The sequence below is a fragment of the Euprymna scolopes genome, chromosome 1 (genome assembly GCF_053919585.1).
Source record: "Euprymna scolopes isolate OS-2025 chromosome 1, ASM5391958v1, whole genome shotgun sequence".
NCBI lineage: Eukaryota > Metazoa > Mollusca > Cephalopoda > Sepiida > Sepiolidae > Euprymna > Euprymna scolopes.
In genome coordinates, this window is record NC_136482.1 from 155,528,591 (window position 1) to 155,655,044 (window position 126,454).

The window sequence follows — 126,454 nt, forward strand, 5'->3', positions numbered from 1 at the left end:
ATTTATATATATATATATATATATATATATATATATATATATATATATATATATATTGTTTGATTTCAGGTGTCATGTTAACCTGATATTTATCGTTCTTTCCATTACTTTACGGAGACAGCTAGTTAATATTGTTGGTTTGAATGATTATCATATTATATTATTATTGTCTTTTACCATGTTGGTATTGGTATAACTGTAGCTTGCTTTCAGAGATTTGGATTTCTATTTACTAGGTAGGTTACCACTTATCAAGGTACTGAAGCCACTCTAGAATAAGGGTTAGGTAATGGAAAGACTTCAGTAAGGCGAGGTTATTCAAAAGGAAGGCTCAACAGGAATTTATTCACATTAGATTTGAAAACTGCCCTGTCATAGTCCGTTGGAAATATTTTTAACAAGACTTTTTATGTAATTTGCATAAGTGACTTTATGCAAATTACCCACTATTATTTGAGGAAAGGCGACATATAAAAACAAACAAAATTGGAAACAAAACAAACTACAAAAAAATGGCATTGATAATTTGGTTTGAACAGCTAAATAGCGATAAACAATTAAAAAAGAAACGAGCCTTCCTCTCATCAAAAAAAAAAAAAAAAATACCAAACATGCGAAAAAATTTACTGGAAGAACCAGAGGAACTCAAAAAAAAAAGAACCGTTAACGAACAGAGTTCAAAACAGAATTTACTGAAAGGAATGAAAACGCTTCTCCTCACCTCTGTTACCTAATTTTCTTCAACAAAAAGAACTTTCTCCAAAACAACCGTTTTGGAAACTTCCAATCTTCAAACTGACATAAGTATTACCTTTTATTGTATTTGCAATTATAATTGAATATAATTTGTTTTTGAATGCAATAACTTGTTGGTTTTTAATTGCCTTCGTCCAAAAAACGGAAGGTTGTTTTAGTACAAAGAATCTTCTTTTCTATAAACAAAAAAATTTTTTTTTTAGAAATAACTAAAGAAAAAATTTCTAACGGGAAAGCAGACATGCGCTATTGCTTTCCATAGACAGACAGGTCTAGGGAAAAAAAAACTTTGCTCATCGAATTTTCGTTTAGTTTTAGGCTCAGATAGAGAGCGAGGAAAGTAGTTGGTAGTTGTTACAGCTAGACGAGTATTTGTTGCGAACGATTTACAGGGAGGGGCCACAGATTAGAGCTCAGTCGAGCACCTGCTATAAAAATAACGATAGAGCAGAGATAAACTCGCTATGTCTCTTCTGTGAGAAATTGGACGTAAGGAGGCAAAAAGGTTATCGAATATTAGATTTTGAAGACGGATTTTGTATCTTGTCAGAACAGGGAAAGGTACTTTCAAGAACACTGCTCCATCTATCTTAGGCTGTGTTTGACTCTTGTACAAATAGTATTGCGTCGGGAGTGAGGTACTTCCAGGAGCGTTAGAATGATCCCACCACTTTCCTAGTGATTTTGGCAACAGATCTTGTCTATATCTTTCATTTCAGGTCGGATGTAAAGGTTAGTCATAGAAGTTTGTCGAAACAGAATGCTTCATTCAAGGTGGGGGCCGTTCGTTTCAACTGAGGCAAAGTTGGCATATGAGCGTTGATGATGGAAAGATAAGAGTTTGATTTTGAATGCATTAAGGATAACTCGCCTTTTTTTTTTTTTTTCGCCATTGTATCACACGGCCCAAGTCGGAGGAAAGAGAATCAGATAGATTATCGTCCTTTGAAGTGTTGCCATAGATGGTAGTATCATCTGCATAGATGTGGACGAATGAACAAAGAATGTTATTTAGGAGGTCATTGATGAAGATCAGAAAGAGAGTTAAGCCCATGATAGATCCCTGAGAGACACGCTAGCGTTAATATTGTGAGCTTCAGGTTTTTGTCCATCAACGACTAATCTGATAGACCTTTCAGAGAGAAGGGATTTTATGGTTGAAAAGACATTTCCAGCTATGGAATAGCTGGAAATCTTATGAAGCAGGCCTTTGTGCCAGACTCTGTCAAATGCCTTAGATATATCAAGGGCTATTGCTCTAGAGATGAACCTGTCATCAATTACTTTCAGCACATCAGCTGTTGAGTTCTAAGAACTAAAACTGTATGGCATATCACTGAAGAGGTTGTATTTGTTGAGGCGATTGAAAACTTCTTTATTTATCACAAACTCAAACAACTTATGACGCACAGTAGGCGGATTGATGTGTACTGAGATGTAAAAGACCGATCTCCCGTAATTTTTAAATACTGGACAGACTGTCAAGGTTTTCCAGGGTATTGGAAATCATCATTTCTTAAGGCAGCGTTTGAATCGCTTTGTAAGTATTGAAGCCAGTTCCGGATGCAGCTTTTTGAGCACAGTGATTGGGATGATGCCAGGGTCAAAAACATCGCTTACGCAACTGAAAATCATTCAAGCGAAATCCTTCTTGATCACTATTTATTCGTTTAATTTTAAAAACAAAAGTGTAAGCATGAATTTTAATGTTCAAAATATGTTTAGAAATTAAAATAAGTTCTGATAAATTCTCTTGAAATTTATGCATTATTTATTTACGTAAAAATCGTAGCTCTTAAAGTTACATCCCCTTTTTTTAATTACCTAAGCGGTTAATCTGTTGATTGTTTTTACTTTCAATCTCAATCGGTCTGTTAGGGATAAACCTATAAATGGGACACATGTGATTAAATTTATTAGTGGACCGTGGCTCAACCGAACTGCATATTTTTATTTACCAGTATTTTTTGTTCAATTTTCGATTTTTGAAGGATTATCGAGAGTTCCCGTGACCGTCTAATGGCAGCCATTTTTTTTTATTCATTCTAACTTAACAGAGTTGACACAAGTTCTGTATTGAACGAAAAATGCTTTAAAATAAGTTAGAACAAGCCCGGGTGTACGTCACCATTTTATTTTAATCTTTTCTTATTAATGGATTCAATTTACGATAAAAGAAGAGGTATCATTTAAAATGGCTGCAAATCATTTCTCCGTATGCATATTTTAAAATTAAATATTAATCAGAACTGACTTTTGCAGGGTATTCATCGTCAAGCTCAAATATCAGCTGATGTGATATTGTAAACAAACACAAACGGAATTTATCATTATTATTTATTTTATTTTATTTATTTATTTTTTATTTTTTTTTTTTTGTGAATTAGTCCACCAGGCTAATTATTCCTCGTAATATATAATAATCGATAGAGGATCGATTCTATAATAGTATTCATTTGTTTCCCCACGAAAACAAAATGTGACACAAGATCGTGTTTAATGTGGGTGAGAACCAGTTCCCCCAAAAGGGAGCACTCTGGTAGTGTGCAAAAATAAAATTGTCTTAGTACAGAAATGTTTTCTCATCCATTGACTAATAACAATTTAAGTTAAAATGAAATTGTCTAAATATAAAAGGGTTACCCCTTCCATTGACCAAGAACAATTTCATTTGGGTGCTGATACCCGGCCAGATTCCTGGCTGAGTAAAAATCGATTCTGTAATAATACATACGCAATCTGCATAAATTAAAATATATTTCAGCGTATTGTATGACCGAGCAATGTGGTCTGCTAGCTAGTACGATCAGGTATATAATATTTCTCAATCATGCTTTTCTGGACCGAGTTCAAAATAGACTTCGTAGCTTAGTAGGGGATGCCCTTTTCTTTTCCCTGCAACCTCTTTCCTACAGAAGAGACGTTGCGAGCCTGTCTCTGCTTTATCGTTATTTTCATGGCAAGTGCTCGTCTGAGATCCAATCTACGATCACCCTTTGCCCGACTTTCACGAAAAAACACTCGACTAGCTGAAATCACTATCCATAATTTCCCCTTCTCTTTATTTGTGCCTAAGATTCCATGAAAAAGCTTCTTTCTTAGAACTGCACGCCTCTTCCGATTGCCTGCCTTCCAGCTGACTACAATCTGATTGTCTTCAAGTCCAATGTAAACAAGTTTTTGATGACCCATCCCTCTAAGTATTCCAATTTACAAAATTTCCACTACTTATGTTTACTATGCTATAATCACATTAACTAATGTATGCCCATTAACCCTTATTTTCGAGTGGCCTCCAGGTCTTGATAAGTGGTGATTCCTGTGGGAGGGGGAACAGGTTTTCGCAGTAATAGGCTAAACCAGATGTAATTTCCATACGAGAGTCTCTGTATATTTATATTCGTGCCAAGAAGCATAACACTTAAGGACGAAACTTTACATAAGACTTGATTCCCTCCCCAAGTAGTCATGAACGTATTCAGTATCGACATGTTGCCTGGACTTGTTTTAATTTATTGATGTTTTTGTTGGGAAATGTCAACTGGAAATACTTAAATCTATCAAAGCTTTTTACTGCACAAAGATTCATTGGTAACCACTTTGTTACCTTCACTTACCTTTGCAGCAACAAACGCGCTTTCACTGTTAAATATATACAGAGGATCGGGAAAGCTAAGAAATCCATTAAAACAATCACAACAACAAAAAAAACACTCGGTATTTATGCAAAATATAGACCGTGCTATTTACTACATATGATTTTCAAGCTGTATTCAATTTTTACCGTATCTTTTGTTTATTAAATTATTAGGTGAAAGTATAGATGGGTTTCTAAATAATAACATTATAGGTGAAAGTATAGATGGGTTTCTAAATAATAATATTATTTTAGCATTCTGCATAAGTACCAAAAGCTTGACTAATTTCAGGAAGTTTTGTAAACTTTTTCAGAGGCTTTTATTTATTTATTCATGACATGAAGCCACTTGATATAAAGATCTAACAAGAATGAAAGATAATTATTGCAAAAACTAGAGCTGTTTGTTGCATTAAGTCTTGAAAGACTATGGCTAAGAAAACAATCAGCAGTTTCATAAGTCTACAGTTTTTGGAAGGTGTATTGCACGATGGAACGACAAAATTGTCGCTTGAGAAAAGACATGATTCCATTTCCAGTTGATGAAAACCGGGTTTTTTTTTTTTTTTTTTTTTTTTTGTTGCAGACCAGCTACAAGTTGACCAGTTGTGTACAAATCCCAATAGTGATAGGAGCCTTCTATCATGTTGGAAAATGACACAATGTTCAACAAGCGAGATTAGTACAATTCACTGATCCAATTTATGACAACAGGACCATTGCCAGCACTCTCAAAATGCAAATTCGGACGGTTCATTGCTTGAGGGCACAGTTCAACAAAGTTTCCGGCTACGGTTATGGTCTCTGGTGTGGTCTCAAGTGAGGGCCACATCATGCCAACTCACATCTTCAAAGTCGGCTGGAAAGTCAACACCAAAGTGTACCTGGGTGTGCTGAAGAGTATGGCGATCCCCTAGTACAATCAGGTGGCCACTGGCAGACCCTGGGTGTGGCAGTAGGACTCGGTGTCGGCCCATAAGTCCAAAGACCCCCAAGGAGTGCTACAACTTCATAACCTCCTCTCACTGGCCCCTGTCCTCCCCCGATCTGAACTTGCTGGACTACTTTGTTTGGTCATACGTCGAGAACAACACCAACATGACCTCTCACAACACCAAAGCCAGTGCTTGTTAAAAAGCATGCTCTCAGTTCTGAACTCATATCAAGGTGGTGATTGAGGCTGAAGACGGCTACATTGAACAGATGTCAGTTCTACTACATAATCAAGTTACTTGAATTGATTTTTTTTAATAAGTTTTAAAATAAAGCTGTAGTATTGTTTCCTTTAGGGTGGCAAATTTATCCTCCCACCCTGTACAAATAGTATTAAAACAGCAAATTGATGGAGACTGGGATATTTGGTATATGATTGCTTGCTAAATATCGGTTACTACCACGGTGTGATAGCAGGATGGATTTTGATTAAGGAGAGAAAGAAAAACTCTGATTATCGTGTTTGGTAAATTTCCCACAGATGTCTCTAGGGACTGTAACTCTTGTGACACCAGAAATTATCTCTCTTTTTATTGCTTCAAATATCATAATTTTTTTTTGTTTGTTTTTTTTTTTTTTTTTAATACTGGCATGGGTTCCCGGCGTTGTCCGGGTGTTTGGAGGTGTGTGTTAAGCAAAAAAAAAAAAACTTAGTAGTAGGAAGGCAGGCTCGAACATGTACCGCAAAGGAGGAAAAGAACGGTGGAAAAAACATGACATCTTTGCTGTTATGACCACTGCCAAACCGGAAATGACATAGTTTTAAATTAAGGCTAAACAATCGAAAAGAGGGGATGACTTTCGAAAATATCGGTGAAAAAAGCAACCCCTCCCTGTAGAAAAGTGCCCAGATGAGGGTGAAGAAATTAATGTTGCAGCCAATTTTTCGGTGTTTGTCGTCTGAAGGGTCGAGCTTAAAAACGATACTGATCTTGTGAAAATCCGTCGCCTCCATCAAAAGTTTTAAGCAGACATGCAAACATATATATGTATATTTATATATTGTTAGCTCAAATTTTCGACCCAAACCAATTAAAAAGCTTGCCCTATCTCTGAATAACCTTTATGTAAAATTTCAAATGTTTAGACTAGAAATTTTCTGAGTAATTTGGTAGATACTGCAGAGGTCAAATTTTTTAAAACTTTGACCCCTATTATGATCCCTTAACATTTATTGTTTTGGGCTCAAATCAAGTTATTAACTTAGATCCATGTCCAAGGAACCTATATCTAAAACTTCAATTGTTTATATCCAAAATTGGAGGAGGAGTTTGGTAGAATTCTCAAAGGTCAAATCGTTGACAGCAAAATTTCTGGCAGAAAACGGATTACAAAGATTTTCCCAAATCTCCATAACCTGTATATTAAATTTCGAGTCTGTAGACTGAAAATTGAGTTATTGCGTTGGGAAATGTACACACACAGACAGACATACACACACACACACACAGACATTTTCATTTTTAAAGATATATAGATAGATTAGGAAAGTTTGTTCAAATGTGAGGTGGCTGGAGTATTTATATTGATGGGTCATACTTTCTGTAACAGGAGACATCTGTTAACATAAATGAAAGAAAATGACAATTATGAATTATGTACAGAGGTTTGTGTGTGTGTGTGTGTGTGTGTGTGTGTGTGTGTGTGTGTGTGTGTGTGTGTGTGTGGCTTTCATCTTCGGACGAGTACTAATCAGGAATGTTGTATGTGGAGTTTGTTGGTATCTTATGGATTTTTTTGAAGAAACTGACCTTTTTTATTGTTTAGTTACCCTTGTGGGAGGTGATAATAATGGGTCCATTTTTCTTTGTTACACTCATTGGGTTAAGTTGATAAGGTGTTAGGGCTTTTGCAGTGTAGTCGCTTTTCATGATGACGGTGTCACTCACTCTGAGATCATTGAGTTTTATATATGCTTTTTTATCAGGATATTGCCTTATTTTCTTGGCTTGGGTGTCATGGTCCTTAATGTCAAGCTATAGGCATAACCAAATGTTGCATACAGAGTTTTTATAGTCCAATCAAATAGACTGGGGGTGGGGATATGCCAGTGGTACAATGTGGTGTTGTTCGGTATACCAGTAGGAATTTGAATAATTCTTGCTTCCAGCTTCGATCTTTGCTTAGGGCAGCTTTGAACTTTTTTTTTACAGTGCACATAAAATGTTCTGTTTCAGTATTAGCCTGGGACCATAGGGGTATTATTTTCCAATGTCTAAATCCGGTGATAGAAGCATAGGCTTTGAAATCACAGCTGTTAAATAGTGGGTCATTGTTCATTTTGAGGGATATTAGTACTCCAAACTTCGTGAATATCTTATCCAAACAGGACATGACTGATGTTGTTGAGATGGAGTTTATGATACCAGCAGTAACATAGCATGAATATTCATCTGTGACAAGAAAATATTTTCCATTCTGAATTTTCCAAAGTAAGCACTGACTTCTGTCCATGGGATTGCTGGTGGTGGGGACATTTTCATTGGCTCCCTTGCCAGTTTGTGAGTGCTGATTTGTGTGTTGTGACAGTTTCTGATGTATTTTTCTACTTAAAGCTGCATGATTTTGAACCAGACTTCTTTCCAGGAGGAGGGCTATGGATTTCATGATGTCTTGATGTCCTGCATGTGCCATTTTGGCAGCTATGTTTTATAACATCTCAGGCAGTATTATCCAATTTCCTTTGAGAATAAGGAATTCCAATGAGCTTTTATATTCACAATTCCTGCCATTCAAAGTGAGACTTTTTCGCAAAGTTGTTGGAATATTGTGTGTGGAGGTTTTGGTCATGGTTCTGATCCAAAATCAAGGGATGTCATCACTTATATTGATGGCTCCCTTAATCCCTGCAAGTGCTTGACTGATTTCTTCCTTGCTTTCTGAAGAATAGCCTTTTGTACTTTTACAGACCTAGGTTTATTGTAAATATGGTTATGTATTGGGATTCTTTAACTAGTTAAAACTGGTTGTTACTCTGCTTGAGGTCTAATTTGCTGAAGATGTTGGCTCCTGATAGAATGGTTTGCAGCTCATCAAGTGTGTGGATTGGATGACGTTCCCTTTTGATATCTTTGTTTGCTGCTCTCATGTCAATCCAAACTAAGATTTTATTTTTATCTTTTTTTTTTTTTATAACTACAATAGGAGATACCTATGGGGTCAGTCCTGCTTTTTCAATCACCCCTACTTCCTCTGTCTTTGTGTATTAATTTTCTATGTATTTCCTCCTGTGAAAGGGGACTCTGCAGTATCTCTTAGCAATCGACAGCATATTTTCATTTACATGCAGGTGAACTTGAATTTACTTTTGAGTTTACCTTTGCTATTGAACAGATCTGCATAGTTCTCCAGAAGTTTAAAGATGGAGGGTGGGGTTTGTGTATCCAAGTTACTTATGTGGTTCAATTTGCTGACAGTAGTTTGACGCTTTTATGTTTCCCAACCAATGATAGTTTTTTTTTGGGGGGGGGGTCTGAGTACTTCATTATAGGTATGTTAACTTCACAAGAGAAGCCCAGTGCAGAATTGACCTAAAATTAATTGGAGTGATTTCCTTGAACTCTAAATATCAGTTTTGTGGGTCTGAGATGGTGTGTTGGTCTTAAGTACTTGAAATCTGCTTCAAACAAAATGTTAATGGTGGATCCTGAGTCAACTAATACATTTAACATTTGGTAGCTCAAGATCCATTGAAACAAGATTTTTCATCTTACCTCTATGGAATACATACAACGTGCCTTCAATAAGTTTCTAGACATTTTTGTACACACATTTAAAGTTGTCGTAGACTTTTGAAAATTCAGTATGCTATTGCTATACATCTTATGAGATGACTGACCAATTTTTATGATTTCAGTTGTAAATGAACAGCTAGAGCAGGAATTGGAATACACCCTACTAAAGCTTGATTATAACAGCTGGTGAATTTCCAAAATGCAATCTGGACGTGAGGACACTTTAGAAGAACGATATGCAATAAAATTCTGCTTTAAACTTGGAAAAATACCACAAACATGTATGGAATGCTTCAGACTGCTTTTGGACCATCTTGCATGAATCAAGCATGAGTTTTAGAGTGGCATAAAAGATTCAAGGAAGTCTGTGAGGGATGATGAGAGATGTGGGAGGAGTAAGGAAGTCAGAACACCAGAATTGATTGGCCAAATAAAGAGTTTCATGGGTAAGGACTATCGTGTGTCTATACAAACAATAAGTGCACAGTTTGATGTCAGTGTGAGAACTGTTCATACAATTATTCGTGAGAAACTGAAGATATGGAAGATTTGAGCAAAGTTTGTCGCAAGGGTGTAGTTCACAACTCCATCCTTGTCAAGGGTCATCAACATGCTCACACAAGAAGACTTCTATGAGACCTTCCAGAAGTTGTTGGAATGGTATAACAAGTGCATTGCAGCCGGAGGGGATTACTTCGAAGGGGACTAGAGTTTCATGTGTGTATTATCAATAAAAGTGCCTATAAGAAAAAGGTCTGGAAACTTATTGAACGCACCTTGTATTTCATGTTACTGCCGCTGGTTGAGCCCTGTTGGTTGGGTTCAATAATGTAGTTCATCATTCATCATTTAAGCTTGTGGGGGATAATCTGCTTTCCATTATCTATCCTCGTTTTTTTAGTCTTCTGAAACAGAGGTTAAATGCTTCCATCTTTGGCAATAAGCATACTGCCTTTGGAATGCAGGGCAAGACGTCGGTCCCTGTTCATGTAGGTATTTCTTGTTGTAATTTCCGTACTGATATTGCTGGAGACTGTCGCATGGCCATTGCTGTTCATATGCAACTTTGTTTACTAGTGCAGTAGTAGTAGTTCTTGTTGTGGTGTTAGCATCTTTTAAGCACATTTGTTCAAAGTGTGTTGTCATTGTTCCATTGTGCTGATCACACAATGGCATATTTAAGTTCATCAATCCCTTTAAGAAAACTATTCCTAAACAGCCTGCTATTAGTTGTGATTTTATCTTGAATTGTAAGCCATGTTTAATTTCAGAAGAGTTTCCAATGGGTAGCTATTCTGTACAAGTCCTGGAGATGATGAATTTTCAGTGGGTAGCTGCTCTATATAAGATCCTTCTCGTGTTGACACAAAAAAATTATGTATTGAAATACTAAAAAGATTCAATTTTTAATGGAGCAATTCTGGTTTCTGATTGGTTGCTAGCAGAACATGATTCAATTTGATTTGTCTGTTTCTATTGGCCGCGTTTATAAATAGAATCACCCAACTTTCAGGGAGCATACCCCTATATTATCAAAAATATCACCATATTATATGGTGGGGATGAGTCTCCTTGCTGCTTCGGTTTCTTGAAAACTGGGTAGAAAGGTACTAGTCAAGAATGGATTCTTAACAATCAGCCCAACAGGGGTGGGGACCAGGAACTGACCCAGTACCTGTCAGACTGAGGTACGTTGTCTGGGTATCACCCAGGAGGTCCATTCTCTCAGGGCTTGCCACCTGGCTTTCAGGTTGGATAAGTTTATTGCTTGCTGCCAGAGGCGCCCTGACCGGGGAATGTTTACGGGGATGCTCAGGGAATTTTTGCTAGGCAAGACTGCCCCTCCTTTAAGGGAGGCTTACTTAACACTCTACTTTCTTGACATTGTGTCGCATAATGCAGTGGTGGACAGCATTTAAATATCTACCCCCATATTTTATCAAAAATATTGCAACATCTTACTTTGTATCTGCATGGGCAAAGTGGCACATAGCTGCTGCCACTTTTCATCTTTGGTTTGTCTAATTTTTCGAAATACAAACCGATTATGTTCCATATTGTTTAGTGGGTTGAAATAATTTTGACAGCCAAGACAAAGTGGGTTTCGTTTTTTCTATGTGTGATTTGAACGAATGGCAGTTCATCAATTTTATCATTCATCACCTCACCCACAACTGTTAGCAGAATTGCTTTCTGTATTTTTATTGTCTTCTATATCATTTGTGATGAAATAATTCATTAGTCTGTCAATGTATTTTGTCCACCTTGCTGATTTTGCATCTAACTTATAATCAACTTCTGGGTATTGTGATAAAGTGACCATATTCGTTTTTGCAGCATGCTGTTTTTTTTTGGGGGGGGGGGTATTTTTTTTTTTTTTTTTTTTTTTAGTAAAGACTGTCCTCGTCGCCAGTTTTATATATGAAGACGTCGATACTTGTTGAATATCAGTTTCTGCTGCGATTGGATAGCAGAATGAATGCTGATTAAAGAGAGAGGGAGAAAATGAACATCAGTTATTGTGTTTGGTAAATTTCCTCAGATAAAAACCTGGATGTCCCCAGAGGCCATAACTCTTGTGACACCAGGGGTTATCTCCCTTTTTTATCATTTAGAATTTTACAGAGACAACTAGACCAATGAGTCAAACAGGTTGAAAAAAGAAGAAATAGAGAGTAGATTAGACAATCCTGAAGAACACCTACCATAATAGTATTTACAGAAAAGACTAAGACTAGCAACAGCACGTCTGTGAGAGAAGTCGCAGAAAAGAAAAAAAGGTTGGGCCAATCAAATTGCAGATCCATTTCTGAACCTTATCAAGAACCTTCGAATAGGACAGAAATTTACCAGCCCAAATAAGATAACAGTACTCCATACATGGTCTGATAGTAAAATTGTGGTGATAGAAAATCGCCTCGGGTGTGAGAAAGTGTTTAGAGCAACAGAGAGAACCGATTTTATGAGAAGCCAAACAAGCAATGGACCTAACGTACAAACTATAAGAAAGACCAATAAATTTCCGAGATGATTTCTCCTCAAGAGCAGAGTCATCCATGGAAATTTCCAGAAGAAAAGGAGCATTTATATGATTGAAAGATACGATCTGAGATTAAACACAAGATTAAACAAAAATCATTTTATATCCCAATCCACAACTGAATCTAAGTCAATCTCTGGATTAGCTGCATATTTCAACTGATCCAAGGGAGATCAGCAATGCCAGAATAGAAAGTGACATCGTCAGTATAGATGTTAATCTTTATAATATTCTTTGGAAAATCATTTAAGAAGAAACAGTTTTTGGCCTAGAATAGATCCACCATGGAATATGAGCATTACTGATGGGACGATTCCAATATTTTTTTTCCTGATGAAAACTAAGTAAGATTTAATGAAACCAAGAATTGTTAGGGTCGACCCCCCCCCACCCCCAAGAACAGAGCCGTCCATGAGAATCTCAGGAAGAAAAGGGACATACTTACAATTAAAAGACATGAACTGAGTCTTTACAGGATTAAACCAAATAAACCATTTCATACACTTTAACTAAATCCATGTCAACTTCTAGATCAGCTGCATATTTCAACTGATTCTTGGAAGATGAATGAGAAAAAACACCAGAATAGAAAGTGATATCATCAACACAGATGTTAATCTTGTGAATAATATTATCTGGAAAATAATTTAAATAGGAAATAGTTTTGGGCTTAGAATAATAGCTGCGTGGAACATCAGCATTGATAGGAAAAGACAATAAAGAAACACCATCTAGTGTTACTCGGTCTTCAATCAGAAAGAAAAAAAACGAATAATCTGTAGAATTTTAGCACCAATACTATCACCCTGAAGTTTGTGTGGAAGACCAGCATGCCACACTGTCAGACGCCTTTGAAATGTTAAGCGCAATTTAGAATTTAGAAATAAGTTTTATCTGTATTATTTGGATTCATCGAACTACTGTTGTCATCTTGAGTGTGATTTTCACAACATTTCAGTCGATATAACCTTTGACTTTCTTCAAGTGTATCTTGTCGAACTCGGGAATGTTTCTGTCGAATTCAGGAATTAGACCAGAATTTCACAAGGACCTGTGGCTAGAGCATTTGGAAAAATCAATTGTAAAAAGTGGTATCCTCCTGAAGGTTGAAGCTTCAATCCTGAGTGTGGGTGACCGAAAAATACAATTGTGAATTACTTAGGACCTTTATCCAGTCATGGCTGACGGAACAAGAGCATGCTACCCCCGTGAAGTAAATAAAGGGTTCCGCTCGAAATCCCGTCCAAATTCCCCGAGTTCGACAAGATACACTTGAAGAAGGTCGGAGGTTATATCGACCGAAACGTTGTGAAAATCACACTCAAGATGAGAACAGTAGTTCAATGAATCCAAATAATACAAATAACCAATCCTCATCTGAAAATTTCGGAAACGTTTGTTTTATCTAATGAAATATTCTGCAACAATTTGAATCATCACAAGTTTCACAATAAGCATTTATTTAGTTTAGTAAACAAATCTAAAGCGAATCACGTTTTTTAATTATATTGACAACAACTCTTAATGCAACTTTTTTCTTTTTTTTAAATCTTTGGAGATAAGATTCTATGGACAATTATCATGTAACAAATCGCCCTCTATATGTATCTGGTCAGTCTCCTTGCTTGGACCAATGTGACTCTCTCTCTCTCTCTTTCACTCTCCCTCTCCAGATTTCCCCGTCTTTCATCAGTTGCCTCAGATCTTCAGAACCACATTTAGCGTCATGTGCAATTTGCTGGATATATGTGGATCTAGGTCGTGCTATGCTTGTGCACCAATACTGTGGAGTCCACAGCAATACGTTTCTCACCAGCTAGTTTTCATTTTGCAGGTGTTTTAAACGTGCAAAATATAAGTTATAAAGTTGTGTGGCCAATTTATGATATAAATCTGCATTTTTTTTTTTTTTTTTTTACAATAAATAAACATCTAAGTTAGTTGTTATCAGATGCTTTCACAACAACAAAAAAAAAAAAGGATGTATTTACAGTTATATTTCTCTCAAAGGCCGAAATGAAATGTTTTAATTTTATTTTAATGTTTTAAGTCTATTTAATTCCTAAAAAAAAAAAAAAAAAAAAAAAAAAAAAAAAAAATCTTTGTCATTTTTTGATTTATACACGTGTTGGCGATATTGAAAAAAAAAACAAAGAAATACACATGCAAAAAAAAATTTCGTTTATTTGTAAATATATGCTTTCTGTTTTCAAATGACAGATTAACAAGTCTGTGTGATGGGGTTCGTGACAGTGTGCAGAACAATGTGTTGCTAGCACCCTCTCATGTCACCGTCTCAATTCCACCTCTCCTGTCTCTCTCTGTATCTTTCTATTTGGCCCAGATGATGTCACCATTCCACCTGTATCGTTTCAAAAGTGTGGGTCAAATTCGGTGACTGGAAATTTTCCGGCATAGAATTTTACTTCACTCTGACGGGCCTTGCATCCAAACTTATGACCGACTTTTTAGCTTGACGTCACTCCCTGGGGATTATGCAACAATATACCTTCATTCAAAAATTCAACAAAAGGTACCTCAAAGTAGAGTTACGAGTATTTCCTAATCTTCTCCAAAAACACCAATTTGTGTTAGATTCAGACACTTTTATTACAGTTGAGCTGAAAAGAGTTCCTATTTACAATGCCTCCCCACGGGACAGTTAGACACCAGGGTCGTTTTTTTTTAACGTGGAGAAAAGGAACAAAAATAAAAATTGTCTCAGTCGTGAAGGATTTCTCCTCCACTGACAGAGAACAAGAAATGGAAGTGCAGCATCTGAAGAACAGATACTACACTTTGAGGTATTTATTTGCTCCCCCACTGAGCAAATTAGGCACAAGGCCAATTTTTAAAGTGAGGAGTGAAGGGGAAATGGGGACCAACTCCCCGGGGAGTAGGGGAGCTGGATAGTGACAATTGGTATGAAGGGTTACCCTTTCATTGACCAAGGTCTTATATGTGGGGTCGCCCCCACATAGGGTCTTTGCTTGTAGTATCTGCCGGAACAGATACTACACTTTGAGATATTAAATCCTTTATTCATGTTAAAAATACATTGAAAATCAACAATGAACAAAAAACTTAGGCACATGGCCAACTCAAAAGGGGGGATTGTGAGTGTCGTTGGTCATCCTTGTCACTACAGAACTAAACAAAATCAAAAGTTTCTCCCAGCTAGTATCTTTCACCATAATACCACATTCACCCTTTCATACTGGGGGACATCCTACTTAACTCACAATTTTTTAAAACATACCAAATTGTTTACCTCATTAATGGACTTGTTAATCATCTTGCTAGTGTGACTGTAAGAATCAGGAGTGGATGAAGTAAGTTCAGGGAACGTGTGTCATTAATAACCAGGAGAGCGTTACCACTCAACCAAAAAAAAGAGTCTATCAAGCATGTGTAAGCAGTATGATGTATGAAAATGAACTTGGCTAGTGAGGGTTGAGGACATGTGTTGCATGGAGAGAAATGATATGAAAATGATAAAATGGATGTATAATGTGTCTTAAAGACAGACTTCGTTCTGGTTACCTCAGAGGAAGATGAAAGCTGGACAGTATGAGATGTGTGCAGAGAATTAGACTTTAATGGTGTTGTCATGTTGAAAGAATAGATGAGAGTTCTTGATAGATGAAGAACACTTTAGGTAGCAGGTTCAATTTACCAAAGTAAAGAGGGATAAATAAAGACCTGTCCAGAGATAGGTTACTTCACTAATTAATTTCTTAAAGCTGTCCAAAACATATCAGCATATGATGTGGTGAAACAGATTATCTGAATGAACAGAATTGGAAATGATCTTCATTATTTTTTTTAAGGCAAGATATGAAGCTACTTGTTGATGTAATAAACTAAAAAAAAAAAAAAAAAAATCTTCATTATTTTTTTAAGGCAAGATATGAAGCTACTTGTTGATGTAATAAACTAAAAAAAAAAAAAAAAAAAAAATCTTTATTGTTTTTTATTTATTTTTTTATTTTTTTTAAAGTCAGTGGGGAAAATATAGTAATCATTAGTAGTGGAAATTTGGCAAATTGGATTACTTACAGGGATCCAAAATCCAAAACTTGTTCATGTTGGACTAGAAGATGATCATATTATAGTCAGTTAGAAAGCAGGGAAATAAAAGGGAGTTCCACAGGCGTGCAGTTCTAAGAAAGAAGCTTTGTTCATGGAATCTAGGTTTAGGCACAGATAAAGAGTGGGGAAATTATTGATAGTGGTTTCAACTAGATGAGTGTTTCTCATGAAAGCTTGACAAAGAGGGAGGTACCATAGATTGGAGCTCAGACAAGCACTTGCCATGAAAATAACAATAAAGAAGAGACAGGCTTGCAACGTCTCTTCTGTAGGAAAAGGTTGCAGGGAACAGAACAGAGCATCCTCTACTAGGCTGCAAAGTCTATTTTGACCTCTGTCAAGGCAGAATAATGTGCTTCTAGCAGCTCCTTCCCAGATGTAACAAAAGTACTGTATCCTAGGACGTACTTGCCTCTTATACAGGTAGAGAATTGCATCAGCAGTGAGAGATCTACTGGAGCGGTAGAATGATCTTTCCAGCGACCTTGGATTAGCATAAGAGTTTGTGGATTGGAGGGGGGAGAGAAAGCCGCATCTTCTTTTAAAATCGTTCACTGCTTGGTTGAAATAACACACATCATATACTCATTGCTAAGTCTAAAGAAAATTTTCAAAAACAGAAATATTTGATAGAGAATTTTTTTTATTTTTTTCAATTTCAATAAACAGATATTAATGTACACATAAGTTTTTTTTTTTTTTTTTTTTTTGCAAGCTTGTTCAGAAGAAACTATGAACTAACAAGTAATTGCCATGGCTTTGACAAAATCTGTCTAAAAGGGCCCGAACGTTATCTGTAGAGATGATCTGCCTGGAGGTTGGCAGCAATTTCAGGTTCCCATTTGTCTCCATTGGTAAGCAGTTTCTCTTTATTGTATAACAACTCTTCCCGATTTTCTGTAGAGAACTCAAAATTAGGACCCTGCAATAAATAAAAAAATTATATATGACAATTTATATCTATGTATACATCAACAACTTTATACATATATCTACAGACAAGAAAGAAGTAAATAGATACCTTTATCATTAATAATGAAGATTGCCATCAAAGAGTCACGATTAGCCTAGGTGAGATAATATTGATTATTTTCTCCTCATTAATAAATTGAGAAATTACTCAATTAACAATAGAAAGTGCAATCCCGAGGCTTGCTGTGATTTGATGCTGATTAAATTTACTTTCACAATAACCTATAACATGAAACCTCTGAAACTGATAATTCTAATGCTTCTTTTGTCTAAAAAGTGGTTTTGAAGGCTTAACAATGTAGGAATGTACAGTCTTTATAAGCAGATAAATAAACAAATAATTCAATACTATTCTTTTATTTACCTGATTGTAGATGCTTTTTTTTTTTTTTTTTTTTAAACTGTAAATGGTATTTCTCCATTTATTGGGATAAATACCATCTACAGTTGGAGAAAAAAAAAAGCAACAGGTAAATAAAAGAATATAATTGAATTATTATTTGTTTATCTGCTTACAACAACTGTACATTCCTACATTGTTAAGCCTTCAAAGACAACTGTTATCCATTAAACAATGCTTCAAGCAAACCACGACATACTGCTTCTTTTATCTGTTTTATTTAAATCGTGATGTATGATAGATATATTGGGGGTCTGTATTACAATCTACAGACATACAAAAAAGTGGTCAAAAACAAAATTACAGTAAAAACCCCGGGATACTGTATTAAAAATTAGCGACAACATACAGTACAGAATATAATACACATGTGTATAATCAAATAACATAAATAACACCATAAAGCGGGGCAAATACCGTAACCAGGGGGCATAAAAACATTGTATTCCACATCATAACCTGAAAAAGAACATAGCCTAGGGCCACCATATCCTAGGGTTCTACTGTTATAATAAATGTTACCAAAGGCAAGATAAGTTACTCTCCTATCTATCTGGAAAAGTTTTTAGTGGTTTTACTTATTTAAAACGTTTAAATCGGTTCGAAAATCATACAGTATTTATCGATATGTGAAAAACAAATGGCAGCGAGCCGTTAAATATGTGAAGTTTGGAAAATTGAGTTAAAACTAAAAAAATTATACAAAATACTGTTAGAAACTCACCCAGTATATGTTACCGTGGCATATATTGGGTAGGTTTCTAACCACTAAAAACTTTTCCAGATAGGTAGAAGAGTAACTTATCTTGTCTTTGATAACATTTATTTGTCATATTTTTGGATTGTAATACGAACCCATATATTGATTTCTGAAACACAAAATAAGAAATCCATTAGTGTAAGGTATTGATGTTTCAAAGTTTGGCTGCTGTTTTGTATGGCTGGTTGTCGGTGAAGAAAGCAGAAACTTTAAATATGTATGAACTATCGATGCTTAGTGACCGAAATACAGTTTCGGTCATGGTTACGGCATTCATTCTGAGTCAGTTGGACCAGTTCTTTCCAACAAGTTTACCATCTCTTGACACTAACTGATTAGGCACATCGATCCAAGGCTGCCTCGCTTATGAGTGCAAGCAATTTACGGTTCCAGTGACTGACCTCATAAAAGTGAGTGCTTAGAATCAGTTCAGCATCCTGCTTCACCATCACTGAGTTGGCCACTGTGCTCTTTCTTCCAGCCTGGCAGTGGTGCTGGGGTCGATGACTTCATGACTCATGTCACCTGGGTGTCGACATCTGGCAAGGAGAGATTTTTGGAAGGAGTGGATCTTGCAGCAAACGCGAACTGTACTGTTGAAGATAAAGTGTTGTCAACAGACACAGAGGATGTGGCATAGGCAGTAATGATCAAATACCTCCAGTAAATCACTTGCCTGCATAGGCCAAATCTTGCAGCCATAAAGGATAATGGTGAAGACGAGGGTCTGGTAGATCTTATCTTTGGTGTTCAGCCTTATTTCTTTTCGAAACCAGAGCTGTGATCGAAGTCGACAGAAGGCAGTGCAAGCATTGCTAATGCGATTGAGGATATCTTCCTCCCCTTCGCTTGTTACAGTGATGATGAAGCCAAGGTATTTGAACTGATCAGCTTCTTCAAAGGTTTCCATATCTAAGACAACTGGTTGTTTTTATTTGGAAGGAGACCTGCCGTCAGTAATTTTGTCTTATTGGTGCTTATCTCCATGTCACTCTTTGAGGCATAAGATTGCGTCCTCTCAATGGCTGATTGAATGTCCAAGAAGCTTTCACCCAATATGCCAATATCATCAGCATAACATATTTGTAGACCACAACTTACTGAAAGTTGACCAGAGTGTTCAGTATGATCTAATTGATAATGTAATTGATGAGCATAGGTGAAACACATTCTTGTTGGACACCAGAGTGAATGTCAAAGAAACATGACTCCTGATCATGGACTTTAGTGCGAGTGAAAAAATATTATGCTTTGATTAGGTTAAGCAGTTTTGGGGTTATGCCATTGGCATACATAACCTTCCAAAGGGCTCCACAGTCAACAGTCCAATACAGCAGAGAGGTTAATGAAGCAGACAATAGTCTTTTGATGGTAGCTCCAACGATGCTCAATAAACTGCAAAATGAATAGTTGGAATCCGAGGTGTTTTCTTGTATCATATTCTGACAAAGCTTGCTCCATGTTTTCATCAATTTTCTGCCAGTAAATGTTGCAACCATCTCTTACAGAGTGGGTGGTTTTGGGGCGCAGTTGTCAGAAGTTATTAGAGCTGGAACATAGAGCTTGTTTTGCTCGGTTTGCAATCTCAATTGTGCAATTTGATATCCAATCTTAGACACATCTTTTGGTGCTGCCAAGAGTGATGTGTAACTTTGTTTACATTGCTTTTTGAGGGGATCACAACAGGTCTTTGAAATTTGTGTCAGTCGATTGAAGTTCTTCAAAACTGTTGGATAGATGGATTTGAAAGGAATTTTTAGCAGCTCCACACTTGAGCCATGGTACATCATATTTCAGCAGCTACTGAGTCTTCTTATTTGCCTTTAACTGTAGACATCGTTTTTCGCGGACCATGACATGATTAGAGCCATTTTTAGTGTCGCTTTCTGCCCCATGATACAACAATAGTTAAGCACAAAAGACGCCCTGTAAGATTTGATAAGGATGTGATCACTTTAGTTCTGAGTGACACTGTCATTGGAGTATCGAGTCATGAGGTGGTTTTTGGGATGTTGAAAATGAGTGCTTGATATTGAAAGCAGATTCGTAGCTGCAAAATTAATGAGATGTTCTCCGTTTGAACAGCCATCTCCGATGGCCAACTGGTTGACAATGTGTCTTGTATCCAACATCCATGCAGGTATTGAAATCACCTGCAACTACCACAAGATCTTGTGAGGAGATTTTATTCATAACAGCCTAAAAACTATCATAGAAGACATCCTTAATGTTGTCAGTGACATCAAGAGTGGGGGGGGGGGCATAGTCAGTGATGACAGATATATTAAACAGTGTGCAACATAGATGTATTCAAGCTCGGCAGAGATAGATTGGATCTTGTGCAAGGAGCGTAGCATTTACTTGATCGTTCAGAGCAAGTGAAATGCCAAAATATATCTATATGACTTGGGTTCATCAGCTTGAATCGAAACCGAATCCCAAACTTATATATATATATATATATATATATATATATATATATATATATATATATATAGTTCCTTTAGCTATAATTGAAAGCAAAACTTTTGAAGAATTCTTGATAAAATTATTTTCTAAAAATAAATTATTGGAGTGCCATTAGCTTATGATCGAAACCCAAACTTATGAAGAATTCTTGGTAAACTTATTTATAAAAAAAATAGATGACTTAAGTGCCATCAGCTATAGTCGAAACCGAAACCAAAACTATGAAGAATTCTTAGTAAACTTATTTATAAAAAAATTAAATGACTTGAGTGCCATCAGCTATAATTGAAACTGAAACCAAAACATATGAAGAATTCTTGGTAAAATAATTTATTATAAGAAATGGAAGTACATAATGACACAGATGTAAGCATGACACAGAAAATAACACACACTATCGTATTAATATATAGATACTTGTATTGTGTACAATGCTCACAGACATTAAGAATATTAGAGAGTGATTGAATAAACATAGATTGAGAAGGTGATAAATACATACAGAGATAAGAGAAAGAAGAGCAACTTATTAATTAAGTCTAATGTTCAAATTAAACGTAATTTATAATTCACCCTTTATGACTTGGTTGAACTAATTCGTTCAGTCATAAATAAATTAATATAACAGTATAAATAAAGTAATTGATTCAAACACGCCTTGTGCGTATTAGTTCAGGATCTGAGTAGATGCCAGATACCTCCAGATTGCAACTGTCCGTTTCTTACATCTATCTCAGAGAGTGGAAGATTTCGTTTTTTATCATTAACACACTTTTATCAAGCACTATGGATAATAATCAAGGTACGTTTATGAAATGCAAAAATTCTCAGGGGTAGTTTAACTATTGAACTTCATAATTTTTTCAGTTTTGAAGATAATCAGTGAATTATTACACTTTAAAACTAAAATTAACAATGAATATTTTTTTTAATCATCTACATCATAATTCAGGTCATAAAAGGTTGCCCATGTTTCTTTTATCTAATTAAAACAGAATTTTATTTTCAAACATAATTAATCTCAGAACAAGTATATTTTAGCATCTACTTTAGCAAAAACTGTTTCAGGGAAATAGATGTTAATTAACTTGCTCTTAATAATAACAGATTGGTCGCTTGTAAAACTTGCATTAAGCTATTTGTTAGATTATTCCAAGTATTATCATTTTCAATCCTCATTGGGAACTGACCATGTTTCATTAAAACTCAACTTGAATTTATAAATATCTCAAATGTTTATAAGAAATTGTTATTTTGAGTATTTGTAGTTGGACAAGTAACTTGGAATTTCTTTTTTGTTATGTTGGCATATTTAGCTAATAAGACAATCTGGTGCATCCAGAGTCAGGTCAGGGTTTCTGTCTGAGACGATAAAATGCAAAACCCAAAATCAGCAATGAGAGCAGTGCATCACTGAAGATCTCTCTCAAGGCATTTGAGGGTTGTATTTTATGATCGATACTTATTTTTATGCTCGAAACGTTTTATCATTGGAATCCTTTGAGATGAATAATTTGTATATTTATTTATTTGCGGACTGTCATTCTCATCTTCATAGTTGTTGTTTCATAACGTTTCAACCAACTATTCTTCCGGCCTTCATCAGGTGGTTAACCATGACAGGATAAGAATGCTGAGTCTCCTAACTGTATCCTCAGTAATTACTGCCTTCCATAGTTGTTGTCGTCTCACCACATTTTTGGCTAACTAATCTTCTGGACAGCTTTGAGTAGGATTGAAACTGCTATCTTCAAACAATATTCACCTGGAACCATAGGGATTCAATGTCTTTATCTACTGCGCTACGGACCCCGAAGGACGATCAAGGTTGGATCTTTTGGTCTTATAAATCCAAGTTTTTTGTTCTTATCTGAGCTTCCATCGTTGGGTCCGTACCGAATGATATATTATATTTTATTATTGAAATCCTTTGAGATGAGTAATTTGTATATTTATTTATTTATTATAAATAAATAAAATAAATATATATAAATGGAATATTATTGAAATTTAAGAGACTCAGCATTCCTATCCCATTGCATCCAACCATCTGATGAAGGCCAGTGGAATAGTTGGCCGAAACGTTGTGAAACAATTACTATGAAGAAAAGGATAACAGTCTGCAAATAAATAAATAAATAAATAAATATCAAACCGTTTTGTCTAATATACTTTCAGTTTTCATTAGAAGTCTGTCACGTAAGGGGGGGGGACTTGTTTTATGAGTCACATTTACTTAGTTATGACCTTTAGTCTTTACATAATTCGTCTCAATCCAAATTTGTCCAGATTTACATGTGATGGTGGGGAAAGACTAGCCTAATGGATATTGTTGGCGACTATGGAATCAGCTATCAGATTTGTTGTGTCAACCATACACTTAAAGACATGAATATTTTCTTTTGATTTATGGATAAAAATAGCAACTTGTGTTCAACTAATTGAATACATTTGTTTTCAACAGATATTAAGTTTTGGTATTAAATAAGACAATCTAAACTACATTTTAGATCTCTTGAGATTTTGTGTTATTTGCTTTAATTCAAAATCAGAAATAACTAAAGCATTGTTAACATTCTTAAAATTTTTCGCTTTATGAATTTAAAATAAGTTTAATTATATCAAATACAGAAGATTAGCGCTCTAACCCCCCCCCCCGACCCGCATTGTCCAGTAGTATATTACCTAGCAAAAAACACCATAGTTTAAAGACAATAAAGCAAAAACTATGTTTTTTTTTGTTTTTTTAATCAAAGGGATGTAACTCTGAAAATAAAAAAAAGATCCTTTTTTTTGTTTTTTAACGATAGATATTTGAAAATCATTTTAGTACAAACAAGTAATAATGCTTCAACAATTCACAAGAAAAACTGAAAAATGTTGATTTTATATTAATGATAAAGAAAACCACATATTTTATACTATATACACACATATATATATATATATATATATATATATATACCAATTGGAATAAGATAAAAATAATAAAGTGCTTAAAGATAACTCAATAGTGCAATACTAGAGCTATTAAAACTATTTGATGTACCTCTTCATCAAGAACAGACACACATTTTTATGTTCATTTCAAAAAGGGTACAATGTTATTACCAATATATGTGTATGATTGTTTCAGCCCATTACTGGTATTTAAATATATAATAGTTTTCAACATGTAATTTACTATCTTTACTCTAGCAGGGCAACACTTAGTGCAGAATATACATAAAAACCGTGAATAAACATGGCAGTCACATCAACCTATGGATAGTCCTTCTACACCAACAATCTATTGACAATTCTGGAAGTTTTTTTTTGTTTTTTTTAGGCCCATCACGTGTTACATGTCATATAGGTAAGTTATCCAATATCTAGATTTTCCATAGTAGTAGTGGAATAGTACTGTTAGACTATTTTGTACGGGCACTAATATGTGTATGCGTGCATTTTAATGATTTTATTTTGAAGGTATATGTGTACACGTCTGATCTTTTAAATTATGTATTTCTATCTCTTACTATTATATAAAAGGAACTTTGTGTGTGAGTTTGTTCCCTATGGACTCAAAAACAGCTGGACCAATTTTTATGAAATTTCACATGAAGGTACTTTATGTGCCTGGTAGCGTTCTTAGATAGCTTTTGTATCGGAATGTCTTTGATAAGTATTGATAATCAAAATAATCTGATGAGAGAACGAACAAGCTATTTTGACCAAAGTTAACACCTTACACAGCCTAACATCACAACTGCATTTTAGAAGTTTTATTACCACACAAGCTGAAAGGCCCAACATATAAAATCAACAGTAGGTTCTTTGATATAACAGGGCGCATTCGAAATGAATGCTTCTGTTTAGAGCACAATTGAAGCATGATACTTGACTTTTGCATTTAAACTTTAATTCAAGCCATTGTATATAAAAAAATAATTTTATAAAATCAACAGTAGGCTAACTATAGTGTAATATAGACAACACTGTATTTTAGACTAAGTCACTGTGAGGAGGCATGCAAAGTTTCTTCCTGGTCCACAACTAGAGCAAGCAATCAATCGATTTGATTAAAAAATGGACGGTTTCACCGATTTCAATGACAATAAAAATATGGAAGTGTGAAACGTTTGTTTTTATCATCATTCAATCCCAGGAAACATCAGGTTTCTCTGCTAGTATATATATATATATATATATATATATATATATATATATATATATATATATATATATATATTAGATTGCAAGACAAAGAGGTAGTTTAATATATCAAAATAAATTAAAATCCAAGAACACAGAATAAAAGTAACTCTACATTATCCAGAAGATGAAGACATAATTGAAAAGCGTAAAAGAAAGAACTTCCATTCCTGGAGTTGGTATATTTAAATAACTTCATCCTCTGAAATCTTTGTAATTTAAATTTTCAGATTATATCTTACATTATTAAAAAAATATTTTCAAATGTTTAGAAAGACTGTTTTATGTATAAGAAAAACTTATGGTATTAACAAAGTGAACATAAAAATTAGTGATGGGAGGATTCCAATATTTTTCCTGATTCCGATACAATTACCGATTTTGTACTAAATATTATGTAGTGAGTCGAACAAAAGAAAGTATTTGTTAATTAATAATCTGTCTGTCGATCTATCTATTTATCTATGTGTATTATTGATATATCTCTCTATCCATTTCTGTTTCTATCCATTTCGATCTATCTATCTAACTGGAGAGATAAACAAGATATGAATATGAAGATATTGACAAAAACTGTCAAAATATAATAAAATCATATCATAGACAAGTTTACCGGAAGCATCTGATCAGCTGACGGAAGTATGTGTATGTTACGTGGTTCTAGTTAGCTGAGAAGAATAATTGGAGTTGGAATTCGGACGTTAAGCAAGGCAGACGGTTTAACAGGTCGTCCCACTCCCCTTCACCAGGGAGGGAATTGACGTACGTCAAAATAGATACCTAGAATTAACCACTCAAGCAAAGATTTTCACTTTCCATTCTTCTGCGAGCGACACCTGGAAAGTGAATAAAAACTATATAAAATACAATCAGCGTTCTTGGAAGTGAATGAATATTCGTTCAAACATGTTCCAGCCTCCCCTTCAAGAACAAAATGAATTCCAGGTGGACCAAGATCAAAGACGCATGAAAATAAGGTATGTTGAAAAATACATGTATCACACACATACACACTCACCCACCCGTATATGAGCATTTAGACGATCATAGCATTGGAACATAAATAGACAGCAACAACATAACTTAGGGTTCAGATAGTGAAGAACCACCGTAGACATTTAGTGACATGTACACACATCAAGATGAACCCTTCGTCACAAGTACATATCGCTGTATGATGTTGGTATTCCATTATACAACATATGGTGCTATGGTACACATTACACAATACAAAATTTCAGATTCTAATTCTTTATAAATCAGCAAATATTAAATTATATAGTTATTATTTTTCCATACTACCATAAGAACACATGTTAAATGTGCAGATATTTTCTCAAACATAAAAATAAACACTTGTGAGGGATGACCTATCAATTTTAGTTTTACTGGTAGTTTCAAATCCATAAATACTTATAATTTTATCATTACTACCAGCAGTAGAAGATGTTGTTTTAAACAAAATCAAATAAAAAGTAAAATTAAAAAAATCGTTTTTGGCATCGGAAAATATACAGTTTTCCGATTCTGATACCCCAAAAAGTTCTGCTTTCGCAGATTCCAAATTCTGATTAATCGTCCCAACACTAGTAAAAACACTTACCTCAACAATAGCATCAACTGGGCATGCCTCTTGACAAAAGCCGCAGTAAATACATTTTGTCATGTCAATGTCATATCTTGTGGTACGACGGCTTCCATCAGCGCGAGGTTCTGCTTCAATTGTAATGGCCTAGAATAAAGATTACAATAAATTGTGAACACAATGTAAAAGCAAAATTATTTCATAAACACTTGAGGATACAGTTAAGGGGCACAACATTCTTAACCTGTCGCGGTTAACCACCTGAAGAAGGCCAGAGGAATAGTTGGCCAAAACGTCATGAAACAAAAACTATCATTGTTTATGCTTTTCCTCTATTCATAACATTTTTCTTTGATCCAAAATTCCCGCGTTAAATATTTAACATAAATATTTTAACATTCTTCTCTTTTAAAACATTTTTCTGAATATCTTTTTAACCTAAATAATTTAACAATTAATCATAATAATCGTTTTGACCTTTGGCACTGCCTGCCACAACATAACAGCTACTACGCTGTGGTCATAGTTAACATGATCACAGAACTATCAGATACAAAATTTCCTAGCAATTCTTTCATTTTGATTATAAATACAAAACGAAAACAGCATGAGGAAAGATGAAACTTCTCACCTGAGCAGGACAAATAGCTTCACACAATTTGCACGCAATGCATCTCTCCTCTCCAGATGGATATCTGCGTAAAGCGTGCTCTCCACGAAATCTGGGGCTGAGAGGTCCTTTCTCAAATGGATAGTTGATAGTGGCAGGTTCCTTCAACAAATGCCCAAAAACCATAGCTAAACCTGAAATTAACAGAAATTAGAATCATAATTAAAAAATTTTTTTAGTTAATCTTGTTTTAGTGAAATGCTGTCATTAATTAGCAATACACATGAAAAGTTTTAAATGGCTTAAAATATTGGTATCTATAGAAAGAGCTTGATGAGGTAAGTAAAAAATATTTTTAAATCCAATTAAAAATACAAAAGTTATGACTATTTGGATTTTGATATTTTCCCCTCTTTAAGACCATATACGTTTTGTCACATGTTTTTTACTACTTTTTCAGTGAAAATGTTATATCTTTGTTAAAAGATAATGAAATTTGACATCTAAGTATATTTTTGTGCAAAGAATCAGAATATGCTACTGAAAATCTCCAGAAATTAATGGTTTCCAAATAATCTGCAGTAAATGCACATAGTTTGCTGCAATTCTTTAAAAATGCAGTTATTAATTTTTTTTTTTTTCAGTGATATGCAACCATTAATAAAAAATTCTTTAACCTTTTTTAGTGAAATGCAGCTATTAACTTTTAAGTTTGGTGTGAAAGATGACAGTTTTAGGAGATGCATTGACCATACATTTCCAAAACGTTCTTGCATTTCTTGAAAGCGAAATGACTGAGTGATTACATGAGCTGACCAAAGTTCAGTCGCAGGTATAGTTAAATAATGACTTGCTGATTTTGTTCTATATCACAAATCCCAAGTGCATATGTGCACGCCTTCATCATAATTTTTTTTCTCCAACCAGATAAACGAAAGATTTAAATTTAATAAATACCTCATTTTCTTCATTTCTTACTCTGACATATTAAAAAGCGAACATACATACATACATACATACACACACACATTTTTGCTTTTATATTTATAGACTAGCGGGGGATACCCGGGTGTTTGGAGGTGTGTGTGTTTTTGGGTAAATGAAAACAAAAATCGTTGGCCGGGTGTTTGTTTAAAAAAAAAAATGAAGCCTTGATGCGCAGTTGGAAAAAAGTGCAACGTTTAATGGCAGGTGCCCGTTTTTGACAACTTCAACTTTGAGTGCGGGACAGTGTTTTATTTACCATGAGTCTGTTCGCTTCTTTTTTATATGAAAAAGCTTAATGCACATGCGGCGATCGAAAAATCTTAAATATTTATCTTTTGAAAGTCAGGCAAATTAAATAGACAGACGACCCCAGTTGTTAACTCGTAGATTTAGGCGTGATATAAAAAGTTTTAAGAAGAAGTGAGTCGACTGATTGTTTCTCGGAAAAAAAGCCTTTCTTGGACATACACAAAAAGTGAACATACACACACATTTTCGATTTTATATCTATAGATGACAACACATTTAATTTTTGTTTTTAAGGTGACATTTTTTTTTTGTAACTAAATGTAAAAAAATAAGATGGTGCCATCCTTACCTGTAAACATTTCTCCCCAGAATGCCGTTCTTGCTGCTCTGTCAGTGATGTCAGACCATTTCATACTTGGCTCAGGAGGGCTCACATCCTCTGAGAAAAAAATAAGAATTAAAAAAAGTGATATATCAATGGACTAATATTAGATACGAGTGGGGGGGGGGCATACCAAACATTTTGATTGGTCAAACAAGATCACATTAAGTTAAAGAGAGTAGTTTGGAAATAGTTATAACATCTAGTGAGAAACATGGTTCAAGGTTCTTTCTCCTTGCTACTCAGGAAAAAGAAACTACAGTGTAAAGTCTGAGAAACATGACACAACCAACTGTTGTGGAACCAAATTAATAAAATAATATAAATACTAGCAGAATCTGTGGAAATTCCACGGTCATTAAAAATTTTTGAAACACATTAGAAATAAAAAGTTTTAAAAAATAATATAAAACAAATAACGAATTTAAAACAATTTTTTATCATTCTTTTTTAATCTTTTAAATCTAAAAAGAATTGTTTTAAAAATTAGATTTTTTTTCAATGAAAATTCAACACAACACCTTGTTTTTTGGTTTTTTTTCTGAATTTTTTTATATAAATCAGAAATGTACAGATGTCAATTCACTTAATGTCATGAAGCACATATGGTCATGAAGAGAAAAATAATCGACCATGCGAGGCACAAAAGTAGTCATAACTTCTTTCTTAGATCATCAAACTATGTAATTATTGAAATATTGTAAAAAGTTTCAACTTTTCATGTGAATTGATTGGTTTAACAGTTTGAAAAATTATATATGACAAATGCAATTTAAATGAGACTTTCCAGATTGAGCACTTGAAGTTGAATATATTCTATCCAATATACAATAAACATTTGAATAAACTAATAGGACTAACATTTGAATGAACTAATAGGACTAACATTTGAATGAACTAATAGGACTAACATTTGAATGAACTAATAGGACTAACATTTGAATGAACTAATAGGACTAACATTTGAATGAACTAATAGGACTAACATTTGAATGAACTAATAGGACTAACATTTGAATGAACTAATAGGACTAACATTTGAATGAACTATTAAGACTAACATTTGAATAAACTAATAAGACTAACATTTGAATAAACTAATAAGACTAACATTTGAATAAACTAATAAGACTAACATTTGAATAAACTAATAAGACTAACATTTGAATAAACTAATAAGACTAACATTTGAATAAACTAATAAGACTAACATTTGAATAAACTAATAAGACTAACATTTGAATAAACTAATAAGACTAACATTTGAATAAACTAATAAGACTAACATTTGAATAAACTAATAAGACTAACATTTGAATAAACTAATAAGACTAACATTTGAATAAACTAATAAGACTAACATTTGAATAAACTAATAAGACTAACATTTGAATAAACTAATAAGACTAACATTTGAATAAACTAATAAGACTAACATTTGAATAAACTAATAAGACTAACATTTGAATAAACTAATAAGACTAACATTTGAATAAACTAATAAGACTAACATTTGAATAAACTAATAAGACTAACATTTGAATAAACTAATAAGACTAAACTGATGTTTGGAAAAAATCAAAGAAAAAAAACTCCTACTGAGAATTTGTCAGGAAGAAGTTACAAGGATCATATTAGATAACTTCTGGAGTAAAGACGAAAAGAAATGCAGCGTTCTGCCTCTGAATAGTTTTGCAATCATTAGACTGAATGATGATACAGATGCAGCATGAAAAGGGAGAAATAATGTGTTTTAGAGATTCTGAAGATCTAAAGTACATGGTTTCCAAAAACTACTTTGACCATTTCTCCCTTGATAAAACAAGAATGTTTCAAATTGATAATCTTAGACTCTTAATCATGGTTTATTCATAATTGTGTTGATCATACAAATAAGTATGGCTATTTTATAAACAGATCATACAAATAAGTATGGCTATTTTATAAACAGCTTTTACAACGGAAACTCTCGCCCTCACACATTCTTATTTTTATACTCTAGCTTTTAATTTTTTTAAGAAAAGAAAAAGAAAAGTCAAATGGAACAAAGGATGAGCATTGGTGTATTGGTTGAAAAATATTGGAAATTTAAGAGACTTACTCCACAAACATCTTTGTTGACTGCTGTGGTTTCCAGTTGTCAATGACACAGCTCGGAGAGAATGACTCAACAGACGTTGGCCTGAAAAAAAAAAAAAAAAAAAAAAAAAATTATATCTTCACAATTGTAAGTAGCTTGGATGAATCAAAATAAATTCACTTTATTTAATTATTTTAAATCTTAAAAATACCAATAAAATAATTTAAATGTTTAAATTTTTGGTGCGTGTTAAGATACAATCAGCAAACCGATTTTTTTTTTAAATATGTCGTTTTAAGCAAAAACAATATTATGTACTTAATTGTTATGCCAAAAACAGAAATACATCCAAAAATTACGAAAACTAATTGGAATGTTGTCAGAATCAGTTGTTTTGTTGGTATCAAACTGCTTGATAAGTTTGGTAATATCCCAGATATATATATATATATATATATATATATATATATATATATATATATATATGGTGCTAATGCAGAGAGTGATCTGCGCTATTTTTTAAATCGTATTTCCATGTTTAATTAAAGTTTTTTTTTTTTTTATTCAATTGTAAGGTTAAAGTACAGAATAGGTACAAAACACCCTCCCCATGTTAAGAATGGCTTTTTAAATAATAACGTTATTATTTCAGCACGGATCACTCTCTGCATGAGTACCATATATATCACTCAGAGTATTTTCAGTCATAGGGAGAAATTTGGGGGTTTGTTTTACTGTACACATAGATTCGAAAAAGTTGTCAAAAAACAAATATATACCAAATAAATGTTATTAAAGACAAGATAAGTTACTTTTCTACCAAACTGGATATAATTTTCGTGTTTTTATTTAATCTAACATGTTTATTTAGCTCGAAAAACATACTGTGTTTACCGATGTATTGGAAAATTCAAAATGGCACCCGACTCTCTCTTTAACACGGTAAGTTTGGGAAAAGGTGTTATAAATTAAAAATCTAGACAAAATACTATTAAAAACTCGCTCAATATATGTTACCGTGACATAGGTTGATATATATTCGGTGGGTTTTTAATAGTATTTTGTCTAGTTTATGATTTATAACACCTTTTTCCAAACTTACTGTGTTAAAGAGAAAGTCGGGCGCCATTTTGAATTTTCCAATACATCGGTAAACACTATATTTTTCGAACTGAATAAACATGTTACATTGAATAAAAACACGAAAAATATATCCAGTTTGGAAGAAAAGTAACTTATCTTACCTTTGATAACATTTATTTGTTATATATTTGTTTTTTGTCAACTTTTTTTGAATCTGTGTACAGTAATACAAACCCCATTTCCGATTTTAGAGAAGGTCGACAGTAATTTTTTTTTTTTTTCCGTTGTAATTCAACAGACTTGATACATGTTTCGAAGTAGATAAATGCTTTAAAATAAGTTAAAACACAAAAACACTTATCCAGGTAGGTCGAAGAGTAACTTGTCTTTGGTAACATTTATTGTGCATTTTCAAGCCAATAAACAAAGTTTGTTTTGTTGATTCTTCTGAAAAGTTCATTTCCCCTTTTTAAAAATTAAATCTTTATTTTAAGATTGTAATAACGTGGATTAAAAAAAAAAACATTAGAACATCTATTTTCAAATGGATTGATAAAATAACTTTAACACTGTTTTAATATTGTGTAATTATCAAATCAGTAAAATCGCGAATCTCTTATTTCAATCCCGTAACCCTAAAAAGAATATCGATAAAAAGTAAATATTAATTTACAAAAACAAAATTAAAATCTCCGACCTTAACGTTATGAAATCAAGGGCAAAAAACACAGGCAGAAGGTGAGAATGATGCTTGATAATAAATGAAGATCTTTGGTTTTTAATTACAAATGTTTGGTATCAAAATAAATTCCTTGCAATGTGAGATGCTTTAAATCGAGTTTGAATAGCATATTTACCTGAACGTCCAACAGAATAGATTGTTATTGCCGAAAGAGGCATTTTCTCCAACCTCCAAACCACACTGGGAATGGGAGATGAATGAGAAGATCAACCATTCACAACTTCCGCTATTTTTCACACCCGGTTTCCGGTATGAAATCTATGGAAGCCCATAAACGCTTATTTTAGCCGAAAAATAAAAAATTCTAAAGACATATTAGAAATTATTATTTTATTAAATGATTATTGACATCATTAATTATCGATACTAAAATTTTGCACAAGGATAACTAATAGTGTAAAAACATTTTAAAGATAATTTCTAATTTTGATTATATTTTTGTTTGCGAAGTTAAAATTCCATACTTTCGTATTATTTTTTTCTTTAACCAAACACATGTTTTCTGAAGCCTGTGTCTAAGATGGACGGGATTTCTTTATTTCGTCGTCTTGGAGTTGGAGCCAAATTTGATTTAAAACGTTTCCAGTCTGATGCTGAAAGGCTTAAGGTAAATCAAGATGTTTCCTGTTCTAAAACAATTATTCAACTGTGTTGTTGTAAAGAGACATTCGGGGTTTGAACTCGATCCCTGTCGCACACGTGTTTTTTTTTTTTTTTTTTGTATGTTCATTTTAATCAATTAATCAACATTGGTTTTTATTTTATTTTACAACTTGATTTACTTGTTGTTCAATAAATTGATGAAGCAAGGTTGAAAAATTAAAACATCTAAAAAAATTTTTTTTTGTCACGTCAATGAAAAAAACTCTACGTGTTTATTTGGCAGACTTGAACGAGAATGACATAATTTTAACTGGTATTTTTTTTGTTTTACGACCAGCGTAGTATAAACACCCCCAAACCTCCGCATGTTAAGAACGGCTTTCAGAATAAACACGCCCAACCTCGAAAACTATATTACATACTATAAAAATTGGTGCTAGTGCGGAGTGCGCTATTTTTTAAATCGTATTTCCAAGTTTAATTAAAGTTTTATGTTTTTTTTATTCAATTGTAAGGTTAAAGTACAGAATAGGTACAAAACACCCTCCCCATGTTAAGAATGGCTTTTTAAATAATAACGTTATTATTTACGTCCGGATCACTCTCTGCACTAGTACCTAAAAATTATAGGGGGGTGGGGATGATTCTCGTTCAGGTCCTCCTAAATAATTCTTGACAGCGACAAAATAAACTGATATTTGTTCGCAACAGATCCGAATACACCTGTAAACAGTTCAATAGCAAAGAAAACAAGGTACTTATACAGACATTATCAAGACATTAAAAAAATGAAAATATCGAAGAAAAGAAAAAGTTAGGTACTCCATGGCGACCAGCAAAAAAAATTAAGGAGTAAATGTTTACTTTAACTACAACAGAATACCGACCAATAAAATTTGTTTTTTTACAGGTTTTCGGGGTCGCTGACAACGAATCTGATACTCAAACCCGTCGCAAATTTACCGTTTGCATGGTATTAACCCCTGAACCCTCGCGCTATTTTGTGCCAACTCTCATCGCCATCGTTTATGCTATTCTTACATGATGCGTTCGCGCATGGACACGCGTAGTAAGGTGACTTGTCACATCGCGGAAGAATTTTTTTAGCAGACATTTAAAATAACAGGAAAGTTTTCAAAAACAAAATGTGGTTCATTTTTCTGTGTTACGTAATTTTTTATGCTTTTTTTAATTGATCTAAAAAATTTAAGTTCACGAGCGGTCTACAAAAGCATTTTTATTTTTCGATTTTTAATTTTTTTTTTTTTTTTTTGGAGGGGGGGGTCAATTATAAAACTCGTACAATATTTAACAGGTGCTTCTGCAGTTTAATTTACCGTTTTTCCGTAAGTAACGCGCCGACATACACCGAGCAGAAGAACTGTTTAATTTTTCACAAAAATTCTGTTTACATTGAGAGGTAGGGTGATGGATGGAGTTCTGGGCAGCAACTGCTAGAAAGACCTTATCCTGCTTTGACAGAGTTCAAAATAGACTTCGTAGCCGAGTAGGGGATGCCTTTTTATCTTCCCTGCAACCTCTTTCTCACAGAAGAGACATTGCGAGCCTGTCTTTGCTTTATCATTTTCATGGCAAGTGCTCATCTGAGCTCCAATCTATGGTCCCCCCCCTTGCCAAAATTTCACGAGAAACACTTGTCTAGCTGAAAACACTATCAATAATTCCCCCCACTCTTTATCCGTGCCTACCTAAGTGTAGATTCCATGAACAAAGCTTCTTTCTTAGAACTGCACACCTGTGGAATTGTTTGCCTGCTTTCCAGCTGACTACAATATGGCCATCTTCAAATCCAATGTAAACAAGTTATTGAGGAGTTGTTCCCCTTAAGTAATCCAATTTTACCAAATTTACACTTCTAACGATTCCTATGATATTGTCCCATTGACCACTGTACACTCTTTAACCCTTATCCTCGAGTGGCCTCTGGGTATTGATAAGTGGTGACTCCTATGAAAAAATCATATTAAATTGACTCCACATAGGAGTTTCACACTTAATCCACAATTATTTATTAAAACAAGAACAACAGTCAAAGTGTCAATGTGGATATATACTAACTATAAAATATATATTTGAGATTTGTAAAAACATGAACTTTCTAAGAGGAAAATATTTTAATAAACAAAAATGGGAAAAAATACTTTAAAAAATCAAAATCAAAAAGATCATGGACTTCTTTTGAAAAAAATAGGAATATGCAACAAAGTCTAAATTTTTTTACCACCAATATGAAAAGTTGCAAAATTCTAAATGCACATAGCAAACAAAATATCAACATTTATATAAACATAAAATCACAAACTAAATACAGCAAACATCTATTTACAAAACAACCACTCTAGCATGAAATAATCCCGAAGGTAGATATGCCACTTAACAAACAAAGGAAAAAATATTTGAAGATATAACTATAAGAACTTAAAGCATAAACTCCTCCTAGAGTTACTGGTGCCGACATTAAATAGTGTGAAAAAGGGTTGATATGCTGCAAAACAAAACAACCAACCAACCAAAGTTTTCAGGGTGATCACATGTAATTGCCCCTACTCCTACTACTAACCCAAAGTCCAAGTGACAAGTCTCCTCCTCTTACAAAGACCTACTTAAAACCAAACAAACCACACAGACCCTAAAATCTAAGATTATTTTACATTAAATTATATTTTTGTTGTTGTTTTTTTTTTTTCTGTAAAATGTTTTTGTATGTTCATATATAATTTCCTTTTTTTTTTTTTTTTTTTTTTTTTTTACATGGAGTTCACCACTTATCAAGGCCCAATGGCCACTCAGGGATAAGGGTTATTGTGTGTACAGTAATCAAAGGGATAGTGTAGCAATAGTATTGGAGAATTGGTAAGGTGTCATTACTTGGGGGGGGCGGTTCATCAGGAATTTGTTTGCGTTGGACTTGAAGATGTAATTTTCTAAAAAGGGAGAATCACATTTTGGAGAAGCAGCTCAGGGTGATTTAACAGGTGGCAATTTTTCAATAATACTAAAGAAATCCTGCAATACATTAAAACAGTCCTAGTATCAGGGTTTTTTTTGTTTGTTTTTTTTGTATATGAATAGCATTAAAATTCGACTTTGAATTCTCTACCTTTTTTTTTTTTTTTTTTTTTTTTTTTTTTTTAATGCATTTACAGAATTTTTATGGTATTGCAACATATTTATGTACATTTACTGCAGATTACTTACAAACCATTAATTTCTGGATATTCATGCCATATTCGGGTTCCTTGCATAAAAATACACTTATATAGCAAATTTCATTTCTTAACCTTGTGTTTTACCAAAGATATAGCATTTTTACCGAAAAGGTAGTGTAAAAACTGATGAAACTCATATGGTCTTAACCTTTTATGACCTAGTTGCACTAATTCGTTCAGTCATAAATAAATGAATATAACAGCATAAATAAGGTGGGAATTAATTTAAACACACCTTGTACGTATAATTTCAGTATCTGGATAAGATGCCAGATACCTCCAAATTGCAACTGTTCATTGCTTACATTCAGTATTCCGCCATCTAAAATTAACAATAAATATTTTTTTTAATCATCTACATCATAATTCAGGTCATAAAGGGTTAAAGAGGGAAGAATATCCAAACGTGCGAGGCACAAAAATAATCATAGCTTCTTTATTTTTAGTCAGATTTAAAAAAAATTTTTTGATTCTGTTAGATCATCAAGCTCTTTCTATGTATTATTGAGATATTTTAAGCAATTTTAATTTTTTCATGTGTATTGCTACAGGCAATCCTCATATAAGCAAGTGTAGGGTTGACAGAATTTTATTTGGGCTTCGAATACTGTGATTTTTTTTTTTTATGTTTGGTTGGGTTTACTTGTAGGGAGAAATATTCTCATGTCAGGTTATCGTGACAAACCCTTAGACACTCAAGGTCAGTGTCTAAAAGTATGCATTCAAGTTCTCTCCTGTCAGCATTGTATGTGTTGTTTAATGATTATATTTTTTTATTATTTTCAGTTGATTGAGGTGAAAAGACCTGAGGCTGCAGACAATGTTTCCCCAATTCCCAAAGCAGAAAAATGCAAAGTGGAAGAAAAAGAAAATAAAATTGATGGTAACTGATTTTTATTTCTGCCATACAACAATGAACCACATCCAGATGTTGTTTTTCTTTGATTGAAATATATTCCAATTAAAGTTTCTTAAAAAAATTGTAATATTAAAAGGCAGAATCACACATTTTATTTTTTGTATCATGTCAAATACAGTATTACTAATTTAATATTCCAAACCATTTTTCAAAACAAAAGGTTTGTTTACTTGGATTTTTTTTTTAATATATTCTGTAGAAATTTACACTTAATCACAGGTTTACCTATGATTAAGTGTAAATTTCTTAAATAATTTAAAAAATTATATTATTTCTATATTATTATATAATTTAACAAATTATATTATTTGAGAATATAAAGTTTTTGTCTTTTTTTTTTTTTTTTAAATTATGTTCAAACCAAAGCAGTTCTTGCATCACCATGTGTAAAGCTATTGTGGTCCATGGTGTATATCTTGGTATGGTTGCACCGGCAAAAATATTCTAAAGTGGAATCTTACCATTCTCGCACAGCTTCACAAGATCCTGGGGTACGATTGTCACATTTCGATTTAGAGCAACAATTGATCATTGTTTTGTTTTGTTTTTTTTTGTTTTTTTTTTTGTTTGTTTTTTTTTTAATCATGTTACCTTTATATCCTCAAAAGTGTGAACAGGTTATAGTCACATTTAGGTTTCTCATTATTTTTCTGCAGAGAATTAATTATCTAGAGTTCAGCAGCAAATAGGACCATAAGCAGTTGTATCTTGAACACTTGATAAAAAATAGTGAACAAGATATTTTATATAAAAATGGTATTTATTTTTATTTCTGCATTCCAAAAATCACAAAATTCAGATTGTCAGTGCTGGACAAAAGGCATCCTGTCTGATAAGTTTTCAACAACTGCCTGTTTCTTTCTCATGATGAGAAAAAGAAAAGCTCTGTGCAACGAAAGAAAGAAAGAATCAACCAAAGGAAAGAAAATAAGAAAAACAAATAACTTGTAGTATTTTATTCTCCAGCCCACACATCTCTTGATGGTGTCATCACAAGCTATTAGCTATAAATGATTTAATTTTCAACCTTTCAAACACTGAGTGACCTGAGCTATTAACAACAATTTTAACAGCAGGGGCAAAAAAAATTTTGATTGAGAAGACTATTTTTAATGGCAAGTACAGTTATATTCATATTTACTTGCCTCCCCACAAGGGCAAAGTTAGACACATGATCAGTTCTTAATGTAGAAAAGTGCAGCTCCCCCAAAAAGAGCACTACTCTTTGTGCTACATATAGTTTAAACATAATCTAAGCAATTTCATCAAAGCTGAACTGAAAAGTTATGTCAATTATTTCAAAGCTGATAAAACAAGATTCATTTCTTTCTCTGCCCGACACACAAACACATTTTTTTCTGTTTCTCTCCTTCTCTCACTGAACACTTCAACTGAAATTGATAAGTTTGCTATAAAAGTCGGAAGCCAATGTATTTTTTTTATTATCCAGAAGAGTTCATTAGTAAAGACTGGTAATTTGCTTATTTTGAAAAGTAGAGTTCTTTTTTCTAAGATAAAATTGCATGCAACCAAACTATAACGGCTATGACTCTAGGTCAGCTAATAGTCTTATTTATATTTATGAAAAATTATTATTAAAAAAAATGTGCTGAGAGTTTTAACAGGGGGTTTAGTGTCAAAAAGAAACACAAATTGGCTCATGTTATTTTCATGAAAATAAGCTTAAAATGTTATATAGTTTGAAGCATTGTCACCAACTTAACCTATCCAATCGTCTACTTTCAAAAATTAATTTCGATCGATACTTATCCAGTTTATGACCCATCCATGGCAACTTCGCATCAGCATCTTATATAAATAGCTGGAAGATGTCGAAATGATTAATCAGCTATCAAAAGACGAGTTTCAATGAAAGTGTGAAATTCATTAAATCAAGAAAAGATTTTTAAACCAAAAATGGCTTTCAACAATGATGTCAGTGTGATTCCCTCCCCTTTCCCAATGTTAAGAATGGCTTTTTAAATAGAAAGCAATTCTTTACATAGCAAAGCGAGGAATGCTGAGTTTTGAATTAATTGTCTTGTAGTCTTTGCTTTTTTTTTTTTTTTTGTTTTACAAGGGTGACACCACTTATCAAGGCCCAAAGGCCACTCGAGGATAAGGGTTAATAGGTATACATTAGTCATTGTGATTTTAGCATAGTAAACAGTGGGAATTTTGTAACTTGGATTACTTCGGGGGACGATTCAATTAGAACTTGTTCACATTGGACTTTTTCTTTTCTTTTTTTTTTTTTCATAGGTATAAACTCATTATCAAGGCCAAGAGGCCACTCAAGGATAAGGGTTAAAGAGTGTACAGTAAAAATTGGACAATATAATATAATTTGGTATCTTTTAGCTGTTTTTGTAGCTTGCTAGGAGATGCCAATGCAAAGGTGGTGGATTAAGTACCTTTCAATTAACTCAAAATCATACCCAGTTTTCAGGGATGTCACTATGGATGTATGTTATGTAGTGATCCTGCCAGGCTGGAGACAATTTTGTTACTGTCATAGAAAAGTAAAGATGCTTCTTACATAAATTATTCAATTAATTCGAGAGTATAATGTTAGATGAATGGTTTGTAAGCTGCAAAAAATGGATAGAAAGTAAAAAAGGGCTAGGAGATGTATGGATCCTCGAATCTTGAATAACCTCTATCAGTTGGGATTGATCACTCTTACCAAATTTCATCTTGCTAGTTTAGAAGTAGTAAGTACACAGGCAGACATAATTCTCTAATATTAGTATAGATTTGCATCAGAATTTATTATCTTAAAATGTCCGACAAATATGCTCCTCAAATGCACTGGCAAAATAAGTTAAGCTATGTATCAATTGGATTATTCAATCATATTTTAGATGTGTATATCTATTAACCTTCCATGCTTGAGTTGAAACCCATATTCTTATATCTAATACACAGATTGAATGAACAGTAGGTCTATGACAACAGCATATTCTTATTATTTTATATCCAACACAGTTAGACACAGTTAATCAACCGAGAACCACATCACTCTATATAAAAGCATATAAGATATCAACGGATACACACTCGAGAGTCAAAACAATGAAAAGGATATGCTGTTTGCTGTTGTCATAGCTCTAATGATCAGTTAAGAGTATGTGTTTTTGTTTGAATACATTTACCCATTTACAAAATTGAATTCTTCAGTTTTATACATTTATTTGATTCAGGCTTGTAAAAAAAAATTGAATTCTCCAATTTGGTACATGTATACAATTCAAGCTTGTAAAAATTGCTGGTTCAAATTTTTTGTTTAAAATTCTTTCATTATTTTTTAGATTCTGAATCAAGTGATGATGACGGAATTGAGATTCTACCAAATCTACAATTAAAATTACCAGAAAAGACAAAAAAGAAAAAGAAAACTGCTGAGAAAGTCGAAAGTCTGAAAAAAGAAATGGTAAAAACATTTTTTTTTTTTTTAATACCATTATTTCTTTCTTTCTAGCTAAAAAAATTTTTAATTTATCAAAAATTTTACTCCCAAATGTGAACAGACATCTTGCTGCACAACTCCCTACATAGTGCTCGCTTGGGGAGAGGGGGAGTTAAAACTGCCTTTAATAATATTCTAACTTGCTTACTAGTCATATATATATATATCCGATGGTGAGGCCCCAGCTTGCGGGCTTTGGGGAGTGTGGAGCCACCCTTTAATTGCCATTGCTCCCAGGTCCACTCTGACCCGGAGTGGTAGTACCTGTTAGGGTCCCAACTATGGGTTAAATAGAAACCGACTTGCAAAAAACAAATATATTCTATTAAAAAAGTTTTCTTCAAAATCACCGGATTCTGCATTAAATAACCTGGAAAGGATTGATATGCCGTAAAACAAAAACAACCAACCAACCAACCATATATATATATGTATATATATATATATCCTTTTTTGGCGATTTTATAAGTTCCAAATGTCAGCGACTATTGATCACAATTTAACAAATGAAGGCTCATTGGAAAGGTAATGACGTGAATTGTGTAGTGGGCTTTGTTATATTTGCCCTTAAGGTCTCACATTAAGGAGATCATTCATCATCCAGAGCCGATTTTTGGCACTTTTTACAGCCATAAAATGTTTTCCTAGTTTTGCATATGAATTACAAAATATCTGATATTTCCTTAAAACTTCTAGTCTTGATGGAGGAGAGATTAAAACTTGCTGCTATGGTTTCAAATGATCTGAAATAACAGCACGATGTGACTTTATTCCAAATATTTCTAATATGTTATATCTCCCCTCTTCGACTTTCATACATTAAGTACATTTCGCAATGTATGAGGATTATTTGATATTGGAAATATTTATAACCATACCCTATTTCCAAAAGAGAGGAAATATAGCATATGAGAAATATTTGAAATCAAGTCTCCCCTTGCTGTTATTTCAGATCATTTGAAACGATTGCAGAAAGTTTTAGTCTTCCCATTATCAAGGCCAGAGGTTTTTGGGGAGCTTTTTTCTTTTGTTTTTTTTTTTTGGAGGGGGGGGGGGTACTAACTTTTTCGCATGAAACACCCAAAAATATGCAAAATATATCTCTCATCACAGAAATTATTTTTAGCTAACTGCCCTAAAAAGCTAGAATGGCCCAGAATTTTAAAGTGAATATGTGGAAGTGGGGACATGCAACTCTCTCTGAAGAGACTCACCACATAGTCAAGAACAGAACTTCTGCCGAAGGGGATACGTTGTTCCAGTGTGTCAACAGAATTAGCAGATTATATTGAAATACTCACTAAATGTATCTTCAGGGCTTTATTTATTTTTTATTTTATTTTATTTTATTTTTTTGCAGGAAAGTTTTGCCATCTTCCTAGATGCAGCACTTGGTATTCCCAAATGATCATCCATCTAGTACTGACCAGATTTAGCATTGCTTAACTTCGGTGTCAATGTGCTTATGCCATATATCTGAATATATATCTACATTAAAATTTATTTTGCCCATTAGACTGAATCTAATTGATTCTTTTTGGGAGAGCTTGTGGATACCGTCACAAGCTATGAACTTGACTCTATCATCATCATATTGTAGAAGATATCGCAAACCAGACTTTCTAATGTGCTAAAGTGGGGAAATATAGTAAAATTTCCTACAGTTTCAACTTGTGATAATCCTTTAGTTAAGGGATTATTTTAGATAAAATTGGCTTGTAAATAAAATTTAACCTTTTCTTTTTATAAATGTACAATTATTTCTCTTGTGTTTTCTTTTTCTTCAAATTAAGCTACTATTTTCATGTATTGTGGTAATTATTCACTAATATTGATGAGGAGATGTATGAATCTGTAATTTCCTTCGGCTATGAGTAAAAATAGCAACTTGTATTCACCGAATCATGTACCAAATGTACATAGTGTTTTTTTTGGGGGGGGGGTCAGCTTTAAATAACCTGAAGAATTGATTTTTTTTATAAAACAAACTTATTTTTCCAATATCTTTATTAAATTAAAAAATAAAATTGATTCTAAAAAGAAAACACTAAAACTGGCAAATGCTTGATTTTTTTTTAGTTGCGTGAAATCCGCAATAAGAATAAGATTCATGTACACGGTCAAGATGTTGCAAATCCTGTGACCAGTTTTGAACAATTGAAGGAGGAATACAATCTTCACACATCCATTTTAGAAAACATTCGAAAGACCCACTACACAAGTCCAACACCGATCCAGATGCAGGCTATTCCAGTCATGATGCAGGTAAATCTTTGATCATTGTTTCAATTTGATAGAATCTCTCAAATAAGCTTGTCTGAAGATATCGGCTTCCTGACTTAAAATGCACTAATCATTGATGTTAATGGGTTTTTTTCCCTTTCTCTTTGCAAAATTATCATTATGCAAAGCCAAAAACAACAATTTTCCTCTACAAAACAACCAAACAAACACCATAGATAAATATTTGAATATATAACGAACTTGAAACATAAAAGCTTTTTTCAAAATTACTGGATTTGCCATTAAATAAGCTGATAAAAGGTTGATATACCATAAAACAATATAACAACCTGTCTGATCTTTGAAGTTAAAAATTTGGAAACAAACTTGTATATTTGGATTATTTTGATTGTTCATGCTATGCTTTTTATTTGGATTATTTCTGGTGAAAATAATCCAAATAAAATTAAATACATACAAATCACTCATCTCAAAGGATTCTAATATAAATAATATATAAGGACACAGATCGTTTTTACAATCTGTGCCCTTATATATTATTTTTATTAGAATCCTTTGAGATAAGTAATTTTTATATTTAATTATTTATATAAAGATATATAAGTCTGCAAATAAATATATCTATGCCCCCCTCCCCCATGGAATAAAGATTTCAGTTCAAAATTATATATAGGTTTAACATAAAATGTTTGCACCTGAAGGTCGGAGGTTACATCAACCAAAACATTGTAAAATTAACAACCAAGATGAAAATGATAGTCAGAATAATGCAAATCATCAATTCTTATCTCAAACTTTCTGAAACCTAACTTATGTTTCTCTTAATCTTCTGCTTGCCTTTCTATTCAGTCTATTTCCTCTCAGAAACTACTGGGTTGATCTTGTTGAAATTTTGGATGGACCTTTGTTATAAGGTGCAGCAAACAAAGTATTATGGTATCCTTCGATGCACATATAGGGATTAATAGGAATTAGTCTTTAATGCAGTCACTACAATACCACATTAAGTTTGACATTAAGCACACATTCTAAGTCAACAATCTATAATTTCTGCCTGTTTTTAACAGACTAAAAAGTCTAATTTGGCAATATTTCTGAGATGAAGTATTTTATTTACAACTAACTATCCTTATCTTGTATTATCTGGGAGTCTTTTTACTTTCAATTTTGTTTTGCTTTTTTTTATCTACATATTTTTTTAATGGTTTTTATTTCACATAAACATTTTAGAAAGCAAACACCTATAGACCCTTTTTTTAAAAGTATGCATAGTTCTTCAATATTTGGGGGGGGGGGGTTCTAAGTTTTTTCATGTGCTGTAATTCTTTTTCCCCAGAGACGAGAGATCCTTGCCTGCGCTCCCACCGGATCTGGTAAAACCGCTGCCTTTATTCTTCCTCTTCTTCACCATTTGCAAGAACCCAGGAATACAGGTGTCCGTGCCGTTGTCTTGGCGCCAACAAGAGAGTTGGCCAGTCAGGTAAAATAGCATTTGAACATCTTAAAAATCTTTTTAGCAAGTTTTAAAATATTTTGGCAATTTCAGTTTCTTAACCAGGCAAACATTTGTTCTCAAAGAGAATAATTGTTAAAACCCAAGAAATGGTCTATGACAAGAATCAAAATCTGACTGTTTTCACAATATCATAGTTTCTCCAAATGAAGAGATGTGGGAATTGAATGGTTTTTAATGTAAAAAAAATGTAAAGTAGTGCTTATACAATATAGAGCGCAGGTAATAATTGAATTCCAGATAAAACCTCTTTGATATACTTATGTATCATACAAAGATAAGTATCCTCACTAAAAATTAGGGCAAATTGTTGAGTATAATTTTAATTAACGATAAAAATCAGTTTTTGTATTTTACTGATACGTTCAGTCATAAATCATTCATAGTCATTGCTTAAATGACAAACTGACTTATCTCCCCCTGCTTTACAAGATTTCTGCTCTTAGCAATGGCATATCAGCAAAATGCAATAAAACTGATTTTTATTTTTAATTAAAATTCTACTTGATAATTTTTCCTATTTTTTTTGGTGTAGATATCTATTTTTGTCTGACATGTAAGTCTTTTCTGTTAATTTATTTGGAACTGCGATTTTCAATTATGTAAATGTGATCTTCATTTGTGCCCCTATACTGTACAGACACCTGTAAAGTTTTACATATTGGAATGAAAAAATATAAAATATAATAACAAATAAAACAGCAAGAGAATGAACAAGTAATTGAAATGATTTAGGAATAAAAAGATTTAAATCTGATAATTATATTTTGCTTGTTGTTCAAAAGAGAAATAAAATGATTGGTTGGATGATTGGAAATTTTATTTCAAGAAAAACAAATTTTGTTAGAATATTTAAGGCTTTAATAAAACTTTATGAAGAATATTGTACTCAATGTTGAGCATCAGTAGCAAGACATACAAATTGAGATATGATATTAAAATTTAAAGGAAAAGTAATTTAACCCAACATTCGCAATCTTGTATAACATAAAAAGAAACTGGAATCTTGGGAAGATCTCCATCATTCCAATAATCATAGGAGATACCAAGCTCATGAAAAAGGATTTCAAAAACTATCTGACAAATATATCTGATGAACCAATTGCAGGAGACATCTAAACAATTGTGCTTAAAGGGACATCTATAAATATAAAAGTGAAAATGTATATATGTTTGTATGTGTGTTCACTTTTTCTGTATGTCTACAAAAGGCTTTTTTCAGAGAACCGGTCAGTCGGTTCACAACTTTTTAAAACTTTTTATATCACATATAAATCGTAATATCTCTGAGTTAACAATGACGCTCGCCTGTCTATTTAATTTGCTCGACTTTGGGAAGATAAATATTCAACATTTATCGCTCGCCGCATGTGGGTTAGTCTTTTTTCTATAACATCTTGGGAAAAATAAAAATAAAAAAAAGCGTTCCGGCAGTAAATGAAATGCTATCCCGCAGTCAAACTTGACCTCATTAAGTCATTAAAACGTGCACCTGCCAAATCCAAGTAATTGAATAAGTTCAAACGTGTTTCCATTAGCATCTCGCGGTGGCCCAATGGTTAAAACCGTCGCACTCTTTTTTTTTTTTTTCACACTTTAATTTACAACTTTGCCTCAACAGTTCGGGTTCGATCCTCATACTTACCTACAAAACATTTTTTTTTTAAATTTTAACCCCCCCCCAGAGTTTTCACACACACCTCCAAACACCCAGACAACGCCGGGTACCCCTCGCTAGTCTGTATATATATAAAAGTGAAAATGTGTGTGTGCGCGTTTTTGTGTATGTCCAAGAAAGGCTTTTTTCCGAGAAGCAATCGGTCGTCTCACAACTTCTTAAAACTTGTTATATCGCGCCTAAATGATAATATCTACGTTAACAACCGGGGTCGCCTGTCTATTTAATTTAAACCTATGTAACTTCCGGTTTGGCAATGGGCGCAACAGCAAAGATGTTACTTTTTTTTTTTTTTTTTTTTTTGCTCAACACACACCTCCAAATACCCGGGCAACGCCAGGAACCCAGGCTAGTTTAAATTATAAAAAGGTTTCTCTAAAATTGGGAGTCTGGCATCTGGTAGGATGCTGTTAAAAAAAAAAAAAGGATTAGTTGAAATCCTTAGGTTTAACTACTTTACTAAAATAGTTGTGGTTTAATTGGAACTTTCAAAATGTGGAACACTTTATCTTCATTGCACTTGTAATTCATTGGCGAGAAAGTATATATATATATATATATATATATATATATATATATTTTTTTTTTTAGGGTAAATATTCTTTTAGAACAAATAGCTTCATCAAGTTAAAAATAATATAAGTAGCTTTAAGAATAAAATGGATGCATTCAGAAAAATGAATGTGAAGGGATAATTTGTGAGTTTATTTGATGGAATATTTCTAATTCATGCCTATTTTTTTTTTGAGATTTTTTGTTTTGTTTTGAAGTTGAGATAAACTCTTCAAATAGACAGAATAAATAAATTAGCTTTTTTACAGCCATAAAAAAGACTGATCTGGCACCTATGAAAGGCTGAATAGATAAAACATTATTCAACAACAAGTATAATCTACTTTGCTTTCTTATTATATTTCTAACATAGCATTTTGTTAATCTTCTTAAATATAAAATGAAGTAATTGTTTTCACATTTACTTTTGGCAATTATGGATGCTACACCAAAATCTTAATATGCTAAAAGTTTCCGTTAACCACCTACAACAATTTCTGCTGTGCGTTTCCTGAAACAATAATTATCTCCCATTTCTTTAAAAATATCCTTACATTTATTCTGATCTATCTGCCTTTTACAAATACATCTTCCACAAAGAAGGTGGCAAACCTTTTCACTCACTCATATTTATTTCCTCCCACATAGCTCAAATTCACTGGGTAACTTTTTCAATAACAACGAAGGGTGCTTGTAGAGTAGTTTGAATTTGTGCTACAGGTTATAATTCTGATCCTTTTTGTTTTGGAAGAAAATGTAACAAAGAGTTGTGATGGGTGATTTGAAAATGTAGAAAAAACTTTTCTTTTTTTTTTTTTTTTTTTTGTCATTAAAGGCTTTCACTTCTGATTTTAGAAAACAATGTCTTAGAAAAACTTCTGCTTCTACTAAATGCAATTTTTCTCTTTAACAGATTTACCAAGATTTCCAGCGCTTGTCTGAAGGGCGAGGATTCCGGATAAACTACATCCATAAAGCCAATTTGAAGAAAGTTAGTTCCAAATTATTTAAGAAAATTGGTATGATTTTTTTTTTTTTTTATTTAAAAAATTTTTTTTAATGGTAGAGAAGTTTAAATAGGTTAACAGAAATACATTCCCGTTATTAAAATAACCTTGAACCCGTCATCATAGGCATATTAAAATTCTGTCTGTTATTATAAATGAAGATCACAGATTAGACTTTACAGTTATATACAGATTGAATGGGATCAGAATCTAATTGACATGTACACTAAGGTGTTAAATATTCATTAAAGGAATCGTGTAGTTGTCCTTTTGTTGGCTACAGCTGAAGGTGTTCTCTTGATACTTTTCTCTGGAGGTTGGTAACTTGAAGGCTTAAATAATAAACTCTATGCAAGTTAACTAATGGACTTCTACAAGGGCCTGACAATATTTTTCGGACAGTTTGAAAAAAGTACTTCAAGGTGGTTACTAGTGCCAAAAACTTTTGAGGAGTGAAAATCCACTACTACTGTAATCATTTTTTTTTTAGTTGGCTTTGATAATTTGTTTTTTGTGATTTTTGCGAAAACTTGCGCGACACTATTTTTCAGACATGACAAAAAATCTAATTTTGTTAAGAGCTATGCGAACGAACACCCCATAATTTTATTATACCATATTTCTTTAATCTGAAACATAATTATCAAAGTATACTTACGCAGATAAATATGAAAAGTCTTTATCAAAGTTTGTGCCTATTTCCATTCTATGGAGGCCAGGCGCGAACGCAGACCCCACAATTTTTATTATACCATCCCTATTTAAGTTAAAACATACTAATCAAAGTATTATTATGTACATCTATATCAAAAACACTTGTAAACGTTTTTTTTTAATTTTTTATTTCCATACTTTGTGGACCAGGCGCGTACGCAGACCCCACAATTTTAATGAATCCTCATTATGCCAGATCAAACATACCCATTCCTGTGTCTCGATACATCTTCTATGATTATATGTGATCAATTTTCTATAATAGTCAACCATATAGGAGCCTATTCGTGACCAAACACATACACAGATTTTCAGCTTATGTACCTATTTACAATGCCTCCCCACGGGACAGTTAGACACCAGGGTCGTTTTTTAACGTGGAGAAAAGGAACAAAAATAAAAATTGTCTCAGTCGTGAAGGATTTCTCCTCCACTGAAAGAGAACGAGAAATGGAAGTGCCGCATCTGAAGAACAGATGGTATTTATTTGCTCCCCCACCGAGCAAATTAGGCACAAGGCCAATTTTTAATGTGAGGAGTGAAGGGAGGGGGAAGGGAAAAAGGGGACCAGCTCCCGAGAGGTGGGAAATGGGAGCTGGTTAAAGGTCAGGCATGTGGTGTTGCCCCCACATCTGGTCTTTGCTAGTCATAGCTAGTCATAGCTTGCAGTATCTGCCGGAACAGATGGTATTTATTTGCTCCCCCACCGAGCAAATTAGGCACAAGGCCGATTTTTAATGTGAGGAGTGAAGGGAGGGGGAAGGGAAAAAGGGGACCAGCTCCCGAGAGGTGGGAAATGGGAGCTGGTTAAATGTCAGGCATGTGGGGTTGCCCCCACATCTGGTCTTTGCTAGTCATAGCTAGTCATAGCTTGCAGTATCTGTCGGAACAGATGGTATTTATTTGCTCCCCCACTGAGCAAATTAGGCACAAGGCCGTTTTTAATGTGAGGTAAAAACCAGCTCCCCTAAAAGGGGTCACTCTGGTTACCAAAAATAATAATTGTCCAAGTATAGAGGGTTTCCCCTCCATTGACTGGTACAAACCATCTTAAGTGCAGCATCTGCCGGAACAGATACTACACTTTGATCTTGGCCAATATATATATATATATATATATATATATATACCTTACAGCCCACACAACTGGACTGATAATAACCAAACCTTACATGATGATGGTCTCTGACCTAGGGATGGTGCACACTATTTTCAAGTTCAAAGGTTAAGGTTGGGACTTTGCGAGTATGCAATAATTTTAAACAAAGATGAAATAAATAAGAATCAATTAATTAAATCTAAAGAAATTTCATTAAATTGTTGGTTGTACTTGCCTTCAATTTTCTTCTTTTTTTTTTTTGCATCGTTGTATTTAATGGTTTTATATAAAAACAGATGACACTATTTTGTGATCTTGATATTATTCGTAGTGTAGAAAATGGACCTTGGGTTTACTTTCCTTATTTTGTCCTTTAGTCCTCACATTCCATGAGTGATGTTTCTAACAAAAGAGGAAGAATTGCTGTTTTCTGGGTCAGAATATATCCATATAATATTTATCATTTTCTAATTTTTGACCTTGAAGTGATGATTTTTTTTTTTTTTTTTTTTTTTTTTTTTTTTTTTTTAGCTTCTTACATCAAGTAGCTTAATGCTTTGTTTGGAGAAATTTCCATTTAAAAAAAAAATTAAATGAATGAACGAAAATCACAGCATGTCCATTATTATTTGAACAAGAGAATTTTTGTTTACAAAATTATTGTGAAAGAAATTTTTTTTTTTTTTATTATTTAGTTCTTTTTTTTTTCTGCTTTAAGATATTTTGGTGACGACACCTCAACGATTGGTGTTTTTACTGTCACAAGAACCGGCTGTCTTAACGTTGAGCACGTAAGTTGAATCTTCTGATTTCTAATTGCATTAATTGTTGGAATATTTTTGGTCTACTGTATGTTTCACTATAAATTTGTATGATAGGAACTGACCAATTAGACGCCAGAACAGACCAAATCTTGTTGAATTCTTCAATACCGTCCCATGTCAAAACAAGAAGACCACTACATTTCTGTTGATGGTAACTGGATCAACTATTTCCATGGAAACGCTTCTCTAACCGGATTTATGTACCATTCTGTTTTACTTGGCACTACATTTTTCTATTTTTACAATAACTTTAAACTCTAGATTGTTTCCTACAAAAAAAGACGTTGATAGTCTCTCTCTACTCTATCATTATTTTCATCGTCGGTGCTCGATTGTAAATCATTTACAGCAAGAACTAGTCTAACTACAACTGCTGCAAAGAACTTTCCTTTCTTCTCTTCCATAACCTTTTTTTTTTTTTTTTTTGTTTGAAACTAAATTTTTCCATTTTTACAATAACTTAAGAGATCGCTATTTTCATTGTAGGTGCTCCACTGAACTAAAATGTCTGATTTGCTCTATAAATCTTTTGCAGCAGGAACTAATCTACCTACAGATGCTACAATCAGCTTTCCTTTTTTTTTCCCTTCCCTGACCAGAATTTCTTTACACGAACTCTCCATCAGTCGAACATGTTACCATAGGACTGTTTCTCTGATGGCTACACCATGGTTGTCATCAAGTATAGTGTCAATAGATACTTGTCGAGTTGTTCTTTTAAATGATCAAATTTTTGCATCAGTCGTTTCTAAATTTCTCATAGTATGTATTGTTATCCGACCAAAGATCCTGTTAACCTTTTTCATCAGGTAGATTTTTTTTTTTTTTTTTTTACAGTGAAGTCGCCACTTAAAGGCCACTCAAGGATAAGGTTTAATGAATGTAAGGTGGTAGTGTAGTAATCGTTCATGGTGTACATTGAGTAAAATTTGATTTAAGGAGACAGCTTAACAAGAACTTGTTTACATTGAACTTGAAGGCTACCATATTGTAATTGACCTGTAAGCAGGCCAGTAGAACAGTGTTCCACAAGGTGGCAGTTCTAGGAAAGAAGCTTTGTTTATGGAATCTGCATTTAGATTTAGGCATAGATAAATCCAATGTCTTCATTCAGTCTTGAAAGACAAAGGATACCCCCTGTATGGGCAGCTGCGCATGTAATTGTGAGGCAAGGGTTGCCACACCTCTCCTAAATCGGCATTGTTTGAGTCCAGTGGCAAGGAGAAGTCCAGGATAACTGGAAACAATGGTGAGATAAGCATAGAGCACATACAGCACCTGGAAGTCCCAAATGGTTACTCATTTAGTACTGACCAGGTTCAATGTTGCTTAACTTTGGTGATCCAGCAGGAACCGGTGTGTCAACGTGATTATGCTGTATATGCACAGACAGCATGCAGGAAATTGTTGGTAGTGGTTGTAGCTAGTTGAGTGTTTTTTTTTTTGTGAAAGTTTGGCAAGGGGGGAACCATAGATTGGAGCTCAGTCAAGCAATTGTCATGAGAATAACAATAGAGTAGAGACAGGCTTGCAATGTCTCTTCTGTGAGAAAAAGGTTGCAGGGAAGAAAAAAGGCATCACCTACTTGATTTCAAAGCCGGTTTTGAACTCTATCAAAGCAGGATAGGGAGCCCCGAGCAGCTCCTGTCCAGATGTGGCAACAGTACTCCATTTTAGAACGTACTTGGCTCTTATACAGACAGGATTGCATCGGCATGGAGATACCTACTAAACCGATAGAATGATCCAACCATTTTTTTTTTTTTTTTTTTTTTAGCAATTTTGACAACAGATTTGATGTATGTGTTCCATTTCAGATCAGGAGTGAAAATCAGTCCCAGAAGCTTTTCAAGATGAGATCCATTTATTTCAATTGGGGCCGGGGGATGGGGGGTCATGAAATGGCAGCTTATAAGTACTAATCTAGCATTTGTATTTAAGAATTGTCTGATTTTTTTTCATGTTTTTGTTCCAGCTTGTTTAACTCGGTGTAGTGATCTTCATGAATCCATTGTTTTCATACCACCTTACAATAAAATGCCCTTAAAGGTGGAGGCAATTCCTGGGTGAATGGATGGTATCATGAAAATAAAAAAGGTGTTATGCAACTCTCGAAAAGGATGAGATAATGCGTGGAAAGATTGAATCATGACAATAGAATAGATATCTTTCCATGTAAAAATGAGAAGACCAGTACGTTTCTCCTAATGGTAACTGGTTTAAATCTTTGCAAAGCTTCTCTGCTGCCGTTCCTTTTTTGCTTGGGACAATGTTCTTTATTTCAAGAATGACTTTACATTCAATATTGTTCCTCGGACAAGATTGATTTATATTTATGAAGATGGAGTAACCTGTAAAGTTTTACAAAGGTAGTCGTTGAAAAATTAGAGAAACAAAAAAGTAATGAAGTCTTAAAACTTTAAAAAAAACTGTGATTGGTTTAATGGAAGCCATCATGTACTCCTGTGGCAGGAAGACGTGAGACAAGGTAAAAAAAGTGGGATTTGAAAAGCCAGCCAGTCCCCCTCCCCTTCCAGAAGAAGAGTACTTTGACCGGCAAAAAATGGCTGAGTAACTCCATCGGCATTCCCCAATAGGGACGCCTCAGGCCATCAGCATTAAACTAACCTTTCTAAGTCTGTTAATTTATTTGGAACTGGTTTTCACCTGTCTGTATGAACAATAATTTTGCCAGATCTGAAAGTTGCCTGTACTTAAGAAAGTTAACAAAATATTCTGCAAGGTTAAAAACTGTCATATAATATGATGTAATATGTCATGATATTAATGTTCATATTAAATATGTCATGATATTAATGTTCATATTAAATATAATGTCATGATATTAAGTTTCATATTAAATGTCATGATATTAATGTTGATATCGAAACAATATAGAAGTAGTTTTCTTTTCTATTTCCTTTGTTTTTGAAAGTGCCTTTTGGTGTTTTTGGTTTAGACTGAAATATTCAGAATTAAAATGGACAAAAAAAAAATAATTTTTTTAGTTGAAACAAATTCAAATTTATTTACATTTTGTTTTCTTTTGCTCTTTTTTTTTTTTTTATTTCTTCAGTGTTGAGTGGTTGGTAATTGATGAATCCGATAAATTGTTTGAAGATGGAAAAAACGGATTCCGTGATCAGGTAAATATGGATGAGACATGATGTACTGACTGACCTAAATTGATTTTGTAACGATGACTAAGTTTGAATTTGTTACACAAATCAAATGGGGTTTGCAATTATAACACTTGTTTTTCAATCAAGAGTTGGTCCTTTCATTTTGAATGATGTCTGAAGATATTGGCTTCCTAACATTGAAGCTTTTTGTTTTACTACTTCCTTTTGCAAAACTTAATTATGTTCTGCAAAACCAAAAACAAAAGCAACAACCCACCTTTTCCCCCTTTTCCTTCTTCCATTTCCCATTTTCTCTTTGTATCTCCCCCCTACTTCCTAACTAGTTTCTTAACTTAAAATGTACCAAACATTAATACTTTCCCTCTCCCATTGCAAAACTCATGTTCTGCAGGGCAGGAAACAAAAACGATAAAATCCACTATAAAATAACCAAATGAAACACTACAAACTAGCAATTGAGGATACAAAGAGCTTGAAGAATAAAAACCTACAAAATAACTGGATGCAACATGAATACTATTTCCAAAATAACTGGATTTGGCATTAAATAACCTAAAAACAAAGCTACCAAACCAATCATTTTGAATGAATGCCACTTTTTTTTTTTCTCTCTCTCTCTCTCTTCAAGGGACCGACCTGTCGCGATTAATACCACCAATAAATGAAGAGAAACAAGCCATGCATGTGTGGTTCCCTTCTGGTGCTGCATGCGAGATGACACCACAAAAAAATAGTGAAAAAATGATGACAGTGTGAAGGGCCAACATTGCCTTCACATTTTCGCCAAGTTTCAGTAAAATGTAATCGATGCGGCAAAATTTATGGGGTAAAAAGTTTCATTTGTTGCAATTTTGGGGCATTTGAGCTCCTGGGAATGCCGAATCCCAGTAAAAATGGACAAACGGTGCAGTTTCATGCCTTAAGACATGTATATTTGAATTCAGCACCACGGAAAACCACTATATAGACATACATATCAAGTTTTGAGTAATATGAAAAAAGAGCTCCAAAAAGGCATTTTTTTTTTGTTTTTTTTTTTTGTTTTTTTTCTAGCCCTAAAAGTCCCAGAGGGATGCAAACCAGAATCTTGCCAGGGACACCCATACTGAATTTACATTAAGAAGAATGGGCTCCACATTTTGGGCAAGTTTCAGGAAAATCTAATGGATGGACCAAACGCTATGGGGCAAAAAGTGTCATTTTGGGGCATTTTTGACCTCTTTTGAACCCCTGGGGATGCCGAATCCCAGTGTAAATGGATAACAGTGCAGTTTTAGGCCTTAACACATGTATATTTGAGTTGACCACCGTGAAAAACCACTATATAGTTAGACATATAAAGTTTTTGTTGATAAATATGAAAAAAAGAGTCATAAAAAGGGGCGTTTTTAGCACTAAAAGTCCCCAGGGATGCGAACCAGAATTTTGCCAGGATCACCCATACTGGATTTATATTAAGAACAAATGGTTCCACATTTTGGCCAAGTTTCAGAAAAATCTAATCAATGGATCAAAGGTTATGGGGCAAAACATGTTATTTTAGGGCATTTTTGACCTCTTTCTTGAGCCCATGAGGATGCAACAGGAATTTGCACATCTATTTAATGAAATACAATATGGGGCAAAATAACAGGAAAAACTAATGGACGATTATCTGGCAATCATCCGGAATAATAGACGTATGGATGCCACTGAAAACATAGGTCCCTCTCCGATAGATCAGAGGATCAAAAAACACTATTGTTTGAAAAAGTTATCTTAACAACAAAGTCTCAAAAAAAATTTTTTAATCATTTAATAAAACAAATTATATATATATTTTTTTTTTTTAATTTTCAAATTAAACTTATGAAATAATGTTTTCAAAGATTTGACCATGTTTCTCTATTCAAGATTTGCACGAACTATGCAACGCACATTGATTCAAACTTTACAGTAGCCGTCAGTAACATTGGACATATACCTTTTCTCTCTCTACAAGGGGCTGACCCCTCAAGGTTAACAAAATGAAGAGAAAAAATATTTTAAAAACTTTCTTTTAAAAACTTAATGAAAGTTTCAGGAAAAATTATATAACATTATTTCGGATATTCTTATAGTTTAGATCAGGGTTTCCCAATGGGATCCGTACCGCCCACCAGGAGTGCGTTATGAGACTTAACTTGAACAATGGTCAAATTTATCGTATAGGAGATTCTTGAGGGGGTGGTGAATGACTGAGAGCTCCTAGTAAGATTACTAGGTGTTTCTCAAACCATTTTCTTTGGGATTCACAATTCGTGTGGAAATTGATTGTATCACACTTATTTTTAATTGGAAAAATTAATTCAAGAATCATAACTCTGTAATGTTGACAAAGCGTCTTAAGTGTTTCCTGAATCTGATTGATTTCTGATTCATATTTTCAACAAGTCTTTTTCGTCAATCCAATGGAATGGAAACTGAATAGATGTAGTGAAACGTGGTGATCTAAGACTTTTTCTATCAATTATGGAACCAAATATTCCAAAACTTGTTGCCGATCAACAACAATCTGCACATTGATCGGTGATTTCTGTTATTATTATTCTCTTTTTTTATACATAGAAGTCACCATTTATCAAGGTCTGGAGGCCACTCAGGGATAAGGGTTATTGCGTGTACAGTAATCAATGGGATAATATCGTAGTAATCGTTAGTAATGGAGATTTTATAAAGTGGATTACTTAAGGGGGCGATTTATCAGGAATTTGTTTATGTTGGACTTGAAAACATCCAGGTTGTAGTCAGGTGGGAAACAGGCAAACGGAAGAGAGTTCCACAGGTGTGCACTTCTAAGAAAGAAGCTAGTTGTTACTTTTCCCATTCGATTGACAGAGTAGAATTTTGTTGAATAAACTGTAGGAATATTAAATTATTTATTTTCACTTTAATTATGTACTACCACTAACCTTATTATGTAAGTGTGCATGAAAAAAGGGGGTAGTAGTAGTAGGTATCTGGGTGTTCGAGGGGGGGGGAAGGTTGGGAAACCCTGGTTTAGATGAATAGCATACGTTATGATAAAATATTTGTTTGCTGAGGAAAAGGTTGAGAAAACAGCTTTACCCTTAAGCACAAGTGAGACAGATAACAACATGCGTTCCCTTTCAAGAGAAGTTATTTATCTCCCTCTCATGGCAGGATGATGTGACACAAGGGTCGAAAAATGGGATTTGAAAAGTTGGTTATAGTCGGCTAACATACTTCCTTCCAGCATAGGCGCTACCGGAAGTGGTGACAAGGCAAAGCAGTTCCTTCGCTTTTTTTTTTTTTTCCACTCCTGCTTATATTTCTCCTGTACATGTACTCGTTTATATTTTTTTTTTTATTCAATTTTTTCAAATTCAACCCTTTTCTGGTTAAGTGAACGCCATTACTGGATCTGAAAAGAAATGCAAAAAAAAATCAAAAGCCTTACAAAAACTTAATGCATTTCGCTTTAAAATGTCACCATTTTCATCTATCATTCATATTTAAGCGGATATGAGGACTTGAAATGTGACCAAGACTTTTGGAACATGCTGTATTTTGTAAAATAAGGAAATGTTGTTTTTGTTGAACTTCTATTTGTGATTTTTTTTTTTTGTAAAAGGTGCTGAAGAAAAGACATATTGGAATTAATAAAAAAAAAAATAATAAAGAAAATTCTTGGTTGTCTCAAATGATCGTACATCTAAGCCTAATTGTTGATCTGGAATTCTAGAAAATGAAATAAATGATGGAAATTTATTTATCTGAACTTTCTCTCTCCCTCTCTCAACTTTATGAAAATAATTGAAATAATCGTTATTTTTGTTGTATTTGATGTTACATTTTGTTTCCTTGTTTCTTTTCAGCTTGGAACGATCTACAAGGCTTGCGATTCTCCAAATATACGAAGGGCTATGTTTAGTGCAACGTTTGCTTATGATGTTGAACAATGGTGTAAACTCAATCTTGATAACGTTGTTCAGGTTTACATTGGTGGAAAGTGAGTGCATCTTTCTTTTTCTTTATTTTTCTTTATTTTTTTTTTTATCAATTCCATTGTGCAAAATGATTGGAATAGGGATGTTCTGGTTGTTGGGACCCAAGTTTGATCTCCACCCAACATTTCATCTTGTAATAGTTCATAAAAGACTACTAGTTTAATAATGGGAATAATTTACATGGGTAAACTAAAAAATACTTTTCGAAAAGGAAGTCTTTGAGCTTTTGGTGCTTATCTAGAATTAGACCTATTTTTAGAACCAAAATACAGAAAAATCTTTAAAAAAAAAAAAAACTTTGATGTACATATCTGCCATGGAATGATGTCGTATTATTCCCAAAACCATGTAAATTGATCAAGTATTTTTTTTATTTATTTTTTTTTTTTTTAACTAAAATAATCAAATTTTATGACAAAATGAGGATATAGAGTTTTGATCCGCCATGTTTTATAAATGGGGGAGAGCAAGAACTCACTTTGAACTATATTGAGATCAAAATCTGCCTTGTAATGGATACAATTTACTATTAAAATCGCTAACAATTGTAAAGAAGAATGTTTTTCTATAAAAAAAATACTTGATCAATTTATGAGTTTTGGAATATGACATCTTCATTCCATGACGGATACATACAGCATAAAGCTGTTTCTTCAATTTAGTTTTCTTTTTTTAAATGAGTTTAATTATAATTAATCACTATTTTTTTTTTATCAATTTCAACATCTATTTTACTCTTTTTTTTTACTTTTAACACTTTTTATTTCTCTGCATTTTTATTTATTTAGTTTTTTTGACCACAATTAATAAATCGCTCCAGTATAACCAGACTGAAACAAATGTAGCTCTCCCTTCAGTGATGGGCTCAGCAGGAAGGCATTCTATCTGATGTCATTCAACTCCTAATCTACCAAAACATAAACAAAATATGTATTTTAAATGTTTCAGAGTAACATTTTCTTTTTCCATTAAAAATCAAAAATAATTGATATTTAACTTCTACAAAAAATAAATATGCTGCTTCAATTTGATAAAGTTGCAAGTTTATTTTTGCTTGTTTTTTTTTTTTTCTCTTTAATAAAAAAAATTCTTTTTTCTTTCATTTCTTGTCTCCCCTCAAAGGAACATGGCTACAACTACAATTGATCAACAATTATTATTTGCTGGCACAGAAAGTGGAAAACTGTTTGCTATGCGAGAAATCATCCAAAAGGTATGACTATAAGCTATGTGTTTAAATGATGATTTGTGACAGCTATATTTTTTTCTTGAAAATTAAAAAAAAAAATGGTTTTCTTTTCTATAATTTTTTTTTTCCCCCGCTAAAAATGTATGTATGTTGTAAAAAAAAAAAAAAGCATGTTGCATGAATTGATATTTATTTTAAAAAATAAATTAATACAAGATTATATATTTCCTTTTTCCTTACTACTCTTTAGTTTTGAATGTTTTTGTTCATACTCTTTCTAATCTTGAATATTTGGTTTCAATTTAAAAGGGCATCGAACCACCTGTACTGATTTTTGTACAATCCAAAGAACGAGCCAAAGAATTATTTCAAGAACTCATTTTTGATGGTATCAATGTTGATGTTATTCATGCAGGACGAACGCAAATTCAGGTAACTGTTTTTCAATTTTCTAATCCTACCTAAATGTGGGATCTTTTTAGTTCTCCGTATCTACTTTGCTTGTTATAAAAACTAGCAGGACTTGCATCCCGGTGTTGCCCAAGAAAATTGAAGAAATAAATAATCACAACTTCCAAAAATAAATGAAATAGAAATGGAATAATTACTTTTTTAAAATAGGATTTGTAAAAATTTATTGGGACAGGGATACTTTTAATTTCATAATGAAATTAAAGGGGGGGGATACTTGCTTGGTTGCAGTGTGTTTTTTGGAGAGGGGGCTTTGTTTTTAATTTATAATTTAACAAAAGAATAAAATATCTGATTTGTTTACGGATCAACCAAGATGTAATTAAATTAATGTATTTTGGATTATCTGATTTGTTTGCTTGGCTTGTGAGAGTGAGGAGTGGAATAATTTACAATGTACAATATGTACAAAATTTTGAACTAAATCCTTTATTTAATCCACAGGGATTGTTGTGTTGTGGGAGTCTATATAACCTGCGTTGTGTAAATCATATATTTATGAGTTCTATTATTGTCTTAGTGCATAATGGTATGTGAGTGTATGCGTGTATCTATGACCGTCTAGCATTGTGATCATTAGGGCTCTGACAACAGCATATTCTTTTCATTGTTTTGACTCTCAAGTATATATCTGACACGGTTAATCAACCGAGAACCACATCACTCTAGATAAAAGCATATAAGATATCAACGGATACACACTCGAGTCAAAACAATGAAAAGACTATGCTGTTGTCCTAGCTCTAGTGATCATCTAATCTAGAGTTTGTTTATGTATGTACATTTAAGTACAGTTCTTGATGGACCAGTAATATACATAAATCCCTTTACAACAAAAAGGACGAATAACACTTATTTGGGGTTTCAACACCTGGCCAATTGAGAACATATCCGGTCCATCTTTAGTCTTGTTTTGACGGAAAGCGGCAATGAAAATTCTCTCCAAGAATGACAGAGCCTTGGGTTTTATTTTCAGCAACTTTTTATTCCAGAGTGTTTTTTTCCTCTTGGAAAGTTGCAACGCTGATCTTAGATTTTTACTATAGAATACTACATGATAGGCGTTGAACTCCTCGGTCTCCTGGGTGCTTTGAGTCATTCTTACCAGTCAACTCCTCAACTCTCTGTCTGTTTTCTTCAAACTCCAAATACTAACTAATTTCCACGTATCTCAAAAAGACCATCTCGTCTTTTAAATGACGTCATAGTATACGTCACTAAGATAATCACCTGATGCTTTTACATGTCATGATTTCTAAGTTGTCGACTAAATTGTTATAACATTTGGAAGTTAATTTTTAAATTTCCTTAGTAATGTAAATAAATATTTATTCTAAATACTTTTTTATTATTCTACATATTTTAGCTGATAAAACTTCTACCAGCCACCTTTCAGCAAAAGAATAGCATTGCTCTTTCATCAACCACGATTGGTAGAAGTCCTTTTTTTATTATTATTATTACAGATGTTGTGATAACCCACATTTATTTATGAAGGTAATCGAAGATGTTGAAGAGTACTGAATATCTAGAAACTTGTAACCCGGACAAGGGAACACTATAGATTGTTGTCAGTGAGTAATCACTGATTATGACACTGTGTGAAAATATCTAAAAGAATAGTATAATCTTCTTTCATCAGCCATGATTGGTAGACATCCTAAGTAATTCACAATTGCATTTTGAGTGTCACCCACACTGAGGATTGAACTTTCAATCTCCAGAACAGTGTAACTTTACAACTGAATTTTATCAAGTGCTTTATCCACTATGCTCTGGGTCCTTGCAAATTCTTGAGTTGATCAGAAAGGTTCCTAGATTTGACATGATATACTTGAAGAAGGTCGGAAGATACATTGACCAAAACATGAAAATAGCACTCAAGATGAGAACAGTAGTCCAAAGAATTCAAATAATGCAAAGCTATTGTTGTATTTTGAATATAAATTTCGCATCGTAATTTCCCTGTCAGTGCAATAAATGGCCCAACTTTATAAATAACCAATCTTAATTAAGTTGTTTTACTTATTTAACTATCATTTTAATTTTAAATGCCTTTAAATTATTTGCAGATTTATCCAATCCTTTTTGTATTTTCATCTGATCATTGTGTAATTTTAAGGATTCATAAAAATATCTTGTTCATAAATTTTTTTATCAATTTTTTTTTGTTTTTTTAAAGCTTCAAATTTTTGGATTATAATTTTTGGAAGTTTTCTATTTCAGTTTAATAAGACAGTTCCATTGCTTCCTCTTTTTTTTTTTTTTTTTTTCTTTTTTTTTTTTTTCTACTAATATTTCTAAAATAAATCTGGCTTACAAATCTTTTCGAAATTTTCAGCAAGTGTTCATTCTACATTAAATTTAGAAAAATAGCACTTTTCCCCTCTAAAAATTGAACAGGTATTTTTTTAAAATTCCAATTTGAAAAATATTTTTGGTCCCCCGACAAAAGGAGGGTGGGCCTGTAAATTCGCTCGTCTGTTCATCTGTCCGCACTTTTCTCAATAACTACGCCTTGGAATTTTTGGAAATTTTGCACAAACATTAAACATGATACGAGTAAAAAAAGTAACAGAATAGATTTTCCAAGAAAACTCCGGTTGGTCCCCCCCCCCTTCCCCCAGGGGTGCCTTTCAGGTTAAAATAGCTAAAATTGACACTTTTGTGCTTATTAAAAAAAATTGATGTCTTGGATTTTTATAAAATTTTCTGAAAAGTTGTAACTAACTGATTAATTTCTATATAATTTTTTTTGTCTATACTTCACGATAACTCTTGGGTGTGCCCCAGGGGCTCTTTTAGGGCTAATAAAAACACTCCATTTTTGGACTATTTTACCATATTTGTCCCAAATTTTCTGTCTATGTCTATTTAGCAGTTTTGCATGGTGCTGAACTCAAATTTAAATATGTTAAGGCCTTGGAGACTTTTGAGGCTAAATGGGAGGGGTGTGGGGATGATGGACTTTTTTTTTTTTTCGCATGGTGCAGAACTCAAATTTACATATGTTAAGGCCTAAAACTACACTGTTTGTTCATTTTCATCAGGATTTGACATCTTTTGGGGCTAAATGGAGGGGAAGCAAATGCTGAACTTAGTCTTTTTTATGCCTCGTTCACTGTGCCCTCACAGGGAACCATGCATATTTCACTTGTGTTTAATTGGAATCGATCTGAAGATGTTTAAATTTTGTATTTATATATATATATATATATATATATATATATATATATATATGGCAGTTACAAATAAAATAACAGGAAAACTTTATTGATTAATTACTCTTGGTGGCAAAATATTAATGTACACTGAAATTTACAGAAATTAATCCAATAGAAGTTTTTTTTTTTTTTTTTTTTTTTTTTTTTTTTTACAAAGGCATCACCACATTATCAAGGCCCAGAGGCCACTCAAGGATAAGGGTTAAAGAATGTACAGTGAAAATTTGGTAAATTTAATAACTTATATGGAACGGCTCATCAAGAACTTATTTACCTTAGACTTGAACACAACCATATTGTAGTCAGCCGGAAAGCAGGAAAACGGAAGACAATTCCACAGGCGTGCAGTTCTAAGAAAGAAGCTTTGTTCATGGAATCTATGTTTAGGTTTAGGCACAGATAAAGAGTGGGGGAAATTATTGATAGTGTTTACAGCTAGACGAGTGTTTCTTGTGAAAGTTTGGCGAGGCGGGACCATAGATTGAAGCTCAGTTGAACACTTTCCATGAAAATAACGATACATCAGAGACAAACTCGCAACATCTCTTCTGTGAGATAGAGGGTGTAAGGAGGAGAAAAGGACATCTCCTACGAGGCTACGAAGTCTATTTTGAACTCTATCAAGGCAGGACAAGTCCTTTCTAGCAGCTCCTGCCCAGATGTGGCAACAGTATTCCATCCTTGGACGTACCTGGCTCTTATATAGATAGAGAATAGCATCAGCAGTGAGATATCTACTGGATCGATAGAAAGATCCCACCATCTTTCCAGCGGCCTTGGCAACAGATTTGATATACGTGTTCCATTTAAGATCAGGAGTAATGGTCAAGCCCAGAAGCTTGTCAAAACTTGAGGCCTCCTGAAGACGAGAGCCATTCATTTCAATTGATGACAAATGTGGATTAAAATGTTGATGATGTAAAGAGAGAAGCTTGGTTTTAGATGCATTAAAAGTAACCAGCCACTCCTTTCCCCATTGTACTACATGCTCAAGATCAGAGGAGAGAGAATTGGAGAGTACTTGCTCGTTTACTGTCTTAGATGTGGTACCATAAATGGTAGTGTCATCAGCATAAATGTCTACAAATGATGTAAGGATATGATTTGGAAGATCATTAATGTAGATCAGGAAAAGAGTTGGGCCCAGGATGGATCCCTGAGGGACACCGGCATTAATACTGTGAGCTTCTGATTTTTGCCCCTCAACTACTACTCTTATGAACCTATCAGAAAGAAATGATTTAATAATTGAGAAGACTTTTCCAGCTATACCATAGCTAGCGATCTTATGAAGTAAACCTTTATGCCATACCCTATCAAAGGCTTTAGATATGTCAAGAGCAATTGCCCTAGAAAGATTGCCACCGTCGAGAGATTTGCTAATCCTATGCGATATAACTGTAAGGACATCTGCTGTAGATCTAGCAGAACGGAAACCATATTGAGTGTCACTAAGAAGGTTATTTTTGTTGAGATGTTTGATTACTTCTGTATTTAACACAGATTCTAGCAACTTACTCATGACGCACAGGAGACTTATTGGCCTGTACTGAGAGGGGGATGAGCGATCACCTGAATTCTTAAATACAGGGCATACTGATGAGATTTTCCAGGGAGATGGGAAACTATTCTCCTTAAGACAACGTTTAAACAGTTTTGTAAGTATGGGCGCTAGTTCAGGTTGAAGTTTTTTGAGTACTATAATTGGAATACCATCAGGGCCAGTTGCTTTACTGGAATCAAGGTTTTTGATTAGCTTGGCAACATCACGTACAGATATACGTATATCACATAGCGTGTTTTCTGATACAGGAGGAAATATTGGGGGTTGGCGGTCTTGGTCGCAAAGGGTAGAATTAGCTGCAAAGTTCTTGACAAAGAGTTTGACTTTGTCTGATGCTGACGAGATTACCTCAGGTCCATTGATAATAGTTGGGATGGAGCACACGCTTCTGTTCAGGATTCTGTTTGCTATTTGCCAAAACTGGTGGGAACCAAGCCGCTGCTCAGCTACTTTGGACTTAACAGATTGAGCATACAACTCTCTTGCGTTCCTTATTACTTTCTTACAATGGTTGCTGGCAGTCCTGAAAACGGCTTTAGTTTCCATACATCTATTACGTTTGAAGCAGTGGAAAAAGTGATTTCTGTGCGCAATGGCAGCAGCACATTCTGGAGAGAACCATGGCTGGCTGTTAGGTTTTTGCTGAAACTTTTTAGAGGGTATGAAATGGTCAATACCTACAATTAACCATTCAGTTAGGTCTAATACTATAGAGGACACATCCTTTTTAAACATGGAATGCAGAGGTAGATCAGATATAAATGTACGGAAGCTATCCCAGTCAGCCTTAGTGTATCGATATACTGTACGATGAAGAGGTACGTCTGGGGACTTATTACATTTCATTTTTATCTTAATTGATACAACAGAGTGGTCGGAAGATCCAAGAGGCGACAGAACAGAAACTGAACATAGTTCAGGGCAAGTTGTGAGAAAAAGGTCTAGTAGGCTCGCATACTGGCCGTCATTATCGGGCACACGGGTAGGTTCCTGAACAATCTGAGTGAGGTCATAGGCAATGGAGAAATCATGACAGAACCTCCCCTCATCATCGGTCTTGTTTGAGTGGGTCAACCATTTGACGTTGTGAACATTGAAGTCTCCACATACGTGAATGTTAGCTGAAGGATAAGTAGAAAGGACTTGGTCAATTTTCTCAGATATGCTTTGAAAGATAGTAACTCCGCTGTTGTGGGGGCGATAGAGAGTAAATATAAATGCAGTAGTGTGAGCTAAAGCAACCCGGAAGCACATATAGGGTAAGTTAGGATCTTCCCTGGAGATGTCCCTCCCACATGGAAAGCTATCTTTAATATAGGCACATATTCCATGCCCATGGCGATCTTGGGGGTCAGATTTAGAAGTTAAGTTAGAGTATCCTGAAATTTCAAAATCATCTAGGGAAATAGCCTGTCCAATGCCAGTTTCACTTAAAAATAAAAGGTCTGGTTTAGTCTCCTATAATTGGGTTTCAACCTCTGGAAGGTTAGAACGTAGACCCCTGATGTTGGAGAAGGAGACATGGTAGTAGGGGTCTACGTTGGAAGTTGGAGAACCGGGTTTAATCGTGTATTTTTTCTTGAAACTTGTCATGATGAAATTTTGGAATTTGTGGACTAGGTCGACAGATTTACTTAGAGCAGGACAGAGAGGGGAAACTAAGAGAGAAAAAGAAACGAAGAATTTTTTTTTTTTTTTTTTGTACCACATGATAAGGTAAAGCCGTAACAATTACCCACTAGTATGGCATCGAGAGGCCCCACCAGAAGCTACTGCATGGTCCAGATTCCATTCACCAAATGGCAATACAGCAGCCCCAGTACTTTGCACCTGCTGATAGGACAGCCTCCTTAGTGGTTAATCCAAGGTTCGGGTCCCTGACTATCAGGCGGATAACGTCAGCCCAGACAAAACGTTTACCTCCAGCACCCTTACTAGTGACATGGCTACAAGGATAGACATAGAAACAGAAAATTTCCACCAACTCTGCCAACTGTTCGCGCAAAAATACTGCCAACCTAGAAAACAGCTTTTTCTTCTCCCTTTGTCAGAAAAATCACTCATTTAAAAAATGAGGACTGAGGGACAAATAAGAAGAAGCGAGAGTAACAGGAGCTGCCGATAACGCATCCACAATGCGTTTTCTACTCTCCATTAAAAAAAAAAAAAAAATAAATAAATAAATAAATAAATAAAAAATAAAAAATAACTATTAAGTATTGTACTTAATAAAAGTCCAACGGACCTGTTTAAGGGAAAGTATGGTGATAGATTCCCCTCCCACGAACTAAAAATGAGTACAATTAGGTAATCTATTTTTGCAATCAACTCGGTAGATAAATAAACATTTATGGACGAGAGAAAAAAAAAAAAAAAAAAAAAAGAAGCTAGCATTTAATACAACAGAAATACATAAATTAAATACTGAAATAAAATGTAGTTATTAATATTTGAATCTTAAAATAAAAAGTGCAAATTAGTAGAGAAAAAAATCACTTATCACAACAACGCATTCCGTCTCCAAACTAGTGAAGAATTTAACTTTTAATAGCGTTCAGAAGATTTTTTTTTTTTTTTTTGTTTAAATTAACCGTTAAGAGAAAGCGTGATTTTATTCTGAACTTTAACTAATCACGTTTTAAGCAACTTATGATATAAAACAAAATCGGATGGGGGGGGGGGGGTTCTTCCGAAGTTAGTTGGTGACGTTATAAGTAATTGCGAGATAAGATGGGAGCCAGAAATTAGGGGTGGGGGACTGAAAATGATAATATAATGGATTGATTATACAATATTTAAGATCAACTTGGTAGATAAACATTTATGGACGAGAAAAAAAAAAAAAAAAAAAAAAAAAAAGCTAGCATTTAATACAACAGAAATACATAAATTAAATACTGAAATAAAATGTAGTTATTAATATTTGAATCTTAAAATAAAAAGTGCGAATTAGTAGAGAAAAAAATCACTTATCACAACAACGCATTCCGTCTCCAAACTAGTGAAGAATTTAACTTTTAATCAATCAAAAATAAAAAATTAGGTACTTGTAGTTTAATCAAGACCTTCAAAAATGAAAATATTGAAAAAACGTTATATTGTACGTATCCGTTTTGGATTGAAGATTTCCGAAAAAAAATTTCACTTAATTTGATCGAGTAGTGTTTTTTTTTCTTTTTTTTTTACAGTGGAAAAACATGTTTTTATGAAAGCACGTTGAACTCAGCCATTATCGAATTTGTTGAACACGCCACGGGGAGATAACTCCATGTAAAACGCCGGTACTCCTTCCCCATCTTTAATACTAGCTTTTCTTCCTAAAAATCAAACCTTTTTCTCGATATCATAAATTGTTTTTTTCACTGTAAAAAAAAAACAAAAACTACTTGATGAAATTAAGAGAAATTTTTTTTTGAGAACTTCGTTCCATAACGGATACATACAATATAACCTTTTTTCGATATTTTCATTTTTTAATGTTTCGATTAAACTGTACAAGTACCAAAAATTAAACTAGAAATTTTACCAGTTTGCCTGTTTCCCACCTGACTACAACTTGGATGTCTTCAAGTCCAACATAAACAAATTCCTGATGAACTGCCGCCTTAAGTAAGACACTTTATCAAACCTCCAATACTAACGATTACTACAATACTATCCCATTGATTACTGTACACGCAATAACCCTTATCCCCGAGTGGCTTCCGGGCCTTGATAAGTGGTGACTATCATGAAAAAAAAAATACCCCTGAATTATGCCATTTCTTCTTTCCAAGTAAAAACATTTGGTTTATCTCCCCTGAATCAGTCATGGCTCTGCTTTAGGAATTTGAATTTATTAAATAAAATTGAAAAATGCTGGATTAATTTCTCTAAATTTTAATATATATTGATATTTTTACACCAAATAATTCATAAACTTTTCCTGTTATTTTATTTATAACTGCCATATTTCATGTGTGTTTATATACATAAGTACTTTAAATTTAAATAGCAAACTAAACTGTCATCTAAAAATCAAACAAGTTTTTTTTAAATCTGAAAATTTGGTTCTTAATTGATAGTAATTTCACAAATGTTGTAATGGACCTTCGACATAATGTTAATTTTGTAATCGTGATTTGGCACTTATGCAGTTTATGGATTGTGTTGAAATAATAACGTTATTATTCAGAAATGTTAACTATTCTTTTATTTTCATCTAACAATTTAATAAAATACTGTAAAAACTGAATTTAACTTGAAAATCCTTTCTAAAAAAAAAAAAAAAAAAAAAAGCACAGTTTATAAACTGCACAAGTACCATTTAAGTTGAATAAACACGAGTTTTTTATTTATTGCCATTTTGTTTTTCAGCGTGAAAATGTTGTAAAGAGTTTTCGTGAAGGTAAAATCTGGGTGCTTATCTGCACTGAACTCATGGGTCGTGGAATCGATTTCAAAGGCGTCAATTTGGTTATCAACTATGACTTCCCAAACAGTGCCATTAGTTACATTCACAGAATTGGTAAGCAGAAGAAAATTAATTTTTTTTTTTTAATTCAAATTCATTCTTTGTTTATTTGTTGAGTAGGATATGAAAGCTGATTCGATTAATTAGTGTGTAGATTTGTTTTGTGTAGGTTTAATTAAAGTGACATCTTCAAAGTCAAAATGATTTATCTTATTCCATCACATAAGAGCATAATACATTTTGATGACCCTTTTGCTTTAAATTCTCTTGTCTCGGTTGCGCCGACTTTCTAAAATGTAGCTCCTATTATGATTTAGACAAGGGATGGAATATATGCCAGATTGACTGCAATGATAGTGTCGGATTTAGTAAATTTTCAGACTATATCCATAATCTATATCTATATATCTATAAAAGTGAACGTGTCTGTCTGTGTGTCTGTCTGTGTACATTTCCCTACGCAATAACTCTGTCAATTTTTAGTCTATAGACTCGAAATTTGAAATACCGGGTACTGAGATTTGGGAAAATCGATGTGACGGGTGTCAGCCAGAAATTTGGCTGTTAAGGGGTCAAATTTCAACGATTTGACCTTTAAGAACTCTACCAAACTCCTCCGACAATTTTGGGTCTAGACACTTGAAATTTTAGATATAGGTTCCTTGAACATGGATCTAACTTAATAAAGTGATTTGAGCCCGAAACAATAAATTTTAAGGGGTCATAATAGGGGTCAAAGTTTTAAAAAATTAACCATTTTTTTTGTTTTTTTGCTTTTTTTGCACAGCATACACCTCCAAACACCCGAGCAACGCCAGGCACCCCTGCTAGTATATCTATAAAATGAGAATGTGTGAATGTATGTGGGAGGACACTTCTCAACCTATATACTCTATGAATTTTTGATCTATAGACTTGAAATTTGGTATATAGGATATTTAGACACGTGGAAAACTTTTTAATCTGCTAAGGGGTCAAAATTAACAAATTGGTACGTGGGAGTCGTCAAATTTTGAACTGTTTGTCAACTGTTTCATGACTGTGCATGCACGGTTGAGAAACATTACAGCTTCTTTATGCCACGAATAAGATTTTTTGAAAACACTTTGTAAATGTTGTGTCAAGCTGGTATAATGGTTATTGTACTTGACTCCGTCTTTAGGTTTTGGTTTCAATCTCTGCTCGAGTATTTTTTTTTTTTACTTACAAGAAGTGAACTGTTTAGAAAAAGTACCATACTTGCACGCGTGTTTCTTTCCATTTTTTTTTTTTTTTTTTTTTTTTTTTTTAAAGAATTTAACATTGCATTTAATACCTACAGTATTTCTGTTTATAATAAATAAGAAATCTGTATTAACTAAAATATATTTATGCAAATGTTACAACCGGGCAACACTGGGTGGCTTGTTAGTAGATAGTTATTTGAATTAAAACAATATCTAGTTTATTCAGTTTTGTGTGAATGGAGCTGTTAATCTGACTTTATAATTTAATTATTGTTTTATTACAATAGAAAAATGCGAGCATGAAAAGTAATATGGTTAAGCTTAAACATGGAAAAGTAAAAGGACTAATTGTTAAAACTGGAAAAGAAAAGATTTTCTAGTAAAAACATATAATAAATTTATAACTTAAAATATTGCAGCATTAAGAATTGATTATATAAATTGAATTTTAAAAAATCTCAATGCTGCAATATTTTAAGTTATTAATTTATTATATTTTTTACTAGAATATATTGTCTTTTTCTTTTCCAGTTTTAACAACTAGTCCTTTACTTTTTCATGTTTAAGCTTAACCATATTACTTTTCATGCTCACATTTTTCTATTGTAATCCATGATCTTTCCAGACTTCCAGTAAATTTGCTTGTTCTTTGTTTAATTTCAGTCTTATTTTTTTTTTTTTTTGTCCCCATAAAACATAACATACACATATGTAATAACAATGTACGGCACTTGTCTGCTTTCAATACCCCCAATTATCTCCCTTTAATTCTCTCTGTTCCACTTATTACTTCTCTTTTCGCAAGAGCAGTGAATTTGTAGCAACAGTAGTTGTGAAGCGATGTGGTTGCTATGGAAACCAGTCATAAAAAACCGTCACTCACCTTACGTTTTTTTTTACGATTTTGAACACCAGTAAATTCATCATAATTTTGTTTTACTGAACGAAAATTAACAATTCTTTTTTCACAACATAACTGAGAAGGTGATCTATAAACTGTAATAATTGTTTGAAATTTGGTCGAAAAGTGAGCGGTGAAGCTTTAAAACAGTTCTAGATGACTAAAACTGCCACTTAACCATATATTCAGCAGTGTTTGAATGATAATTTTAAACAAATATTTGTTTATTTTCATCAAATGTAATTTGGCTTATAAACATATTTTATACATATTCTACTCATAAGCAATAATAATTAAAATAAAATATCAAGAAAGGGTATGGAATCATAGTTTTCTTTTTTTTTTCTTTTTTTTTTTTTTTTAGGGTAAATTTGATGGTGTGCTCCGTTTTATTTAGTCTTTCAGTCTTTCTTGGAGGTTTTTGGACAGAAAATTAAAATGTCATCTATATCTATAGACTGACACATTTTTACATAGTCATATAATTGCTATTTTTAGCTCTTCTACTAAATGGGGCAGGCGTATTATTTCTCAATCCATTTTGAGGGTTATTCACTGGACAAAGTAGGGGAGTGTAGAGTGGTAGCCCTAGATATATCTAAGGCTTTTGACAGTGTATGGCACGATGGTCTTCTCAGGAAAATCAGATCATATGGTATCACTGGAAGAATATATAACGTAATTAAATTCTTAAGAGAAGAATCCAGATTGTCCTCAACAGCTGTACATTTAAACAATATGATATAAATGCGGGAGTACCTCAGGGGTCTATCTTTGGACCTTTATTATTCCTAATATTCATAAATGACCTCCTTGATAAAATTGTCTCTGAGATGGGTATATTTGCTGATGACACCACACTCTATAACAGGTACAAGGGGAAAACAAATGAACACATATCTAAATAAATGGCAGAAACACTAGAGGATGACCTCCAATCTGTAGTAGAATGGGGACAAAAATGGATGGTCACATTTAATGCTGCCAAGACTAAGCTTGTTTCCTTCAATAATTATAAGAAACCTTCTCTACCACTAATAGCAATGGCCAAAAACACATTACCTGAAAGTACTTTTTAAACCTCTCGGCCTAATGTTCACAGGGAACAGATACATTGAGAGCATTGCCAAGGCTGCTGTGAAGAAGGTGAGCTCTCTCTACTGTGCTAGAAAGCTACTTATCCCTAAAAGTATCCTGTACCTCTACAAGGCCACCTTTCGCTCATGTATGGAGTACTGCTGTTACATTTGGGCTGGTGCATCTGCTGCCAGTCTCTCACTCCTTGACAGGGTTCAAAAGAGATTCGCCAACGTGATAGGTCCTGAACTATCATCTAAGCTTCAACCTCTGTCCCATCGACGAAATGTTGCCTCCCTCTGCCTGTTCTACAAGTATTTTAATGGTGAATGCTCTGACAAACTACAAGCACTTGTACCTCCTCAACGTAAATACCCCTGACAAACCCGACAAGCAGCTAAATCCCACTCCTACACAGAGATCTTAGGTGTAAGAAAACCTTCTACTCGAATAGTTTCTTCCCCAGAACTGCTAGACTTTGGAACTCCCTTTTGGAATTCTGCTTTCCTAACTGTACTGACATGCAGAAGTTCAAATATAATGTGAACAGACATCTTGCTGCTTATCTCCCTTCATAATGTCCTTGCAACTTATATTCCCGATAGTAGCCTTCTACTTCAAAATGTCACTGTGCCTTATTTGGGGTGAAAATTAAATAATAATAGTAATAAAAAAAAATAGTTAGTCGAAACTTTCTATCTGGTAATATGTCATTTTTGATGAATTCAGTCCAAGGTAAAATTGGGATAATGTAAAGACTGTATGTGTGAAGTATTGGATCATTTTATTCTAAATGTTACTGATCTTACTTAATCCTGTAGGACTGGTTGAGTAATCTGTAACTAAACTGGTTCTCCTCATCAGTTATGCAGCAAGATTATAAATAATATCTGTTAACAGGCAGATGAGTGCTCTTGCAAGACCATGGCACACTAGTTCATACTCTTATTTTATAAGTACATTGAAGATTTATTTATTTATCTGCAGACTGTTATTCTCATTTTTATAGTTGTTATTTCACTACGTTTTCGCCAACTAATCCTCTGGTCTTCTTCAGGTAATTGTTACTTAATATCATTAAATTATTATTTATTAAAAAATAATCTATACATCTATAAAAGTGAAATTGTCTGTGTGTGTGTGTGTGTGTCTGTACATTTCCCTACCAAATAACTCTGTCAATTTTCGGTCTAGAGACTCGAGATTTGACATAAGGAGTACTGAGATTTGGGAAAAAAATTTTAATCAGTTTTCGGACAGATATTTGGCTGTAAAGGGGTTAAAGTTCAACGATTTGACCTTTGAAGATTCTACCAAACTCCTCTGCCAATTTTGGGTCTAAACACTTGAAATCTTAAATGTAGGTTACTTGGATATGGATCAAACTTTTTAATTTGATTTGAGCCCAAAAAAAATAAATGTTAAGGGGGTTAAAATTGAGGTTAAAGTTAAAAATTTGACCTCTGCTGTCTCAACCAAATTACTCAGCCAATTTTTGGTCTAAACATTTGAAATTTTACATAAAGTGTATTCAGACATAGGGCAAGCTTTTAATCAGTTTGGGTCGAAAATTTGAGCTGCCAAGAGGTCAAAGTTCAAAAGATTTGACCTTTGCAGTGTCTAGCAAACAACTCAGCCAATTTTGGATCTAAACACTTGAAATTTATACATAACGGTTATTCAGGCATGCGGCAAGCATTTTAATCAGTTTTGGGGCGAAAATTTGGCTGCCAAATGGTCAAAGTTGAAAGAGTTGACCTTTGCAAATTCTACCAAATTCCGCCGCCAATTTTTTATCTAAAGACTTCAAATTTTAGATGTAGGTAACTTGGACATGGGTAAAACTTTGTATTTTGATTTGAGACCAAAATAATAAATGTTAAGGGGTCAAAATTGGGATCAAAGTTAAAAAAAATTGACCTCTGCAGTCTCTACGAAATTACTCAGACAAATTTTGGTCTAAGCATTTGAAATCTTACATAAAGTGTATTCACACATGGGGCAAGTTATGAACAGTACATAGGGCCCAAGCAAAGCCGGGCTGAACTGCTAGTATATGATACATTGAAGACTTTGTATCTATATAATTTTGATATTGAGTCATTAAATTGCCACCCCCTCACTCTCAGATTAAGGTGCTAGTTAATAACCAGATTGCAAATTATTAAAATACATAACAGTTTGAAACATTTTATTATATTTCTATTTTCTCTTTCTTCAAGAGAAAAAAAATTTACTCTTTTAATGGTTTAATTTGAAAATCATCAAATACAAACCTTCTCACTGAATTTTAAAAAATATTTTATTTTATTACTTTTATAATTTGGATTCCATGTTTTTCTTCAGGTCGGACAGGTCGTGCGGGAAGACCAGGTAAAGCAATAACATTCTTTGTAGAAGATGATGTGAATTATTTACGAAGGTAAGTGCGTTTTCTTTACTTCCTACTCACATGTCTACAATCGACTCCTCCAATTTTTCAACTTCCTGATATATTTAAGGAATGAACTGACCTGCCATTTTTTATTTTTATGTTAAGTCATTCATGTATGAATTAGTTGAAATACTAATTCAAGAACACAGATATTGAGACATTGGGCCAATCAATAAATGCAAAATATTTCAAATCAATCAGAACGTCATTGCATACTGAATTTAATTTATTGACTAAAACTGAAATATTTGCCCTCGTTTATTTTTTAAATCATGTGATAAGTGAGTCGCTATTAAAGAATTTTATTTAAATTTACCTATTTGGTTTTATTTATATACTAGACTACCCGTGACCCGTTGGGTCAGTATGTTATATTAGCTATGGAATTCATGTATGAGCGTGACACTTGTGACGTAAAGAAAATAGTTTTTTTTTTTTTTTTTTTTTTTTTTTTGACATAACAGAAACATTTCTATGAAAGTATATTAAAATGAAAAATCACGGACGGATCACTCAAACATGAAAAAAAAAATCCTCCCTATTCATGTAAAGTTACCTATTCCGAATAATCGCTCAAAAATCGAAAATTAAACATGATTTTCCTACGAATCGAACGCTGACGAAAGTAATTTAGCAACAAAAATGCACATGAACCTACCGATGAGAAATATAAGAATGAAAACCCCATATTGAGATCCTTCAACTAAGTTATAGAAACTTAAATTCTAAAAAAAAATAATTAATAAAACCTGAAGCAAAAAAATAAAACCTAAATAAATAAAATAAAATAAAACTAATATTGAAACAGATTAGTAAATGTGTCAACAAATTCACTGTTCTCACACAACTATTTTGTATCTAGAAATGTAAACAAAAAATTAAAAAAAGGAAGGAAGGAAAAGTGACAGATAGTAGTAGTAGTAGTAGTAGTAGTCTTGACTTTACTACAATGTTTCTTATGTTTGTTCACGGGTTAAAGTTGTTTAGTTGTAAGAAAATAGCGACAGTATAGTTGAAAAAAGAATAGTTGCAAAACACCCCCACTCTTCCCATGGTAAATAATAATTTCAAAATAATAACGTTAATATTTCAGTGCGCAGGTCAAAATCTGCAAAAGAAGCAATCTGTGTTTATTTGTTTATGTTGTTATGGGTTAATGTTTATGCGTGCATGCGCAACCAGATGTCATAAACCAGAAAGTGGGTTACATCACTTGTTACAAGGTCATTTGAGTTTTATAATTATATAGATTTTACAGAAAATTATCGTAATTTTAATAATAAATTAATTAAATTTATTAGTTAAATTTTAATAATAAATTATCGTAATTTTGGTAATAAATAAAATTCATTGTTTACTCATATTTTCATTGTGTCTTTAGAAGATTATTTTCCTTTCTAATATTAAGATATGTAGTTTTGTTGTTCAGTTCATTGACTATGAATAGTAAAATAATTTTGTTTATTACAAAATTTCTATTGATAATTATCCATAATATTTGATATGCACAAATGGTTTTGCATGATAGGTAAGCATATCAAATAGTTTTCATGTTATTTTATTTTGAACTGCCATATTTGACTTGTGTATTAATCAAAACAACCACCAAAAATCTTTTATTTTTGCAATAGCGTAACAAGGAAGATAACTCTTAATTATTTCTTTTTTTTTTTTGTTTCTTTGTTTAGTACTTCAATAAATTTGTTTGAAAAAATTTTAAAATGTATATAAAATTGCTGAAAGGAAAATCCTTAATAAATCTCTATTTATGCACCTCCAGGAAACTCCCAAGGATTGTGGTATATGTGCGTATATCGAGAAACAATGATAATTAGTTTTTATACCTTGATTTAGGACGGACATTCTTGAAAACTGACCTAGATGACATATCAGTACTTGTACAATTTAATCCAGACATTAAAAAATGAAAATATTGAGAAAAAAAAAGTTTAAATTGTACGTATCTGTTATGGAATGAAGTTCTCCAAAAAAAAATTTCACTTAATTTCATCAAGTAGTTTTTTTTTTTTTTTTTTTTTTTTTTTTACAGCGAAAAACAATTTGTCATGATATCGTGCAAAAGGTTTGATTTTTAGGAAGAAAAGCTAGTAATAAAGATGGGGAGTGAGTGTCGGCGCTTTAATTGGAGTTAAACAAAAAAAATTTTTAAATCCAAGATGTCTACCTTCAACGCGCTCTCATAAAAACGCGTTTTTCCGCTGTAAAAAAAAAAATTTAAAAAAAAAAAAAAACTACTCGATCAAATTAAGTGAAATTTTTTTTCGGAGATCTGTTCTGAAAAATACAAGGAATGACTCCCGCACTTCAAAAGTACCACCGTTAATGTGTTCCTAGCAAATTACTGTGGACATTTAATCTGCATGTGAATTGTCCGGCGTGCAATCAAAAAAATATTCCTAAATATTTTGCACTTTTGATGACAGGAATGAGTTTTTTCCATTTACGTATTTTGTCAAGAGAGAAATGAACGAGTTTTGAATTTCAGATAACATGTATGAGCATACTACCAGACTGTCTGTGTTTCATCAGAGTCTGAAAAGATATTCTTTGAATACTACATCGTAGTGAGGTAACAATTCAACAAACACCTAAAAGTTACCTTTTTTCAATATTTTCATTTTTTAATGTCTTGATTAAACTTTACAAGTACCAACATATTATTAGTAGTTCTACGAGATATGTGGTTTCAACAGGATTTTGCTTCATTGTTCCACATTTCCAGGGAAATAGATTGTATAGCAAGCTTTGCATATAAATTTAATAAGGGTTTAATGTTTGCTCGATACAAAGAGTTTTGCTTTCAAAAAGTGAAAATCTACATATTTTAAATATTATATATAATTATAGAAAAAAATTTATGATTTGATAATTTAGTATTTGTAAAGAGTGTTAAAAAGAAAATGTGGTAGGGGTTCGTTTATACACGTTAATCAATTTTTATTTTTTTTTCTTTCACTTTGTTGTTTAAGTGGATTTTTTTTTTTTCATTCGTACAATTGTTAAAATGACTACATCGTTTCTTTTTCAGCATTGCGACAGTTATGAAAGAAGCGGGTTGTCCCGTTCCAGAATATATGCTGAATTTGAAACGACCTGACAAGTAAGAATCGTTTTCTAACGAATTCATAATCTGACAAATTATTTCGATCTCAGTGAATCTCATCTGATTAATAACATTTGGAAGAAGACAAGGTTGAATTTATTTTCTCGCTTCTTATCTATTATATAAATCTTAGTCGTTTGTATGCTCGCAAAAAAACTTTTGTCATCCGCAATTGTCAAGAAGTGAGTACTATCAGAAAGAGCGATCTGTCATCTTGTTTGGGGGGGGGGGGGTAAAATTTTGGTTTTGACGCTGTTTGTTAATTACGCATGCACAAACAGTTGATTTATTATTTAATTGGAATTCATTATTGAGATGAGTATTATTTATTATTTTTTATTTATTGCGGGCTATTATCCTCATCTTTCTTAGTTGTTGTTTCACAACATTTCAGCCAACTATTCCTCTGGCCTTCGAACTCCAAATCTCATAACATCATTCTCAGCAATTACTGCCATCCATAGTTGTTGTCGTCTCACCACGTTTTAACCAAGTAAGCCTCTGGCCAGCTTTGGGTAGGATTAAAACCGCTATCTTCAAACAATTTTCACCTGGAACCGTAGAGATTAAACCTCTCTATCCACTATGCCACAGGCCCCGAAGCTAAATTTGCACATGAAATCTTGGTTCGATTGATAGCTTGTTTTGCAAGTTTGCGCCCAGCACATGCCACTTTTTATTTTCTCTCCTATCTGTTAAAATTCTTAACTTTCTTACCCGTGCTCATCATGCGGTAATTTTTCTCTTTTAGTAACACAATAAGATGGTACCCAAGTCTTTTTTTTTTTTTTTTTTTTTAAACTGTATTTTATGACCGAGCAACACCGGGTACCCCCCTCCCCCTAGTTTTATTCTATTTAGTGAAAATCCACTTGTTAAGTTACTTAGAGAAATGTTATGGAAAGTAATGATCTGAGAGTGAATGTTGCCGCAAATGATTGGTTGTAGGGTTGGAAAACTCCAAAAAAAGAAAGTTCCACTATTTAAGTTTGTGGAAAGAGAATCTGGTGTAATCCAATCTTTTCTAGTACTTGTTAGCATTAGATATACAAGAAGTGCAATGGAATTACAGTTAAGAGAGGATAACTAATTTTGTGTGAAAGAAGTGTAAAAGGATTGAGATGGATCTGAACTCGGATATCAGCATCATGAGTCATATCCTCCGCTTGATACGGATTGTGAACCCATGTGACTTTTACTAGGGAATCGCCACTTATCCTCGAGTGGTCTCTGGGCCTTGATAAGGGTTAAAGAGTGTACAGTGGTCAAAAGGACAATATAGTAATCGTTAGCAGTGTAAATTTGGTAAATTGGATTACTTAACGGGAACGGCTCATCAAGAACTTGTTTACGATGGACTTGAAGACGGCCACATTGTAGTCAGCTGGAAAGCAGGAAACAAAAGAGTTCCACAAGTGTGCAGTACTAAGAAAGAAGCTTTGTTCATGGAATCTACGTTTAGGTTTAGGCACAGGCACAGATAAAGAGTGGGGGTTTTGCCATTCCTTCCGATTCAAGGAAAGTTGGTTGAGCAATGTCCAATCAAAAACATTTTCTCTCCACCTTCTTCTTGACTTTCCTCTGCCTCTGTTGCATTCTAACCTATCCGCAAAGCATAACTTTGACACGCCAGTAGTTGATCGTTTGACTTGGTCAAAAAGTTTAAGGGTTTTACTTTTGATTTTTATCAAATATAGGAAGTAGAGAAGTAGTTTGAAGGAGGGTGGAGAATTTGGGTTTTTTAATCAAATGATGTCCCGTAATGAAACGCATTACGTGATTTTGAAATGCGTCAATACGATTGACTAGCTGTTTTAGTTCATGTGATACAATCAAGGCCATATAAAACTCCTGGGAAGACATAAATTAAATAAACTTTTACTTTAACAGTTATCGGCACCCTCTTTGATTTTAGAATGGTGCTGTATTTTTTGGAAAGCTTCCCAACCTATCCTGATTCTGTGTTTCAATGTTGTTGTGTGAAAGTCAGTTTATGCCGTAAATAAATGAATCCGATTTGATGGTTTTACTGTGAATAGTCATGTTTAGGTTAAACTGTGATTTAGCGGTAGACATATATTGTTTTCTGTAGGTTTATTTCTGATCCTTTCTCCTTTGCATTCTTTGCTAATACAAAGAATAAAGATATTGAGAGTGAAAGATTTTGATGATCCCATTGGAGCACAGGACGGAGCAGGTGATAATATGGACGCAATAGTTAAGAGTATATGAAGAAATTTCATGGGATTTTTCCATTACTCACCAGCTGAGCATTATCATTTTTGACAAGAGTCTTTCAGGTGTGTGTACATAGTGTGATGATGTATGGAAGTGAACCTGAACATTAAGGGTTGAGGACATGCGTTGCATGAAGAGAAATGATGTGATAATGATGCAATGGAGGTATAATGTGAGTCTTAAAGATTCGTCTTAGTTTTGTTGGTGAACCACCAAAGGCGGGATTGAACCTAGTAATTCACTCCTGTTTGTTTGTTTGTTCACTTTTCTCAATAACCATGCCTTGGATTTTTTTTTTTTTTTAAATTTTGCACAAACATTAGTCATGGTGAAAGTAAATTTTTGCCAGACTGGATTTTTGGGATAACTTTTGTTGATCCCTTAGGGGGCATTATAGGGATACAATTGCCTGATAATCGTTCATCTGTTTGTTCGCACTTTTCTCAATAACCACACCTTGAATTTTTTAAAAAATTTTGTACAAACATTAGTCATGGTGACAGTAAATTTTTGCTAGAACAGATTTTCCGGGATAACTCTCATTGTTCCATAAAAAGTTGAACATTTTGTGGAAAATTTATGCATTATAAAAAAGAATATTATGAATAATGCTGGCATGAGTTTATTAATTCCTTGATATGTGACAAAAAACATTGTGGCAGAAGTCTTTAGAGTGCTGGTTATAGTCAGCTAACGTACTTCCTAACTTCCGGCATAGCGCTACTAGAAGTGGTGACAATAAAAATCGGTTCCTTCATTTTTTTTTCTTTCTCATGTCTATATCTCCCTTGTGCATGTGCTCCTTTACGTTTTTCTAATCATTCTTTTTTAGTTTAATAATTATTGAAAAGTTTTTTTCTGTCTTATTTTAATTAAAGAATTATTGAAAACCCTTTTTAAAACTATTTTGGGAATATTATGTAATTGATATGCTTTTTTTCATGATCTTTTGAAATTTTGATTTCAATAATTTCATAAACATATTTATTATATAAATTCAATTAAAAAACTTATTTTTATAATTTCATAAACATATTTCTTATAAAATTTCAAATAAAACAAACTTATTTTTAAAATTTTATTATGCAAATAAAGACTAATTGTGTTAATTTTATCTGTATACTTTTATTAATTTTTATTGTATACTTTTCAAAATAATGTATACATAAAACTTATAACTATTAATGTCATTTTTTTTATCAGATATATATATATATATGTCAAAAAGCAACATTATTTTTGCGCCAACCTAAAAGTTTCAATGAAAATATTTTAAAATAATTTTAATTTTTTAAAATAATTTTAGAAAGGAGCGCCGAAAAATGTCCCAGACAAACCCCAAAAGGAGAAGAATTACCACAACTCCTTATGAAGATATTAAAGCTGCCAAAAAACGGTAAGTTGATTCTTATGCTTAATTACGCAAAAAAAGATTTCAGAATTTGTCTTCGGTTTTCATAATCTTTATGTATATATTTTTCTTTTTCAGGAAAAAGTCTAAAACCAGGAAAAGTGGTGAAATATCCAAAACCCAATTAAAAAAATCCAGACCTTTTCCAGGAAAAAGACCAAGAAAAACCAAAGTAGAAAATAAAGAATAACTTTTTTTTTAAATCTTCTTTTTGTTGTTTTTCTACTTCAAATTACTCTACTGCTCCGTCTCCCTAATTTTTATTATTGACTAGCATTTCAGATCCCCTTTGTACTTCTGCTTCCAGCTTTGATCTTGCTATAGGACTGTGTTTTTAATTACATCCCTCATAGACACCATTTATATTATAGCTTCATCATTCTTTCTTGAATAGGTGAATAACATATTACAAACTGATCGCTAACCAACATTATAGATTTAGGCAAGTTGTCTGAACGCATATACCATGCATTGGATAAGGTGAGCAAAGCTAGAGCTGTAAACCCTTGATATATCCAAAGTCTGGCATGAAAGGCTTTTAGTGAAAATTAAATATGGTATAACTGGACGAATACTAAATATAATTAGAGCCTTAGACAAGCGGATCATCCAGGTTGTACTTGATGAACGTACATCCAAACAGCATAGCATTACTGCAGGAATGCCTCAGGGGTAGATCCTTGGGCAACTATTATTCCTGATATTCATTAACAACATCGTATCTGAGATGGGTATATTTTCTAATCATACAATACTATATAATAGTTATGAGGGAAAAACAGATGTACACAAATTTAAGACAATGGTAGAATCCTTAGAAAACGATCACCAAACCGTAGTGGAATTGGATGATAACATTTAATGCTACTAAGACTAAGCTTTTACAATTACAAGAAGCCTTCCTAACCACTGAATGGCCATGACTAGCACCCTACCTGGTTTCTTCCTTCAAACTGAACTGAAATAAATACATTGAGACGGTGCAAAGAAGGTGGATTCCTTCTATCATGCTAGAAGATTACTCTTACCTCTACAAAGCCACCATTACTCATGCATCGAGTATTGTTGCCACATCTGGGCTGGTGCATCTACCACTAGTCTCTCCATCTTGGATAGAGTCCAAAGAACAGTCTAGAATAAGTCCTACACTGTCAACTAAGCTCCAACCCCTATCCCATTGCCGTAATATTACATCCCTGTACCTTTTTTACAAGTATTTTAATAAAATCTGCTCTGATTAACTCCTTGCTTAGCAACAAAATCACACCCATTCATTGTAGAGGTCCCTAATTGCCGGAAAGTCTTCTGCTTTAATAGTTTCTTCCCGCAAACAGCTAGATTTTGGAATTCTTTTCCTGCTACCCGCTTCTCCAACTGTATTGACATGCAGAAGTTTAAATGTAATGTAAACCAACATTCGTGTTATTTGGATTCATCGAACTACTGTTCTCATCTTGACTGTCATTTTCACAGTAATCCGGTCGATCTAACCTCCGACCTTCCTCAGGTGTATCTTGTCGAACTCAAGAATATTAATACCTGAAGAAGATCTGAGGTTACATTGACCAAAACATAAAAATGACAATCAAGAGGAGAACAATAGTCCTTGAATTAAAATAGAAATAACTAATCCTCGTCTAAAAAAAATTAGAAACGTAAACCAACATCTTGCTCGTCTCTAACCCGACGGTCCCAAATAGTAGACCCTTATGTCCAAGTCGCAATATACTTTGTTTGGGTGAATGTGAGTGTAAAAAAAAAAAAAAAAAAAAAAAAAAAAAAGTCTCTCAATACCTTCCTTTTTCAAAATAGCCACAGGATTTGTTCCGACGAACTTACTACAAATGTAACCCAACGAAAATGTCCACCACCATCATTTTAAAGGAGTTTTAGATACCCAAGTATTTTCTACCTAGATAACTTACTAGCCACTTGCTTTTGAAATTCCCTTCTACTCCCCAATTTTATCAACATGCAAAAATTTAAATATAATGTGAATAACCATATTGCTGCAGTAACAATATGCCTCGTTTTAAATGAACAAGTTTTGGAAGTTTATTAAAGACAACTTAGAGTGTAGACATATTTGGTATCATTTGAAAGCTTTTTTTTTTTTTTTTTTTTTATAGATTAAAAAGTTATTAGTATAAACGCAAGTGTTAAAGATTAAATTTGGAAATTTTTCCTTACTCTATAAGTTTTTAATTCTGTAAGGGTTTTAATTGAAGCCAACACAGGGCTGTTGTTAGAAAATCAGTAAATTTGTCAAACAATAACTTTTATGAAGTTTTTTCAAAGACTAATGTTATAATTAGGGCTAGGACAACAGCATATTCTTTTCATGCATTGATATCTTATATGCTTTTATATAGAGTGATTACGTGTGCCTGTGACGGATATATACTCGAGTCAAAACAATAAGAATATTATGTAATATCTCTTTCATAAAACTGACTTGTCCTTTTCTGCTGGTCAAGGTGAGAGGGGACGATATGCGATGCACCCTTGTAATTCCAGGGGGGGGTGATATGATGAATTTTCACCAATTTCCCTTGAAGAAGTCTTACATTTCCATAAAGTAACCAAATGGTGCACCACTTGCCTTTCATCCAAAAGAAAGGAAGAAAACTCTGAAACACATTTTTAAAGCAGAAGGAAAAAAAAAAAATACAAATAATCTGAATATGTTGTGTTTGTTTATTCCATAAAAAAAAAAAATCATTTAATCAACTAATTTACAAAAAAAAAAAAAGAAAAACACTCAGATTAATTGTTCTTTGTTTTTTCCATTTTGAGTATGATGACAATCTGCTGCAAATATTTTTATGACTTGTCGGCTTTTCGAACTTTTTTATCTATTTCACTTGCTTCATAATCAGGAAGGACATCCGCAATCACACCATAGCCAAGGGTTACTCCTGAAGCTCGCATTGTAAAACGCTGACCTTTCTCAAGAGCCTGAATGAAAATAAAAAAAATATTTTTCTATATAAAGCATATGCTCACACATTTTAGAAGACACTTATTTTGAATAAAATTTAAATGAGAAATTTGAAAACTTGAAAGTGTTAGAAATAATGCTAAAATCATTTTATTTACTTTTGTTGTAACTCGGATATATTTTGCTATAAATAACTGCATCAGGGAAGGAAGTCCGGTACTTTTTTTTTCTTTTTTTAACTTTGACTTCCTACCTGGATGAAGCTATTTATAGCAAAATATATCAGACTTACAACAAAAGTAAATAAAATGATTTTATTATTTCTGACACTTTCAAGTTTTCAAATTTCTCATTTAAATATTTTTAACCTTGAATAAGCAACTAAAAAAAAAAAAAAAAAGTTTTGTACAATTGACAAAGATTTGTGAAAACGTATTACATGTAAAAGAAGAACAGCAACTAGACTAGGGAAACAAAGACAATTAAGTATTAATGCTTATTTTCAGACTTTGATGACCTTTTTTGCTTTTATAAAATAGAACTCATTCATTGATCAAATTTTATTATATATAAAACAGTATTATTATTATGACCATGTAAAATTAAAGTTTGTATTATATCCTTGGGTGTTAACCTAATTGTAAGCAGAATCTTCCAGGGTCTCAATCCAATGATCAATTTTGAGCCCATGTCTCCTCTGCTGAACAGCTGACTCCAATGTTGCGTGTCGTGAATTTGTTCTTCGTTGTCTTATCGTCGTAGCCTTTCACACTGGTAGCAGATAAGGGGAGCACATGGGTTCACACGTCTAAAAATCAAACACAAGAAACAAAAAGAATTACTGACTCCTACACATTCTGTGAATATTCGTTGGAATCTGGGTGTGTGTGTGACACCATCAACCCTCCAAATGCTAAAGTCCACATGTACGTTCTGTCAAGGCTGGGTTTGTCAATCAGTTAATCAATTCATTTCTATTTGGTAAAAGCCACAGGCTGACTTCCTCAGAATCAGAACTGTAGTCAAGTGTCTGACTTTCGTTGACTGTTGTCAAAACGCTCCCAATCACTATCAACCGAATAATGTCAAAAACATCACAAAAAAGTAACCTCTGTAAATCAGCCCACCATCATAAAATCTATTGCTAATGCTAAATAGATCTCAAATCCATTGTTCAATCTTTTTCTTACAATCATTGCTATACCCTGACTCATGTCAAAGTCCCTTTTGTCTACTCCCGTGAACAACTTCCTGTCTATTGTCAACTGATAAACCCTATTTCCTAGTTATTTTGTTATATTTTTTTTCCTCAGTTTTCTTTTACTTTTCAGCATTTTTTTTTTTTTGAGGGGGGGGGGCATAGTAGTACATCCCCGTCAAGGCAGCTGATTTTGCAAAGTTGGGTGGGTATGAAAAGCGTTGGCTCTGGTGCTCTGCTGAGATTGCATTATCCTTAAAGTGTTTATATATTTGCAGCTGAGGACCGCTCGTGAATCAAAAATTCCTACATAACTTTTATGGGTAAAATCCATTGAAAGCGGTCGGTGGTTCTATGAGAAAATAAAGCTGTGTACGCATTATAAATGTTTCGTTTCTGTGTCTTACGTTATACATTAGTACATTAGGGGTCATTTTGAGTTAAAAGTTTATTTACTGCACTCATCTGGACTAGAGAAAATCATGATTTAAATGTGTATGTCTCGTCTAAATAACTAACGATAATTCTCTGATATGGCCGACCAGACGGGTGATCAAAAAGTCAGATCGAGCGTACCGGAAAACGAAATGAGACTAACGAAATGAGACCTCATTTGATCTCATTTTGTTTTCCGATACGCTCGATCTGACTTTTTGATCACCCGTCTGGTAGGTCATATCAGAGAATTATCGTTAGTTATTTAGAGGAGACATACACATTTAAATCATGATTTTCTCTAGTCCAGATGAGTGCAGTAAATAAACTTTTAACTCGAAATGACCCCTAATGTATAACGTAAGACACAGAAAAGAAACATTTATAATGCGTACACAGCTTTATTTACTCATAGAACCACCGACCGCTTTCAATGGATTTTACCCTTTTATGAATATGTGGCTTTGGCTGAATACATCTACTGCTAAGGCATCCAAACGGACAGACACTGTCTCAGCGATATGAGTGTCAAGCATGCAAGCTAGGCTTTTTCATTGCAGGAATGTTCATCAGATCACCTACTTCACAGTACATATACATTCGTTGGACTCTGGGTGTATTTGACACCATCAATGCTCTAAATGCTACGGTCTATCAAGGCTGTGTTTGTCAAACAGTTGATCGATTCATTTCACCATCAGCTCCAAGCCAGGGCTGTCTTCCTCAGAGTCCAAACTGTAGTCAACTGGATACTGCTGTAAAATCATTGCAAAAACACTAGCCTCTACAGCTTCCCACCGTCATAAAACCCATTGTTAATCCTATATATTTCTCGGATTCATTATTTGATCCTTTTATTATAGACTATAGATCACAAAGTTCTGAATTGCTAATATGCTAAAAAAAGAAAAATTACTAAGCAGACTAAGCCTAGATGTTAGTCGTATTTGGAAGCATTTAATTATAGAAAAAAAAAAAAAAAACATTGCACACACTTAAAATTTTGGTGATGAAAGGGAGATAATCCCATATCGATTTTCATTAGAATTGCCTCCCCTTTGTCAACCAATTTTTTTTCACAAATTCAAAACTAAAATCATAATAGAGACTAACTCACAGAATACAAAAATATCTACGGAGACAGTAACTTTTCTTTTTTGTTTTGCAAATAACAACCAACATGTTTGAAGACGGACAATCTGACCGAACCATTGCACAAATAACACTCAAGATGAGAAAATTTAAAAATTATCTTTAGAAAGTTTATCTTTCAAAAAAAAATAAATAAATAAATAAAATCTTCCATTGAATTCTAAATGTTGAAATCAAAAAAAATTGTTTTAATAAAAATGAAGAACTGTAAATGAAACTTACCATCTTCTTGAAAAGGTTGAATTTTACGGTTCCATCTTCACCAGGCATCATTAGATCTTTGCCTTCAATACGCATAAAAGCAGGGCAATCCCATGTCCGACTAAACACTTGCGTTTGGAAAAAATCTGTAAAAGGCTTGGACCTGCCACCTTCTTCCTGGGTCAGAAGATAAACCTTCAAATTGGAAAATAATTTTTTTAATATAAAAGCATTAATTTCAGAAGTAAATATTACGGAAAATTGACACAGAACTAATCAGTTCCTCAGAAAAGATATTCACAAAAGACTGAAAATAAAATTATGTTTCTAATTAAAATAGGCTTCTTTCCACTTCTCAGTTTATACAATTTTATCAGTCTTGATTCTCACTGTTTACCGACAAAACTCTTTTTCTTGATTCAAACAATCTAAGCTTAATGGAATATTTTTCTAGTATAATATATATATATATACACACATACACATATACACACATACACATATATATACACACAGAGTAGAACCCTGGGATACAGTGGCCTTAGGATATGTTTTTTTTTAGGTTATGATATGAAATACAATGTTTTTCCAGCCCTTGGTTATGGTAATTTCACCGCCTTTTGGTGTTATTTGATTATATACATGTGTTTTATATACTGTACTGTATTTTGTTACTAATTTTTAATGCCATATCTTGGAATTCTACTGTGTATATATATATATATATTTTATAAGGTGTCCCAAAATGATCTGACATTTGTTGGTTAAAAAAAATTAAATAACAAATAAAGAAAATTTTTTTTTTTAAATGTACATATGCCATTTTGTTTCACAGTCTTAAATATTAAATCGACCAAATGTTTCCCATCATTGTTAACACACGATTGATGAAAGTTTTCAATAATTCGATGGATCATTTTGGGTGGAATAGTAGCAATTTCAGAACAAATAGCTCGTTTTAATTCTTCAAGAGGTTGAGGGTGGTGGCTGAATACTTGTGACTTCAAATATCCCCACAAGAAGAAAAAAAAAAAAAAAATCGCAGGGGTTTAGGATCAGGTGATTTTGCAAGCCAATCAATATTACCACACAAAGAAATCAAATGATTCAGGAACATTTCCTTAAAAAAATGCATAAATAGATATAAATACATTTGGACCTAATTAAAAGAAAATGGCATATTAAATACGTACATTTAAAAAATAAAATATTTTCTTTAATTTAATTTTTTTTTACCTACAAATGTGTCAGATCATTTTGAGACATCCTATATATGTGTGTGTGTGTATGTGTGTGTATGTGTGTGTGTGAGAGAGAGAAAGAGACCTCTTTAACACTGGCTCTGATAAACTATTTAAAACAATAAAAAGGAGATTGCTTCTAGAATAATTGGAAAAATGAAATATGGATTGTGCAAAATCAATCAATTGGTAATCAAATTATTTAATAATTTAGCAACAAAAAAAAAATGTACACTTAGTTTTTGAAGGTCAACTCCACACTAGTTGGAGAGAGGGGATTTAACTTGATAAAATTCTAGTTTAAAAACGAGGAAATGCTAATCTAAAAATAATGAGGAACTTGGATAGAGCCGAATTTTGAAGAGGAAATGCTTTTGTCTTGGAGTAAAGTTAAATTTGTCAAATGTTACAAATATTTCAAGAAATTTATTTTCTTTCATGAGATATTTTGCACTTACCTGTGCCTCCACTTTGTTGTGCATAGACATGGTGCCAGGTTTACACAAGCACATACCCCGGCGGATTTCATCGCGCTTCACCCCTCGAATCAAAGCACCAAGTTGGTCACCTGCTTCAGCTCGATTCAGAATTTGATGGAACATTTCAATTCCTGAAAAAGAATGAATGGAAAAAAAAATGACAAGCGTAAAAGCTATGTAAAAATTTAAAAACTTTTGGTTATATTTAAAGATTTCAAGTAAAATATTTACTCTAACTTAAACTGCAACTGTCTATATCATGATGAAATCAACCAATCATATAGTCACCCTTGACTAACCAATTCCACGTTGTTAAACATGGGGTAATCATACCTAATAACTTGATTTACACTTAACTACTAACCATATATCTGGAATGATGGTTTGGAATTTTGGAAAAATCAATCTATATCTATATATCTATAAAAGTGAACATGTCTGTGTGTGTACATTTCCCTACGCAATAACTGTCAATTTTAAGTCTACAGACTCAAAATTTGATATACAGGGTAATGACATTTGGGAAGCTCTTTGTGATCGGTTTTCGTCCAGAAATTTGGCTGTTAAGGGGTCAAAGTTCAACGAATTGACCTTTGAGAACTCTATCAAACTCCTCTGACAATTTTGGGTCTAAACACTTGAAATTTTAGATATAGGTTCTTTGGACATGGATCTAACTTAATAACTTGATTTGAGTCCAAAATAATACATGTTAAAGGGTCAAAGTTTAAAAAATTGACCGCTTTTTTTTTTTTTTTTTTTGCTCAACATACACCTCCAAACATCTGGGCAACGCCGGGCTGAAATGCTAGTAGATTAAAAAGGTATATTAAACCTAATCTGTACCCCCTCTCCATACACATTCCTCTTGAAATGACAAAATGGGAGGAATAGGAATGAAAAGTTACTTTGTGAGGTTTTGAAATGCCAGGCTAGAATTGGCTTTGACTAAAAGAATGTGTACCTGTTGGCCAGGTAAGTTTTTTTTTTGCTGTTTTCTTGCCATCCTTACCTGTAATTGTTGTTTTGACTTTCTTGTCGTAGCCAATCAATTCACATTCATCTCCTTTTTTAATGCTGCCTCGTTCCAAACGACCAGTCACCACAGTACCACGACCTGAAAAGCGAGGGGGAAAAAAAAAAAAAATTACAATCATTAAAAATAAAACCATCACTTGAATCTGAAAACATTTCGCGTTTTTTACCATTTCTATGATTTTAGTTTATTTTAGGTGCAATGCTCTAAGAAAACTTTGTCTTGAATTAATTTTATAATTTCAAGCTCAATTGTTTTATTATCATTCTGCCAAACATTTAATCTTCCTGAAGATTTTTATTATTCTCTAACATGCATTCACCCAGAATCACAAATGATGAAAAAAGAAAATGATTCACCAGCACTTTCATATTAATCCCTATACTCCTATAAATTTATTCTTTTTTTTTTTTTTTGTTTATAGTAAAAACCCTTTTTTCTATTTACTTAAAAAGAAAAAATATAACTTTGAATTACATTCATCCGCAAAAGATCTAGCTAAGTTGCATATTCTTTTAAACATTCATTTTAATTAATTCCCTATTAGTTTTTTCAATTTTCTTATGGGATGATCATCTTTAACTATTACATGTAATTATATTCATGCAGATATTCTACATGATTTATACTTGCGTAAAAATTCTTTTTATTTATAAGAGAACAAAGATTATTTTTAAGATCTGATATTTTTTTTTTTTTTTTTTTGATACTTTTCGGATGAATTTCTGTACAAAACATATCTAAGAACACTGCCAGAAATATAAATTAACTTTGTGTGAAATTTGCAAAAGATATGCTCAGCCGTTTTGGAACCTATGAAGAAGGAACTCAGACACACAAAGTGACTTTTATATTACAGTAGAGATAAGCACAAATTAAATTTACCTGGAATAGAGTATGTGGCTTCTATGGACATATTGTATGGTTTGTCAAGATCTCGTTCAGGTGTTGGGATATAAGTGTCAATCGCATCAAGGAGTTCTTTAACCTTTTCCATACCAAGTTCAGGTTTCGTACCCTTCAAGATAAAAAATATTTAAAGTTCTTTCACACATAAACAAATTGGAAATTTCTTTCCTAATCGTTAATATTAATTTTCTTCTAACATGTTAACAAGATAACACATTATAACACATGCACAAAATATACGTTAATTTAAAATTTTAGATACTTGTACAGTTTAATCAAGAGATTAAAAAATGAAAAACTCGGAAAAAAAAAAAAAAGTTATATTGTATGTATCTGTTATGGAATGAAGTTCTCCGAAAAAAAAAAAAAAATTTTTTACTTAATTTGATCAAGTAATTTTTTTTTACAGTGAAAAAGCAATTTTTTATGATACTGATCAAAAGGTAGCTAGGTTTCGATTTTTAAGAAAAAGCTATCATTTAAGATGGGGAGGGGGGGTCGGCGCTTTAGACTGAGTTATTTCCCCATGGCGTGTTCTAAAAATCCAAACAGCGCGCCGTCATAAAAACATGTTTTTCCGCTGTAAAAAAAAAAAACAAAAAAAAAACAAAGAAAAAACTATTCGATCAAATTAAGTGAAGTATTTTTTCAGAGAACTTCAGTCTAAAACTTTTTTTTTTTCGATATTCATTTTTTAATGTCTTGATTAAAGTGTACAAGTACCAAAATTTTTGTAATTGATTATTGATCAAAACTGAAACATTTTTTTTCTAGGATGTAAGAAAAAATCTTTGGTCAATGTGCACTGGTTGTCCAATCTGCAAAGGGTGTTTATTCAGAAAGCTGTTCTTAACATGAGGAGGTTGGGGGGGGGGGGTATTCCAAAAGGCATCTTCCTGTTTTCAACCTATGTTAAGAATGGCTTTCAGAATAAACACCCCTTGCAGGTTCGGCAACCAGTGCACATTGACCAAATCTTTTGATTCTTACCTCAACTGCACATAAGGCGGATCCACAGATGACAGGAGTTTCATCTCCGTCAAATCCAAATTCACTCAATAATTCACGAACTTCCATCTCCACCTGAAATTAAAAAAAAATTCTCAAATACTTTGTTTTTTTAAGTTCAATAGACAAAGAAAATCTGAAAACTAATGTTGCAATATTTTCGGCATGAGGATACTGGGTATAATCACAATGATTTGGACGATTATATTTATAGCCAGGATAATAATAAGAACAAACCAATCATGTATCAGAATCACTGTATAAAATATACTGAATCACTTTGAATTTTTCAGTCATAGCTTTATATCTTGACACTAGAGAGCAGGGCCACTGCTGATCCTGACTGGATTAATACTACCATTCGTTATCTGGAATTCTTTACAATTACAGAGCTTCTGACTGGATGAATACTAATTTTTGCTTGGGAAAAGTGTATTTAATATTCGCAATTGGATAATTTTATTTTCCTTATGATAGTTATTTCTTTTGCAGGAATGGCTTTCTACTCAAGAACTAATAATTTTTTTTATTTCAATAAAAAAAAAAAAATTGATTAAATAATAAAAGATTTCACTTCAGTGATTTTATTTAGAGATTGGCAGATAAATTGATAGAATTTTGGTTGCATGTAACTTTAAAGAAACTTTTGTGTGAAGAAAGTAAAAGAAAAACAATTTCAATTGGATCGTCAGATAGGTAAAGTCACGTCCCTTGAATCAGAGTAACGTAGAGTGTAAATGTCTACTAGAAACCATCCTCGAGTGTCTTTGGTCTCACTATACAGGGGCCTATCAGGATAGCCTAACATGAGGATACTTCCTCTGTAAGTAAACCGTGATCAAACATTACTAATAAACTTAGTATTCGAAGCCAAAATAAGATCTTTTTGGAATGATTATACAGTCTTATGTGAGGAATGGTCATCATCATGATGCAGTCTTTCATAGCTAAAGATGATTAGTCAGGATTTCGGTGCTTTATCCTATAGTATTGTAGCATTCTACACTCAGTGTGGAAATTTTCCCCACAAGTAGTACATGCATAGTTATATGTGTTGTGTATATGTTGTATACAGGATTGTGGTTTTGGTAATGTTTTTGTTCAGACCTCGCTTTTATTTTTGCCGGGATTTCTGCCTTTCCTACTGCGCCAGCAACTTTGGTCTGCTGCTGACTCTTCCCAATTTTTCGTGTCCATATTCATTACCTTTAGGTGACGCTTTATCGCTAATCAGTTATATCAAGATGATTACAAATTGGTTAAAGATTAAAGAACTCCTTGATACAATTGACAATTACATCCCAACACATGAATGAGATCTTGACAAAGCATACAATATGTCCATAGAAGCCACATACTCTATTCCTGGTAAATTGAACTGGTGCTTATTTATATTAAGACACATGCAAGATATGGCAGTTCAAATTAAATAACAGGAAAATTTATGCATATACTTATCAGTGAAAAATATCAGTGTATACCAGTAATTTATGGAAAAAAAAAAATTTGTTTATATTTTCCCCGGTTTTCTCTTATACATTTATTCAAGCAAAAAAAATAAAATAAATAAAAACTGGTATTTCTATTTACAAGTGTAAAGAAGGCAGAACATAGGTTGAGATATATGACCATAGTTATTAAAGTATTCTTGCAAAGAGAACTTGATTCTTGCATTGCAAGAATTTTAATACTAAGAAGAATGACTGTGACTATCACAGCTGAGACCACCAGAAAACAGAAACATGACTGTTTACTATCTTCATCTCCACCCAGTAACCCAACATATTGTCAAAGAATTTCAATTTTATACAAATCTTTTTGGATAGTTTGTGGCGACTTACAGTCCAGAAACTTGTAAAACTCAAAGCGTTTTTTTGAGATTAGACGGTTGTAGATTCACACGATTGAAAAAGAGTTTGCCTCCTGATGCAAAGTTTAATGCATCGTACGAGTTGTTAAATGTCATAGGCCCACTTTCAGTGATTTTAACATAAGTTGTGAGATTGTAAAAGTTTTTAAATATATTTTTTGTTGAACCCAGCTAAAGGTTTCTGTATATTTGAATAAGTCTTGAGAGGTTGCATCACTATTGAAACTACAAAAAAGGAAAAGGTATGTTTAATTTAACAGCAAACAAAGAAAAAAAAAAAAGTGAAAAATTTACTTTCACCATGATTAATGTTTGTGCAAAATTTAAAAAAAAAAAAATCTAAGGTGTGGTTATTGAGAAAAGTGCGAACAGATGAACGGACAAACGGGAGTGAATTACTAGGTCCAATCCCTCCTTTGTTGGGGGACCAACAATTGCCATCTCAGAAAATTCCAACATATAAGACTCGCAGCGGGAAACATGTTTAATTCATAAACAAAAAAAATTCAAAATCTAGTGCTAGCTGGAAAATTAAAGGTGGCAATGAGGAGAGTGAAAAAAGAAAAATGACAAAATATTTTTAAAGATAACTTACCAATTCCAACATTTCACTATCAGCTGCATCTGCTTTGTTAACAAACACTACCAATTTGGTAATGCCAATCTACAAGAGAAAGAAAAACAAATTGAAAGAAATAAATAAATAAAGTTTTTATACTTATACTAGCAGGCCGCCGAGTGTTGCCCAATTGCAAAATATAATATTTATACATTTTATTTTAATTTATACAGAAACTGAGACATGTGCATGAGAATACTATGTTTTTTCTAAAAAGTTCATTTCTTGTAAATAAAAAAAAGAAAAGAAAATACTCGGACTGAGATCGAAACCAAAACCTAAAGACAGTGAGTCAAGTACGATAAATATGAAGCGAGCTTGACAATTTTTAAAAAGTGTTTTCAAACCTACTTATTTTTAACATAAATCTGTCATATTAATCATTCATGCATGCACATTCGTGGAACAGTTAGTAAACAGATAAAAATCCAACGACCCCCACCCCCCTCCACATAACAATTTTTCAATTTTGACCCCTTACCAGCCCATTTTTCCAGATGAAAATTAGATTAAAATTTTCCACGCGTCTGAATATACTATATACCAAATTTCAAGTCTGTAAGAATGGTTCTCACACACATTCTCAGATTTATAGATGTATAGATAAGCAAAAGAATTTTATTCTATACATTACATAAATAAAAAACTATCTTGAATAAGCTGATGCAATTTTACTTAAAAGCAGTGACTATAGCGGCAAATAAAATAACAGAAATCAAGCATTTTCTAACATAGAAACATATGCAGAGATGAAATTGAAAATATGTAAAAAAATTACTTCATGGAAAAAATAAAAATACAGTTAAAATAAACTTAACTAGCAGGCTGTTTCATATGTAATACATTGATGTTGGCATTCTGTGGATTTTCAGCATAAATGAAGATGCCCTGATATTATTGTAGCTCTTTTGTTAAAACTGCAAAAGTATTTATCTCAACTAGCAGGGATGCTCGATTCACTTAAATATGTTATTTTAATTCATGCAGATTTCATATATATTATTATAGAGTCCATTTTCTATCAATTCTTATATATTATAAAGTTGTGATTTCAAAAATAAAAAAATATATCCATATGAATTGGATGCATCAGTTTGGATCGAAACCAAAACCAAAATTTTGGGAAAAAAAAAAAAAAAAAAAATGAGTATATATATACTAGCGAGGGGTACCCGGCGTTGCCCGGGTGTTTTTCAGGGTATGTGAAAAAAAAACAGGTGCCCATGAAAAAAAAAACGAAGCCTTCACGACGCGCAGTTGGAAAATAGTAAAGTGTTAAAAAAAACAAAAACAGGTGCGCGTTTTTGATTGACGTGACGGCAATAGGTATTCAGCAGTAAGCATTTTGTGCGGGACAGTTTTTAATGAGGTGAATAAATCGGTTTGTTTGTTTTTAAAAACCCGCTCCCTGTTTATTAGGAGGAGCGAAATGAAAGCTACAGTCTGATATAACGAAGTCGACATTTAACAAACGTTACTTAGCTCTCTTGAGACAACTGGCTTTCGGCCTGTGATTAGAGTCGAGTTTCGCTTTTTTTTTATACCGAAAATCGAATGTAACGCGTGCCGATGTGGGAAATGTCGAATAATTAACGTTTGAAAGTCAATAAAATTAAATAGACAGGCGAGCTCCGTAGGTAACTCTGAGATATTACAATTTATAGATGATATAAAAAGTTTTAAGTTGTGAACCGAGCAAGCGCTTCTCTGAAAGAAGCCTTTTGTGGACATCGAGGAAAAGCGTACATACATACATACATACATTTTCGCTTTTATATATATATATATATATATATATATATATATATATATATATATATATAGAACAGGAGTTCCTTCAGCTTTAAGTGAAACTAAAATTTATGAAGAATTCTTGGTAAAATTATTTATTACAAGAAATGGAAGGTCATAACAATTCAATAACAGTCACTCAGAAGAAAAAAGATGTAAGAGTGACACAGAATAACACACACGTCATCGTATTAATATATAGATAGGAAAAACTAAAACCAACTAAAATGGTCAAGAAATAACTGAAAATGTGAAACTAAAATTGAGAAAAAATTTATAAAACTAATAAAAGTCTTTCATAATTAAACAAATTTATCAAATAGAGCTTCTTCATTGTTGGAAGATCTTTAATCATCACTGATAAAGTAATGAAGACAATTGCATAAAATATAATTACTTTAAATAAAAAAATATGCATCAAGTGCGCTTGAAAGCCAAATGCAATGTAATATTAAGAAAATAAACAAATATTTTACTTGTTTGAAATTTATCACAAATATATTTCAGAGGAATCCTCCGTCTTCAGTGTGTTGTTTCTTTATTTCTTTTTTTCTTCCTTGCCATGTTGTAAATTTGGAAAAGGAAGTCTATAAAGAGCTGCGTGTTGTTTCTAGCAGTTGTATTTTGAAATGTTTGAACTGTGCATAGCCAACGCGAGAATAACGTCAAAGAATGAGAGCTCATATAGAAACGTTTTAATTTGAATAAAATTTACGTTGTATTTGGCTTTCAAGCGCAGTTGATGCGCATTTTATTTTATTCAAATTAAAACAACATTTCTATATGGACTCATTCTTTTTTTATAATTACTTTATTTTTTTTTAATTATATTTCATATATTATTCCCATTTTTTTTTTTTTTTTTTTTACAAAGGAGTAATCACTTATCAAGGCCCTGAGGCCACTTGAGGATAAGGGTTAATGAGTGTACACTGGTCAAAGTGAACATGTCATAGTAATCATTAGTAGTGGAAATTTTGTAAATTGAGATTACTTAAGACAATGGCTCATCAAGAATTTGTTTAAGTTGGACTTGAAGACAACCATATTCTAGTCAGTTGGAAAGCAGGAAAATGGAACAGAGTTCCACAGGCATGCAGTTCTAAGAAAGCCTTGTTCATGGTACATTCAGGTTTAGACAGAGATAAAGAGTGGGAGAAATTATTGATAGTGGTTTCAGCTTGACAAGTGAAAGTCAGAATAAGGGAACCATAGATAATAACTAGGAATACTATAATTCACACTTCTATCCAACCATGGCTGATGAAATGAGAACAACTACCACTATGGATTAAACAAGCTGAGCATGCAGGGTCCTCCTCCATGAGTAAACAATTTGGCAGCAATTTTACCCATATAATGGCCCCTAGGCAGAAAATCAGAGTTATCGTGGAAAATCCATCCTGGCAAAAATTTACTTTCATTATGACTAATGTTTATGCAAAATTTTTAAAAATCCATGGCATGGTTACTGAGAAAAGTGGAACAGACAAACGGATGAATGGGAGAACCCCCTCCTTTGTTGGGAGGGACCAAATAAAGAGTTTACATTGAAATTTAAAATAGGTACTCTGAGTTCAAAGATTCTAACGTTAAAAGGGTAAGAAAGTGGACCTTGGATTTACTTTTAACAACTTTTTGCTTGCCTTATTGTGTCTTTTATTCCTCACATTCCATGAGTGAGGTTTCTAACAAAGGAGGAAAAATTGCAGTTTTGGGGGTTGGAATCTATTCCATCTAACACATACCATTGACCTTGAGTAAGTTTATTTTATTAATTCTAGCTTCATATATCAAGTGGTGTCAGGCTTTGTCTGGAGCGATTTTCATAAAAGTTTGAAAAGATGCTAATGAAGACTGAAGCTTATATCGAGGAAAACATTGTGGAAATAACAACCAAGACAATAGTAGTTCAAATAATCTGTTACCTTATCGAGCATGTTTGATTCCTGTTACAGCTCCATCATCCCAAACTATATTTTATTTTGTTTTTTTTTTTACAAAAATCAATATTTTAAAAGAAAAAAAGTGTTTTTAGAAAGTTTCAAGACAAAAAAATTTGGTACTTGTACAGTTTAATCAAGACATAAAAAATGAAAATATCGAAAACAAAAAGGTTATATTGTACGTATCCATTTTGGACTGAAGATCAAAAAAAAATTTCACTTAATTTAATCAAGTAGTTTTTTTTTACAGCGGAAAAACATGTTTTTCTGATAGCTCATTGAAGGTAGCCATCTTTGAATTTCTTAGAACATGCCACGGGGAGATAACTCAGTTTAAAGCACCGACACTCCCTCCCCATATTTAATACTAGCCTTTTTCCTAAATATCGAACCTTTTGCTCAGTATCATAGCAAATTGTTTTTTCCCCCTTTATATATAAAATAAATAAATAAATAAATAAAAAACTACTTGATGAAATTAGGTGATTTTTTTTTTTTTGTCAGAGAACTTTGTTCTGTTTTTTATATAACCTTTTTTCGATATTTTCATTTTTAATGTCTTGATTGTACAAGAACAAAAATTTTTGTAGAAATTGAAGTTTTAAGCAAAGAATGTTAAGTTTAAAAAATTTTTTTTGCTAAGACGAAGGACTAAACAAACAATGCTCCTTCCACTTCCTCTGATTAAAAACTCACCTGTTTTGCCAATAGCAGATGTTCTCGTGTTTGTGGCATTGTTCCATCTGTGGCTGCCACAACCAATATGGCACCATCCATCTGGGCAGCTCCAGTGATCATATTCTACAACAACAAAATCATTATTATTAGAATTGGAAGCAGATCAATAAATAAATCAAGATATTTGTAGAAATAACACTTTTTTTTAAATAAAAATTAATTTAAGATCAACTAACTAAACTAAAAATTAAAGTTTTATACAATACTACAATACTAGCATGGGTACCTGGTATTGCCCAGGTGTGCAGAGGTTTTATCATAAGAGTATTGAGCAACCCAACCCTAAAAACAGCAGCAAAAATAATAAAAATAGTCAGAGTAGTCAAGCTTGAACCTGTAACACTAAGAAAACAATGAAGTTAAAAAAGCAAATGGTTTAGTCGTCTTGCCCACACAACTTGTGAAGTCATAGGCTTGGGTGTGGAGAGGTGGTATAGTAAGGCTAAAATGTTTCAATCAAAATAACAGTGAGTACCCGTGCAAGCAGAAAAAAAAATAGCTGCAGTAGCCAGGCTCGAACCTGTAATGATAGGAGGAAAAGGAGGTGAAAAAAAAAAGCAAACGTGTTAGCTTTCTCGCCCATGTGACTTGTGATGTTACGGGCCTTCGAAATAACGTCTTTTATACATAAGTCGAGATCCCGAGCGTGAATGACTTTGCAAAAATGTAGACGCAAAAACTGACTCCTCCTTGGAAAATGCAACCTAATTGACATTGAAAGAATTAATGTTTTGGGCCAATTTTTGGATAGTTGTCATTCAAGAGTTTGATCTTTTTAATGATACCAATTTTGTCAGTATTCGTTGCACTTGTCAAAAGTTTTTGGGAGACATACAAAAACACATTTTGCCTTTTATATATAGACTAGAGGGGGTGCCTGGCATTGCCCGGATGTTTAAAAGTCCAGCAGGCTAGAACCCGTGACGCAACGGCAGAAAAGAAAGTGAAAGAAAACCTGACATCTTACCGCTACGCTACGATGCGAGAGGAAGTGAAAAGCGTTCAAATTTATCGATGTCAATCAAAAAGTTGACGAGTTCACGCAGGTGCAGAAATAAAATTAAGGAGGATACAAGTTCATACCCCCCCCCACACACACACGCATGCACGAAAAACTAGCAAAAATAAAGAAAAAAATCTGTGTACATACCCATGACAAAAACAAAATATCATACACCAAAAATCACGTGCATTGATTAAGTACTTTTATTTTGAAGTAAGAAAATAAAATTTATGACTAAACAATGACAACCGATCTCTTGATGTTTTTTTTAGGACAAGGGAGATAATTATAATCCAAACTCTTGCAAGATTTTAGAAAGCCATTCTTAACAGGGAAAAACCGAAATTCACTTAAAATGATTTTCTTTATAAAAATGATGCTGCTGGTTCAATTTATGGTAGGAGGAGCACATTAGGCGATTAGCAATAAACTAACCCCCTTCTAAAAGAGAGAAGGTAACGCCTGGGAAGGTTGGTTGGTTGGTTTATTGGGGCTTCACGGCATATCAATCACTGTGGGTCATTTAATGCCAAGCTATGTATTTAGTTGAGATAGTTTTTGTTGTTTATAGTTTTGTTGTTTATTTATAAATGATGCAACAATTTTGTAATCAACCAGGTTAAGTTCACTTTCGTAAAGTTGTGTCAATTTTTCTCTGTCAGAGTTCTAGATTATGTGAGAATAAATTTCTCACAGTTTATTAATTTTTTTTTAACTACATCATCAGTACTATTTAATTGGAATTCATTATTGAGATGAGTATTATTTATTTATTTATTGCTGACTGTTATCCTCATCTTTTGTTTTAGTTGTTTCACAATGTTTCGGCCAACTATTCCTCGGGCCTTCGTCAGGTGGTAACCGCGACAGGATAGGAACTCCGAATTTCCTAACTGCATAGTCAGCAATTACTGCCTTTCGTAGTTATTACTGGCTTTGGGTAGGATTGAAACCGTTATCTTCAGACAATGCTCACCTGGAACTGTAGAGATTCAACGTCTATCCAGTTATGCAGTTAGAAGATTCGAGTTCCAGAAGAATAGTTGGGCGAAACGTTGTGAAGCAACAAAAAAAAGATGAGGATAATAATCCACAATAAATAAATTAATCACCAATACTGTTTGCATTTGAGGATCTAATTTCAAATTAATAAATGCAACATCGTACTGAATCAAAGTTTTTCTTTACATGTAAAAGAGAGGTTAACCTTGATGTAATCTGCATGCCCAGGGCAGTCAACATGTCCATAATGCCGGTTTTCTGTTTGATATTCTACACAAGCAGCATTTATCGTGATGCCACGAGACTTCTCTTCAGGTGCGTTGTCAATATCTTCATATTTCTTAAACACAGCATTCTTGTCCACTGAAAGCACTGCAAAGAAAAAGTAGAGAAAAACAAATTGACGAATTTAACGATTTTGATTGCCTATTTAAACTTAGTGAATCGTTTTAATAAATATCCTAATTGATGATTTTTTTTTTTTTTAATTTAATGTTGGAAGGAAACTTGTGCAGTATTAATCTCACTCTTAATTACCTTATCAAGGTGAGCTATGTCAAGATTAATAGTGACAGGGAACCGAATTAGTTCCATGCTTCTTTTCAGACTTTATTAAGGTTTTCTGGTTGAAATTCTAATGGTCAATCAGTAGTTCCACATTTCATTCTAATAAAATACCGGATACAACTTGTCATATTTACTACCATCAGGGAGCGACGTCTACAATTTGCTGGTTACTGCCAAAGGAGCAAGCAAGAGCTGGTGAGAAATGTATTGCCGTGAACTCTACAGCATGGACACACAAGCATAGGTCGACCTAGATCCACGTACATCCAGCAAATTGCACATGATGCCAACTGTGATCCTAAAGATCTGAGGAAGCTGATGGAAGACGGGGAAATCTGGAGAGAGAGTCACATTGGTCTCGGCAAGGAAACTGACCAGATAGAGAACTTGTCAAGCCATCCTCTTAAATTTTGTAATCTACTGTTAACTATTCTGCACTTTCTCAAATGGATTGTTAACTATTCTATACACTCAATTAACAATTTTCAGAGTTAAATTAGATAAATTTTTGTGAAAGCTTGCTACTCCAAATTCAACACAGTTTCAAATTTTAATCAGTTTCTGAAAAACAGGATTTATTTTTCAAACTGGCAGCATCTTATTTGAATATGCGGTGACAAGAAATCTTGTTACTTCATGAGATTGCCAGCAAATAATTAGAAGCAGTAGCCATTTTTTTCTTTACTCCTTTTTTTTTTGTCTGCCACTAGACACTACATTCTACACAAAATCAGGTTTGTACCTATTTTTAAAGCAATTAATCACACATCACATTCATCTGACAAGCTCATTAACTGTTATCCTCAAGTGACTTTTGACCTTGACAAGTAATGACTCAGTTTAAAAAATAAAATAATTTAGAAAAATTAATACTAAATACAAATTAAACTCTTGAAAATTTTAACTTGGTATATTCAATGGACAATATTTGTCAAATCCTGCACATAAGATGGATTGCAATATCACAAGTGGTTAAAATCATTGATTATCTAACCCGAATGCTACTGATGGGTTAGATATGCCACTCAGTGCACAGCTGGAATCGCAATAAAAGATAGCATAGACTTTGCACCATTCCATTTTTAGAAAAATATAGCATTCGATGTGGCCAGATGAAAACTGATCACTGTAGGGTCACTATCCTCAAGTGGCCAAGGTCTCTCTGTAGAAGGGTTTGTCAGAACAACCTGGCATGGTGATATTTTTCCCTAGAAAAAATTTGCAACCCAAATAAAACCTCCTTTCTAATGCTAACCCACATTAGCTTTTACGAGGAATGGTGCACCTTCTCCAAGTGATGTTACCTCAAGTAACAGCACAGAGCTGGATACTCCACCAGACTAGATAAATTTTTGTTCTGGAATCCAGTAAGACCAAAATGAAAGATATACTACAACATATTAAAATGGTTAATTGGGGAGAGGAAAATTATGTTCTCAATTTTTTTTACTAACTTGGTGTTTGAGAGATAAAGAACTCGAATCGAACATTCGAATATATAGAGTTCAAGTGTTAGCCCTAGGTAGTGGGCTCCTTGATTTTTGAGAACTTCGGCTGAAGTAAAATAAAACAAGAAAGATTCTCTGGATCAAAATCTTATATAGAATTTGATACCACAAGGGAGTAATGGTCGAGTCGTTGGAAGAACTTTATATTCAGTAGATAACGTTTTCATTCATATTAATAAAATAAACGGATCAACTATAGCTGTTACACCGAGATATAAAGGAGGGTGCCATCTTTTTTTTTTGCTAAATTGCCCCACTTATTCTTTATCCTCCCATCATAATGTTGAGTGTTTAGCCAGGAGGAATCAAATACCAGTTTCTGAGTTTTGGGTGTGACTCAACAGAGGACTGAATCCTAATCTCCTGGCCCATTACAAAATACCCTGACCATTATGCTAAACGGGCAAGTTTTTTGTTATATGCCTTTTTAGCAAATAAGACTTTTCAAGAATAGAAAGTAGACTCATTTACTCTTCTTTCATAATGATTTCTTAGAGATTGTTTTTTAAAAAGGTAGATATGGTCATGCGAAATTAAAATATGATTAAATGCACCAGCAACAACCATGTATGAATTATTCTTGTTTTCTTTTCTGTTCGATAACAAATCAAAACTTTGAGTTGTTTTGGGATGAAGCATAATACCTATTGTAAACTTACCCACAGAAGAGACATTGCGAGCCAGTCTCTACTTTATCGTTATTTTCATGGAAAGTGCTCATCTGAGCTCCAATACATGGTCCCCCTTTGCCTGACTTTCACAAAAAACACTCGTCTAGTTGAAACCACTATCAATAATTTCCTCCACTCTTTATCTGCGCCTAAACCTAAACATAGATTTCATGAACAAATCTTCTTTCTTAGAACTGCACACCTGTGGAACTTTCTTTTTTTTTTCTGCTTTCCAACTAATTTTGATATGGTCGTCTTCAAGTCCAACATAAACAAGTTCTAAATGAGCCGTCCCCTTAAGTAATACAATTTACAAAATTTCCACGACATTTTCCCATTGACTTCCGTACACTTATCTCAAGTGATCTCTGGGCTTTAATAAGTGATGACTCCTTTGTAAAAAAAATAAAATATATATATATATATATATCTTAGGTACAATTGATCAAACAAGTTGCTATTTTACAGGTGACTGGGGAAAAAGGGCAGTTTTATACCTTACAAAATAGATCAAATTTGGTGTAATACAATGTTACAATCTATAACAGTAGCAATTAGCTTATCATGCACCTCACCAAACAAGAATAAGGCATTGAACAAAGTAATATAGCTATATATCAACAATAGTCTAAATTATTAATCTCCATCTAAAAAATTTTGAAATATACAAAGGAAAGTGTTGATGTTTTTTTTTTTTTTTTCAAGGAAAGAAATCAAAAGAAATGTGTAATTAGCTACAAACCTTTTGTAATGGCTGCCGTGAGTGTTGTCTTTCCATGATCAACATGACCAATTGTGCCAATGTTCATATGAGGTTTGTTTCGTTGAAATGTCTTTTTCTGGCTCACTGGCTGAGCAAAATATTGTGATGTCAATGAAAATGATCGTACATTCTAGAAAACGAAAATAGAAACAAATATTAACCAATACAAAACCATAAATAGACAACACTGACAATTTATTTTTTTTAAATTTAACCGATTAACAAAAGAAACAAATGTATTCTAATCAAGAAAGGGGTTGCATAAATTTTCAAATCTAAACTAATATTGTTTGTTTCATGCTGGATTGGTTGAACCAGCTTCCTCCAAAGGAAGAAGTATCAAGGGGTTATTAAATTCACAAGAAGCCCTCGTCACCTGTTAAAACTAATATGAAAGATTTGTGCCTGTGCATTATACACTATTATTACAACTAATGTGAAATTTGGTAGAAATGACCCCCCCCCCAAAGTTCACTGTCAAATGGTTTGGATGAATAGTATTCAAAATTGCTAATGAGATTTAAATAACTCTAGATTTTGCAATATATTAATTATAGTATCATAACATGTTTATTATGTAATTTTTAAATTAAATAACTTTTATTGTTTAGTCTTAACAGACATCGATTTTACTGATTACCATTCCAGTTACATTTGTGTCTTGTCAAAAGTTAAACCAAGTAAAGAACAAATAATTCTGCCAATGTTAAAGCAACAAAAGTCCTTCCCAAATAGAAAGGTTAATCTTAGCAGCTATTGCTCATAAAAAAAAAAAAAAAAAACACTTTAATTTGAGACTTCATGTATTCATTTCTGACTCAAATACAGAAAGAAAATATATGATCAAAATATGTTCTGCTTGGCGCCTATTAGCCTTTATATAACCAATATATATATATATATATATATATATATATATATATATATATATATGAGTCAGCATAAGGGAATTAAATCTTTGCTAAAAAATCAGAGTTACTTCCCTTTAATACAAGATACGGCTGGAACTCTTCTTTCTAACTAAATCTGTGCCAATTTAGGGTAAAAGAATAAATTAAAAAAAATTTTTTTAGATCTTATTCATTCCAAACAATCCTGATTAAGAATATAACAACTTTATGGGTTTTGTTTCATAGTTTGTTTTTTTTAACTACACACACAACTGCCTTTTTTACATAGTAAATGACTTGACTTTTGTTCAAAGAGAAAATTGAAACTTACTTGGCAATGGAATTTGAAAGCATTTGCAGAAGATAAATAAGAACGTAATGACCCTGTTGAAAAAAGAAAAAGAAATGTTTTTGTTAAATTCTTTTGCTTCCTTAAGTTAATATTTATCGAAAACCTAAAATAAATTGAAAATATTTGAGACCAACTGAAAAATAGAAGCAAAATTAGTTTTTTTTTAAAAAACAATGTAGAGAAATTTATAGACAGTTCAATATAAAATACATTTTTTACTTTGACATTTATTAAAGAAAATGAATGATTAAAACAAAAAATATTTACTCTAATATATATATTTTTTTTTACCGTAAATAGCATTTGCAGATTATTCATGTAACACTCTCTCATATTATGTTTTTCTTCAACAAAAATTTCAATAGGTTGGTCAATTGTATTGGAAGTCAATTTCTTAAAGTTGTCCAACACATACAGTATATAAAATGGATGTTGATGACAATGACAATTAAATATAAAATTTGTACGTGAGAGTAACAAGATTTCTTTACAAATTGTTTTTAACAGATTAAAAACACAAAGTTGCTAAAAAAATTTTTTTTGATGCAAAAGATTGTTACAAACCTAATTAAAAAATTAATTAAAAAATGTAAGAGATTATTCTCATTTGCTACAGTGATATTCACACTAAATGCATTTTCAAAATTCAGAGCAGTTTTAAAAACGTATTTGTTAATCATCTCATCTCCGTCGTTTTTCAGGACGCTTCATCATTAAATCAACACGATTTCTCTAGTTCTCTTGATCTTGCATGACAGTTTGCAGGTTCCGAACACTTTCAAATCCTGTGTCTTGTAACAGGTTGCCAATATAGGTCATTTTTCTTCTACCACGGTTTAGGTGTCCATCTGTTGATATCCAGAGAACTAGCTTGCTGGCTTCCTCTTCGCTGTGTCTCATGCAGTGACCGACTACTCTCATCCTTCTCTGCTGTACTTTCAGTGATACTGGTGGTAGGTCACCATAAAGCTGTTAGTTTGTTGCGTGGCTCCTCCATGATGTATTGAGGGCCATTTTGAGAGTCTGTGTGTACCAGCCATCCAGTCTCTTCTTCAGCGCATTTGTAAGAGTCCGTGCCTCAGCACCATAGAGAAGGACTGTTTCTACTGTGGCAACAAAGTCTTACTTTCAACTTTTCTGAGAGATTGGATGACTATATCTTCAACTTGCGACATGCGCTCCATGCCAGTGCTTTTCTTACTTCAAAATCTTTTTTAGTGCTCTCTGACCATGCTCCAAAGTACTTGAAGTTTTCGACAACCTTGAGCAGAGTCCCATCAAGTGCTTTCACTGCAATTGGGTCAACATGATTGAAGACCTGCATCTCTGTTTTCTTGGCACTGCAGTACAAACTCACCAATCGCGCTTCCTCTTCCAGTGGACATCGAGGTTACCGTTATTATCGTTAGGCATAAATAGAACATGGTGGATCTGGAGGAGTAAACCTCAATAATCCTGTTATTTCATGGGTAATAGTAGTTCCAGTTGCACTCACCGACAAACTGATGTTGTGGATCTGAGAACATGGCTTTGCAGATGATCAGATTAAATTGACAATGGGAAGGCACACAAGCTCTAGTTAGCTGAGAACTGTGGAACTGCATGTGGAGCAGCACTTCATGTTTTTATGCAATGCACTACCGAAACTTCACTATTTGTTATTAAACGTTTTCTATTTAATAACACGTTTTTACAAAGTTGTAAAATACAATTCATGTTTTTTCTCTAACAAAAATTCCAATAAGTTGGTCTATTGTTTTGTAACTTAATAAAACTGATCCCCTACGATCATCATTTGCAAATGTTGCTTTCAGTAATTTTTACTTTAACTTTTTTTTTTAACAAGTTATTTTTCTTCTAAATTGTTTTTTGGCCTATACAAATTCTTCAATAATGTCTGTAATACAATTTTTTATAGCAGTTTTTTGTTCATCTTATGTTAATTAGCTTAAATTACATATCAGTAAACAGTATCTCTTTTTTAACCCTTTATGATCTGCTTGAACTAATTCGTTCAATCGTAAATAAATGAATACAATGGTATAAATAAAGTGGGAATTGAATCAAACATGCTTTGTACGCATTAGTTCAGAATCTGGGTAGATGCCAGATACTTCCAGATTGCAACTGTCCATTGCTGACATTCAGTATACCATCATCTGTCTCGGTAAGTAACTACTAGTCTCTCGCTCCTAGACAGGGTTCAAAAGAGAGTCGCCAACCTGATAGGTCCTCAACTATCATCTAAGCATCGGCATCTATCCCATCGACAAAATGTTGCATCCCTCTACCTGTTCTACAAGTATTTTAACGGTGGATGCTCCAACAAACTACAAGCCCTTGTACACCCTCGACATAAATACCCCCCCCCCGACAAGCAGCAAAATCCCACCCCTACACAGCAGAGATCCCTAGATGTAAGAAAGCCTTCTACTCTAATAGTTTCTTCCCCAGAACTGCTAGACTTTGGAATTCCCTTACGGGTTCCTGCTTTCCCAATTGTACTGACATGCAGAAGTTCAAGTGTAATGTGAACAGACATCTTGCTGCTCAACTCCCTACATAGTATCGCTGTAACTTATGTCTCCGATAGTAGCCCCCTACATCAAAGTGGCACTGTGCCTTTTTGGGGTGAAAATGGAATAAAAAATAAAAAAGGGGAGAATTTTGTTTGTTTTCATTAACACACTTTTTTCAAGCACTATGGATCAAGGTAAGTTTATGAAATGCAAAAATTCTCAGTGGTAGTGTAACTATTTAACTTCATAATGAAAGATTGTTATAGTGAAAAAAGTCAAAATCATAGTATCATTATCCTTTAAACTAACTAAAATTAACAAAATATTTTTTAATCATTTACATCATAATTCAGGTCATAAAGGGTTAATAAATAATATTTTATATGTTGTTTTTATAAGATGTCACTCAGTTCTAGTCAGTAAATGTTTATGACTGATGGAAAAAGCTAAGACTAAATTTAAATTTTTAGTTTTTTTTTCAACATTTAACTAATGTTTAACACCTCTCTAATATACACTATCTTATTTCAATAGATATAAATAGCAATTATAGTCCAATGAAAACAAGTTATATAAGATGACTGTTTTTCGAAGTGAATTTAATGATAAATGTTGTCCGTTGGAAATTAGAATTTGTTGAGGAAACAGAAGCTGGGTTTTATTTCACAATATTTACAAAAGATGTTCTTTTTTTCTGTAAATAGAGTAAATGTTAGGTTGATATCTTTCTATGTACAGGATATGGTTTTCGTTCTGCTAGATCTACAGCTGATGTGCTAACAGTTATATCCCATAGGATTAGTGAATATCTCGACAAAGGCTTCCTTTCTAGGGCAATTGCTCTTGACATATCAAAGGCCTTCGATAAGATTTGGCATAAGGGCCTACTTCACAAGATTTCCAGCTACGGTATAACTGGAAATATTTTCTCAATAATTAAATCATTTCTCTCTGATAGGTTCATAAGAGTAGTGGTTGATGGGCAGCAATCAGAGGCCCACAGTATTAATGCTGGAGTCCCCCAGGGGTCCATCCTGGGCCCAACTCTCTTCCTGATCTACATCAATAATCTCCCAAAACACATAATTCGTTGACATCTATGCTGATGACACGACCATCTACGGCAACACATCAAAGGCCATAAATGACAAAGCTCTCTCTGATTCCCTCTCCTCTGATCTTGAGCGCGTGGTTCAGTGGGGGGGCGAGATGGCTGGTTACTTTTAATGCATCTAAAACCAAGCTCCTAACTTTACATCATCAACACTCTGTTCCTCATCTAGCATCAATTGAAATAGATGGCTCTCGTCTTGGGGAGGCTTCATGTTTTGACAAGCTCCTGGGTTTGACCGTTACTCCTGATCTGAAATGAACACGTATAGCAAGTCTGTTGCCCGGGCCGCTTGGAAAATGGTGGGATCCTTCTACTGCTCCAGAAGATATCTCACTACTGATGCAATTCTCTATCTCTATAAAAGCCAAGTACGTCCAAAGATGGAGTACTGTTGCCACATCTCGGCTGGAGCTTCAAAAAACAGCCTATCCTGCCTTGACAAAGTACAAAATAGACTTTGTGGCTTAGTGGGGGATGCTCTCTTCTCTTCCCTGCAACCCCTCTCCCACAGAAGAGACATTGCGAGCCTGTAAAATGTTTTTGACTTGTAATATCTTTGTTTTATCATTATTTCCATGGCAAGTGCTCATCCGAGCTCCAATCTCTGGTCCCCCCTTACTAATCTTTCATGATAAACACCCGTCTAGCTAAAACCACTATCAGCAATTTCCCCCACTCTTTATCTGTGCCTAAATCAAAAACGTAGATTCCATGAACATAGCTTTTTTCTGAGAAGTGCACACCTGTGGAATTCTCTTCCGTTTGCCTGTTTCCCACCTGACTACAACTTGGACGTCTTCAAGTCCAACATAAACAAATTTCTGATCAATCGCCCCCTTAAGACACTTTATCAAATCTCCAATACCAACTATTACTACAATATTATCCCACTGATTGTTGTACACAAAATAACCCTTATCCCCGAGTGGCTTCTGGGCCTTGATAAGTGGTGATCCCCATGTAAAAAAAAAAAAAGGATTTACTCAGAATGTAGGCTATATACAGATATATGTAGGATTGTAATGCGAGCTATATTTGGTTTAATGCAAAGAGGTGAAATCCTTCATGAAAATTCGAATACCTTTTAAACTGGGTATTAGACATCAATCAATAAATATTCCCAAATTTCCATTTCTTTGTAATATTTTAAAGGATCTTTAGGGGATGGATGGATGATGGAGCTATTGAGGTTATCAAGATACATTCAGTTACATTGCTGATATTGTTGGAGCAAAGAGTTGAGCAGGTGCAAGTGTGAGTGCAACAATCAGAAGTAAACAGAGTATGTTCAAAAACATGCCATTACAAACTAGCAGAGTGTTGCAACTGTTGACCAAAAGGCATGTAAACGCAGTGTGATGATGCATGGGAGTAAAACTTTAAGTGAATGTTGAAAACCTGCGTTGCATGGAGAGAAATGATATGAGGATATGATGGAGGTGTAATGCAAATCTTAAAAACAGGCTTAGTTCTGGTGATCTCAGAGGAAGATTAAATCTGGAGAGTATAGGTATAATCTAGTACACACGTTTATATACAGACACAACACGTAACAGAATACGTTGCAAAGAACAGAAGACAAGTAATAACTCCTTTTAATGATATTTACTTCCTCATTCTCCTGCCACACGTGACTTCCCATTAAGGCTGCGACGTCACACATGTCTTGTCTCTAACATGATCATCCTTTTTATAGTCTTTTTCTTTCCTTACCATGATGTCATTGCACGTTCTATTACATAGGAAAACAATTGCGTTGACACACTGAAGTTAAGCAAAAGGTAGCCTAGTTAGTACTAAACGGGTGACCATTTGGGAATTCTAGGCGCTGTATGTGCTCTCTGTTTATCTCTTATACACTTCAATTGCCACTGGTATTTAACAATGCTAACTCAGGAGAGGTGTGGTTGGAGATTGCGCACTTCCTGCTACAAAACTTTCATGCACAGGCACCCCTTTGTGGGTATCCATAGTCAAAGACTGAAGGAGCCTGGGTTTGTTTTTGTTTTTTTTACATAGGAAGATATGTGCAAAAGCGGAGATTTTAATAGTATGATCAAGTTGAAAGAAAGGAAGACGAGCTATTAAGATGTAAAAGAGTTGAGGTAGCAGGTTCAAGTTAGAAGAGAAGACCAAGGAAAACATGAAGGAGAAAATGAAAGTGGATTTGAGGAAAACATGAAGGAGAAAAGATGTGAACAGAGACTGATTGGTTTGGAAGTCTATTTCTTAAAGTTGTCTAACACATAGCAGCATGTTAAAATGGACGTTGAAAGATTTTTAAAAAAAATATTACTTAGGTGTCATCAACTAGAATCAAAACCAGAACATTTAGCTTTCAAGGACACGTGCATATCAAAACTTTAAAAATTAACGCAGTTAAACATATAAATGTATATTTGCACATGTGTGGAGGATCCACATTAAGTTGCCTTACATCTGCCAAGTTCCAATTTTTCAATTTTGACCCCTTAGCAGATACTTTTAGTTTTACCAAATAAAAATGAAATCAAATTTGATTCCACAGGTCCAAATCTCCTATATATCAAGAATTTTTAAATCTTTAGGCCAAAAATTGACAGAGTAGTTTGGTAGAAACAGTTCTGCACACAGACATGGTCACTTAAATATATAATCGTTGGGGTTTGTTTTACAATATAGACAGAGGTACAAAAAAATGTGGTCAAAAAACAAATATATAACAGCCTAAATGCTACCAAATCTGGCGGAGTTACTTCCTAAGTTAAATGTAACACTTGTGTTAGTAATAATCATTAACTTCTGGGTTTGACCTTTACTCCTGATCTGAAATGGAACACGTACATCAAGTCTGTTGCCAAGGTTGCTGGAAAGATGGTGGGATTCTGCTACCGCTCCAGAAGATATCTCACTACTGATGCAATTCTCTATCTATATAAAAGCCAAGTACATCCAAGGATGGAATACTGTTGCCATATCTGGGCAGGAGCGGCCAAAAACAGCCTATCCTGCCTTGACAGAGTACAAAATAGACTTCATGGCTTAGTGGGGGATGCCCTTTTCTCTACCCTGCAACCTCTCTCCCACAGAAGAGACGTTGCGAGCCTATCCTTGTTTTATCGTTATTTTCATGGCAGGTGCTCGTCTGAACTCCAATCTCTGGTCCCCCCTCGCCAATCTTTCACGAAAAACACCCGTCTAGCTGAATCCACTGTGAAAAATTTCCCCCACTCTATATCTGTGCCTAAATCAAAACGCGGATTCCATGAACAAAGCTTCTTTCTTAGAACTGCATGCCTGTGGAACTGTTCCGTCTGCCTGCTTCCCACCGGACTACAACTTGGATGTCTTCAAGTCCAATGTTAACAAATTCCTAATGAACCGCCCCCTTAATTAAACACTTCATCAAATCTCCACACTAACGTAATGTACTTGCAATAACCCTTATCCCTGAGTGGCTTCCGGGCCTTGATAAGTGATGATCACTGTGTAAAAAAAAAAAACTTCCAGATCAACTAGCGGTTTTAGGTCATAGTCAGCTATCGTACTTCCTAACTTGTAGCATGGTTACTACCGGAAGTGGTGACAAGGTAAATCAGTTCTATAAGAAATTCTGCAGAAATAAGCAGGCTTCTCATTGGTCGGTTTAACCGCCCACGATTTTGTTTGGACCAATCAGATTGATTGTTACTAACTGCCAATGCGAATTCTTGGCGATAATTTTATCTTTCAGGAGGCGCTCAGTTTTCAGATAGACAGAAAGTCGAATGGATGTGAAAACTCATCTCTTTATCCGAAGCATGGAACCTCAATCCCTTTTGTCTTGTTGAGATGTATTAATGCCCTGAAGTGGGTCGAAATGTTATCATTTGCAAACGCCAAAGCCTTTATGTTGGTCGAAATATTATTCATCGCACACTGTTGTGTTCTACAATGTTTTTCAGAGACGAATTAAAGGTCTACATTTTGAGACCTGCCCTTTGTCCGCCATTCGGACGGTTATTTACAGTGAACTCCATGATGACTACCGGACTCATAACATTCATCCTTGGAAGGCATCACTTAACTCATCGACTTGTTGCAACTATTCTTCGAACAGTGTGGAGTCTTGAATCCTACAAACGCGAAGATAAACCATGAACTACTACCCTTACGGGCGTTACCCGCTCTGTTACGGCAATTTGAATCATTTTACTTTAATAAAATTTGCGTTGAAGTTTAAAGATGTGCGTGTTGTGATTTCTGATCGCTTTCTTTCATTCTGCCAAGGGCAAAACCGAGGTGAGAAAATATCTTACAGTTCCTTCATTTTTATTGTTCATCAGTATTTCTATTGTGAAGCGATTTATTGAAATAAAATTTAAAAAAAAAAAAAAATTCTTGAAAAATATACAATAAAAATTAAAATTATACAGATAAAAATAACACAACTAGTCTTTATTTATACTTTTAATAACAAAATTAAAAAATAAGTTTTTATCTTATTTGAAATTTCATAAGAAATGTTTACGAAATTATAAAAATGTTTATTTTTTTCATTTTAAAAATAATCTATTGTAAGTTTAGATCATTAGGTATCCGACTAGGGTATTAAGACCATATGCCATGGTTTTGATCCTCTTCTGTCGAAGAGTTTCAAGTAGCACTAGTAATTTAAAATAAGTTTTTATTTGAACTTATATTAAATATATGGTAATGAAAGTATAAAAATAAAATTATTGAAATCAAAATAAAATTTCAAACATCATAAAAAAAACGTACACAATACATAATATTCTCAAAATAGTTTTAAAGTGTTTTCAATAATTCTTAAAAAAATAAAATAAATAAAATAAAAACTAATTTTAATAATTCTTAATTGAAATAAAACTGAAAAATGTTCTGTAAATATAGGGATATGCCACAACAGAACGCCAACCACTCTAATTTGATAATCAAACCCGTCGCAAATTTACCGTTTGCATGGTATTAACCCTTGAACCCAGGTACTATGTTATATATATTGGTGTTTCATTAAAGGGTCACTTATAAGTGAGGCTTGAAGAAGGAGAAGAGAGAGAGATGTTGTTGTAAGAGACTTAGAGAGATTGTTCGTTTATAAGAGATTGTTCATGTTATTACGATTCCTATATTTTAAATGTTCATTCCTTAATTATGTTTATGGAAGAAGAAGGGGAAGAAGCTCTTTGAGTGAAGGGGATAGTGTTCACTGTTCAGACATTGTGTAGACATGATGTAGATTCTCATTGTGGATATGAGAAGTCGAGATGTGTATGAAAAGACATTTTATAACACAAATATATCATACAATTTTCACTTTACCTTTTTGTAAGAATCATAAGACAAGATGAGCTTTACAAAACACATGATGAATTTATTTCTTCACGACCGGCCGTGATCTCCATCATCAAGAATTCAACTTCACATTTTAGTTTCAAAGTGACGTCTCGCTTCCTAGACGACTGACTGTCTCTCTCCGAGTTTCTCCCCGACTGACCAACTCTAAAGTTTTTTCTCTATTCCTAGAACTTTCTATTTTCCGTGACGTCATACACATGTTAAAACATGTGCTTTCTTTCACGTGTTCTGGACATACGTGCCCAAAACTTTTCCTATTTCTACAAAAGGAATTTTAACCTATCCTCAGTAACCTATTTTTCCAATATGTTAAAAACATTATCTTATAAGCTGCATTCTTTCAATTTAAAATTTCATAACAAACTTAACAGTTCACATTCTTTTCTTGAAATATTTTATCTATATTCTAAACAAACGTTTGTTTTACATTTTTAAATTCTCACACATAATCTATTTCTAAACCTAAATTACGAGGTTCGAATTTCGTCTATTGCTATTTCATTTTCATTTTAACTAAACTCTCTATTTTTATACTTACATGAAAAGGGAACAGCCCTTATCATGTAACAACTATTTTCCAGCTTCCATTTACGCTACATGTGAGCGCGCAGTAACATAAACGACAGCTGTTGAAAGTTAATATAATTTTAAATGTTCCACAAAAGATTCGTACGCCATGTGAAAAGGCAGTTTGCTATATGAAGGCATATTCAACAGCCGCCGTTAATGTTACCGCGCCTTCGCGCATAGCGTAAACGGAAGCTGGAAAGTGGTGGGAAAATAGTCCCTGGGTTCAGGGGGTTAATACCATGCAAACGGTAAATTTGCAACGGGTTTGATTATCAGCTTCGTTGTCAGCGACCTTGATTACCCCTAAAAAAACAGTAAGATTTTACATTAAAGCCCGTCTCACGTACGTATATGATAAAATATATTTTTGTAGATTTCGGTGTGCTAAAAACGAATCTGCAAACCGTTTCCGTCGCAAAAAAATAGTTTTCATGATATGAAGAAATTACTTTTTCATGTAAATTTAACTTAAAATGAGCACCCACATTCTGGTCACCTGAGAGAGGGGGCATTTTTTCGAGTGCTTATTGTTGGCTAAAAGTTTTTTTTTGATTTCTTTTTCCGTTTTCATCTTTCAATAAAGATACGAGAAAAAAAAAAAAAAAAAAAAAAAAAAAAAAATCGGTATTATTTTATTTTAAGGCTCGTCTCACATTCGTATAGAAAAAAAATATAGCTTTTTGTAGTTTTTGGTATGGTGTGCTTTAAAAGAATATGGTAACCGTTCTGTCGGAAATTTACCGTTTGTATGGTATTAACCCCTTAACTCTGGGACTATTTCCATTTCACAGCCCAGCCTTCGTTTACGCTATGCACGAGCATAAAAAGGCTGTTAAATGTGCACTCGCATACCAAACTGCCTTGTCACAGTGTAGTATTGGCGAAAATTTAAAATTAGACGAAAAACAAGTAGTTTTCCAAATATGAAGCCATGTAATTCTAAGTAATCACGGCTGGCCATTTTTGTACGCGCACCATGGTATTATTCACAGTATTTCACAGCCTAGCCTTCATTTATACTATGCGTGAGCATAAACGAAGGCTGTTAAATGTGCACTCGTGTACCAAACTGCCTTGTCACAGTGTAGTATTGGCGAAAAATTAAAATTAGATGAAAAACAAGTAGTTTTCCAAATATTAAACCATGTGATTCTATATGTTATCACGGGTGGCCATTTTGTACATGTAGCAAAAAATCCACATTAAGTTGCCTTACATCAGGAACAAAGATAGGAAATAGTCAGTTTCGCCCTGCACCGCCCACCTCTAAAACAGAGGGATTTCTTGGCTGTAATGACCATAGAGAAAGAAGAAGGAGACAGAAAACTCACTCCTCGCAGATTCGTGGTTCATCACAACCCAACCGCCAAAACCACCTACACACAATCTGCCGGACACTGCCTGGCTGCTTCCCAGCGTCCTGCCTTTATAGCGGCCGGAATTATATATTTGCATAATCGCGCAAAAGCACACGCGATTCTGCGAGAATTGCATGGGGTAAACGCTAATAAAAACCCATGGGCGCCATCTTGGAACTCTCTTTCACACGCACCGCAACACAACAGACGTATCCGAGGTAAGCTCTTTATTTCCACCCATTTCGGCTATTGCCAATTCCGCTACAGTAGGCGCAAGCGTGCGCATATGGTCGACTCACATTTAACAGCCTTTGTTTATGCTCGCGCATAGCATAAACGAAGGCTAGGCTGTGAAATGGAAAATAATCCCAGAGTTCAGGGGTTAATACCATGTAAAAGAAATCAAACAAAACTTTTTAGCCAATAAACAAAAAAAAAAAAAAAATGCCCCCTCTCTCAGGTGGCCCGAAAGCGGGTGCTTATTTTAAGTTAAATTTACATGGAAAAGTGATCACCCACTATTTGAAAAAGTAATTTCTTCATATCATGAAAACGGCTTACGGATTCATTTTTAGTACACCAAAATCTACAAAAATAATATTTTGTTATATACGAACGTGAGACGACGGAACTGATTTGCCTTGTCACCGCTTCCGGTAGTAATCACGCCGGAAGTTAGGGAGCATGTTAGGTGACTATAACCCCTCCCCCTTATTCTTTCAGAAACTGAAGGTCATTCATTCAGTTAAAAAAAAAAAGCAGAACTAAAGAATTGAATATCGAAAATAGAATTTGGTTTATTGAACACGAACAGAATATCAAGATCTTTTGACTGTGTGAGGGTAGAGAGGTCAATAATAATTAGAACATTTAATTGCAACAAAAGATATCCCCCTCCCCTTACTACAGGATCATATATTATCTTGGCTCTAGTTCCCACCCACTCTAAACTACACAATATACAGATGTATATCTACATTTCAATATATTCGAAATCTACAATTGCAAGTTCCTGTCTGGTCGGCATAGATCACAACGCAACAAATAATCATGAACTGTATGTTTGTTAAAGTTGCATATTGGTACCGGCTACCGACTAGCAAGGTCACTTGTTGTTCCGTGTTTTACAAAGAATACAAAGTAATCACTGATTTAAGTACAGTAACAACATCCTACAAACAACTCATATAAGTATTGAATTTAAACATTCTTTGAATCAAACAAATTTTAAATTTATTTTGAAAATTGATTCTTTTAATTGAAAGTTGAACATTGATATACGTGATTCTTAATTTCAATATATATATATATTATATATATATATATATATATATATATATATATATATATATATATATATATATATATATATATATAAATTAAGAATCACGTATATCAATGAAAATGAATGTTTGGAAGGCTAAAAACGCGTATTTTTTTTAAATAAGCCGAAAGTTACATAACAAATCTCATCGCACTTAAAAAACAAAAACAAAATTTTATTCAATAGAAAATGCACATCGTAAATAACGGATTAATTAAAAAAAAAAAAAAAAGTGTTAAGCTTATTTCGTAATTTAACAATCGAGAGGCGGAGGTTTAGTCGTAAAAAACATTCGACAAGGTCATCCCATCGTCACAAAAAAAAAGCACATGGTCTGTCGGAATGTACCGGCAATTAAATACGCATATAAGTAATACTAAGCAACCATTGATTGAACAGTTGGTTAGAAACTAGTGTTTTAGTAATTGAATATCGAATTGGATAGAATATAAAAGCTACTTCAATTTACCTTGAGATTTAAGAAGGGATCGAAGTAAAGACACGGAAGAAGCCATGGTGACTATAGTGAGATGCTAAATACGAACTGCGCATGAGCACAAGTTTTATACCTACTTCCGTTTGTTGTGAAACCAACGTCGCAATTTTGATTATTACTATTTTTATTTTTTAAAAAAGAAATAATAATAATAATAAAATAGAAACAGTATTTATGGTTAAAATAAGAATTATTAACTTTGATGAAAAAAATTCGAAACAAAATTAGATAAATTCCTATTTCAGTCACGTAAATTATTTAGGGTAAAAGAATTTCGCATTATTCTTAAACAACTTAGTGTAACTTAAAATCAAAAGGGATTAAAACAATAATTCATAACTAGTTGATTAATACAAAATGATATCCATATCAAAGTTGTAGTTTCAAAAGCTGGAAAAGTTATACAGTTATCTCCCTTCTCGCTTGTGGTCTTTGTCGAGTGAGCCTCTTCACTGAGTTACGTTTATCTGCTGACGTCACAGTATTTGGTACGGTATTAGACTAACGGTAATGTTGTTCAGAGAAGAAGCCGATAAAATTTTGTATCGGCATTAAAAATGTTTTTATGCTGTTTTGTTAAATATTATTAATTACTATTATTATTAATAAATATTATCCAGTGAAGAGTCATTTCGAGTCAAAATTCGAGTTTAATTTTTAGATAAACACATCTGATCAAAATTTAGTAGACATTTTGTTTTGATTTAGTTTATTCACATAATGTTGACACATTGCAAGCGTGCTTTTCTCAATTTTACATGGATAATGCTAACTGGAAATGATACCTTATTTAGTAATATATAACAAAAACAACAGCATAAAATCATTTGTAGCCTATGTTCGAACATGTTTTTTTTTCCTCACATACACACACCCACATGTACGCACGCACATACACACAGACATGTGCATATATTCATGTTCTTATATACACTCACATTTATGTGCATACACACACACGCTAACGTACACACATGTATGCACACATACGTTCACATGTACGCACACATGGGAAACATCAGACAGGAAATCCAGACATGCACAGTCAGAACACTGACCCCCGGTATAAAAGTCAACAACACCATTCAACATTCTTTTTCTTCTCTTTGGCTTTGGTTCATCAACCAGACGAGTTCACGTCCACAGCTCTTGGCTTGAAGACTTTTCCACGTGGACAACTACTACTATGGACGCGCGGCTTTACTGAGGTCAACCCCTCTCTCTCTTTCTTTTTCTACATGCTGGACTGCCATTTTTCGTTCCTCTACTTCATTCCTTTTTTCCACGCGCGTAGTCATTAACGACTGAATGAACATGTGTTCCACCTAAACCCTTTATTTTCGACAGAAAATAAACGACATGTTTATTTTATTCAGCAATTGAGTTTTGTTTCCTTCTTTCCATTCATTTCATTATTTTCTTTTGTAGCGAGCTAGGATTATTATATCCTGATCCGCAACACCTATACAGAATTTCTTCTCTAATCACAACCTTTAAACATTACCAGCTATCACCAAAGACACCCCAAGAGCCCTGGGTCACACTATATTTGGTCTGTTAGAGAACAAATAATGGTGATCATTTTTGTCTGAAATCATTTAATTTTGATCAATGCTGCCACATCTGAGCAGGGGCTGCTAAAAACAGCCTATCCTGCCTTGACAGAGTACAAAATAGACTTTGTGGTTTAGTGGGGGATGCCCTTTTCTCTTCCCTGCAACCTCTCTCCCACAGAAGAGACGTTGCGAGCCTGTCTTTGTTTTATTTCCATAGCAGGTGATCGTCTGAGCTCCAATCTCTCGTCCCCCCTTCGTCAATCTTTCACGAGAAACACCCGTCTAGCTGAAACTACTATCAATAATTTTTCCCACTCTTTATCTGTGCCTAAATCCAAACGTAGATTCCATGAGCAAAGCTTCTTTCTTAGAACTGCACGCCAGTGGAACTCTCTGCCGCTTGCCTGTTTCCCACCTGACTACAACTTGGACGTCTTCAAGTCCAACATAAACAAACTCCTGACAAACCGCCCCCCTTAAGTAAGACACTCTATCAAAACCCCCAATACTAATGATTACTACAATACTATCTCATTGATTACTGTACACGCAATAACCCTTATCCCTGAGTGGCCTTCGGGCCTTGATAAGTGGTGACCCTCATGTAAAAAAAAAAAAAAAAAAAAGGTTCGTGCAAAAATAATGTTTTTTTTTGCATGAAGTTGAACATCAAAAAACAACATTATTTTTGCACCAATCTAATAAAAAAAAAAAAAAAAAAGCTTACCCTAATCAGATTGGAAACAGCCCATGGACTTAAAGCACCTTAAGCCTATTTTTTAAAACAAACATATTTTAAGCCTGAAATTAACAACCACCATAAAAACAAATTTTGATTGACAAAATTAGTTTAATAAAGTAATGAAATAAATTCTGAAATAACAACATTTACAGTTTTAAAAGTTTAAACTATGTAAGTTGATAGAAAATTATAATTCAAGCTATTCGCTGTATATTTGTTTATTTATCATCTTTTTTTGTCACTGTTAACTGTATTACGCTTTCACCCAGAACGATTTGTTTGTCCACATACAAAATTACTGTTTATTTTTCAACGTATATAAAATTGAACTTTTACGCCAAGTTTTTAGTCGTCATCATTTTTGTTTGTTTTTAACAATTTCTTAGTCATACAATAATATCGACCAGAAACCTCTTTATTTTTGCTTCTAGATTCAGTTAAAACTTGTTTCTTTTTTTGTATAAAGTATACGTTTTTATCCCAAATATTTTTTGTGTTCGATAAAATTCTAAAAACATTTTAAATATGTTTGGTGCTAGGAAAAAGAAATATGCAATGACCGCCATTGAATTAAAACATTTAAATTACTTACACCAGAGAGCATCCTATATTTTTACAAAGCCACATTTTATCCATGCATGGAGTATTGTTGTCGCATCTTGGCTGGTTTATTTATCACTAGTTTCTCACTTTTAAACAGGGTTCCTATTTACAATGCCTCCCCACGGGACAGAGTTAGACACCAGGGTCGTTTTTTAATGTGGAGAAAAAGAACAAAAATAAAAATTGTCTCACTCGTGAAGGATTTCTCCTCCACTGACAGAGAACAAGAAATTGAAGTGTAGATCTGAAGAACAGATACTACACTTTGATCTTTACCCGGTTTCAAATCTAATAGGTCCCAAATGGTCAGCCAAGCTCCCAACTCTGTTTCATATCGCATCCCTGCACCTGTTTTACAAGTACTTTAATGGACTGTACACCGATGAACTCATAGCAGTTGTGCTCCCTCAATATACAAACTTCCGAGGAAGCAAAATCCTATTCCTTCACTTATGAGGTTCCTAGATGCTGAAAAATCTTCTACTATAATAGATTCTACCCTCGGATTGCTAAACTTTGGAATTCTTTTCTGGGTATTTGGATTTTGTCACAGTTGCAATGGTATTAGAATGATAGACTTTAACGTTTTGTACCCTATTTTCAATATGCTTTTATCCCCTCCCCCCCATGCTTACTTATTTAAAAGAAATTTTTTTTAAATATTTAAGGGGGCTTAATATCTCTGTTATTGATATAATAATCAGTTTTTTTACTGGGCCATAATATTATCATTTCTTTTTGTTTAACTAGACCCACCCCTCCTAAAATTAATTTTTAATGAACCATTTTATCAAAATTACTAAATTTTAATTTTCTTTAATTCCAGCATCATGCTTTTTCTATTAACTTTTAATCAAGCCATCAAAGCCGTCATCTCCAACTTCTTCCAGCAGCTCCTACTACCAGCTCCTTTCTGCAGCACCTGCCCCAGTGGTTCCAGCTCATTCATGCAATCATTGCTTCAGCTCCTGTCCTTGTTATAATATAGCAGCTCTTGTTCCTGTCAATCTAACCCTTAGCCAAATCCACACAGATGGGACCTACCTGAGGCATCTCACTACACAGTAGGGATGTTCACATCAATCTGTGTGTGACATCAACCCATGCTGTTCAGATTCCTGAGATGTCTTTCCTACTGTCCAGATTCCAACCTCCTCATAAGTGATGTGCAAAGAACTTTTTTAAGGTAGGTGCTTAAGTGAAAAAAAAAACCGGCAAAAATATAATAATGAACATTATCTTGGTGAGGCACAAGCCTATAATGCATTCCGCTGAAAAGGGCACTTTTAAAATAGGAACAAAAAGAACAGGTGCTTGAGCACCCCTAGCAACCTGCTCTAGCAGTGTCAGAAATTTTGTGAAAACTATTGAATAATTCCACCCGCTATCTTTCGGAGCTTATAACTCCTCGAAAAATGTAATTCAAGCCCTAAATTTCTTTTTTTAATTAAAGGAGCAAGGACCAAGGTTTCATTAAAAAACAAAACAAAAAAACAAACAACGTGTTTTTTTTTAAAAAAAGGTTTTAAACTTCGGACTTTACAGGTAAATTTCTAAAAAACACTACTTTTTTTTGTTTTAAATTTGAATATATTATTTATTGATCTTTTATCTTCAATTTGTGATATATAAAACTTTGGTACATAAATTAATTATTGACTTTTTAATAGACATTTGAAAATGGGGGGACGTGAATTAAAAAAAAACGTTTGTCTAAAATATTATATTCGATTTATTGGAAAGAGCATAAAATTTCACATTGACCCTGAAAATATCGTAAAAATAGAATCAATAGAAAAATTTTGATAGATTTTTAAAGTTTAAAAATTGAAAAATACTGAACTCGTAACATTCAATTAATTTCATTACTATTTTTTAAAAAATATTTCTATTACTTTTTATACAACTTAAATAGTTTATTTTGGAAGTATTTAAAAGAGAAATTACAAGTTTTTATATTTTATTTGCAGTTTCGTGTTAGGGGTGTCAAAAATTCCTACAAAAATTCTAATACACCTAAACCTGCTCTCCACGTCCCTGCTTCTCATTCCTGTTGATCCAGCCTCTACTGTTGTCCAAGTACATCATTTCTCGCCCTTCCAGCTTTCCTGCTTTCAGATTATCGACCAACTTTGTCCAGTTCTTCTGCACTATTTCATTTATTTATTTTTTTTTTTTTTATTACATTTTCACCCCAAACAAGGCATAGTGCCACTTTGATGTAGGGGCTACTATCAGGGACATAAGTTGCAGGGATACTATGTAGGGAGTTGAGCCGTAATTTGTCTTTTCACATTACACTTGAACTTCTGCATGTCAGTACAGTTGGGGAATCAGGAACCTGGAAGGGAATTTCAAAGTCTAGCAGTTCTAGGGAAGAAACTATTAGAGTAGAAGGTTTTCTTACATCTAGGGATCTCTACTGTGTAGGGGTGAGATTTTGCTGCTTGTTGGGTTTGTCGGGGAGGTATTTACATTGAGGGTGTACAAGGGCTTGTAGTTCATTGGAGCATCCACTATTAAAATACTTGTAAACAGAGGGATGCAACATTTCGTCGATGGGACATCTTGTATTTATGGTGTAATAGATGCAAACTCTGTTTTTACAAATGTTCATCTGCATTTGTCTTCACTTTTTTGCTACTTCTCTTATTTCTTGTGTTATACAACAGATCTCATTCAATTACCATATGATCCACTCTGTTAAAAAAAATAAGTGCAATTGCACGCGCATTTCGCCGCACATTAAAATTTCAGTCAATGTACACAATGTCGATTACGCCTATGCACGCTATGCAAAGAACAAAAAACAAAACTGCTTTCTCCACGCGGTCGTAGTAGACGACATACCACATGATCAGAAAACGTGACTTACTGACCAATCAGAGACACAAAAAAATGAAACATTTTTTTGTTATCCGATTCAAGCCAAAGACCGATTATAAAAGGAACCTCTCCTTTGACCACGAGGCAGTCTTAACATCCTTGGGGATCGTCTCAGCATCGTTGTCGCCGACATCAATATACTGCGAATACATCGCTGACGATCAACTTACTGTGAATATCACTGCTGTCAATGCCGACACCAACCTACTGCATATACCTCTCCGTCGCCACCAACACCATCATTAACCTATCTCAAGTAATTCGCTGACATGAACCAGACTCATTGCTAATAATGATGACGCCTCTACGGCTATAAATCTCTGATTTGGTGAGGATAAAATATATATATTTAATTTTATTCAGTTGTCTGTATTTTTCTTGCAACCATACGCTTGTCTATTACACTGGCCTGTCTCTAATTTCTTAATTGTAAGACCAATCACCCTGATGACTAGAGTAACAGTAGTACTCATCACACCGGTGCTGCCAAAGCATCGACTAAACTCTTTAGGTGACCAGCCCTTGCAACACACCAACATTGTGTTTAGCTTTATACTCATGGTGTAACAAGTTTGGTCTTTTGGCTAGGAACAATGTCTATGTGGTTGCAAAATAATATAATTTGCATATGAGAGGAGTGAGGAGTGGTTGCAATAAGAAGGACAAATTATGGAAGAGAATGAGTCGAGTATTTGGCAGCAAAAAGAATGTGATGAAGTTAATAAATCATGCTAATAATGCGAATGTCGTGCGAGATCTCTTAATCTTTTTTTTTTTTCTAGATTAAAAGTATTTTTTGCAAGAAAAGTAAAGTTGATGCAACCATGTTGAGATTTGGACTCAGAGTTGGAATCGTCATGTTATGGAGAAGTTTTAATTACGAGTCGAGAGTCATATTTTTTTTAGAATTAGCATTGTCATGTTATGAAAAAGATTAAATTACAATTCAAGCCAAACTTTTTTTTAGAATTGGCGTCACCATGTTAAAGAGTTTCTATTTACAATGCCTCCCCACGGAACAGAGTTAGACACCAGGGTCGTTTTTTAACAGTGAGAAAAGGAACAAAAATAAAAATTGTCTCAGTCGTGAAGGATCTTTCCTCCACTGACAGAGAACAAGAAATTGAAGTGCAGCATCTGAAGAACAGATACTACACTTTGATGTTATAGTGTTGCGGACCAGAGTATAATACCCTAACTCGCTACAAGAAAATAATGAAACGAAAAGAATTGGAGGAAACAAAAACTCAATTGATGGATAAGATAAACGTCGTTTATTTACTGTTGAAAGAATGAATGTTTTAGATATAACATGTGTTCATGCCCACGCGGGTGTAACCATCATCCGTTGCGGGACTGGTGTTGTAGAAAGAAAAAGGAAATGTGTGTTCATCTCAAGTTCGGGTCACTATCGTTTGTTCGCGCGTGGGAAGAAAAGTGAGTAATGTAATAGAACGAGAAATGGCAGCAGTCCATCGTGTAGACAAAGAAAAGGATAGAGGGTTGACGTCAGTTAGCAGTCAACTACGCGAAGGTGTTCTCAGGGACCAGTAGTAGATAGAGAGAGAAAGAGTGAGAATATGTACGTACGGTCTGTTAGCTTTTTGTCTCACATAGTAGCAAGTGGTGTGAGATACGCGTGTGCGCGCGCCTGCCAAAACGGCGGCGGCTAGTGCGCCAACCACCCACCTCGGAGGCTAGTCTGAAAACGGCTGGAAACAGCTTGTCTCTTCCTTTTATACTTGTTTCCGGTGGTCTTTTGCGCATGTGTGGATTTCCTTTGAAAGGGGAAGTGATGTCGTCCATCTGTGTGCGTACGTGTGCGCGTGTGTGAGTACATGTGTGTACGTTAGCGTGTGTGTATATACACGTGAATGTGAGTGTATGTACGCGAACGTGAATATATGTACGCGTGTGGACGTGGGCGCGTATGTTTGTGTGCGCGTATGCATATGACAAGTAATATAGCTTGAAATGTGAACATGTTTTTGTGTGAGACTAGGAAAGACTCGCGCAATAGAGAAGTTTTAATCACTATTCAAGAGGCAGACGTTTTTTCTTTTATATTTTGTATTTGAAAGTGAAGAATATGCAACACTGGTTATGTCAAACCGTGCATGGAGAGCTAGTTTTGTTTAGTTGTGCGTGCGGGGCTAGCTGTGTCTAGCTGTGTCTAGCTGTGTATATGGTGGGCTATATATGTCTAGCTGTGTGTAAAGGATTAGCTTACTGTGGCCGAGTATTGAAGGCTAACTGTGTCTGGCTGTGTATCAACTGCTAGTTTAGTCTGACTGTGTAGTGAGGGCTAGTTTAGTCTGGTGATCTATCAAGGGTTATTTTAGTCTGTACTGTATATTGAGAACTAGTTTAGTCCGGCCATGTATCGAGGGCTAGCTGTGTCTGGTCATGTACGAAGGGCTAGCTGTAACTGGCCGTGTATAGAGGACTCGCTATATCTGACCGTGTATGGAGGGCTAATTGTGTCTGGTCTTGTCATGAGGGCTAATTAAGTATAGCCGTGTATGAAGCACCAGTGATCTTTAAAAATCATAAAGGCGTGTGGTTTCA

At 33.6% G+C, this 126,454-nt stretch overlaps 3 protein-coding genes across 3 annotated transcripts; 1 reads left to right on the forward strand and 2 right to left on the reverse strand.

Moving 5' to 3' along the window:
* Positions 1-16,877: 16,877 nt before the first annotated feature.
* Positions 16,878-33,038, reverse strand: LOC145276794 (NADH-ubiquinone oxidoreductase subunit 8-like). Its single transcript, XM_080128102.1, has 6 exons — positions 32,881-33,038; positions 30,962-31,042; positions 28,828-28,917; positions 27,264-27,436; positions 26,651-26,779; positions 16,878-17,174 (listed from the first exon to the last, which is right to left on the reverse strand). Exons 1-6 carry the CDS (start codon positions 32,921-32,923, stop codon positions 17,043-17,045), a joined length of 648 nt encoding a protein of 215 aa, XP_079984228.1. The 5' UTR covers positions 32,924-33,038; the 3' UTR covers positions 16,878-17,042.
* Positions 33,039-33,221: 183 nt separating this feature from the next.
* Positions 33,222-81,264, forward strand: LOC145276785 (putative ATP-dependent RNA helicase DDX52). The gene is made up of 16 exons (XM_080128088.1): positions 33,222-33,372; positions 37,385-37,481; positions 40,829-40,950; positions 43,066-43,251; positions 44,567-44,710; positions 47,887-47,992; positions 50,512-50,584; positions 53,694-53,763; positions 57,618-57,751; positions 58,872-58,962; positions 59,248-59,370; positions 68,554-68,704; positions 74,201-74,276; positions 77,338-77,409; positions 80,957-81,046; positions 81,140-81,264. The coding sequence occupies exons 1-16, from the start codon at positions 33,286-33,288 to the stop codon at positions 81,249-81,251; spliced, it is 1,734 nt and encodes a 577-aa protein (XP_079984214.1). The 5' UTR covers positions 33,222-33,285; the 3' UTR covers positions 81,252-81,264.
* Positions 81,265-83,744: 2,480 nt separating this feature from the next.
* Positions 83,745-118,211, reverse strand: LOC145276797 (elongation factor Tu-like). The gene is made up of 12 exons (XM_080128115.1): positions 118,073-118,211; positions 105,361-105,413; positions 104,119-104,269; positions 100,836-101,002; positions 98,584-98,688; positions 94,127-94,195; positions 91,644-91,736; positions 90,630-90,762; positions 89,721-89,825; positions 88,688-88,839; positions 87,010-87,183; positions 83,745-84,019 (listed from the first exon to the last, which is right to left on the reverse strand). The coding sequence occupies exons 1-12, from the start codon at positions 118,116-118,118 to the stop codon at positions 83,885-83,887; spliced, it is 1,383 nt and encodes a 460-aa protein (XP_079984241.1). The 5' UTR covers positions 118,119-118,211; the 3' UTR covers positions 83,745-83,884.
* Between the last annotated feature and the right edge of the window lie 8,243 nt (positions 118,212-126,454).

What these genes read in the sequence shown, in the direction of transcription:
- LOC145276794 (XM_080128102.1), bottom strand. Translation starts at nt 32,923, where the DNA reads ATGCCTCTTTCGGCAATAACAATCTATTCTGTTGGACGTTCAG. An exon ending in TCAACAAAGATGTTTGTGGA is followed by an intron (nt 28,918 to 30,961) that starts GTAAGTCTCTTA and finishes TTTTTTTCTCAG; the next exon opens with AGGATGTGAGCCCTCCTGAG. An exon ending in CAGTTGATGCTATTGTTGAG is followed by an intron (nt 17,175 to 26,650) that starts GTAAGTGTTTTT and finishes TATTTATTGCAG; the next exon opens with GGTCCTAATTTTGAGTTCTC.
- LOC145276785 (XM_080128088.1), top strand. Translation starts at nt 33,286, where the DNA reads ATGGACGGGATTTCTTTATTTCGTCGTCTTGGAGTTGGAGCCAAATTT. An exon ending in CTATTCCAGTCATGATGCAG is followed by an intron (nt 43,252 to 44,566) that starts GTAAATCTTTGA and finishes CTTTTTCCCCAG; the next exon opens with AGACGAGAGATCCTTGCCTG. An exon ending in GCTGTCTTAACGTTGAGCAC is followed by an intron (nt 50,585 to 53,693) that starts GTAAGTTGAATC and finishes TTATTTCTTCAG; the next exon opens with TGTTGAGTGGTTGGTAATTG.
- LOC145276797 (XM_080128115.1), bottom strand. Translation starts at nt 118,118, where the DNA reads ATGGCTTCTTCCGTGTCTTTACTTCGATCCCTTCTTAAATCTCAAG. An exon ending in ATCCCTTCTTAAATCTCAAG is followed by an intron (nt 105,414 to 118,072) that starts GTAAATTGAAGT and finishes TTTTTTCAACAG; the next exon opens with GGTCATTACGTTCTTATTTA. An exon ending in ATCTGCTATTGGCAAAACAG is followed by an intron (nt 94,196 to 98,583) that starts GTGAGTTTTTAA and finishes TTTCTCTTGTAG; the next exon opens with ATTGGCATTACCAAATTGGT.